At 42.3% G+C, this 144,179-nt stretch overlaps 2 protein-coding genes and 1 pseudogene across 2 annotated transcripts; all 3 read left to right on the top strand.

Moving 5' to 3' along the window:
- Positions 1-64,142: 64,142 nt before the first annotated feature.
- On the top strand, positions 64,143-66,122 carry LOC100920257 (annotated as a pseudogene).
- Positions 66,123-78,483: 12,361 nt separating this feature from the next.
- On the top strand, positions 78,484-90,696 carry OSGIN1 (oxidative stress induced growth inhibitor 1). The gene is made up of 6 exons (XM_012540337.3): positions 78,484-78,857; positions 84,153-84,239; positions 85,830-85,966; positions 86,359-86,550; positions 86,795-86,886; positions 89,159-90,696. The coding sequence occupies exons 2-6, from the start codon at positions 84,197-84,199 to the stop codon at positions 90,105-90,107; spliced, it is 1,413 nt and encodes a 470-aa protein (XP_012395791.1). The 5' UTR covers positions 78,484-78,857; positions 84,153-84,196; the 3' UTR covers positions 90,108-90,696.
- Positions 90,697-95,990: 5,294 nt separating this feature from the next.
- On the top strand, positions 95,991-143,811 carry NECAB2 (N-terminal EF-hand calcium binding protein 2). Its single transcript, XM_031949234.1, has 13 exons — positions 95,991-96,238; positions 99,206-99,230; positions 112,038-112,146; positions 118,091-118,116; positions 118,472-118,682; positions 120,622-120,629; positions 121,629-121,838; positions 122,478-122,557; positions 133,809-133,865; positions 134,501-134,613; positions 135,786-135,863; positions 142,155-142,246; positions 142,925-143,811. The coding sequence occupies exons 1-13, from the start codon at positions 96,008-96,010 to the stop codon at positions 142,951-142,953; spliced, it is 1,269 nt and encodes a 422-aa protein (XP_031805094.1). The 5' UTR covers positions 95,991-96,007; the 3' UTR covers positions 142,954-143,811.
- Positions 143,812-144,179: the final 368 nt, after the last annotated feature.

The raw sequence follows: 144,179 nt of genomic DNA, 5'->3' as shown, positions 1-144,179 counted from the left end.
AAATCATTGCAGAGAAGGGACCCACATTCCCCACCATTACCAACAACTGCAGATCAACTGCCTCCAATGGGTAGAAAGGCACAAGGGTGCCAGAAATGGCAGCAACATTTTGTCTAGACCACCTGTCTTGCTTCCAGACAGTTGTCATAGTCATTACTGGGGCAGACATGTCTTGTGGAGAAGGGACCAGCCATCCCCTTCAGCTGCTAATTACCTCTTACACACAGGGCAGGTGAGTCAGCACAGCTGAAACAACAAGCAGGGCTCTCCAAGGGAGAGAGAGAAAGTAACATGGTCCAAGCAAGTCAAATCAGCACTACCTTGACCGTCACTCCCCTTGGATCCTGATGGAAACAGGTTAGGGCCCAAGAGGGAATAGCAATGCTTCCTCCAGCTCGGTGCCATTAGCCTTCATCCTGGGAGATTGCTATCTCCCAGAGGAGACAGTCTCAGCTACTCCTGCAAGTACTAGGTCCATGGCCACTGAAGATTCAGAAAAGAAAGTTCTTGTCACCAAAGCCCTTGGTACTGCCAAATGGCTCTCATTAGAAACTAACATAATTTTACCAGTGGAAATGGCATTCAGGAAGGAGCATTAAGTGATAGCAATTTGATTTGCCATTGTATCCTAAAGAGTGTAACTTGTAGTCAATAAGTAGCATATCATACAAAGTAAATAATTAAAAATGCTCCATTCATTTATTCTTTCTGGGATCTGGCTAGAAGCTATTTGCTGCAGAAGATACCCAACTATTAGATACCTTTACCTGATTCCCAGTATGCACTTCTCGTCAATAATCAACAATTAGTTCCCAAGACAGATTTTCTCAATGGATCAATCAGTCCAATCAGTGCAATAAGTATTAAATATCTACTAAGGATAGAGTGGATTAAATGCCCAACCTGGAGTCAGAAAATGAGTCAAATCCAATGTCAGACACTTATTAGCTATGTGACTCTAGGCAAGTCATTTAACCTTATCTCCCTCAGTTCCTCATTTGTACAATGAGTTGAAGAAGGAAATGGTCAACCAGGAAAACACAACTGAAACAGGTGAACAACAATAGAGAGCACCAGACACCATCATGGTTGCTAAGAACACAAAAGCAAAGCATCAAATAATTCCTTGTTTTCAAGAAGTTTATTTTGTCAGAAGAAACAACATATACAACATAGATTATATATCTAGAAAAAATTTTTAAATTACAAAATAATGTTAAACAAATACAAGACAAAAAAGAACTAACTACAACTAAGAACTTCAAGGATTGGTTATCATACAAAAGGTAGAGGGATATAAAAGAAGCTGAAACTAAAATAATGATGAATAGAATTGGATCTCTTTGTGATCTTATGATTTTTTTTATTTTATGCATTTAATCACATTCTCAGAAGGGGGTCCCAGGTATCACCAATGTGCCAAAAGGATTTATGACATTAAAAAAGCTAAGAACCCTCAAAGATTTTTTTGCTATTAGCTCTATATTGTCTCCTGAGTATTATTTCGGCAGCTGTATAGAGGATCTATCAGAAAGGAGCAAGATTAGAGGCAGGGAGACCCATGAGAGGGTTTAAAATATACAAGGTGAGAGGTGATAGAAAAGCCTATGGAGACAAAGGGATGGATCCTAGACAAGTTATAGAGTTTGAATTGATAAGATTTGCCAGCTGATTGTACGAGTGGGGTGGAAGGGAATAAAGAGTTGAGGAAGACTTTAATTGTTGTGAGGTTGAGTAACTGGAAGAATGGCGTATCTTTGGCAGAAAATAACAGAGTTTAGAAGTTGCTTGGTGGTTGTTTTTGTTTTTGTTTTGGGGTTGAGAAGGCCAAAGAATTAGAGTTCTGTGTTGTACATATTGAGCTTGAAGTGCCTGATAGGGGACACATCCAGTTAAAATTTACCAGTAGACAACTGGTGACATAGGACTGGACCATAGGATAGTCCTTGTCACCTCTCATCACAACTTCTTTCCAAAAAAACCCCAGTTTTTTCTGGTCCATTCCCTTTGACATGTTTTATGTTCTAGCCAGACCAATCCCCTTGATGTTTCTCACATACAACATTCCATCTTTCATCTCTATGTTTTGTGTATATGCTATCTCACTATGTCTGAAAGCCACTCTGCCACCATTTTCACTCCTTAGATCTATTGATAGATTTATTGATTTGAAGAAGTGGCTAGTCAGCTCAGTGGATAGAGTGCCAGAATCAGAAAGAATTCAAATCTAGCCTCAGAAACTTACTGTGTGACCCTGAGCAAGTAATCTCTGTATTTTCTTTAGTGCACTGAAGAAGGAAATGGCAAACCATTCTAATTGATATCTTTGCCAAGAAAACCCCATGGACAATGTTGGTGTGCTGTTGTCCATACCAGGCTAAACAATACATATAGAGACTGTGAATAGAGAAAGAGTGATGGAGGTGAAAGCAGTGTTTCACTTGATCCTAACATGGCTCCAGATACATTTTGGGGAATGAGGGGTGGTATTTCTTATAAAATGTCTTATATTTATAACCCTACTCACTCAAGAATCCCTGGAAATGTTTCTTCATTTTACTTTTTCTACACAGGTCCCTTGGCTGTCCTTCAAGCTTGTTGCTACTAAGATTTTGAAAATAAGACTGGATTTACTCAACCCAGCAAAAAAGGTGAAAGTGCCCTTTGGGCTTCAGTAAAGCTCTCCACTAGCTTCTGTATAGTGAGTTTCATTTTCTCAAAGATCCAAACAATGGATTGTTCACGATGAGAAGAAAGGGATGACTCTAGACCACCTGCTGCACCAGTCTCTCTTTCTCCCTCCCTCTCTCATTTCTTTCTTCCTTCCTTTCCTTATCAGCTTATTACTCTTCATTGTGGTTCTGTTGTTCTTTCAGCATCTGTATTTGGAGCCAGTGGGCTCCTCAGTAAACTAGATTCTCTGTAAGGGGTGAAAAGATACTCAAGTATCTCTCCATGCCCTGCAGGTGGCTAGGTCCATTCTCCTCAACATGGTTATATTCCTTCTTATATCCAAAGTCAGATCCATTCTTGTATCTCCATCCTAGACATCTGAATAAAATAGTTAACACTTTACAAATGTTATCTTATTCTATCCTCACAACAACCCTGGAAAGTAGGTATTATTAGCCCCATTTTCAAGATGAAGAAACTGAGACAGACAGAAATTAAGACTTGTTTAGATGTCTAGAGTCATACAGGTAATAAATTTGAGACAAGATTTAAATTCATCTTTTCCTGACTCAAGGTCAAGTGCTCTATCCACTACATCCTCTAACTGCCTTAAATGAGGGAGAGAGATAGGTTTAATTGCTTCCCTGTGGCCCAAGAGATGATGGGGAGATATCTAGAGGACTGAGCAGCTAGGTGGCCATGTAAGTTTGAAAAGAAAGATGAATCAAAGAGGAGACTACTGTTTTAGGCTGGTAACTGACTGGTAGCATCAGTTTCCTGAGAAATATAGCTTTGTTGTCATCTCCTACACAAGGGTTCCTGATCCCTCCAGTTATTAATTTTTCCTCTCTGAATTAATTTTCATATTCCATATAACTATTTATGTGAATGCATCAGGAGAGGTAACTGTGTGGCTGTGAATAACTATAAGTGTATATTAGGAGAGAAAGCTGTGGAACTGCTTATATGTGTATACCAGGTAACTATGAATAACTATGTGGGTACGGTCAGGAGAGAGAGTTGTGGAAATGCTTATATGTATATACCAAAAGAAGTAACTGTGTAACTATGAATAACTATATATGTACATTAGGACAGAGAATTGTGGAATTGCATATATGTATATAACCAAAAAAGGTAACTATGTAACTCTGAATTACTATATGTGTACTTCAGGAGAGAATTGTGGAACTGCTTATATGTATATACTAAAAGAAGTAACACTGTAACTATGAATAATTATATGTATACATCAGGAGAGAGAGTTGTGGAACTGCTTATATGTGTGCATCAAGAGAGGCAATTGTAACTAACTACTTATATATGTGACCAGAAGAGGTTATTTGTTATATCAGATATAGAGTTGAGCTTGGAATGGAGAGAAATGATTATTAACAGTCAATTATAAGGGAGATCTAAGCTTTTTCCCTGTCCTGTTTCCTTGTCCAAAGCCCACCCTTTGGAGGACATTACTGACCTTTGCCAAAAATGTACTTCACCTTGACCATCTTATCCAAGGTGAATTCCTTCTGCCCATTTTATTCTACTCAAGCAAGTGTATATAGGTAGATCCTTTGTCTAGATTGCCTAAGACTAGTCTGGGTATAGAGATAATTTCTTTGTCTAAGAAGCACATGATGTCACCCTCTCAGCCCCTCATTGGAGAGGGTTCACTTCTCATTATAATAGTGATTCTCTCATTAACTATTGACCAATCAGAGTTGATTGCCACCCTCAGAAATGCCATCTGTAAAGGGCATATAAAAGGCAAGCCATGAGAAGTGCCATGAGAAATCTTTGACCTTCAAGAATGCCAGTGACCTCTTTGATTTTTAAAATGCTATTATTTTTAGTAAAGTGACTAATTATTCAGAAAATATCACAGAATCAGGTAGTCCTGCCTTAGGCATTAGCAGAGTGCTTCATCCATAAAGAAATTTAATTGATGTTGTAATGAATTGGTGCCTTTCTTTAACAAAAATAAGATTTTGAAGAGCAAGATTTAGGGAGAATATCATAAATAATATTTTTTTCTTCCTAACATTCCAGAGAATTTACTATCTACACCATACAACTTGGTACCTGATTTTCATGTAACAATCTTGATTCCCTAATTCACTCAGATCCTTTCAAAGTCAGTGACTGTATCTTCCCTTCTTTTTCTTTTTTTTTCCACCCAGAATAAGGGATGACTATGTTTTAGGGATCAATTTTTTTAAAGGCTTGCTTTGAATTAAGATGTTTATTATTCCTTTGTCTAGAAATCGGTTGGGAAGGACCATGATTCTGGTCCCTAAATCCTACTGTGAACTGGCTTTCCTGCTAGGAAGAGTAGGTATTTAGGTTCTAAATCCTATTACCATAAACACTGATGATTCATTTTTCCCTCTTGGTGATGAGTTCATTGACAGAATTAGGTATATAGCCTTTGTTCAGTTTGGTTGATGAAAAAATTAAGAGGCTTTTCTCACCAGAATCCCCACAATTTACTGTGAAGCTTCAAAGGCTCACCAGTCCTAAACCTTCCCATGAACTTCCTAGTCTATGCAGCAGGCAGTGGAGCAGGGAAAGACTACTGGTCATTTCTCTTCCCTGGTTTGCAAAGGTTGGGAATGGTGTCTGGTGTTTGACTAGACCAAGAATGTTACCTGTCCTCATAAGGGGCCTGTTAGAATTGTGAGAACTTGCTGAGGACCCCATCTCCACCCCCATTCCCTTCTCCTCAATGAACTGTAGTCACCAGCCAAGAACCTTTTTAGGGCCCAGTCTCATTCTGGAAAACAGCATGTATTTCCCCACCCTTATTATCCATACCAAAAATTAGCTTAAACCCAGAACAGAAGGCAGATAGAACCTATCTCAGAATCAATAGGCATCCCTCAGTGTTACTGATACATGGGTCCACCCAACAATGACAGAGTAGAGTGTGTGTACGTACAAAATCCTCTGTCTTTCAAAGTCCTTTACAACCTGACCCCTTCACAATTACTATACCATACTTCTATCTATATACTCTGATCCAAGGACATTGGCCTTCTGGTTATTCTACAAGACAAGACAAAGCTGAATTGTCTCTCAGCTTTGGGCATTTTCTCTGGTTGTCGCCTATCATAATGCTCTCACTCCTCAACTCTGCCTTCTGCCTTCTCCAGCTGTCCTTAAGTAAAAAATAATGTCCCTCTCTTAATTAATTCCTATTTATCCTGTTTATAGTTTATATGTACATATCTCTTTACTTATTGTGTCTCCCATTCAATTGCAATCTCTTTGAGAACAGTCTTTTTGTTGTTATTATTGTTGTTGTCTACCAGGGTTTAATACAATGCCTAGAACATAGTACTCACTTGATAAATGTTTATAGAATGACCAGCTATACATATATGAGCATCAAAGATTTATACCTGGAAGGAACCTTAAAAAGTCATGTAGCCTGACCTCCTCCCCTCATTTTATATAGTAGAGTGGATAGAGGACTGAACTTGGAGTCAGAAAAGCCCAGGTTGAAATTCCATCAGACACACCTAATTCTATGACCATGGGCAAATTATTGCTTCATCTGTAAAATGATGGGGCTGGGGACAGCTAAGTAGAGCAGTAGATAGAGCACCAACCCTGAAGTCAGAAGGACTTGTAACCTCAGACACTTCCTACTTCCTGGCTGTGTGACCCTGGGCAAGTCACTTAATCCCCCCCCCCAAAAATGATGGGGTTGGATTCCATTATCTCTATGAATCCTATTAAATTGAGGGCAAAAGGGTTGAAGTGACTTGTGGGTAAGGTTTGTTTCATTCTCTGTATTGGTATCCCCTAGCAAGTAGCACTTTGGCTGGCTCTTAGTAGAATGCTTAGTCTATGTTCACAGTCTCATAGATTGCTAAATTCTGACTCAGATCCTCTGACACCCAATCTATGGCTCATTGGATGGCACCATTTGGTTCCTCTATACCCAGTTTGACCGCTAGGCCAGTCAACTCAGATTTTATTTAAACCTGGATCCATTCTATCTGCTATTGATCTCCAAACATTGACTCTAATCCCCTATTTAGGCCTGGTCTCTGGTTTGGCAAGAAATGGTCTCTGGACCCATTTTTGCCCTTTGGACTGAGGGTAACCCCATTTTGTTGTTGTTTTTTAACAGATCTATGATTTCAATGGTTTAAGGACCTCTTCCTGAGGAACTTCACCTGCCACTGCAGATGGGTATCTTCTCTGCAAGGTCTTAGTCTTAAAGAGTTGATTGGGGTGCTAAGCATCTAAGGGACCTGCCTAGGACCACATTGCACCACTTAATTTCAGGCCCCCATCACTTCAACCTAAAATATTATAATAGCCTCTTAATTCTTTTCCCTGCCTCAAGTCTTCCCCCACTCCCCTCTCTCCTCCAAATGCCTTCCAAAGGGATTTTCCTTAAATGTACATCTGACCATATCACTCTTTCATCAATAAACTCCATAGCTGTGACCTCAAGGTTTAAATATAACCTCCCTCTTTTGTTTTTAGAGCCCCTCATAACCTGTCCCCAGCCTGTTATGCCACAGTTCTCTTTAACTATTCTGACTTAGTTTCCCTGCACTAGTTTCTTCTGTCTCAATTCCTTAAAACTGTAAAAACCCCTTCTGGTCCATTAAGATTGGGAACCGTTTACTCTAAAGTTATAAATTGTTGGCAAGATAAACAAGAGGACTTCCCTGTCCTCAAGAATTTACAATATCCCTCTAAAATATTCCAAGATACCTCACTGACATCTTTATCTCTGTGTATTTTGACATCCTGCCTCTGGGCTTTTAGGATTTATGGTCTCCCCCCATCCTGACAGAAGTTTTCCCGGGCTTCTTGCCCCTTCTTTGTTTCTAAAGAGTATTTAAGAAGCTGGGTTCCTCCCATTCATTGCTGGAGGCTGTATGACAGTCTCCTCCAGCCCTGGGACCAACATGGTTTCCTTGGTCCCAGTACATTTTTATCTCTATCTGACTGGATAATTTGAGACAAGAGTCCTGTCCAGTCAATTATATTCTCCAATTAATAAAATATTGGAAACTCTCTAATCTCTCTCCTGCATCAGTTTCTCCGGCATTATACTATCCGTCCGACCTTATTTGATATTATCCTTCCAAGACTTTGACTCCATCAAAATCACCATCCCTCTGTTCTTTACACAAGGAACTCCATCTCCTATCTCCATACTTTTGTCCTAGTTGTCTCTCATGCCTGGAATAAGTTCCATTTTCACATTCATCTAACACATCCACCTCCTCTTTCTATCTCAAGTCTCAAGAACCATCTTCTAGCAAGTAAACACATTTCCTGAGATTTGTCTCATCCCCAATTCCTAGTGCCCTCCCTTAATTTGAATTTAGTTACATTTATTCAGGTAAGACATTAAAATATTTCTTGTTTCTGGCTATAATGTGAGCTTCTAGTGAGTAGGGATTGTTTTCTTCAGTGCCAGACCCATAGTAGGAACTTAATCCATTCTTGTTGATTATTTGATAGGTCCCAGGCAAAATCTAAATTCAGTTCTTCCCGTTTTTAAGGTCAGCTCTCTCCCTCTCTACCAGTTCTCTCCCTCTATCAAACATATAACCAGGACGAAGTCCCAACATCCCAGCCACAACATTCCTGGAATCAGATTAAAATGTAATTGGTAAATATTTAACAAAATAAATAAAAACACAATAGAATAAAGATAATGTTAATGTGTGGTTTTCTTAGTCAATATACAGCCCACACAGATCCTGATGTAAGCTTTCCTGGCTCCACTTCTCAATGCCCTTTGCTCTCCAACATAAATCCCCTCTCTCCTTTTTTTATGATGACTGGTTTTCCCTCTCTTTGGCCTTTATGTCCATCATAACCAGCTTCCAGCACTTGCCCCTCCTGGCCTTCCCTACCCGCTTCTTACTCATGTAGTTCTTTCTGCCTTCTAACAGGCTCTGTAACGAGTAGGAGCAAATAGAACCCCCTTGGCACTGATGGGGCTCCATGGAGCCACCACTCCGTGGTAGCAAAATGGAAAAGAACTAATGATTAGTCAGTCCCATGGCAAATATGTCAGGGAACTGACTGAACACGCCCTTTCAGCGGATTGTAATCATTCTATGATTTTTTTATTCCTTAATGTTCCCTTTCTTTTGTAGGAATAAATGTGCCTGTTTGATACCCGATCAGTGGTTGTACTTTGGGTACCTTTTATGTTCTCTCCTTGATGTGGAGGGGGCCCTAGAGTACAGCCGAAAGTAGAAGTATTCCCCCAGAATCCCAAGAGGGGGATGGTGGAATGGGAGAACTGGGGTCCTGCTTCCCCTGTTGAGGAGACAAGAACTCTAAAGCAATGAACCCAGGGCAAATTATTCAGGTAGGTCAAGAATAGCATTTAGCAAATGTCACTATACTCTGTGGCCTTGGCCTAGTAGGGCCTGGCTAGCTCTCCCAGCATTTTATCTTCTTAAAAAAAGTCATTTAAACATCATGAGCCTATGAGCCCAATTCACGTGAAGGACAGTTCTTTTTTTCCCCCCCAGAAATCTGCTTTCCTGAAGGTCTGCCCAGGGAGTGGGAGATCAGTGCAGGGTCCATGAGTGGGTGCATATACACACATACACATACTCACATACACACATGTATGTATAGATATATAGGTACACCACATACACACATATACACATATATATGAGTGTATGTGTATGGGAAAGACTGAACTGATAGGTTTTTCTCACAGTTTCTGCCTACACTGCCATTTACCCCTCCTTCCCACTCACTGCCAGCACCTTTTCCTCCAGGAGAACAGGCTCAGTTTATTTGAATTTATCAAAGCAAATTGTGATGGGCCAAATGGTTTCGTTGCTAAGCTCAGTGTCCAGTGCTCCTGGGAGTGGCATCGCTAATCCAAGCCCCATTCTTGTGGGAAATAAATCCCATATTGGGTTTTAGCTCAATCTTCCCCTGGATATGGACTTGCAAATATAGTATAACCAGGCAAGATGGGGGTAGGGGATGTTCTTTCTGGATGATTTCACAAAGACTTGCTCAAAGTGGAAAAAGGTGGATTGTTGCTCTTACTATTATATTTTAAAACTCCAGATTATTCAATGTTTCCAGCAACTGTGAACATGGTATATCACACAATCTTGATCAGCCTTATCTGGTCATACATAGGACATAAGGTTGCCAGTGCTAAAAAGAATTGAAAAACAACAACATGTAAAGACCTCATTTCTCAAACATAAAGGAACTGAGTCAAATTTATTTTTTAAAAAAGAGCCATGCCCCAATTGATAAATGATCAAAAGATAGGATCTATGTCCAAAGGCTAAAAAAAAACCCAAACATATCCTTTTGATCTAACAACTCCACTACTAGGCATGAATCCCAAAAGGGTTGTTTTTTTTTTAAAGGAAAAGGACTTATATGTATGGAAATATTTATAGCAGCTCTCTCCTGGGGGCAAGGAATTGAAAATTGAGGGAATAACCATCCATTGGGGAATGGGTGAATAAATTGTGATATATGATTATGATGGAATATTATTTTTCTATGGGAAATATGATCAGGACACTCTCAGAAAAATGTGGAAAGTCCTCCATGAACTCAAAGTGAAAAGTACTGTGTATAAAGTAACAGCAACGTTGTGGGATGATCAGCTGGGAATGACTTTGTGTAGTCCCAGAAATACAATGATCCATGATTATTTTGAAGGACTTAAGATGAAAAATCCTATTCATACCCAGAGAAAGAACTGATGGTGTCTGAATACAGATTGAAGCATACACTCTCCCCTCCCCCTTTTTTACTTTATTTTTCTTGGGGGGTTTTTTGGGGGGAGAAATCTATGTTTTCTTTCATAACATGACTTATGGAAATGTATTGCATAATTTCACATGTGCTTTCTTAATGGGGCTGGCTGTGGGGATAAGGGAAAGAATCTAGAATTGAAACTTTTAAAAACAAATATAAAAATGTTTTAAATGTAACTGGGGAAACATTAAAAATACTAAATATAAAAAAGAGGAAGAAAAAATTATGATATCTAATAGTTTAAAGGACTCCTTAGACAGGAATCATGGAGAGTACAAGACTTGAGAGTTGAGAAGATGAGTTTGAATCTTGTCTCTTTCTCAGGTCTATGATCCTAGACAAGTCACTTAACCATTCTGCAATTAAGATCATGCAGTTTCCCATCTGCAAAAATGATAATAGTAATACCTATCTCATGGAGAAATTAAAAGGATCAATTGAATTAGCATATTTAAAATGCTTTGCACAGCACTTAAAGCACTGTATAAATATTATTATTAATATGGACTTCAGAAGTCACCAAGTCCCACCCTTCCCTGAATCAGAATCCCTTCTTCAATGTCCTCAGTAATCATCCTGTGAATATGAAGAGTTTGGAGAAATGTGGAAGGTCTCAATTGCACTGATGTAGAGAGAGGAAAGTAATACTGCCTCCAGCCCAGAAATTCGTATGTACACATTTGATGAGGTATGGATCGTGGCAGGAATATGGGTTGGTCTCCTAGTTCTCCAAAACACCAAGTTATGGCGGGTTCGCAGCGAGAAACGCTACAGAAAAGGCTATGATAAGAAAAGGCACTTTATTAAAGAGAGAAAGACACTAAGATGTTCTCTTAGTGGGCAATATCAGAGAATTGCAAGGAGACATTTTCTCGAGCTTACTTATATACAGAAACAAAACAATTTGGGTTTTTGCATTCGAAAGGAACGTATTTGGGATGGGTTTGCATCCAAAAGGTGCATAGGTTTTACATCTGAAAGGGACATACTTGGGCTGGGTTTGCATCCAAAAAGGTGAGCATCTGAAAGGAACATTTTAATGCAGATGCTCTCCAGGGCGAGGCTGTATTGTCCTCATCACATTGACTACAATAAATATAAATAGAAGAAAAGAGAACACAAATACCAGGAAGTTGAACTAGATAAAATGCAAGATGAGCATTGATTCCAAATGTCTGTTGTTAGAATGGTTCTTTCCTGTCTGTTCATAGTGGACAGGATGAGCACAGAACATGACAAACACAGTAAGCTAGGATTGTTAGATCAGATGGATCTAGGTAACTGACTTTGGGAGAAGGGAGTATAAGGAAAGGTGTGGTGGGGGGTGATCATTATGTTAAAAAAAAGAAAGAATCAACAAAACTTTTTTAAAGTAGTCATCTAGCTTCTACTTGAATACCTCTAAGGCAGGGTCCCCATTATTTTTTTGTGTGCCATAGTTCCTTTTGGTAGCATGAGGAAATTTATGGATTCCTCTTCAAAAAATGTATTTAAATGAATAAAATAAAACCCATAGGATGACAAAAGAAATCAAAGGTTAATAAAAATAAGCAGATCAGGGCAGCTAGGTATTACAGTAGACAGAACACTGGTCCTGGAGTCAGCAGAATCTGAGTTCTAATGTGACCTCAGTTGTTTGATATTTAGTAGCTGGGTGATCCTCAGCAAGTTACTTAACCCCCAAATGTCTCCACAAAAGAAAGGAATATTTTTTTTCTTTTTCAAAATTCACACCCCCCCCCCTCCAAAATCTACATAACAGATTTTTCAGGATCCAATGAAGAACCCCTTTTCTGGTGAAATTGGAACCAGATCAGTTTAAATTAATAGGAAAATTTTGGTTACAATGCACTGAAATCTGCTTTTCTGCTGCTTCTATCCCAGTGGCTTCTACCAGCTTTGTGGAGTAACTCATTTGGAAGATGGGTCATATTTGAAAATAGGCAACAAGCCATGTCCCCTTTATTTCTCCTTTGCTATTATTATTATTATTACTGAGGGAATTAGGGTTAAGAGACTTGCCCAAGGTCATACAGCTAGGACCAGATTTGAACTTGGGTCCTCCTGACTTCAGGGCTGGAGCTGTATCCACTGCGCCACCCAGCTGTCCCCCTCCTCTGGTATTATTAACATGCCATTTCTTCAACCAGCCCCTTCGGGCACGATATGCTCCCCAGGTCCCTCACGGCCTATCTACCTTTGTTTGATTCTTTGACAGTTTATTCATGTCCTTCCTTTCTAAAATCCAAAGCTCAGAACCACATGATCTGACTAGAGCAGACTGTAGCAGAGCCATCCCTTCACTTGTCCTGGACATGGATTCTCTCAATGAACCCAAAGTCCAAGGATGGAAGCAAGCATTCATCAAGCACCTGCCATGTGCTGGGCACTGTGCTAAACCCTTTACAAAAATGATCTCATTTGATCCTCACAACAACCCTGGGACATAAAGGCTGTTATGGTTCCCATTTTACAGTTAAGGAAACTGAGGCAGATAGAAGACTTGCCTAGGGTCACATAGCTAGTAAGTGAGTCCAACTTCCTGATCCCATGTCGGGCTCTCTACCCACACTGTACCATCCAACTGCATCCCACTCATTTTACACAAGAGAATGCCCAGAAAATTGATGCGACTGATTAGAGTGAACTGGAATTTGAACCCCAGGCTTTTGACCCCAAATCCAGACCTCCTTCTGCCCTGCCAGTTCCAGGGATAAAGAACATCTGATTGTGGGCTTCCGAAAGGACTGGCATTTTAATGAGCTATTTTCGTGATGGAGAATCTCCCATCAGCTCAGCTTGGCTCTGACAAAGGGGTGTTGCTATGGTAACACAGAGTGCTTGAACCCCACTTCCAACCCCCCTTCCCCCAGAGAGTCTCCAGCTGTATGAAGGCCATATGGATCAGCACCTGCAGCAGCTTTGAATTCTCGAGCCCGATGCCAGCTTTGCCAACCAGTTTTTAAGTGGGCCCCGTGAAATAGGGTCCTAGTCATTTCCCAAAGTGAGGAGACCAGAGAAAAATTCACTGGTTCAGGGCCTCCAAAGTAGGTCCTCAGGGCCCTAATTCCTGGATACAACTGGATATCTGAAGTGCTCACAACAACTAATGGTCCCTGCTATGGACCCTCAGGCATTTGAGGGGATGCTGTGGACCCATTCTCAAAATAATGTTTTAAAATGCATAAAATAAAATTCAGAGGATTACAATAGATATGAATTGTAGTGAAATAACGCAGCTTCATCAAACCCCTGAACTCTCTCAAGGGGACCCCAGTTACAGGCTCCTGGAACAAAGCTCTGGGGGTTGCCAAGTACTCATTTTATAATAGACCCCTAGAAAGAGGCTTAGGGATAGCAATTTGGGGGTGATTTTTTTTCTTGAAATAGTAATCAATGAGCATGCTTAGTGCTTTGCTGGTGGTCCTAAGTCATTTTCAGTCTACCTTTCCAGTACCTTTTGGGATTTTCAGGGCAGAGATATTGAAGTGGTTGGTCATTTCCTTCTCTAGCTCATTTTACAGAGGGGGAAACTGAGGTAGAGTGAAGTGACTTGCTCAGAGTCACACAATTAGGAAGTTTCTGAGGGCAGATTTGATCTCAGGATGAGGAGTCTTCTTGACTTCAGGCCTGGTGCTCTATGCACTATGGTACCATCTGGCTTGGTGCTTTACCAAGTGTTTTACCTAGGTTAGCTCGCAGTACCCTTGTCAGGTGGGCAAGGAAGGTGCTCTATCTCCATGTAAGACAAAGAAGGTCTTGAACTTGGAGAGCTCAAGAGTCACTCACCATACAAGCTCAGAAGTGAAAGGCCTGAGGGTTGCACTCAAGTCTTCCAATTGCAGTCCTCTCCCAATACCATTATGACCCCCGATGACTTCCCTTTCTTCAAGGTCGCTCCCCCGTTCCTCCTTCCCAGGTGCACCCAAAGGCATCAGGACTGGGCTGTTCACACTCTCTAGCTTGTTGCCATAAAGCAACCTCTAACCCACTTTCCAGAAGTGGATTCCAGCCTTATCTCCCACAATTTCCTTCCAAGAACCCCATGTTTTAGCCAAATGAGTCTCTTGATTGCCGTAGGAGTGGGTGTAGGAAAAGCTTCCCAGACATCTTCAGACGCGTCCCTGTGGCTGCAGTGTTCTGTTAACTTGGCTGTTAGCCATACTTGGCACATAGTAGGTACTCTGAATCCATAACTGGCATCTCTTCACTGGATGTCAGACAACTTACCGGGTGATGTTGTCTAAGCTATTCCCTTTCTCCAGCCTCCTTTTCCTCACTTATAGAATAAAGGGATTGGACTTAAGTATTTCCAAAGTCCCTTCCACTTATAAATCGCTAAACCTTATAACTTTAGCTGATGACTCACTAAACATAATAATAATAATAGTTAAGATTCACAGCACACTAATTTGGACGAAGTGCTTTAATTATTAATTAAATATTAATTATTAATTAACATATTAACATTAACATATTAAAATAATAGCAAGCATTCATATTAGCACTTTAAGTTTGCCAAAGTGTTTTATGCATTTCATCTCATTTGATGGATAACGGAAGTACTCGGAACAGCTAATGTTCCCTGCTATCCCCTATTGAGGGGATCCTGTGAACCCTTTCTCAAAATAATGTTTTAAAATGCATAAAATAAAATTCAGAGGATTACAATAGATATGAATTATGCTGAAATAAAGACTCCATCTTTGACCTTTTGAGATGTAATAGCATTAAATCTATATTTTATTACAGATGAAGAAACTGAGGCTGAGAGAGATTGTTACATCTCCCAGGGTTTTATAGCATGTCAATGCCTGAGGCATGTTTTGAACTAAGGTCTGGTTACTGTGCTGGCCAGCTGCCTCATTATTTCATTTTGTAGGTGTCATTATTAACCCCCTTTTACAGATGAGGAAACTGAGGAACTTTAGAGAGGTTAGATTGCCCATGGTCACACATCCAATAAGTTTTAGGAGTAGAATTCAACTCCATTTCTCCTTGGATTCCAAGCTCAGCTTTCTTTTTTTTTCCCTCAATAGTATTTTATTTTTCCAAATCAATATAAAGATAGTCTTCAACATTTTATTTTTGTAAGACTTGGTATTCCAAAATTTTCACCCTTCCTTCTTTACCACTTCCCGTCCCAAGAAAGCAAGCGATGTGATATAGATTAAACGTGTGCAATTCTTTTAAACGTATTTCCATATTTTTCATATTGTGAAAAAACATCAGACCAAAAGGGAAAAAAACACAAGAAAACAAACAAAAAGTTGAAAATTCAATCTCTATAGTTTACTCTCTAGATGTGAATGGCATTTCCCATCCCAAGTCCAGTGGAATTTCAGTTTTCTTTCCAATGAATTATGCTTTCTTTCAAAACTCTGTTGACCTTGCTGGAATTATCTATGTGGGAGAAATATGGAAAGATCTTAGGAAAATATTGTTGACCCCAAGGTGTGACAGAGTCAGGACTTACGCCCAGGAAAACAGAAGCCTTCAGATATGAGGTCCTGAGTCTGGAGACTTGGGATGCAGTAAAGCAATGGCCCTAGAAAAATTTATATATACACATACTATACACAAACACACAAAATATATATGGACATATATGTATATGATATACACATACATGCATGTATATTATATGCATGTATGTATATAACATATATATGCATACATGTGTGTATATATGCATATATATATATACGTATATACATAAAGTGTTTTGCAAACCTCATTACATAAATGTGATTAATGATTACAATTGCCCCATTATTCTGGGATTCTGCCTGTAGCATTTCATGCAAATCCAAGAGCTTTTCTGTTTGAGGGACTTGGGATAAAGGCAACAGCTCTTTTCATCTAGGTTCGGCTCCTCGCGCATCCCTGGCCTTTCTGGAAATCCCAATTTTCTGTTTAGGGGCCGGGGCTCTTTGGGGCTCCCCACACTAAATGGGGTGCTGTGTAGCCCGAGGTCACAAGGTGGCGCTGCAGGACAGTGAGGTTTGGCTCTCGGGCTCGGCCCTCTGGACTTTCTTCCCTGCAAAGTGAGGAGAGACGGCAGATTAGTTCCCTACTACCCGGCACTTCTGGGGCCGGGCTTCTGGAGCCCTTGGCCCAGCTCATTTACGGCTAGGCTTGGATCTTCCAGGGTTGACTCCTTGATGAAGATAGGATGTCATTTAAATATGGGAAAGGGGCAGAGGGTGGGAGAGAATGGGGGGGAACTGAATATTGAACAGAGGGAACGTGTTGGGGAGAGAGAGAATATTGATCAGAGAGTGAGCGGGGAGAATGGGGAAATACCAAGCAGAGGAGTGTGCTGGCGAGAAGAGGAGGATATACTGAGCAGAGGGAGTGTGCTAGGAGAACAAGAGAATATTGATTAGAGAGTGAGAGGGGAGAAAGGGGAAATATTGTGAGAGAGAATGTGCTGGGGAAAATTGAGCAGAGGAGTGGGGAGGAATGGAGAAATATTGAGCCAAGGGAGGGTGCTGGGGAGAGTGGGGAAATATTGATCAGAAAAGTGGGGGGACAATGGGGAAATACTGAGCAGAGGAGTATGCTAGGGAGAAGAGGAGGATATACTGAGCAGAGGGAGTGTGCTAGGAGAGTAAGAGAATATTGATCAGAGAGTGAGGGGGGAGAAAGGGGAAATATTGAGTAGAGGATTGTGTTGGGAGAATGGGGGAAATATTGAGGAGTGGAGGGGAAGAATAGGGGTGAGGAGAGGATTCAGCCTCCAGCACAAGGCTCTGTATATAGCAAAGATCAATAAAGATTTGTTGAATGAACAAAGGAAGTTTAGTCAGGAAGGCTTTGGTTAGCGTATGTAGCTGGCTGCTAAGTATGGGAGGAGGAATTGTAACTAGAGTGAGAGGCTAGAGTTGGAACACGTGAGGTGCATGGGACCTGGGGCCCTGTGGTAACAGATTACACCCTTCCCCTTTTTCCCAGGAGTTGACTGGGACATTATATAACATTTTACAAAACACTTTGCATCCAATGTCTTCCCGGATCTCCTCCCCCCATCCCTGCTAAATCGATAAAATATGAATGACACCCTTTTTACAAATGGGGAAAGAGAGGCTTAGTTAGATTATGCAATTTATCCAAGATCACCTAGGTAAGAGCTAGGATTTAAATCCATTTGTTTCATTTGAAATCCAGTGGTATTTCCCCTACACCAAAGCTACTTGAAAGGGGTTGAGAGGACCCTTGGACAGCATATGAACACAGCTGCATGGGAGGGGATATGAATACGAGGGGATGTGAGAAGGGGAGCTATAGATAGAGCACATGAATAGCTAAGTGGGGATCACTGAGCTAGAGGAGGGTGTGGAGTACAGAGAGCAAGGTTAGCATTTATATGGTGCTTTGAAGTCTCCAAAACATTTACAAAATGTTATCTTGTTTTATTCTCACTTTGGGAGTAGGTGCCATTATTATTCCCATTTTACAGATGAGGATCCAAGCAAATAGAGGTTAAGTGACTTGACCGATTGTCATAGGATTTCAGTTCAAGTCTTCATGCCCAATTGCTTTATTCACTTCACCATCCAGCTGTAAGTATATGTTCCCACATGTAGAGGAAGGGTTGTGTTTGAGGGATGTAGGGATCTGTGGGTAGGGTTCTGGGTGGAAATTTTAAAAACCATGAAAAGTAACTAGGGGAACCTCTGAGATACCTCCTGATTATCCAGAATGGCTCCCTCCAAAGGGGACAGGGGCTATGAAGTTCACTTCTGTGAGCAGATCTTGACCAAGGACAAAGAAAGTCAATTATGTCATGTGGCCCGTATTGCCCTTCTTTTTCTCCCTTAACTTAAGCCTGAAGAGACTATTTTTGTCCTGTGCCTCAAGGCACCGAAGTCCAGATATTTCCTGAGAGAGGGGCTGCCTGGGAGAAGTAAGTGATGGCCACAGCTGCTTTTGCCTGGGTATAGTCTCCCTTAAGAAAGCTTGGAAAGAAGGGGTGGCTATGTGGAAGGCCAGGAAGAACTTTTCTCATAGAGGCCCCTTGCCAACATTTGGAAGTCCAAATCTGTCTCCCTCCCACCTCCATCCAACCCTCCCTCCAAATGGCAACAGCAGCCACAGAGAGAGAATGAAGAACAGTAACAGCTGTATTTAGCCTCATGGGAATTCATTCTGGAAGAAAACTTGGAGATCATCTGGTCCAGACCACTCAAATTACAGATGAGGAATTCTCCAAGGAGAGTTAATGGACTTGGCTCAGAAAACTAACGTGACCTTCCAAGGCCTGGGAAGGACTCTGAATCCTACAATGTCAAAGCCAGGGGAAACTAGAGATTTTGTCCAAATGGCTCACTACAGAAAGGAGGAGAATAAGGCAAAAAAGACAGGAAATGCCTTGCCCAAGACAGATTTTGCACTTGAATCTGCTACTTGCTCTAGGCAATTAGGCAGTACAGTGGAGGGAGTGCTAAACTTAGAGGCAGTAAGACCTGAGTTCAAATCCTGCTTCAGATGCTAATTGACTGTATCCCCTCCATCAGACCATGAACTCCTTGTAGCAAAGACTGCCTTTTGCCTACCTTTGTATCCCCAGCATTGAGCACAGGGCTTGCCACATGGTAGGGATTCAATAAAAGTTTGTTGACTGACTGACTAAGAACAAGGCAATTAACTGCTCTTAGCTTCAATTTCTTCATCTGTAAAATGGAGATTATAATAGTACTTTTCTCCCAGGGTTGTTGTCAAGATAAAATGAGACAACCCACAAAGCTTTTTGCAAACCACAAAACACTATATAACTGCTGGCTATTATTATTATTTTTCTCTTTCCACCACACTTTGTTACCTATTGAGGAATAGTCTCCAGGAGTAATGTTCAACTTACTTATTCAAAAGAAGATACCACATAGACCATCCTCACTATTTAAGGCTTAGTAATGGGTTTGGAGAAAGGGCAGAAGAAAAGGTGGTTCATTTGATACTTGGGGGTTCATCAAGAGAGTTCCCTGATCATTTTGAAGAGTTGACAGTCTGGTGAGCCCATGTTCAGAACTTTTGAAAGCACCAACTGGGAGTGGGTGTGAACATGCCCAATAATACTTCAATGAGAGGATAAAATATACCTCCTGATCAAAGGTCAATGATTGGATGTGCCCTCAAGATGAACTGGTTAGTTGGTACCCTTTGGCCCTTCCTGGAATAGGAACCCCAAATAAATTGGTTGATTGAGACTCATGGGAAGATGGACTTATAGGAAGAACAGAGAGATTACCTGGACTTTTCCATTTTTCTCTTTCTTTTAGACTTTAGCATCCAAAGAGACGCTAAGAGTGTAATAGGTACAGCCAGTGAAGGGCGATTCCTCAGGCAGCGGACTCCTAGAATCTGCTTCTACCTAAAGATGCCTCACTTTATTGGATAATTCCAGTCTCTTGGAGTTAGATTGAAAATTTGGTGATGGACAACCATCCCGATAAAGAAAAAGGGAATGTTTAGATGAAAGGGATCAGGTGAGAGGAGAATTGTGTATATGGCCCCAGGACTGGGAAAAGGGGCAGTTGCATAGGACTAAGACTTTGTACAGTCATACCTCAGAGATATGGGACAACAAGGTATGTCGGTGGAGAAAGGGCCAGGCCTGCAGTCAGAAAGATTCATCTTTTTGAGGACTAAAACACTTATTGTGTAATCCTGCTCAAGTCATTTCATGCTGTTTGCCTCAGTTTCCTTGTCTGTAAAATGATCTGGAAATGGAAATAGCAAATTACTCTAGCACATTTACTAAGAAAAACCTAAATAGGTTAAAGAGTCAGACATGACTTGAAACAACTGAACAACAAAAAACCTCAGAGGTATTGTGAGCATAGTTCCAGGCCACCACAATAAAGAGAATGTTGCATAAAGCAATTCATGCAAATTTTGTTGTTTCCCAATGCACATAAAACTTATATTTAATATTTAACATGTATGGGATACCTGCCACATAGGGGAGGGGCTGGAGGGAAGGAGGAGAAAAGTTGGAACAGAAGTTTTTACAAGGGTCAATGTTGAAAAATTACCCATGCATATGTTTAGTCAATAAAAAGCTATAATAAAAAAATCCTATATTTATACTATAACGAAGTCTTTTAAGAGTGCATTAGTATTATGTCTTTAAAAAACAATTGTGTAACTAATTAAAAATATGTTATTGCTAAAAATGCTAACCATCACCTGAGCCTTTTGTTGATGGCTGCTGACTGGTCAGGATGGTAACTGCTGAAGGTTGAGGGGATGGTGGCAATTTCTTAAAATAAAATAACAATCAAGTTTGTTACATGGGTTGACTCTTTCACTTGAACACTTAGGACCAATGTAGGGTTATTAATTGGCCTAATTTCAATAGTATTTCATGGAATGGGAAGGGCAAGGATGGGGAGACAGAGATGGGAAACTATGAGTTGGTGGCGCAATCAGAACGCAATCAGAACACAATATTTATCTATTAAGTTTGCCATCAGGTGTATGGTTTGGGGTACCCCAGATGCAATAGTAACATCCAAGATCACTGAACAAGAACTACAATGTAACACAGAGATGCAATGTGAGCACATGCTGTTGGAAAAATGGTACCAAAAAATTTGCTTAATGAAGGGTTGGACAAACTTTCAATTTGTTTTAAAAAAAAAATGCACCATCTGTGAAATGCAATAAAATGAGGTCTGCCTGTTCTCTGCTATTATGGTTAGTTATTCAGCCAGTGTGGACACAGTAAGAAGAGGGGTTGTATATCTAGAATATTTCCCTTCCAGCAGAGGCCAAGCCTTTAGAATAATTCTATCAGGAAAAATGCCTAAGATGATCTCTGTGGGACTAATTTAAAGAGAGATTCACCAGAATGGTGGGCTATTGTCCATTTACCAGTATCAGGGAGATCAAATGTATACAGTGGAGCTTAGTCTAAAGAGCTCGTTTTAGGAGAAAGAGGGAAATCGTACTATTTGTGTGCTATTGTGAGTCCCTTTTGCAGACCTCATCCATTGTTTAGGGGATCAGGGAGGTCTTTCAGTTATTCTGCATTTCCTGCAGGGTAAAACCAAAAAGTTAAATCGGTTTCTCTCTCTCTTCCTCCCCTCCTTCCTCTTTTCTTTCATCATCTCTCTTTCTGTCTCTACCTCTGTCTTTCTATCTTTCTCTGTCCATTTTTCTCCTCAGACAGACATACACACACACAAATTTCTGAGCTATGTGGATAGAACACACTGGATTTGGAATTAGAAAAACCTGGATTCAGATTCTGTCACAGACACTAACTGTGTCCCTGGACATTTTGACCTTTCTTGCAGTTTCCCTTAGACTTAAAAGGAGGATGATAGATTTTGTGGCCTCTAAATCTATGGTTTTATGGTCAATTAATCAGCAAGTATTGATAAATTATCAAAGACCAAATGAAAGTGATCCCTGCCCTTAACAAGTTTATAGGCTATGGGAGGGATACCACACAGATACATTCAGAATTTTAGAAAGGGATGAAGTCAGTTGGCAACACTTATGATTTTATTTTTTTATTTTTATTTTCCAATTCATAATCTCTAGAACCTGTATAAACATATGTGTATGATATATATATATATATATGTATTATGTGTGTATGTATATATGGGTATTATATATGTATGTGTATGTGTGTGAATGAAACAATCTCAACTTAAAGACATTTTATTTTCTAACAGGAGATACAAATATATAACTATAACTATGTAACCAAATGTATAACATATATAATTTTATATCTATATGAAACATAACCAAAAGTGTACCATATAGTTGTCCCTCCTCTTAGAATGTAAGCACTGAGTCAAGAGAGTTCCATTCTTTGTATTTACATCCCCAGCATCCAATATAGTAGACACTTAATAAAAACTTGTTGATGAATCAATTCAAAATAATGATTCATCAAAAAATGGAAAAATGAAGATCTTTGAAGAAAGAACTTGTCTCTTCATACTTCAACCATTCCCCTTCCCAAAAGATGCTTCGAGGGAGCACAATGTGAACACTTCTCCTTCCCAAAAGATGCGACCCTAATTATCTCTGTAATCTGCAAGGGAGCATAATGTGAGCACCTCCAAATCTCCCTAGAATGCTCTTCCACTAATGTTAAAGAGCTTCCTGATTACAGTTGCATCAATGTCTCGCTTCATTTAGACAGCAGCATAGCTATGTTATGGATAAGCTAAGAAAGCCCCAGCTCCCAAAGAGAAGTGATACACATCCTAATCTAGCTGCAGCAATGGGCATGTGCTGTAGCATCCAATCAATCCCCAGCTTTTCTTTTTCTCTTGAGCCATCTCATTCACCCCAATTTGAACCCCCATTGGGAGGAAAGTTGGCGGTGTTTCTCAGAGAGGGAAACTCACTCTCAGTACCATAGGGGTAATCCTAGGGTAGGGAAATATGTCTACTCTTCAAAATTTAATTCCTGAGCTCCCACTGATGTACTTCCCATTTAAACAAATCAAAATGACATCATTAACTCTTAATCATGCAATATTTACTAAACCAGAATAATTATAATATGATAATTTCCTCTCCCGTCAATATATAGTGTTTGTAGGAAAAATATAAACTTATAAAAACCTACTAGGGAGACACATAACCAGGGAAATCCATGGGTTCCTGGGAGAAAACACAACTCTGTTTTGCATGTTTTGACTTCCCTAGCCTCCTTAAGGAATAACTTGTGTCCACAAATGAACTACTAGGTCAGAGTGGCCTGCTAAGTCAGAGCTCCTTCTATGATGGCTATAATGGTTCTAACTGCTGTTTTGTTAAACTCTAAGGCACTCCTACAATCTTTTAGAAAAAGCTTGAGCCTGTGATCTGACAAATTATTCAGGTCTACTTTCTTGCCTGGACTCTGAGGGGTTTTCTCCTCTTAAACCCCAGATGACAGTAAAGAGCAAAGGAGAGAAGCTTCTTCTTTCCCATACCAGTTTAGTTAAATAGCAAAAAGTCCTCTTCCTTCAGTCAGCTCCCAGAAGCAAAACTTTTCCTCCAATCAGCTGAATTCCCAGCACCAGATGTGTAATCTATCTTCCTCTCATCAGCTCAGAAGGGGGCAATACAGGCTTCAAGCTCTGCTCTTAATTCTCAGTCATTTTTCCATGAGCCATTTATTTAGTTAGGCTCCGCTGAATCAGCTCTTTTTTGGCGGAAGCCTTCTTTTCAAGAGCAGAGGATAATCTCATTTCTCAACCTTCCAATCAGTTGACTAATCAGTGGACTGAATTCAGCTCCCTTCAAGGAAAGGGAAACCTTACTTTGCTTCCACTTTATTCTGCTCCTGTGTTCTTTCTCATCTTCTTTGTCCTGTCTTAAAGTAGGATAATCTTATGTAAAATGGTACACTTCTAGTTTGGGATGGAGAGGAAGAGGAATAAAAAAATCTCACATTTATATTAGATATGCCACAAATAGACACTATATAATTGTCCCATAGTCATCAAAACATTCTAATTCACAGAATTTCCCAACTGTCAACTTCAGAGTCCTCATAATAATTATATTAAATTAGCCTCGGAAGAACAAGATATTTTGTCTATCTGCTTCAGTAAGTACTTTTCTTTGATGGTCACTTTCTCTCAGATCCTCTCAAAATTGTTTTTCTCCCCATGTATTTTTCTATGAAGAAAAGTACCTTCTCAGAGATTTAGGAGTAGCAGTATTTTTGCTTCTCTCCATAAAGTTGTCCAAATCTAAAAAGGGGTACCACATTACAATATGATCATAAGAAACCTCAGAGACCATCTAGTCAAATTGTCACACTCACCCCATTTTTACAGATAAGGAAACTAACTAAGGAAACCTTGGACAAGTCCAAGGCCACACCAATTACCTTACTTTTAAGCTTCATAAGATCTGAGCCCTGGTTCTCTTGATTGAAGGCTTGGGCCTTCTAAGTTTTCGGGGCTGCTGGGATATCTAGACACAGATGTCCAATAAACAATAGGAACTACAGAACCAAATTTCAAGAGAGAGATTTATGATATTGATACATATATATATATATATATATAAAGATAGATACACACACACACATACATATGTATATCTGAGAGTCATCTTTGTAGATGTCATTGAATCCATGAGAATTATGTCACTAAGAGAGAGATTATAGAGTCATTTCTGCCTCAGTTTCCTTGTGTGTAAAATTAAGGGCTTGTACTGGATGATTTTAAGGTCTAGTCCCCTCAAGCTGTAAAAATCTCTTCTCACTTGTCCTCCCAAATCCAATGAGTTGCCAAATCCTATTAGCTTAAGCTCCTTAAGCTTTCTGGACTTCCATTTTGTTATTTCTAAGTTAAACTCGTTGACCTTTTTAAGGTCTCTTTCAGCTCTCTATTACTTCATCATCAGTTTTGAGCTGTATATGACACAGGAACCCCTGGAGCTGTCTTATCTGATTAAGATCCTTCACTCTGATCACATCCTCTGATAATCATAAAATCTCAGATTTGTAAAGGACGTAGAGGCTATATGATACATTAGGGAAACTACATAGGGAGTCAGTCAACAAATATTTGTTGTTATTGTTATTCAGTCATGTCTGATTCTTTGTGACCTCAACTGGGTTTTGTTTTGTTTTTTTGTTTTTTTGTTTTTTTTTTTTTTGACAAAGATACTATTTCTCCAGCTCATTTTACAGGTGAGGAAACTGAGACAAACAGGGTGAAGTGACTTGCCCAGAGTCATACAGCTAGTATCTGAAGCTGGATTTCAATTTAGGTCTTCTTGATTCCAAGCCCAGTACACCAACTAGAATCCCCAGAAAACATTTATTAAGCATCTATTATATTTCACTCATTGCTGCTAAGGGCTGAGAATACAAAGAAAGGTACAAGACAGTCCCAGTCCTCAAGGAACTTACAACCTAATAGGGAGAGAACATGCAAAAAAGATGTACAAACAAGCTATAGGCAGGATAAATTGAAGTTAATCACCAAGGGAAGGCTCCAGTGTTTATACATTGAATCAGGACAGCCTTCCTGCAGAAAGGAGCTGAGCCCTGAAGAAAGCCAGAGAAGCTGGAAGGCAGAGAAGAAGAGGGAGAGACAACTGGAGTAAATATAGCCAGAGTCCAGAAATACAGTGTCTGCTTCAAGGAAGAACAAGAGGCCAGTATCAGTTTTAGTATTCTGGTTCTAGTCCCAACCATTACCTAGTAGTGCAACCTTAGGCAAGCTCAGATTCCTCATCTGCAAAATGAGAATAATAATACTTATATTACCAATCTCACCAATCACTGTAAGGAAAATGATTCAAATATCTTATATTACTATAGAAATGAAAATTAAGTGATTAGATCTAGGATTTTTACTTTTTTTGGTGTCATGGGAAAGCCTATAGACCCGGTCTTAGAATAATATTTTCAATGGCATAAAATAAAATACAAAAAATTACAAAGCAAAATCAATTATATTGAAATCATTTTATTTTTTCCCTCAGTATATGGATCCCAGGTTAAGAATATCTGACGTACAGATCAAAATAATTGGAAAAATATCAATTGTTCATAGGTGGGCTGAGCTAGTATAATAAAAATGACAATTCTAACTAAATAGGTCTGCTTGTTCAATGTCATATCAATCAAAATGCCAAAAAAAAATCCTATTTCATAGAGCTAGAAAAAATTAATAACAAGATTCACCTGGAATAATAAAAGGATACCAAGGGAATTAATGAAAAACAAATACAAAGGATAGTGGCCTAGCAGTAGCAGACATAAAACTATATTTTAAAGTAGGAGTCATCTAAACTATTTGATACTGGCTAAGAAATCGTGGTGGAGCAGTAGAATAGGTTAGATACACACAACACAATAATAAATGACTATAGTAACCTAGCATTTTTTTTTTTTTTTTTTTTTTTTTGCTAAAGCCATTGGGATTAAGTGACTTGCCCATGGTCACATAGCCAAGAAGTTTTAAGTGTCTAAGATCAGATTTGAACTCAGGTCCTCCTGACTTCAGGGCTGGTGCTGTATCTACTCCATCACCTAGCTGTCCCTAGTAAACTAGTATTTGATAAACCTCAAAACTCTAGCTTTTGGGATAAGAATTCACTATTTTACAAAATTTACAAAAATTGCTGGGAAAACTGAAAAATAATATGTTAGAAACTCAGCATAGATCTACATCTCACACCCATAACCAAAATAAGGTCAAATTGGATTCTTGTTTTGGGCATAGAGGTTGATACCATAAGCAAATTAGGAGAAGAACGGATTGTTTCCCTATAAGATCTTTGGAGAAGAGAGAAATTTATGACCAAGGAGAACTAGAGAACACTATGAAATGCAAAATGGGCAACTTTGATTACATTAAACTAAAAAGGTTTTGTACAAATGAAATAAACACAAACAAGATTAAAAGGAAAGCAGAGAGATGGGAAAAAATTTTACAGTCAGTGTTTCTGATAAAGGTCTCATTTCTAAAATATATAAAGAACTGTTTTAAATTCATAAGAATACAAGTTATTCCCTAATTGATAAATATTCAAAGGATATGAACAGACAATTTTCAGATGATGAAACTAAAGCATTTCAACTAAAGGTTGAAATGATCCAACCTTTCTTTTTTCTCTCTCTCTCTTTCTTTTAATAATTATAATTTTTTATTGACAGAACCCATGCCAGGGTAATTTTTTACAACATTATCCCTTGCACTCACTTCTCTTCCGATTTTTCCCCTCCCTATATGCCACAGTGTATCCTAGATACAATATATGTGTGCAGAACCGAACAGTTCTCTTGTTGCACAGGAAGAATTGGATTCAGAAGAAAAATAACCCGGGCAGAAAAACAAAAATGCAAACAGTTTACATTCATTTCCCAGTGTTCTTTCTTTGGGTGTAGCTGCTTCTGTCCATCATTGATCAATTGAAACTGAGGTAGATTTTCTCTTTGTCAAAGAAATCCATTTCCATCAGAATATATCCTCATATAGTATCGTTGTTGAAGTATATAATGATCTCTTGGTTCTGCTCATTTCACTTAGCATCAGTTCATGTAAGTCTCTCCAAGTCTCTCTGTATTCATCCTGCTGGTCATTTCTTACAGAACAATAATATTCCATAACATTCATATACCACAATTTACCCAACCATTCTCTAATTGATGGGCATTCATTCATTTTCCAGCTTCTGGCCACTACAAACAGGGCTGCCACAAATATTTTGGCACATACAGGTCCCTTTCCCTTCCTTATCTCTTTGAGGTATAAGCCCAGTAGTAGCACTGCTGGATCAAAGGATATGCACAGTTCGATAACTTTTTGGGCATAATTCCAGATTGCTCTCCAGAATGGTTGGATTCATTCACAACTCCATCAACAATACATCAGTGTCCCAGTTTTCCCACATCCCCTGCAACATTCATCATTATTTTTTCCCGTCATCTTAGCCAATCTGACAGGTGTATAGTGGTATCTCAGAGTTGTCTTAATTTGCATTTCTCTGATCAATAGTGATTTGGAATACTTTCATATGAGTGGAAATAGTTTCAATTTCATCATCTGAAAATTGTCTGTTCATATCCTTTGACCATTTATCAATTGGAAAATGGCTTGATTTCTTATAAATTAGAGTCAATTGTCTCTATATTTTGGAAATGAGGCCTTTATCAGAACCTTTAACTGTGAAGATGTTTTCCTACTTTGTTGCTTCCCTTCTAATCTTGGTTGCATTAGTTTTGTTTGTACAAAGGCTTTTAAATTTGATATAATCAAAAGTTTCTATTTTGTGATCAATAATGGTCTCTAGTTCATCTTTGGTCACAAATTTCTTCCTCCTCCACAAGTCTGAGAGATAAACTATCCTATGTTCCTCTAATTTATTTATAATCTTGTTCTTTATACCTAAATCATGGACCCATTTTGATCTTATCTTGGTATACGGTGTTAAATGTGAGTCCATGCCTAATTTCTGCCATACTAATTTCCAGTTATCCTAGAAGTTTTTGTCAAATAATAAATTATTATCCCAAAAGTTAGGATCTTTGGGTTTGTCAAACACTAGATTGCTATAGTTGACTATTCTGTCTTGTGAACCTAACCTATTCCACTGATCAACTAGTCTATTTCTTAGCCATTAGCAAATGGTTTTGGTGACTGCTGCTTTACAATATAGTTTTAGATCAGGTACAGGTAGGCCACCTTCATTTGATTTTTTTTTTCATTAATTCCCTTGAGATTCTCGATCTTTTGTTCTTCCATATGAATTTTTTTGTTATTTTTTCTACATCATTAAAATATTTTCTTGGAAGTCTGATTGGTATAGCACTAAATAAATAGATTAGTTTAGGAAGTATTGTCATCTTTATTATATTCGTTCGGCCTATCCAAGAGCACTTAATATTTTTCCAATTCTTTAAATCTGACTTTATTTGTGTGGAAAATGTTTTGTAATTTTGCTCATATAATTCCTGACTTTCCTTTGGTAGACAGATTCCCAAATATTTTATGCTGTCAACAGTTATTCTGAATGGAATTTCTCTTTTTATCTCTTGCTGTTGGATTTTGTTGGTGATGTATAAAAATGCTGAGGATTTATGGGCATTTATTTTATAACCTGCAACTTTGCTAAGGTTATGGATTATTTCTAATAGCTTTTTAATAGAATCTCTGGGGTTTTCTAAGTATACCATCATAGCATCTGCAAAGAGTGATAGTTTGGTTTCCTCATTGACTACTCTAATTCCTTTAATCTCTTTCCCGACTCTTATTGCCGAGGCTAGCATTTCTAATACAATATTGAATAATAATAGTGATAGTGGGCAACCTTGCTTCACTCCAGATCTTACTGGGAAAGGTTCCAGTTTTTCGCTATTGTATATGATGCTTACTGATGGTTTTAAATATATGCTCCTGACTATTTTAAGGAAAAGTCCATTTATTACTATCCTCTCAAGTGTTTTTATTAGGAATGGATGTTGGATTTTATCAAATGCTTTTTGTGCATCTATTGAGATGATCATATGGTTTTTGTTAGTTTGGTTATTGATATAATCAACTATGCTAATAGTTTTCCTAATATTGAACCAGCCCTGCATTCCTGGTATAAATCCTACTTGGTCATAGTATATTATCCTGGGGGTGATTTTCTGTAATCTTTTTGCTAATATTTTATTTAAGATTTTAGCATCAGTATTCATTAGGGAGATTGGTCTATAATTTTCTTTCTCTGTTTTCAGTCCTACCTGGTTTAGGTATCAGTACCATGTCTGTGTCATAAAAGGAATTTGGTAGGACTCCTTCAGTCCCTATTTTTTCAAATAGTTTATATAGCATTGGAGTTAATTGTTATTTAATGTTTGGTAGAATTCACATGTAAATCCATCTGGTCCTGAGGATTTTTTCTTAGGGAGTTGGTTAATAGCTTGTTCTATTTCTTTTTCTAAAATGTGACTGTTTAGGATATTTACTTCTTCCTCTGTTAATCTGGGCAAGCTATATTTTTGAAGGTATTGTTCCATTTCATTTAAGTTGTCAAATTTATTGGCATAAAGTTGGGCAAAGTAAATCCTAATTATTGCTCTAATTTCTTCTTCATTAGTGACGAGTTCTCCCTTTTCATTTTTAAGACTAACAATTTGATTTTCCTCTTTCCTTTTTTTTAATCAGATTTACTAAGGGTTTGTCTATTTTGTTGTTTTTTTTCATAGAACCAACTCTTAGCTTTATTAATTAATTCAATAGTTTTTTTTTACTTTCAATTTTATTGATCTCTCCTTTTATTTTTAGAATTTCAAGTTTAGTGTTTGACTGGGGGTTTTGAATTTGTTCCTTTTCTGGCATTTTTAGTTGCAAGCCCAATTCATTGACTTTCTCTTTCTCTATTTTATGCAAGTAGTCCTCTAGAGATATGAAATTTCCCCTTATTGCCACTTTGGCTGCATCCCACACATTTAATATTGTCATTTTCTTGGGTGAAGTTATTAATTATGAATATGATTTGCTGTTTCACTCAATCATTCTTTAGTATGAGACTATTTAGTTTCCAATTATTTTTTGGTCTATTTTCCCCTGGCTTTTTGTTGAATGTAATTTTCATTTCATTGTGGTCTGGAAAGGATGCATTTACTATTTCTGCCTTATTGTATTCGAGTTTGAGATTTTTATGTCTCAATATATGGTCAATTTTTGTATAGGTTCCATGAACTGCTGAGAAAAAAGTGTACTCCTTTCTGTCTCCATTTAGTTTTCTCCAGAGATCTATCACATCTAACTTTTCTAGTATTCTATTTACCTCTTTGACTTCTTTCTTATTTATTTTGTGGTTTGGTTTATGTAATTCTGAGAGTGCAAAGTTGAGATCTCCCACTATTATAGTTTTTCTGTCTTTTTCTTCTTGCAGCTCTCTTAATTTCTCTTTTAAGAATTTAGATGCTACACCACTTAGTGCATATATGTTTAATATTGACATTGCTTCATTATCTATGCTACCCTTTAGCAAGATATAGTGCCCTTCCTTATCTCTTTTCATTAGATCAATTTTTGCTTTTGCTTGATCTGAGATCAGGATGGGTACCCCTGCTTTTTTGACTTCACCTGAAGCATAGTAGATTCTGCTCCAACCTTTTACCTTTACTCTGTATGTATCTCCCTGCTTCAGGTGTGTTTCCTGTAAATAACAAATTGTAGAATTCTGGCTTTTAATCCATTCTTCTAATTGCTTCCTCTTTATGGGGGAGTTTACCCCATTCACATTTATGGTTAAAATTACCAATTCTGTATTATTTGCCATCTTGTTAACCCCTTTTCTCCCTTCTTTCCCCCCTTATTCCCCTCCCCAGTATTAAACTTGTGAGCACCACTTGCTTCTCACAGCCCTCCCTTTTTAGTATCCCTCCCCCCACCTTAGAGTTCCTCCCCCTATCTTACTCCTTTTCCTCACAGATTCTGTATTCCCTTCCACTTAGCTTATTCCTTACCTTTTTACTTTTTCCTTCCCACTTTTCAATGAGGTGGGAGAAGTTTCATCATAAATTGAATATGTCTAAATTTTTTCTCTTTAAGCCTCCATTCTTTCTCTCAGATATAATAGGTTTCCTTTCCTCTTCATGAGATGTAGTACCTCCACTTTACTCTTTTTCTGGTACAATGTCCTTTCCACGTCTAGTTTCTAGAACAAGGTATACATGTATTCTTTATACATCTTTATAGCAGAAATATAGTTCCCCAGATTTCTTTTTACCTTTTTAGGTTTCTCTTGAGTTCTATATTTGTAGGTCTAACTTTTTATTAAGTTCTGGTTTTTTCATCAAAAATAGGTGAAATTTGCTTATTTCGTTGAACGTCCATCTTCTTCCCTGGAAAAAGATGCTCATTCTGGCTGGGTAAGTTAATTTTTGTTGCATACCAAGTTTCTTAGCCTTTTGGAATATCATATTCCAGGCCCTTCAATCCTTTAATGTGGATGCTGCTAGATCCTGGATAATCCTTATTGTGGCTCCTCTATATTTGAATTATTTTTTTTCTAGCCACTTGCAGTATTTTTTCCTTTGTCTGATAGTTCTGGCATTTGGCCACTCTGTTTCTTGGTGTTTTGATTTTAGGATCCCATTCAGTAGGTGATCGATGAATTCTTTTAATGTCTGTTTTGCCCTCTGTTTCTATGACTTCTGGGCAGTTCTCTTTGATAATTTCCTAGAAAATAGTGTCTAGGCTCTTTTTTTCATTATATTTTTCTGGGAGTCCAATAATTCTTAGACTGTCTCTCCTAGACCTATTTTCCAGGTCTGTTGTTTTCCCAAGAAGGTATTTCACATTTTTTTCCATTGTTTGATTTTTTTTTTTTTTTTTTTGGTTTTGCTTGACTGATTCTTGTTGTCTCCTCGAGTCATTCAATTCCATTTGTTTGATTCTGGTTTTCAATGAAGCATTTTCTTCACTCACTTTTTAAATATCTTTTTCTAATTGTCCAATTGAGTTTTTAAGTGAGTTGTTTTGTTCTATGGAATATTTTTCCATTTCACCAATTTTGTTTTTTAGAGACCTATTTTGTGTTTCCAGTTTACTAATCCTATTTTTCAAGGATTTGATTTCTTTATCCATTCTATCTTTAAATGAATGTGATGACTTCTTCAGATTCTCTTACCAAGCCTCCCTTTCCTTTTCCCATTTTTCTTCTAACTCTCTTGTGAGAGCCTTTTCAATTTCTTCTATGAGATTCATCTGTGCTGAGGACCAGATGATCTCCTCTTTTGGGGATTCATCTGGAGACAGTCTGTTTTTAGTCTCCTCAGGGTTTAGAGTCTGCTTTCTATCCATACAGAAGCTGTCAATGGTTAAGGTCCGTTTCAATTTTTTGCTCATTTTGTCCGAGAAGAATCAAAGACAAACTAGCAAAGAAAAAAAGAAAAGAACCCCAAAAGAAATCTGCTTTCTTTTTTGGGCTTCCTCTACAGACTGAGGGGGCAGCAGCGAGGCACTAACAGAACAGTGATGGCTGTGTTGTGCCTGTGCTCTGAAACTCTGAGAGCATGCTGAGACACTGTGGGGGAGGAGTGTCAAGTCCCGAGAGACACCAGCTGTTTGGGATTGTATTCTTCACCCCCATTGTTTCTAGCTTCTCTGCTTGTCTGCTGGCTTGCTGTCAGGGCAAAGTATCCAATCCTGTAGCAAAACTCTCCCTGCAGAGACGGCTGAGATCACACCCCACCCCCCTCCGATCTGCTCGGCTGTGAGCTGCCTGCCAAGCTCTCAGTGACACTGCCTGCCTTCAGCCTGTGCCCGATCTAAAACCATCCTTGCCCTTGAGCAAAAACAGACCTTTCCTGGTGAATTTCAAGGATGTCTTCTCTTGGTAACTATTTATGAATTTTTTTTTCAGTCAAGCATTAATCCAGATGCTCATCATGAAATGAATTCTGAGAGAAAACGCAGAGCTTAGGCAGCTGTGTGCCTCCTCTCCGCCATCTTGGCCGGAAATGCCCTGATCCAACCTTTCTAGAGAGCAATTTGGAACTGTGCCCAAATGGCTATGAAACTGTGTATATCCTTTGATCCAGCAGTGCCATTACTGAGGTTGTATCCCAAGAAAATCATAAAAAGGTCCTACATGTATAAAAAATGTTTGTAGCAGCTCTTTTTGTGGGGGGCAAAGAATTGGAAAATGAATGGATGTCCATCAATTGGAAAATGGTTGAATAAGTTATGGAATATTGTTCTATAAAAATGATGAATAAATTGGTTTTAGAAAGGCCTGGAATGATTTACATGAAATGATGCTGAGCAAAACAATGGATTCCAGGAATACATTGGACACAGAAACAGCAAAATTGTGCAGTGATCAATTATGAAAGATTTGTTTCTTCTCAGTGTTTCAGTAATACAAGTAAATCCCAATAAACTTTTGATAGAAAACACCATCTGCATCCAGAAAGAGAACTATAGAGACTGATTTAAATCAACACATTCTATGCTCACCTTTTTTCCTTTTTCTTCTATTTTTTTCCTCTTGTGTTTTTCCCTTTTGTTCTGATTTTTCTCTCCCAACATAATTCATAAAGAAATGGTTATGTTTAAAAAATTGTACATATATAACCAGGGAAAATACACTAGTAATAAAAAAAGAAAATACACATAAAAAAGAACATCTAACCTAGAATTAATGTATCTACCATACAGGGCAATCTGGAGTCTCCTATATAACATCACAGATAAATGGTCAAACAGTGACCACTTAAAGATTGCTAATGGTCAGAAACTCACCTAGAGGGTACAATGAATAAAGTGTTAAACTCAGAATCTGGAAGATCTGTATGCAAATCCTGCATGGGACACTTAATAGCTATGAGACCTTGCACAATTCACTTCTTTCACACACAACTAATAAACTTCAGTCTCTTCTGCAAAATGGGGGTAACAGTAGCACCTACTTTACTTTACAAGGATGTTGTGAGGATTGAACAAGTCGGTAAATGCAAGTTTGCAAACCTTAAAGTGCAATACAAATGCCAATTATTTTTATTTTTAATTGAGTTTTTTCAAATAATGAGAATCTGTCTTTTCTCCTCACTCCTCTTCCCCTTCTGCCCTAATTTCCCAATTGAGAAAGAAAAAATAAAAGCCTTATTACAAACATGTCTAGTCAAGCAAAACAGATTTCCCCATTGGCCATATCCCAAAAATGTCTTAATCTGCATTCTGGGGCTGTCACCTGTAGTCAGGAGGTAGGTAACGTGTTTCATCATAAGTCCTCTGGAACTGTGGCTGGTCTGATCAGAGTTCCAAGTCCTTCCAAGCTGTCTATCTTTACAACAATGTCATTATTGTATAAATTATTCTCCTGGTTCTGCTTACTTCACTCGGCATTAGTTCATAAAAATCTTGTCAATCTTTCTTTGAAACCAGCCCCTTTATCATTTCTTACAGCTCAGTAGTATTCCATTGCATTCCCATCACAATTTGTTCATGTAGCTATTAGCACTGACCTTCCAAAGTGGCCAATTTCATTTTCAGACAGCTGTGATTGTTAGGAAATTTCTCCTCACATGTGCCAAGTGCTAAAACCTGCTTCTCTGCAACTTCTAACCACGATTCCTACTTCTGCTTTCTGGGGCAAAACCAAACAAGCCTAATCCTTCTTATAAAAATGCAGCCTTTCAAATATTTAAAGAGAGCAATTAGTGTCTCCCCTCTCCCAGGCTTTCTTCTCCAACCTAAACACTTCCAATTATCCTACTGACTCTCTGCAGTGGTTCTCAAAGTATGGTCTAGAGAATCCTGGGGATCTCTGAAATCCTTTTAGAGGGTCTACAAATTCAAAAAAAAATTATTTCCAATATGGTAAATGTCTATAAATATAATCCAGATAAACAAAAACACTTTGGAGAGATCTTCAATAATTTTCAATAGGATAAAGATACTGAAAACAAAAGTTTGAGAACTACTGAGGTATAGTCTCCAATCCCCACTCATTCGTGGGGAATTTTCTCTGTATGCATTCACCTTGGCAGAGTCCATCCTCACACATGACCCAGACACTCTAAATATTCTCCTCTGCACTAACATGCTCTCAATTAATCTTTGGACAATGTGGTCTGAATTTCTGTACCCATCCTGGTCATTCCTTTCTGTATGTGCTGTAGCTTGTCATTATTATTCTTGAAACATGGCAATGGGCTTGTAGCCATAAATCATTATTTCCTCCAAGATTTGCACTGGATAGATGTGACCATGATCTAACCTACCTGTTACCAGGTAAGTCTTGGCATTCAGGTGTGTCCAATCCTGTAGATTCACTGGGCTGTAACTAAAACATGATTAAGTCTTGCATCCTGTTTCCAAAAGGGGGAATTAGGGTCTCAAGTCAGAGGTAGGAGGTAGGGTGCAGATTCTGGGAAAAGAGCCCTTAGTCACTTCTCAGGGCTGGGTGTGGCCCAGTGGATTTTCATTGAGCTGAGGTCAGGTCTGAAACCCAGTGCCAGAATCCAGAGAGGAGCACTAGAAAAGCAGATCCATAGACTTGAACTCTACAAGAGAGCTTGATGATCGAGGAGTTTAGCATTCTGCTGTAGAGTGGGAGAAATGATATACTGTATGAGAAAAAATGCCTCCAAGTATTTGCATCATATCTTGACATAGACATTCACTAGCTAGGACACGAAACCCATCTGGTCTCAGTTTCTTTTTTATTTTTTTTTTTTTTGCAAAATGAGAAGATTAAACGGATAATATTTCCATTTCTTTCGGTTCTAAATCCTGTGATCCCAAATGTTGCCTGGATAAATCTATGGGATTCACATAGCTTCATGGTTACTAGGATCTAAAATCCTTAGGTACAGAGCCAAACCCTTCTAAGTTCAGAATCTCAACAAAATTGTGAACTTGGTAAAGTTGGTACTAGGAGTAAAGGTGGTGAATGGGCAGATAGAGAGCCAGGTCTAGAGTCAGGAAAATTTCATCTTGATTCAGACACTTACTAGTTGTGTGACCCTGAGCACGTCACTTAAACATATTTGCCTCAGTTTCCTCATCTGTAAAATGAGCTGGAGAAGAAAACAGTAAACCATTTTAGTATGTTTGTCAAGAAAAGCCCAGATAAGGTCACAAGGAGTGGGATGTGACCGAAAGAACTGAATGACGAAAGTTGGTGGGCGTAATCCTTCCTCCACATTCCCCCATTAAAACCCCTTTCTTTCCTTCCCATCCTCCTACCCTAATCATTTGTCATATACTATGTAATATACTGTTTGGGATAGTAAGGGCTTAAGATTTTCTATTTCATTTCAGGAGGAGATTCTTGAAGGACAACAGAGGTCCCACTGAATGAAGCCTACTGACCATTGGATAAGTGTTGAAACTGATAAGTGAGGACAGTGTTTTCTATATGTTACCTCTTAAACCATAAGATATAGCATCCTTCCTATTTGCCAGTCTGGCACTCTGAATGGCAATTCACACAGGGCAGGATCTCTTGCCCATGTACCCATGTAGGATTGCCTTACTATTGCCATGGGAAAAAATTTCATGGTTTTGTCATCAGGGGCACCAATGTGTACAGGAGGAATTGAATTAGAAGTTTGGATTTGGACCTCTGCTATTTAGTACCTGTGTGAACTTAGGCACTTAACTAAATGCTTGTTCAAAACTCTATGTAATTCTACCTTAGAACTATAACTAGGCTAATAAAAATAACAATAATATGAGCTAGTATCTATAAAGCACTTTAAAGTGCTTTAAATATTATCTCACCTCACATCAACCCTAGGAACCAGCTGCTATTATTATTATTATTCCCTTTTTACAGTTGAGAAAACTGAGGTACAGAGGGATTAGATGACTTGCTACTAAGTATCTGAGGCCACAAAGAAGAGGAAAACAACCTATGTGCATGTACAGAAATATTTATAGAAGCTCCTTTTGTGGTAGTCAAAAATTAGAAATAAGGGTTCCTATCAATTGGGAGATGGCCATAAATAAATGTGTTGTAATATTCTTCAGCAGAAGCAGGAGGACAAATAAAAAATAAAATTACAACAATGTAGTCAAGACAAACCACTTGGAAATATTTAGTAACAACAAACCAGGATTCCAGAGGACCTATAACAAAGCATATTCCCCACTTCCTGTCAGAAGCGGTGGTCTCAGGGGCAGAAGGAGATGTATCTCTTTTGATGTGTCCAATGCGGGAACTAGCTTTGCTTGACTATGCATTAATGTTACAAGAGATTTGTTGTTCTTTTTCTTTTCCAGTGAGAGGAAGTGGAAGAGAAGAAAAAAATAAAGTTTTATTTATTAAAAATAATGAAAATATTTGTTAACTGACTGATCAACTGATCAACCTTTCTGAGAGGTCTCAATTCAATTCAATGCAAGGGATACAATAGGCTAAAGACCCTCAACCTTTGTTTTGCCTTTGAATATGAATCTCTATGGAAAATATAGATAGTTGTATTAAGACCACATTAAGAAGAGAGCACTTCTTTGATGAAAGTATCTTTGATTTTGATAATTATTAATTCATTAAAAGTTCTTTGACATGAGTCAAGGCTAGCTGACCAGAGGTCCACAAGAGCTGAACTCAAGTTTCAGAGACTAGAGAAGGAAATTGGATCACTGGGTGGCTCCCACTTATTTATGCACCCCCTTCCCCCCACTCCAGGGATCCCAATGAGCTACAAAAATGGCAGACATGGAGAGGCAGGGGCAGAACCACAAGAGCTCTCAGAGGGGAAACCCATGTGGCGATAGGAGAGTCATCTGCCATTAGCCAAGGACAGTATGAATGCAGGCTACACATGCCTGAACCCAGATTTCTGAAGAGGACTGAATAGTACATGGCTCTGGAACAGGAGGAATAACAAGGGACAGGACCACAATATAGAGAAGCAAGCCCAGATCTTGCTATTCCCAGTGATTATGACTTAAATCAACTGTGCAAATTCACTTAGGTTGATATTCCCTTTTAGGGGAATTTGAAAACCTTAGGATAGCACTATAAATCTAGAAGATTATATGATTCTAGCAACTGGGCATGCAAAACTCCCTTTTTAAATTTCCTTAGATCTAAGATAGCATTATATAATTCTGGAAGCCTTTCTAGAGAAGTGTCAACCACAGGGTAATGCTGTTAAGTCAGAAGGCATAAGTCCCTGAAGTGAGAGAAAGGTTTCCCCCTTTCTAACTAAAGAGAGAACAAGAGTTATCTTGACTGATTACAAGTTCCATCGAGTCCTACATACTTTTATATATAAAATAGACTCGGTACATCTGACGTATATTTTTGTAGGTATTTTTGCAGGAGTTGAGGACCATTTCTATCATCTCTGTAGGGCACTTGAAAATAAATTCTAATGTTCTGAGGGGAGTTCCTGGATGGAGCAGGAGCCAAGATGTGATTTATTAGAAATCTCTTCTCACCCCAACCTCATGTCAACCCAGAATTTGGGGCTTTGACCATGGGTTCCATAAGTGAATATACTTTAAGCACCTACGAGATCCTTCATCTGTAAATTCAACTGGGTGATTTCTAAAGTCCTTTGCAACTCTAAATCCTATGATCCTGAGAAAGAATATTTCCAAATATCCTTCCAACTCTGCTATTCTATGAGTCAGTGATTTTGCATCCAGCTGATGACTGTTCTTTCCCTACAAGACAGAGACTTCTTCTCCCTTTCTCCACTACCTGGGCAACTCACCCTTTACCTGTTGGAGCCAGCCTAAAGCAGGACTTTATGCTACAGACAAACAGGGCCAAGTTGTTGTTTTTTAATTTTTACTGTTGTCTCTTCTGACAAGATCCAGGACAAACTCAGGCATATGTGGGGAGGGGCAGTACCAACAAGCCCCAGTTCTCCTCTACTTAACACCTTTCTCCATCATCAATCACCAGATAAGGAAAGGTCACCTGGTTGGTTATGGGCATGCAACTTAGCACCTCTGGGACAGACCATGGTCTTTTCTGAAGGCCATAGGGATGATGGTGTTGGGACACATGCCTTTTACCTGAGCTAAATCTGGAAACTGATCCCAGAGACACTGTACTTGGGGATTTTCCCCTCTATTCCCCTCAAGGAAAGAATCCTAAGCTTGATAATCAATCACACTATATAGGGAAAGGGGAACTGTTGACTTTGGTAAAAATATTACCAATTTATGGATTCACTATTTTACCACTAACATATCAGGAAATAAAAAGTCTTCTGGGGGCTACTTGCAACTGCCACTGCTTTTGCGATTTGGGCATTATCTTGTCACAAGTGGAGAAATTAAGGTTATCTATTAACTACAATTTATGTAATGCAACCATTCTCCAATATTTCTTCATAGCAGCATATTATGGGAAGTAACTAAATGGCACAGAGAATAGAGCACTAACCTTGTGTCAGGAAGTCATGAGTTTAAAACTAGCCTCAGATACCAAGTATAAATCCCTGAGCAAGTCACATGACCTGTTTGTTTCAGTTTTGTCTGTAGGAAAATGGGGATAATAACAGCGCTAACACCCCAGAGTGATTGTAAGGATTAAATGAAATAATATTTGTAAAATATTTTGCCAAACTCAAAGTACCATGTAAATACTGGTTATTATTATTATTACTCTCATGAGGATTTTAGAAACTGCTTCACTGCAGAAAGCTACAGTATATGGGCTACAATGCCCTTACTAAATAGGTGTTTAATAAATGTTTGTTGAATGAAAGAAGGCACAGACAATCTATAGGTAAGGTGATCTCTATTCCACAGAAAGGATTCAAAGTCCAGTTTTAATAACATTTTTTCCCTACTTAGTTTGATTCTCTTATAGAATCCCAGAATTTCAGAATCAGAAGGATCTCAGTCATAGAGTCTTCCATGTACTGAGTGAAAATCTCTACTTTCACATTCCCCTAAATGGTATCATTATCTTCTTGATTAATTGCCTAGAGGGTGAAAAAATCCACCATTGCTCTGGTTGGTTCCATTTTGGATTCCTACCCTCCAACTGGTGGGAATTATCCCTTATAAAGAGCCAAAATCTACCTCTTCTCAACTTCCATCCAGTGTCCTAGGAAACAAATCTTGTTGGGTGCAGTTGATTTGTTTGGAAAGTGGATTGGGAGTAGAGTCATAAGGTCATTAATTATCAAGATTATTATAGTAATAAAAATATTGATGTGATTATGCTTCCAGAGTCAAAAAGTGAAATGGGGAGGGTATTCTTTTTTAAAATTTTATTTTCTTTCCTGTTAATCTTTTTTAAATAATAGCTTTTTATTTTCAAACTACATGCAAAGATAGTTTTGAATATTCACCTTGCAAAACTTTGTGTTCCAATTTTTTCTCTTTCCCTTCCTCCTACCCTCTCCTCTAGACAGCAAGTAATTCAATATATGTTAAATATGTGCAATTCTTCTATACATATTTCCACATGTATCATGCTACACAAGAAAAGTCAGATCAAAAAAGGAAAAAAGTGAGAAAGAAAACAAAAAGCAAGCAAACAACAACAAAAAAGGTGAAAATACTATGTTGTGATCCACATTCAGTTCCCATGGTCCTCTTTTTGGATGCAGATGGTTCTCTTCATCACAAGTCTGCTGGAGCTGGTCTGAATCACCTCATTGTTGAAAAGAGCCAAGTCCATCAGAGTTGATTATTGCATAATCTTGTTGCCACTGTGTACAATGTTCTCTTGGTTCTACTTACTTTATTTAGTATCAGTTTATGTAAGTCTCTCCAGGCCTTTCTGAAATCATCCTGCTGATCACTTTTTATAGAACAATAATTTTCCATAATTTTCATATACCATAATTTATTCAGCCATTTCCCAATTGATGAGCATACACTCAGTTTCCAGTTTCTAGCCACTACAAAAAGGGCTGTCACAAACATTTTTGCACATGTGGGTCCTTTTCCCTCGTTTCAGATCTTTTTGGTCTATAAGCCCAGTAGAGACACTGCTGGATCAAAGGGAAAGCATAGTTTGATAGCTCTTTGGCCATAATTCCAAATTACTCTCTAGAATGGTCGGATCAGTTCACAATTCCACCAACAATATAGTCTCCCCACATGCCCTCCAACATTTTATTATTATCTCTTCCTGTCATCTTTGTCAATCTGAGAGATGTATAGTGGCATTTTAATCTGCATTTCTCCAATCAAAAGTGATGTAGAACATTTTTTCATATGACAAAAAATGGTTTTAATGTCTTCATCTGAAAATTGTTTGTTCATGGTCTTTAAAGATTTATTATTTGAAGAGTGGCTTGTATTCTTATAAATTTGAATCAATTCTTTATTTATTTTAGAAATGAGGTGTTTATCAGAATTCGTAGATATAAAAATTTCCCTCAGTTTTCTGCTTCCTTTCTAACCTTGCTCACATTAGGTTTGCGCAAAATCTTTTTTAATTCAATATGACCAAAATTATCCATTTTCCATTTCATAATGTTCTCTAGTTCTTTGGCCATAGATTCCTTCCTTCTCCACAGATCTGAGAGGTTGATTATTCCTTGTTCTCCCAATTTTTTTATAGTGTCACTCTTTATGTCTAAATTATGAACCCATTTCGACCTTATCTTGGTGTTTGGTGTTGGTCAGTGAAATCTATTTTCCAATTTTCCCAGCAATTTTTGCCAAATAGTAGATTCTTATCCCAGAAACTGGAGTCTTTGGGCTTACCAAATACCAGATTACTATAGTCACTGATACTGTGTCTTTGAAGCTAACTTATAACATTGATCAACTACTTTATTTCTTACCCAGTAGCAAATGGCTTTGATGACCACATAGTTTTAGGTCTGGCACAGCTGGGTCACCTTTATTTGCATTTTTCCTATTAATTCTGGGGAGGGTGAGCAGATGATAAGAAGATAACTTGGACAGAAGGTGAAAGATGACTGAGGCTTTCTAGATAGAGTGGACTTGTGACTTTTCACACTCACTAGTCAGGACTGCAAAAGATTAAAGACAGGAGTATCACAGTTAAGGGGGTTAAGAGAGAGGAATAGAAAATACTTAAATATCACTTTTTTGGTCAAATATAAGTTCCTTGAAGACAGGAAAGATGTCCTTTTAAAAAAATTTTTGTATCCCCAGTGCTATCAAATGCCATGTACATGCAGTATTTTATAAGTATTGTTGCAAGCAGTAGTGAACACCAATATTTCATCCATGATAGTGAAATAATCTGGTTATACCACTGACTAAAAATATTGACATAGGAAGGGGAAACAGATTTTGGCAGAAAGCTGATTAAGCTTGATTTTGAACATACTGTAATTGAGGTACCATCAGGATACGAGTAGAAATTTGTTAATATTCTAAAATGTAAATGTGAAGCTTAGGAAAGAAATAAAGCCTGGAGATAAGAATCTGGGAGTTAGCTGTGGAGACACTGCACAGATAGTTGAAGTCATGGGAATGAATGAGATTTCCCAGGCAATGACTGCCAGGAGAGAAGATAAGAGAGCCAAGAACAGAACCTTGGGGAAAACCCACCTTGCAACGGAAGGAAGAGGATGAAGAAACAAAGGCGAGATTGAGAGCCAAGAAAATGGGATGTCTCTGAAGCCAAGAGAAAAAAGAAATACAAATTAAAACAATGCTTAAGTTCTACTTCCTACCCATCAAAATATTCACAGATGATATGAGGAAATAGCAATTGTAGGAGGACCTGTGGGAGGATGGGCACAGTAATGTGCTATTGGTGGTTTTCTTGATTGGTCCAACTATTCTGGAAATCATTCTGGGATTATTTATCCTTAAAATCACTTAGGTGTGTATGCTCTTTGATCCAAAGAGATGAAAGATGTGGAAAAGCTACAAAAGAGATTTACAACAATACTTTTTTTTGCTGTAGCCAAGAGCTGAAAATAAAGTAGATGCCCACAAATGGGGAACGATTGAACAAAATATACTGCATGTATATTGTTGTACTATAAAAAACACAAATATGTTGAATTCAGAGAAATCGGGGAAAATGGATAAGGACCTGTGTGGGACAATTTTATCCAAAATTAAACTCTCAGGGGCATCTCAAGGTATAGAACAAAAGCTTTATTAGAATTTTGCGGGGGCCGGGTGATCATCCAAAGCAAAAGGGATGTGTCTGAAGCCAGGAGAGAGCTGCCCCTCAGTGCCCACTTGCAATTTTTATACAGAGTACCCCAAGAAAAAACCCAGACCCACTCCCAGTACCCCTCATATGCATTCTGATTGACTATATAGGTTGTGTTCCCTGATTAGGAACTGGAATGTTGACAGGTTATAAATTTTTCTTTCTCTCCCCTACCACATGATTTTCAAGAAACCAAAACTTAGGCCTATAGGCTTGATCTACTCTAATCCACAGTTATGAGGAACCAAAACTTAGGCTTGATTTACTCTAATCCATGGTTATGAGAAACTGAAACTTAAGCCTATAGGTTTGATCTACTTTAGGGTTATGAGAGATCTTCACTTCAGCTATTTGAACTCAGACTCAACTTCAGAAAGCAATTTATTCTAGGCTCATAACAATGTAAAGGAGAATAACTAAAGGACTTCAGCTCTCTGATCATCCCAATGATCAATTATGACTTTAGAAGTCTATCAATAAGCACTTATTAAGCTTCTACTCTGTGTCAGGCAGTGTTTTAAGGGCATGGGGATACAAATATGAAATAGTCCCTATCCCCAAGGGACTTATAATCTAATGGGAGAAGACAACATACTACAGGAAACTGAAAAGGATACAGGGATAGAAGACAGAACTTGGGAGAATGGGGGGAAGTAAAATTATGGAGAAGTTCCAAGAAATGAAATTTGTAAGAAATGGAGAAATGCTTGGCTAGAGCATTTTCCTTAAATGGAGGCTTTGGGAGAAGTTCTTCTCTCCACCTACCAATCAGAGGGACAATGAGTCCTGAGGGTCCAGATGAAAAATTGAGTATCAATACTGATGAAATCTTGAAGATTTCAGCAAACTGATAATGAAACATTATAATCCTCTTGGCAGAGGGGAGCTGAGCTAAAGGTACACAATGAGACATCCATTTTCAGATATAACCAATGTTTTGATTAATTTTGCTTGTCTATAAAGGTGACTAAGTGGGCACTGCCAAGCTGAGATCAAAGGGGCTGCCACCTTGGCCAATCCCCATCCTTTATCTACTCTTAAAGTATGCCCTCAGTTCACTGTCGTGAAGTTACTTATCTTCTCAAAAAGAATACTAGTTTCCCCATGACTTTAATTCCATCCTCATCCCTGATGATTATTTTTTGCTCTAGTCTAAAGACTCCAGAAAAGGGAGAAAATATAAGGTATCCAGAATCCCAACATTAATCAGGTATAGAATAGGTAGTTTAATTCTTACACAAAAAGGGAATCCTAAACAATAAAGATAATGAACTAAAAAGAATGACTTTAGGACAGCGTCCGATAACTTACCTGATGGATAAAAATTCAGTTGAGAGGCTAAAATTTCCAACTGTTATTGGAATGTTCACAAACAATACCTTTTCAAGAGCTACTAGGCAGTCATTTCATATTTCAACTTCAATGAGGGCAGTCTCAGAAATGGCAAGAAAACTCTTTCTTTACAGCCTTCTGGCTGTCTTTGTGGCTGTCCATCAAACACACCATCTTTCTTGTGCAACAAGATAACTGTATAAATATTATACAAATATTGTATTTAACATATACTTTAACATATTTTAAAAAAACATACCATGCTGTTTTTGTTTTTCCTTTTCAGATTATTTTTACCTTCTTTCTAAATCTGATCTTTCTTGTGCAACAAGATAACTGTATAAATATTATACAAATATTGTATTTAACATATACTTTAACATATTTTTTTAAAAAACACACCATGCTGTTTTTGTTTTTCCTTTTCAGGTTATTTTTACCTTCTTTCTAAATATGATCTTTCTTGTGCAACAAGATAATTGTAAAAATATTATACAAATATTGTAGTTAACATATACTTTAACATATATTTTTTAAAAAACATACCATGCTGTTTAGAGTGTCCCAGAAGGGGAAGAAGGCACCAGCTGTCTGTGGAGATCTCACAAGGTTCTGCACCAAAGGAAAGAGTGGAATGAAAAATGTGGCTTGGCACAAGCACACCTAGGTGACCTGAGCTCCGAATTTTCATTCAGCTAGAAAAGAAGTGCAGTCCCAATACACATGAATAACTAACCCTATTGACAGTTCAGGGACTAAGCCTTGAACTTCAAGGATGAAGAGGCTTAAGGGGTCAGCATTGTCATTTAGTAAATCCATAGAGTTCTAGCTCAGCCTAATGAGTGAAACCTTTGATGCCATTATGGCAGACCAACAGAAGGCTGTGGGAGTGAATGAAGATGTACGTCCCTGCTCTGAAGTAGGTATGAGGTATATGTGGTGGGGTCCAGCTTTATTCCACATACACACATATCCCAAAGTATATCCAATCCAAGCTTCTATGTGCTTGAATGGAATGCCAACTGAGCATGCTCCAAGGGGGAACTCATCAAGAGGATGCCTACTGAATTATCCTTATTTGTTATAAGGGAAAGTTGCTTCAATTTGGGTGAACTTGGTGGGGAGAGTAGGAATTTGATGGATAACAATGATGCAAAAGAAAAAAAACATGAAGAACACCAATGAAATATTTTTAAAATACATAGAAAAGAACGGAAGGAAGTTCAGAAAAGGTTATCAACAAGCTGGGCAGTTTGGGGACCACCAGGTTTAATTTACTATGCATTTTCAAAAACTACCTATCAGAAGGGCAGTTTCATATACAATTCTGTTTTCTGTTCTTCTTTTGGCTATTGGATTGTTTATGCTCATTGACTGGTAGTTGTTAAGTTTATAAGAAAAAAAATTTAAATATTAAAAAGAAGCCAAGGGAAGAGAGATTATCAATCATGTCAAATGCCACAGAGATATCAAAGCTCATTAAGAAGGCATTGATGTTCTTTGAGAGAGAAGTTTCAATAGAGTCAGGTGGCAAAAAAAAAAAAAAAAAACCCAGAGAGTAGTGCTGGAGACCTAAATTTAAGAAATATATTAACTGTGTGATCTTAGGCAAGTCACTTTACCTCTTTGCCTCAGTCTTCTCAACTCTAAAATGGGTACAATAATAGCATTTACTTCACAGGGTTGTTGTGAAAACCAAATGAAAGGATCATTGTGAAATGTTTAATATAGTGTCTGAACAATAAATAGTAGGCACTATATACATGCTTGTTTCCTCTTTCCATCCCTCTTCTGGAGGAACTAACAAGAGTGGAATAGATATGAGAGATCTTGTATCTACATAAAACATTTATACAGTACCTGATAACTGATTAGCTATGGGAAGTAAGAAAGAATGAGTAATCCAGATGATGTCCAATTTGTGAGTATGAATAACTAGAAGAATACTTGTGTTCTTGACAGAAAAAGGGAAATTAGACAAAGGGATGGGCAAAAGAGGAAAACAGAAATTCCATTTTCAGCAGATGAGATCAAGGACACAAGTAGAAGATTTGGCTTTGGCAAGAAGGACCAATTCTTTCATCACAAATTGCAGCTAAGGAAAGAATAAGGAACGATTTTGAGAGGTTTTGAGATATAGAATTATGAAGAAGAGGAGAGCTTTTTTGTTCTTTTTTCTCAGTAGTGTACAATGTGAGGTCTTCTGCTGAGAGGGATGGGGTGAAAGTGAAAAAGGGCTTTTAAGCGAGAAGTGATTTGGCACAAATATTGTTCAATGGAGAGATGATCAGGAAAAAAGCTTGAACTGACACCTACCAGTTCCAAATATAATATAGAGGATTACAGAGGAGGTGAATTAATTTGTGAAATAACACAAAAGGAATGAATGGACTCCAAGCTACAAAACTCCCAGGGGTCAAGATTTCAAAGAGAAGATTGTAAGAGCTGAATGGGAATGGTAGGCTGAGGCATCCAAGTATAGACTGAATGACTAGGTGCTGTGATGAAGATAACATACCGGACTAATAGAAATAAGCAGAGGGAAAGATAACTAAGATAGGACATGGCAGTCAGAGGAATTTCAGAATTCCGAATTATAAAGGTCAAGTGGTTATGGGTGATGGTGATATTAAGATTATGACTATATGTGTGTCTAAGTGAAATGAAAGCGCTGATCACTGTGTCCAAGATATTGGAGGGGACATTAACATATGAAACATAAGAGATATTATTCTAACCCTTCCCTCTGAATCTAATTGAATCCTTAAGTTTTAGGCATTTTTGTGAGAAAACACAAATTGGGAATACATGGACATGGAAATATGTTGGATTTTATTTTCTAATGCATTCTTCCTGCACTATTTGGATTCATTGGCATAAGTAAATTTGGGATTTTCTTCATTATACTCCTTTCTCAAAAATGTTATCAGTACAATGCACTGTATCACCTGTTTTTTTTTTTTTTAAAACAGCATCATGTTAATCTTTGCAAGAACACACAGCCATCACCGCAATCCCTCCTCACTCCACTCACAGATAAAGTTTATCTTTGTAACAACTCAAACATTATCATTCCTGTTTCACACACACACACATGAAAGATAGACCGTGAGACTCCACTATTGCTAATGTAATTTTTTTCAACTCTGAATTATTTTTTCCTTCTGCCTTAGGCTATCTGATCCTCAAGGAGTCTACTGCTTCATGGAGATTTTCCAACATCTTTTCTATGTTGTCATTTCTTATAATCGGCCTCTTGAATCTTTCCTCTTATGATCTTATTTCCAGTCTTATAAATGACAGATTTTTCCTATTTTTTTATTCTGTTTCTACCTGGAAGAGAGAGTCAGGATGGTTGTCTTGTTCTTCCCAGTGGAGATCTCTCTCTATCCCACGGGATTTATTCATTGTAGCCTGCTCTTTTTTTTTTGCTCACTGGTTTCTTCATTCTGTCAATTTCCTCCACCGGCACTTCTTTCTTTTCTCCCCTTTTTATTGCTATTAGTCCTTTATATTATTTGGGACATTTGTCATCCTTCAGAGATACTTCAGGTTGAGCTGGGCTTCATAATGACCAATTACTCCACTAACTTTCTGGAAACTAGTCTTATGTTCTTGACATTTTTCTCCCAGGATTGGAGCAATTTGTTCTGTTTCTAGGTTAAGGTGAACATCTGAGTGAAATGTCTCCATCTGTTTGGGAGTTTGGAGTCCAGTAAAACATGCCCCTAGTTGTAGAGTTCAGTCCCTGTGCCCATTAACAAAATGCTTTATGGAGCTTGCACACTTCCCTAATGAAGGAAAGTTCAAGGGGTCCCTATTCCAGGAATGGTCGATGACCCCGGCAAGGAGATCATTGGATTGTAGAATTTAGATCAGGACACAATCTTGGTGCATGGAATGTCAAGGCTAGAAGGAAATGCAGAGATCTTCTAGCTCATCCAAACTCACATCACTGCCCCCCCCCTCCAATCTTACACGTGAGAAAATAAGGCTAAGAGAGGAAAGGCACCTTATCAAAAAAATGCCCCTCAGACCCCATCTGCTGCCTGCCCCATCCCTTCCCCTTCTTACTACAATTAACCTTGCTGCCTACAGTCGGGGATATGGGGCAGGGTACAGAGAAGAGGGAATGGTGGCAATAATAGCCAGCCCTTAACGTGGGGGAGAGTGTGTCTAAGCACCTTGATGAGACACAGCCTGATAGAGTGAATGTGGATGGAGCATTGGGCTTGGGGTCAAAGAGAGATGGGTTCAAATCCCACCTTTGGACACTTCTAGTTTTGGGATTCTGGGAAAATCACTTAACTATTCTGTCTCAGTTTCCCCATCTGTAAAATAAGGGGATTGAAGTCAATGACCTCTAATGTCTCTTCCAATCCCAATTCCAGTTCCTGTGCTCCAATCCTTGAGTGACCCAGGCTCAACCACATTACCATGACAACTGGCCTTTCCTCTTTCCCCTGGACTCCCACGGTTGAGGTTCCCAGCTGGTTATTACATTATCAAGGCATTTACATCTGGAATCTCCTCTGGGTCTTGCTGGGTGTCTTTGGCACTTGTCCCCTGGCAGGAGAGCATACGTCCATATCTCTGGCTCCAAAATCTGCCACCCCCACTGTTGGATGGATCAGTATGGGGAGGAAAGATTCTGCTGGTTCCTTCCTCTTACCTCACAGATTATTCATTGTCTTTCCAATCTGGAGCTTTAGAAATCTTCTCTGTGTTTTTACAGATGAGGAAACTGAGGGCCAAAGACAGAATCACTTGAAAGGACTGAGATTTCTAACTTTCTCCATGACACTGTTCACAATCCTCTCAACTGAAGTCACAAAGGATGTGACTATGGGAGGGGGAAGAAAGTGTGTTCGATTTAAAGAACAGAGACCATGGTTAGTTTTAGCCTAAATTTCCTCATCTAGAAAATGGGATAATAACAGTACCTACCCTTTAAGGTTGTGAGAATCTAATGGATAACATACATAAAGAGTTTTGCAAATCTTGAAGTAATAGCTGTTATGATATCCAGCTGTATGGCTCTGGACAACCTAGTAGAGACCTTCTTCTTCCTATACCTTTGCCTTTGGTTCTCAGAGGCTGATGGAAGAATTTGACTCTCAAATACATATTCACTCCTAGAAAATGGGTCATGGATGACATGACTTGAGTTGAGAAGACTTATCTTGTTCTATTAGATTGTAAGCTCCTTGGGGGGGGGGGGCGAAGGACCCTCTTTTATATTTCGTATCCTCAGCATTTGGTACATTACTGGAATATAGTAAGGTTCTGATATATATTTATTGATTATTGCCAGAAGGTGATAACCAAGATAGGACCATAGCCTAGTTCCTAACCTTGCAATAGGTATGGGAGGTCCAAGATTAGATGGTGATAAAGAATCTGGGTTGGAAGGAAAACGAATGGCCTTCTCGACTTAAAGGAGAGAACAGAGAGCTTTGGAAGAAAAGCTAGTATTGCTAGAAATAGAGAGCATCCCCCAAGCTCATGTCTATGACTTCCAACCCTAAAGACAAGACAAAGATAGATAGGACACAGAGGAGAGTCAGGGAAGTCCAGGGGAAAGAGACCCAGACAACTGAAGAGTTAGTCATAGCCATAACTAACATTCCAGGTCCCATTATAAACATTATACGATGCACAGGAGACGAGCAGCAAGAAAAACTCTCTCCAATTGAATTCCTAAGACAAATGCTATTGATAATGGAAAGATTGAAAGTCCTGTTGGGAAGGGAAAAAAACCCAAGTCTCAGCCCCCATGAGATCCTGCTGAGGAGGCTCCACCAGGAAAGGGAACTGTGCCAAGAAGAGGCTCACCCGAGGTACAGCCACCAAGGGAAGGTGGCCATCTGGTACTTTTCTATTTTAATTAATTATTCTTGCTGCCTAGATGCTAAATGCAGTGTTTTAATAATTCTTTCAGTGCCTTCTAAATTTTGTTCCCCCCAGGGGCAAAGCCCCAATTGCCCTGGCCTAGTTCTGGCTCTAGTTTTTTAGTTCTTGCTCAACATTAATTCATTGTGAGACCTTGGACTCATAGAAACACAGAGTTTTAGAGATGAGAAAGATCTTAAAAGGGATTTAAATAAACATCTGCTATAAACATAGCTGTACATTTTACCATCTTAATAAGGGCTTATCCAGTCTCCATTTGATCACCCAGAAACTCACTTAATCTGTCTTATCTCAGTTTCTTCATCTGTAAAATGGGAATGATAATACCTATCATACCTACATCATTGAATTATGATAAAGATCAAATGGGAGAAAGTGGAGGGGATTTGTGAATAAACTATGAAATAGCATAGAAACACTATTATGGGCTTATTATGATAATGAATGGACAGTTGAACCTTAGGATCTGACTTCACTGCATGTAAAGTCAAACCTGGAACAGAATTTATGAGCTCAGATCTGGGCACAGAGCCCAGCAGGGCCCTCGGGTATTGAGGCACAGGGGTGAAACATTTTCCCTAGATAATTGCCAGAGAGTTAATGAGTATCACACAAGGGAATTTTTTTTATTCAGGCTAAGAGTAAAGAATGAAGGGAATAAGGTCTGTGCAGTGGGATATGGACTCTCGCTTATGTTCTTGGTTATTTACCACCCTCTTGGTATCAGTCTTGACATCCATAAAAGGGAAACAAGAGGAATTAAAAATAGATGATCACTAATGTAACTTGTTCCTAACACTATAGTTCAGTGGAAGCCTATGCAGTGGGGAGATGTCTTACCCTAGACCCAGCAGAAGAGGGATCGAGATCTTCTACCTCCGACAGATTTCTAAGGCAGAAAGAATTCCTATTGCTGCCAAGCCAAGGAGAGGCAATCTGGCCCATAAAACCAGAACAGGTTGGAGTCCTATTGCTACAAAAATACCAGAGGGAACAAAGGAAACTGGAAAGGATCAGGGAAGACAAGGAACAAAGTGGTGGAGTCTAATATGGCAGGGGACTTAGATGTCATCTTTGTGAGAAAGAATAATGGAATGGTTATCAAAGAAATGATCACCAAGAAAAAGACTACCAAAGTCCTTTCTGCATTGGACAAGCTAACACCATTGCTTGGTGTTTGAGAACCTATTCAATCTTCTTTGTCACTGTTCCCCATCCTCTACCCACCAACACCAGGTAAAGCAGTCTCCTCCTGTCTCATGAACAATGCCTTCCTCCCTCCACGTTGGCATTCATATTGCTCTGTCTACTTGCAATCCAAATTCCACCCATCAATGCCTAATTAAAGCTCTACCTACCCCTTGCTAAGGCACTCTAGCTAAGGGAATCCGGCAGAACTGCTAAAATATCCCTAGTCAATGTGCTGCCAATCTGATGAAAGCACTGTTATTCTGGTGTCATTTATGGAAAATAGAAGGTAATTCCTCTTACAGAAGATGTTAGACTGGCTACATCCTTTGTGTTGTTCAGCAAAACTGACTTAGATAAGAAAAAAGATATCTGCCTGAGTTTGCCTTTCAAGTGTAAGGGAGAGCATCAGAGAATGGAGAGGATGATTCAGGAAAGCTCCCTTTTGTAGGTTCCCAAGGGCTTTCTTGTTCTGCTAACCTATTAGGAAGGTACCTGAAAGGGACAATGGTGATTATCGGTGTATGGGCTCACCTTTATACTAAATTCCCATTCAGCTTCCCCTTCTCAGTCTATCCTCTACAAATCCTTCCAACATCATTTTTTCTAATTTGTGTAATTCTTGTGGTTCATCCTTTTGACCAACTTCTAGTGTTCATTTCTATAGCAAACTGCTTGTTGGCCATATAACAAGAATAATAGCTAACTAACATTTATACAGAACTTATTATGTGCCAGGTACTGTGCTAAGTGCTTTATCATTGTTGTCTCATTTTGTTTTCACAACAACCCTAGGGGCTATTCCTATCCTCATTTTATAGATGAGAAAACTGAGGCAAACTCTGTGTGTGTGTGTGTGTCTGTGTTTTATGTCTTGCCCAAGGTCACACAGCAAGTTATTTATGAAACTGGATTTCAACTCAGGTCTTCTTGACTTGTCCCTTCACAGAGCTTTTGAGCCAGATTTTAGAAAAAATATCTGTAGATATATGTACCTATACAAATATACACATATATACACATACATACTGTATATGTATATATACACACATATACATATATGTGTGTATAGACAAAGATAAAGATATATAGATAGCGATTTATATGGCAGTTTTTCTTATCTTTTTTTTTTTCTGGAGATAAAGCTAGGTTGCTCAACTACCTTTGATTAGCAATAACATTTTTTTTTTGCCAAGGGCAATGACAAAGATCTGTAACTCAAAATAGCCTAGATCATATATCAGTAAAGGTGATTGACCTGAAACTTTGCCCCCACAGAACTATAACTCGGAATTTTTGTAGCCAAAGTATTTTAAGTCATGCCTCAAGTATGTGCCATAAGAAAGCTCACCCAATGGCGGAGGGGAATGAGGATACAGAAGGAAAGTTCAGCCCAGCCTGCCATCTCAAAGCTTTTTATTTTAACGAACTATTTTTACTAGCTAGGTACTAAAGCTTTGGAATTATAGGAGCTTCCAATGCCCTTGTAGTCGTACTGCCTCGGGGCAAAGTCCTGATTGCCTCACTCCAGTTGCATTTCTGTTGCTCCATTCTTCCAGGGCATTAAAAAAAATTTAAATTTATAACTATTTCAGTATAAATGGCTTTCTTTTTATCCTACATATTTTATTTTGTAAATAGAAAAAAAATATTGTGAGGAGGAGACCACTGGTTTCATCAGACTGCCAGAAGGATTGATGACACAAAAAGTTGAAAAAAAATCCAATTTGAGAGCCTAAAATTTATGCTATAAAGCTCTCTCTGTCCAATCCAGCCCACAATGAACACTTTTTTTTTTTTTCAGAACTCCTACGGTGTTTAGTCCATACTATAACAACCCAGTACTTGATTATATATTGTTGTTTCATGTTTGTTAGTCATCCCTCGCCAACTACAGTATGAGCTCTTTTGGGGGAGGAATCACATGTTGGCATCCTAGTTATGAATTTCCCACAATGCTTAGAGTACAGCTGGCCACACAAGAGCTGCTTGATAATACTTAGAATCGTAGAAACACAGAATGTTAAAGCTTTAAGCATAATCAAACGGCAGAATGTTGGGAGTGTGAGAGACTTCAGAGATGCTCTGGTTCAACCTTTTCATTTCACAGAAGCCCAGAAAGAACAGATAATTTATTTTTATCGTAATCATAGACAAGGGCTACATCTTTTGTCTTCATATTCCCAGTCCAGTGCCCATTCCACAATAATAGACCAACTGTCCTTTTGGCTCATTGGAATCACAGATTTAATTAATCAACAAGCATTTTAAAGTATCTACTGCATGCCAGACACTGGGGATACAAATAACAGTGAAATAATCTCTACTTGCAACAAGTTTACATTCTAAGCATGGGGAGAGCTAAGGGAGAGGGATGTGTTGGGAAGGGGATAGAAAAGATAGGACAAGTACAAATAGAAAAATGAGGAAGAAAATACAATAAATACAAGAAAAATATGTGCTAATTAGAGAAAGGAGACAATAGTCATGGAAGCAGGGGAGAGATCACGAAAGGCTTCATGGGGAAGGTGATGCTTGAGCTTCAACTCAGAGGCAGAGGCTCAGGAAGTAAAGTGTTGCCTTTATAATTTTCTGAAACTGGGTTTTTCCTTTGTGCAGGTGCAGGCAGGGAGCCCTGTGGGAGGTTTTGCAGGGATTTGAAAGACATGGAGCAATGGAAGTAATAAGACAATTATTGAACAAATAAGCCCAGGAGATCTAGGGTCACAGAAACAAGGGTGGAGGCTGTGGAGAAAGGGGCTAGTACTCAAGGCTACAGTTGGCTCTTTGAAGAAAGGGTGGGCTTTGGACAGACAGGAAAGAGGAAGGCTTTTCAGGCAAGGGGAATGATGTAGGCAAGGACATTCATGAATGAAATGGAGAAGGTCATGAGCAGAATGGAAGGTCTAGGACCTCCTTAACCATTTTTGTTTCACAGACCCCTTTGGTGGCTCTCTTTGCCAATGGACCCCCCCAAAATAGCATTTTTAAATAAGAAAAAATAAAATACACAGCTTTACAAAGAAATCAATTGTACTATAGTTATCAAATTGTAATAGAGTTTTTTAAAAGTTCACAGGGTCTAAGTCTATCCTAGACTCTAGGAAAGAGCCAAAGATAAGATTAGATAGAGAGGAAGGGGGAAATGGCAAATACCCTTGAGGAAGGCATACTAAATTGTTTTATAGACAGACGATAGATGGATAGATAAATACAGATAGATTATGTGTGTATTTATATATATATGTATATATACAAATGAAATACGTGCATATATATAAATATATGCAATATAAGTACAAGGTATATTGTAATATATTGTAATATATAATATATTCATATTTGTAGTGGAAAGAGCATTCAATCTGGACCCAGAAATCCCGAGTTTAAATTTCAGCTCTGGCCCTTATGATCAATGAAAAGTCTCTTGGCCTTAATTTCCTCATAATGGGAAGTCAGGGAGCTTGGATTAAATAGATATCTCCAAGGTCCCTTTCTGCTCCATATCCTCAGATCCTTTGGATAAAGGTCAGCCAGAGGAGTGTGAGCTTGACTTATAGTCAATGAGGAATGAACCCTTATAAGTCCTTTGAGGAAGGGGAATGTTGTGATTAAAGCTACATACTATCTCACGGGGTGGGGAGAAGGGAAGAGAAAGAAAGGACTCAGAAAAATCCCAGAAATCCAAGAGGTGGGAACCACCAGAAGCAGTCTCCCAGAGGACAGTGTCTAGGGATCAATCATTAACTTGACAGGTTCAGAGGAGCCATGTCCTAGATTTTAGAATTGAGTTTTTTTCTGACTATCAGAGAGTAGCCCTTTTCCTAGAAAATTCTGAGGGGGAAGAATGTATTTGAAGCTAAGAATAACCCCATACCAAGAGCCAAGAGCTGCTGGACTCTAATCCAATCTCTTCGATCTGATTTTTAGTGAGATAGCTTCTGACCTATTTCTTGTGATTGTCTGAAACTCAACTTTGACCCTGAGAGCTGAAGGACTTTATCTGCCAAGGGAGAAGTCCACAATGATAAGGAGGTTGAGATTAGAGTGAGAGATTCATCCAAATTCTTCCCACTCCACTCCACCACTGGAACTGGAGGTAGAAGGGTATAGACAAATACCTGAAGGTGAGATTAAGCATGGTATATCTAGAAGAGAATATAAATTCTTACTTGATACATTAAAAGAAGGTATTAGGAATAACGGGAATTAATAGTAGAAAAGGAGGCTGGGGCCATAGTGGGACTGGATTAGGAATAGATTGGAATTGTCTCAACTCTGGGAGGAACTGAAAAAAGACAGCATTGAGAAAAGAGTAGGACCTTGTCAGTGATGGGGAGGAAACACCTAGGAGCTGTAGAAAAGGCTTCTGGAGAACCACATTCATGATATTGCAAAAAACAAACAAAAAAAAAAATTCACTGAACTCAGAGAACCTGGGGGCAAATCCGGATTCTGCTATTGAATTGTTGTCCTAAATTTAGCCTAAAGTGAGGAGATGAAATATGCTATTCAGACTTTAAATAAGTCCTCCAAGCTCTATGTTTCTGCTGGTGGAGGAAGCATCCATTAAAAAGAACCATGAGATATAGAGCTGAAAAGAACATTAGGAAAAATGAAAAGGAACTTATTGTAATGTTCTCTTGTTTGGGTTTCCTTAGGGTCTCTGGGAGCAACCTTCTTTTCAGTTCAGTAATCACCACAAGTGCAGCCAGGGATTAAAGTCCAAATCCTTTATTGTCTCCTTCAAAGTCTTGTCTCCTTTCCTGGGGCCCCATTAGCTTTCTTAAAAAACAGGCCTACATCTCTCCTTGGTTCCGAGAGCTTGAGCTCCTGCAGCCAGTCCTTTGTTTTCTCTGCCTTCTGAATGCTTCTAACTCTCTCCGAATCTCTCCTAATCCAAAGGTTTGTGCTTCAGCCTCCAGTCACAATAAAGGTGGAAGATAGAATGAATCTGTCTCAGTCTTTGAGAGCTTCTAGTGTGCTTGTCTTTTCTGGCCCTGAGATTCTAGCTTATGTGCTCCACACTGAGTATACCCCAATTATGATATCATTAGGAAGCCATTATTTGTTGTAGGATTAAATCAAGGCTAAACTATATTTAACCATTGTCTCCTCAATTCCACTTAGTACCTTGTTTCAAGTTCTGGCCCATAACATCTCCTTGTAGGATCAAATCAATCATACCGATAAATCAGATAACTATTATCTCTATCAATTCCACTGACTTAGTACCTTATAAGAATCCTTTCTTTCAAGTTCAGAGTTCTGGACCATAACATCTGTGTTTCCCTACCTCTCAAATATAGGCATTGGAGTAGATGGGCACTAAGACACCGTCCAGCTCTGAATCTATGATCTCAGCCTCTTCTATTGGCTTATCGTCCATCTCCTTCTGAGACACAGATCTGATCATGTCACTTCCTTGTCAAAATATTACCAATAATCTCCTATCCCTTTAGGATAAAGCACAAAAACTTCAACCTAGCATTTTAAAGCCCACCTCTAAATGGATCCAACTCTACCTTTTGAGTTTTTTCATATTTCTAACCTTCACACTCTTCTGTGTTCTAGTACTGGTTCTCAGAACTCAATATTGCATCTCTCTTCTCTCTTCTTTGCACAAATTCTTCCTCATTGCTGGATTGTACTCCCTGCTCATCTCTACTCCTTAGTGTCCCTAGTTTTCTTCAAGGCTCAACTTGAGGTACTTCTTTTCAGGTACCTACTCAGTCCTTTTATCCTCTCCCACCCTCCATCCCATCTGTTGCTATCGTTCCTCCCTCCTGAAATCAGCTTGTATTTATTTAGCTAGGTACAAAGAGATAAAATACATACTCCAGTTCCTAGATAACATACATACTTTAATTCCTAGGACATTACTAGCCCTGGGAAAGCAGAGATTGTTTCAGTTTTTTTGGTTGTTGTTCTTTTAATTTGTACCCTAAATACTGAACACAGTGTTTCATATGTAATAATAACTAGATGCTTAATGTTTGCTGATTTAGATTGGATTGGATTGGATTAGAATGAACTAAACTGAATTGAATCTAGGTACACATTTATTCATGCTTCCTATGTGTTTTCACCCCAAATTCTCCAATTAAGAGCTATCCTGATATAGAATTGATCCTTGTTCCCAGAAGGTTATACTATAAGAGGGCAAGCTTTGCCAGGTCTTACCAAACTAGAAAAGCTGAATGATAGAGGGGTGAAGCATACTGAAGATCAGTCTAGCGAAATGGACAGACACCCAGGAAAAAGACAGCCATGGCATGATGATTTTTTCAGCCATGATAACTTTGTTATAGGGTTATAATCTGCACTTGCAGTAGTAAAAGGGATGTCTGAGAGAGAGAGAGAGAGAGAGAGAGAGCCTCGTGGTGGATATCTTGCCTTCATCACTTCTCCACTCTTCCACAAGGACTCAGGCTGATCCCAAGGACCTCCAGAAAACTAGCCAAACATTACAAGAATAGATTTTATTTCCCCCCAATGGAAAGAAGAAGAAGAAGAAGAAGAAGAAGAAGAAGAAGAAGAAGAAGAAGAAGAAGAAGAAGAAGAAGAAGAAGAAGAAGAAGAAGAAGAAGAAGAAGAAGAAGAAGAAGAAAGAAAGAAAGAAGAAGAAAGAAGAAAGAAGAAGAAGAAGAAGAAGGAAGAAGAAAGAAAGAAGAAAGAAGAAGAAAGAAGAAGGAAGAAGAAGGAAGAAGAAGAAGAAGAAGGAAGAAGAAGAAGAAGAAGAGAGAATAAGAAAATAACTCTTCATGTATGTAGTGGCTCAGTCTGGTTATGATAAACAAGCCTGAAGGATGGGGCTTTTGTTAATAATCTCCCTATATATTATAACATTATAGGGTTAATATAGAGAGTTCGGAGTCCGGAAAACCTAAATTCAAATCCTGCATCAGATACTTAACTGTGTGACACCCTAGCCAAGTATTTTAACCCTTGTCTACCTAAGTTGTCCCCTCTATAAAATGAAGATAATTATAACACTTCCTGGGACTAGTTGTAAGAATAAAAAATATATAAATATTTTAATAATATTAATCAATCTGTTAAATCAATAAATGAATATATAAGGATCAAAAAAAGTAAAATATATAAAATAGAAATTCTTTGGAATTCATAAATCTCTATATAATTGCTTGTTGCTGTCATCATTGACTCCGCATTTGAGATATTAGTCACACTCATTAATGGGGAGGGAGAAATGACCTTGCCCTGGAGATTCAGTCCACTAACATCAAATTGAGGATGAATCATTGAATCACAATTGTGATAGATCTGTGATAGCAAGAAGTAATTAGAGTTCCTAGAGCCAGAAAGAACCAGTATGGACAATCCCAATTTTCTAGGTTAAGCAAAAGGGTTCTGGGTCCAAGTAGCAATTGGAAATTATAACTAATTGAACATAGATCATGAAGGGAAAATAACTCTTCAAATGAAAAATTATTCATTTGAAAATGAAATTAAAATCAAGTGATAGAGATCTGTGTGTATGTGATATTCCCCTGCACCCAAGCTTTGATGATTATAAATCCAAGACCAAGAAGCAATAAAAGGTAGAGCCATTATATAGAGAAGGGAATTAAGGTCTTCCTCTCCACTTATACTGTGAATTACATAACCTGTGCAGACCCAATGAAAAAGAGGCTGACTCTTTTAGCAATCCTAAATTCTCCTTTCAGGGGCTTCTCAAACTTTAGGGATACCTAAGTCTGGAGTGCTCTAGGCCCCTGAGGAAGGTGGTGCTCCCCTGGTAACCCCAAGGGTTCTCTTTATGCAGGGATCTCTTGGGCATAGGGATAGTGCTGTGGTAAGGAGAACTGTAAGGAAACCTTAAAAAGAGAAGCAACGGTCAACTACGAGCACTTAATATTTTCATATTTCTATTGGGGGAAATAAATCTGTTCTCTATTTGATGCACTGTTAGCCTAAGAGCTTGCATGGAGATTGCACTTTTCCCTGAATATGAGCTATATTTTGATACTTCCAGGTATTAGGGATTGGAGGGGAGTAACAAAGGGGACCAAATGAATGGGAGAGATTTGGTTAGGAGCCTCCCAACCCTGTATAACTTTGGATTCTAAGCCAGGTGTTGTACATCTAGTACTGAAGTACGAGTACTCTGTGTCCAGTCCTGAGCTAGTTAATTTATAAGGAAGAAATGCACAAAAGAAAACCCGATTCTTGTTCTCCAAAAGTTCTGAGTGTATTTTTACGGAAACAAGTAATAACTTCGATACACTGCCACCAGAAGTTAAAATGATTTAGTATGTGGGAGATTAGGGTGGTTCTGACTCAAAAAAGGGGGAAATGCATAAAATGGGGCCAGATCCCTTTAATGCCACAGGCCGTTGCTCCACAGTTCTCAGAAAGCCACGACTGTGTGCTAACTAGTAGTCAAACCTCCTGCCTCTCACATACCCTATCTAGTTAATAAATCAAGATTGACTCATACTATTAATAAACAATAATTAACCAAACACATAATAAATTAACAATTTATTGTTAATGGTGTGCTCTAGGGGACAGGCAGAAGGTCTTCCTTCCCCCAGATACCTCTTCTACCTTCCTGGCATAAAGCCTGAAATTTTACCATTAGAGATGAATTCCTTTTGATTCACGTAATGCCTTTCACCACTTTATTGAAGATTACATAGCTCCCCTCCCTCCTTCATACAGAGTGCTCAGGTAAAATGATAAAAGCATTGGATTTGGAATAACACGATCTGGGTTTTAGTTCCAAGAAATTTCATTCTAGTGCTTCTCTGCAAATCTGTACATGTATAATCTTGGGTAAAACATTTCCTCTAGAGCCCTGCTTTCCTCTGCTGAACTTTTCCAACTCCTATGGGAGTCAGGAGGGTGCAGAGTCCTGGTTCTGTTTCTCAGGGAATCTGACCAGGAAATTTCGCTCCCTTCTAGCTCAGAAATCTTTCCTCTGAAAGCAGTTTTTCTTTTCCATGAATCCCTCTTACAATCCCAAACCGGAGCCCAGATTTTTAGGTTATAGGTACCGAGCCCTGCCCAGTCCAGACTTGTCGTACAGCCTGTCTCATGCCTTGGAAACGCTGAGGGCCTGGGGGCAAGGGTTACCTGGGGTCCCATAACAAGCATCTAACTATCTGAGAAAGACGTGCTGATGAAAGTCCTTCCCTCAAAGACCCCAGGGCTCATCAGGAAGTCCCAGATGATGCAGCTTCTCTGGGAAGGTTGCCAAGGACCCCAAAGCCCAACAACCACAGGTGGGAGGGAGCTCGGGGATCCAGCCTGCAGAGCTGACCTCAGGAGGAGGAGGAAGGGGCAGGTGCCCACATGTTAGGATGGAAGGCTTGCAAGAGGGAAGGGTGAGGTACGTGCTGCTGCCTTGGATGCAATCACCAGTGAAGAAGAAACAAAGTTAATCTCCAAAGGAGTTTCTGTTCCTAAGGAAATAGGGTAGAATGGATTGTTGTTGTGTGTTCTTCCTTCTGGAAGAGGACCACGATATCAGGGAGATGATGACATATGACAGGCAACTGAATTAGATTTCAGGAAGGGTCACCTGCCTCACTTTCCCCTCCAGAGCAATCTAGGTCCAGTAGCAAAATATAGATCAAGGCGGCTGAAGATGACCCATAGACTGGACTGCAAAGTCGGGAGACCTGGATTCCATTAGCATCAGAACAGGAGATTATTTAGTCCAATCCCTTCTTTTTACAAATGGGGAAACTGAGACTCTGCATTCAAATCACTGCTCTTCCATTAGCATCAGAATAGGAGATCAGTTGGTCCAATCCCTTCATTTTATAGATGGGAAAACCTGAGGCACAGAAAAAAGGAAGTGTAATTTGCTGCATGACCTTGGCAAGTTACTTTCTCTCTATTTCTTAATCTCTTAAATGAAGGAGTTGGACTAAACACTTTTTGGCTTATACTCTTGGGAATCCCCAAATAGTCAAGGAAGCTAAAGCTAGAGCTCTGAGACCTTCTAGTCCAGTGACTCTCAAAGGGTGGTCTAGGGTCAGGCTCTGGATACTTTTTAAGGAGTACCTTAGGGTCAAATCTATTAACAATACTAAGATGTCTTGATTTCAAGTATTATAAATTTAAATAGATAAATCTCACAAAAGCTCTTTTGGAGGGGTCCTCAATAACGTTTAAGAACATAAAATGGGGGAGGAGGATAGTGTAGGGCACAGCCCTGGAGTAAGTAAAATCCCATTTCTGACACTTAATACTTCCTAACTATATGATCCTGGGAAAATCACTTAACCCCCCCCCCCCCCCCCCCCCCCCCACACACACAGCATAAAGGGCCACAAGACCAAAAAGTTTGAGAAGCCCTATTAAACACCTTTCTAACTTATAGGAATTCAAAATCTGAGACCAGAGAACAATCACTTGCCCTTTAGGGTTTTCAAAATTGTTGATTTTTTTTTTTATTCATACAGGGTATGGAGAGATAACTATTTACTCTGCAGGGGACTGGAGTTTGAGTCTTCGATCTCGTCCCTTTCTTAGTGTTTGTGTGATTTTCACCTAAATTCTCCAGCCCTGGGATTCCATTTTCTAATCTAGAGAATAGGATATAACTAGATAGCTAGAATATAAGTAGCTCTTTTTCTAGACTCATGTTCCTGTTGCTCTCCCAACAACTGTGAGAATATGTGCTGTTGTTATCACCATTTTACAAATGAGGAAACCAAATTTCTGAAGGTTATGAGTTCTCCGAGTTAATGCAGCTATTAGGAGTCTGAAGCACTAGAAAATTGTCTGAAATAGTAAGCAGTGGGGGTTAAGTGACTTGTCCAAGTGAAGTGTCCAGCACACAGCTAGGTGTCCGGGGTCAAATTTGAACTCGGATCCTCCTAAACTCAGGGCTGGTGCTCTATCCACTGAGCCATCCAGCTGCGGCTGCTTCCCCATAGACACACCTTGCATTGATTCTCATTCAGAAAATGTTCTGAGCACTAAGTTAGGGGCTGGGAGAGATAGATAACAAGCAGTTCTTCTCTTCTCAGAACTCACCATTGAATGGGGAAATAAGATGCAACGCCAAGTAACTTAATACACATTTACATAACCCCATTACAAAAGCCAAGAATGGTAGGTGAGGTCCCAGTGAGAACATCATTGTCAGCCAGCAAGGATTAGGGAAGGTTCAAGCTGGAGGTATCTGACTCAGCCTTAAAGCAAAGAGATCAAGGGAGAGACAACATTCCAGGCAGAGGGTTAAGGTAAGGAGCCCTGAGCCTAAGAAGGGTGGAAGAGAGTAGCCTAATTCGGTTAGAGCACAGAGAAAGGAAATGAGCATTTATTAAGCACCTAGACAGAAACAAGCATTTATTAAGCACTTAAAGAGAAACAGGCATTAAGCCCCTAGAAAGAAATAAGTATTTATTAAACACCTAGAAGAAAACAAATATTTATTAAGCACCTAAAAGAAAAGAAGCATTTATTAAGCACTTAGAAGAAAATAAGCATTTATTAAGTACTTCGAGGGGAAACAAGCATTAAGCACCTAGAAGGAAATAAGCATTTTTTAAGCACCTAGAAGAAAACAAGTATTTATTAAGTACTTAGAGGGAAACAAGCTTTAAGCACCAAGAAGGAAATGAGCATTTATTAAACACTTAGTAGTAAACATATATTTACTAAACACCTATAATGTGCTAAGAGCAATAGGGAGCCTCTGAGGATTTTTGAACAAAGTTGTGACCAGATTTTTAAGTATCCTGATTCCAAATTCATCCATTTTTTTCCCATTACACCATCTTAATGTAAACATCCAACAGGGAGACACTATGTGAACCCACAGAGATGCCTTCTTGTTTCACACGCCAAGGGAAAAGGTGTTTACACCAGCTTCCTCCCTGCTGTGTCCTTTCTCAGTTTTCACTAGAGAAAGCATGTGCCTGATATGCAATCATTGCTGGACCTGGAATAGATCCAACTCCAGATAAAAGTGTAAAATTAATCTAAGTTTTTCTTTGGGATCCCCCTGTCTGATACCCCCCTTTTTCCAACAAGTGTCTGGCTCCAGATCCGTCCCTCTCTCTACCTCCCCAACATGAGAGACAATGAAGACTAAATAAGCCTCTAGCACTTTGCAGAGCTGAGCTCAGAGCACACTAGGTGACTTGAAATTAATATCTTAATTGAAATTATGATATCACCTGCAGCCAGAAGGCATGAACTTCTTCACTCCACCGTCGGTAATGTCTCTCTGTTAGTCACTGTAAGCCTCTCATTTCCATTCCATTCAATAACATAATTAGAGGAAATATGGCCGGGGGAAAGATCACTTGGCTATGGAGGCAAAAATCCTGGGTTCAAATCCTACCTGGGATGCTTGCTACCTGGTGATTTAGGACGAGAACCTGGACCTCAGTTCTCTTTTTAACACTGAAGAGAAATGGACTAGAGCTGGTTTCAGAGGTCCAGCCCTTCCACCTCAGACTTTATGAAAAATTGATTAAGTACAGATTGCGTTCAGAGGACCGTGCTGCACACACAGAATGAAACAGACCCTTCCCTGGAGAAGCTTACAGTTGGGTGCAGGGAAGGACTATAAGGGGTGTGATACAGGCTATTTGAGCAAGGAAAAAGCATCAACAAATTGGAAGGACTAAGGAAGTCTAGAAGGGATTACCAGAGGGTAGCCTTGAAGGGAAGTAAGTATCCTAAAAGACAAGAAGGAAAAGCTTTCCTGGCCTGTGAAAATACAAGGATATCAGCTGCAGCTGCTGTGCAATCATCTCCTTCCTATCCACACCTCCTCCTCCTTCTATGCTTTCTCTCTCTTCTTCTTCCTCTTCCTTCTATTCTTTCTCTTCTTCCTTCTTCTCTTTCCTTCTCCTCCTCTTCCTCTCTCTTCTTCACCCCTTCCTTCTCCTTCTCTTCCTCCTCCTTTTCCTCTTTCTTCTTTCTTCTCTTCGTCCTTTTTCTCTTTCCCCTCCTCCTCCTCTTCCTCCTCTTTCTCCTCTTCCCTCCTCCTCCTTTTCACCATCTTGATGATCTTATCTCCCTTTCAAATGTGCTAGAACTACTACCAGGACTTGGAGGCTGCCATCAACCAGCAGATCAGCCTGGAGCTCCATGTCTCCTAAATCTACCTGTCCACAAGATGACATAATGTCAAAGAACGTTGCCAAGTATTTCCCACACCATTCCCACGAGGAAAAGGAATATGCAGAGAAGCTGATGGAACTCCCAAACCAAGAAGGTGGCCCCATCTTCCTGAGAGATCAAAAAACAAGATCATCAAGTCTGGGAGAGTAGTAAAAGACAAAGGAATGTGCTCTGTACTTGGGGGAAAAAGTCAATCATTTGTTACTAAAATTTCACACGAAAATGCTCGCGGCAGCCCTTTGTGTAGTGGCAAGGAACTGGAAGTTGAGTGGATGCCCATCATTTGGGGAATGAATGTAATGGAATATTATGTTCTATATGAAATGATGAGCAGCTGTGAAATCAGGCTTTTCTGAAATGAAAAGCCTCGAGAGACTTACATGAACTGATGCTGGGTGAAGCGAACAGAACCAGTCTCTCTTCAAGAGAACTTTGTACCCAAGATCACATGATGATCAACTCTGATGGATATGGCTCTTTGCAACAATGAGATGATTCAGGCCAGTTCCAATGATCTTGTGATCTGTACCCAAAGAGAGGACTGTGGGAACTGAGTGTCGATCACAGTATGATATTTTCATTTTTGAGGTTGTTGTCTGTTTGATTGGTTGGTTTTTCCCCTCATTTTCTCCTCATTTTGATCTGATTTTTCTTGCTCACTATGACAAATATGGAAATAGGTTTAGAAGAATTGCACATGTTTCTATATTGGATTGCTTGCTGTCTAAGGGAGGGAGGAGGTGTTGAGGGAAGGAGAAAAATGTAGAACACAAGGTTTTGCAGGGGTGAATGTTAGAAACTATCTCTGCATGTAGTTTGGAAAAAAGCTATTACAAACTTTTTTAAAAATAGAATTGCACAAGCTGGCAACCGACAAAAACGACCCCCATTGATGTGATTTCATCGAAACCCCCTATCTGGACAAACAGGTAAAATCCATCAAACGACTAGGAGATCACTTAATCGACCTGCCCAAAATGGGGGCTCCCATTCTGGCAGAATACCTTTTTGACAAGCACACTCTTAAAGACAGTGGTAGCAGAGCTAAGCCACACCTGGCTCCCCCCATGCCTGGGAACTGTGGGTGTGACTCCTACTGTCTTTCAGTGCATGCATAATTTTGATTATCTGACCTTTTCATAATCTGTACCAAAAAACTACCTGCCTCGGCCCTTGAGGTAGAGTGTGTGGAACCTGGAAGAAAAGAGATAAGGGCAAGAGAGAGGGGACACGCAAAATGGAGGCAAGTCAAATCATTCTGATCAAGCCTCTTTAATGGGTGCAATACTACAGATATATATAGCAGTAGGAAAGAAGGCAAGGTTGTTCAAACACAGTACAGGGTGGGGGGTCCATGACAAAGGGTTGGTATCCCGCCCAAGGATGAACTGCTCAGATGTTTCTGGTGGCAGGAAGCTCTATGATGTGATCAGGGGATGCCTAGATATCTGCCCATTCAAAGTTAGGATGTGATTAGGAGATTCCTATTCAGGAAGTCTTTGATATAATGTGATTAGGAGATTCAACCTATTCAAGGTTGGCCTTATGTGGCTGTAGTTTAGTGCCGGCTCCCCACAACTACCACCATTTACATCCTAATGAAGTGACTTGGTTCGGATGAAAAAAAAAAAATACAAAACTACATGGAACAGGGCAGGTAGGTGGTGCAGTGGGAGCGCCAGCCCTGAAATCAGGAGGAACTGAGTTCAAATCTGCCCTCAGACACTGGCTGTGTGAACCTGAGCAAGTCACTTAACCCCAATTATCTCAGGAAAAAAAAAAAAGAAATGATAATCAGGTTGATTTCAGAAAAGTCTGGAGAGACTTACATGAACTGATGCTAAGTAAAGCAAATAGAACCAAGAGAACATTGTACACAGCAACAAGATTATGTAATGATTAATTGGATGGACTTGACATTTTTCAACAATGAGGTGATTCAAGACAATTCCAATAAACTCGTGATGGAGAGAGCCATCTGCATCCAGAGAGAGAACTATGGAGACTGAAGGTGGATCACAGCACAGTCATTTCACCTTTTTGGAGAGTTGTATGTTTGCTTGGGGGTTTTTTCTTTCTCATTTTTTCCCCTTTTGGTCTAATTTTTCTTGTGCAGCTTGATGAATATGTAAATATGTTTAGAAGAATCACATATGTTTAACCTATAGAAAATTGCTTACTGTTGAGCAGAGGAGGTGGGGGAGGAAGGGAGAAAAATTTGGAACACAAGGTTTCACAAAGATGAATGTTGAAACCTACCTTTGCATATATTTGGAAAAATAAAAAGCTATTAAAAAACATTATTTTTCCTCAAACGACCCCTCCCCCTGAACTTCCTTCTTGTTCTCTCTCAAAGGTACCACTATCCTTACAGTGATTTAGGCTTGTGACTTTTCCCTCCATACTCCTTAATGCTATATATTTAAATAAGCTGATAAATCTTGTCATTTCTATCTCCACTTCACCTCTCCAATCTGTCCCATTCTCTCTACACACATGGCTACCATCTGACTTTAATTACCTCTTACCTAGACTAGTATAATTGCCTTCTAATTGGTCTTCCTACCTTAAATCTCCCACTTCTCCAATCCATCTCCATGGAGCTTCTTAAGTTATTTTCCTAAAACCCTGGTCTGCACGTGTCTCTTGTTCACTCAATAAACTGATGCTTCCCATAGTTCTTTTAGGATCCAATGCATACTGAGTTCTCTGTTTGACTTGTAAAGCCCTTCATAGACTGGCCCCAATCAACCCTTCCATTAGTCCTTTCCTACTCTGCAGGCCACCCATGCTGGATTTCCTGCTCTTCCTGCCAAATGATGCTCCATCTCCCAAGTCTAGTAGCTGAAGGCACTTTTTCCTCACTTTCACTTTAAAGTAAACCCCTGTTTTTCTTCTAAACTTGACTCATGTGTTACCTTCTCCCACAGAAAGTTTTTTCTGATCTGCTACTGGCTGCTACTGCTCTCCTTACTAGGATATTTACATGTATGTGTATATATATATATATATATATATATATATATATATATAGTTTAAAATATATCATATATTTATTTTATGCATCATATATAAGTGTTGTCTCCCTTGATAGGAATGGAAGAAACAAGCATATATTACTTATGTTAGACAGTGTGGTAGGATTTTATAAATATTATTTTATTTGCGTCTTACAACATCTCTGGGAAGTGAAGCCCTCATTTGACAGATTTGGGGAACTCTGGGTAAGGTAAAAGACCCTTCAGCGCAGAGAGAACTGCTGACAATGTCTAGTTTGGTGTTCTCACCTTCCAGAGAAGTCAAGGAGGGTGTGAACACCTGGGTTCTACTTGAAGCAAGAGACACTTACAGTAAGAGGGATTTGCATATCGATAGCAGGGTGCTTCTAGTTAGCACTTGTGCTGTGGTGATGTAATGGTTCTCTAGTTCACACATATTCAGTGTGCTGTAATGATGTAATTGTACTAAGGTATAAAAGGGCTGAGAGGACTGGAAATGAGACATTCCATCTTTGACCAGCCTCCTGGCTCTCCTGCCTCCTTCACTGCTCCACTAAGACCAAGGCTGGTCCCCAGATCCTCCAGAGAGCTAGCCCGGACATTACATTTTGGTGCCCAATGTAGGGCACTAAATGTGAGGCTCTGGATGTGAGGCTCTGGATGTGGGCTCTGGATATGGGCTCTGGACGTGGGGCCCTACAACTCAGCAGCTCGACTGACAGGATCGTAAGCTCAATGGAGAAGTCCCTGTGACCCGGAAATAAGGTATGTACAAAAATAGACAAGTGGGGAATTTTGGTAAGGACTAAACTAGTGTTTTCTTTTTCAGCTGAAATGGAGCAAATACTAAGAAAAGAGCTTCCCCCACCCCAGGGGAGTATGTACCATGCATAGTTTGGTTAATAGAGAAGCAAGATTTGTTGGTAACTCAGAAGCAGATCACTGGGCTCTTAAATATATTAGAGTGCCATAATCTGCTGTCATATGCTAAAGGACTTTACTTGGGGTTTTGTTTCTTTCTTTTTTTAGGCAATTGGGGTTAGGTGACTTGCCCAGGGTCACACAGCTAGGAAGTATTGAGTGTCTGAGACTGGATTTTAACTCAGAACCTCCTGATTTCAAGGCTGGCGCTCTATCCACTGAGCTATCCAGCTGCCCCATGTGTATGGCAAATTGACTCATGAACATCAAAAATTGTTGATGAGACTGCTGCAGGAATCATTGGATTCAGGAATCACAAGAAGCAATGGACAATAGATTGGTTTTGGACTATCTCTTGGCTGCTGAAGGAGGTATATGTGTGATCGTTATTTATATAACCTCCTTCTAGGACTTATAGAATCTTTTGTAATCTCATGCTGATCCATATTGTTTGTTACATTACTGCTTGCATGTGAATACCTCCGATGCTGATGGATTTATGTATAACTGTTTCAACTAAAACTCTTGTGGGAGATATAGAGGGCCACAATTAGTGAGGGAATTCTGGGTGAGATATAAGACCTTTCAGACCAGAGGGAACCTGCTGATAATGTCTGGATTGGCTTCCCATCTCCCCTAAGGGCTCTCACCCTTCTTGAGAAGTCAAGGAGGGTGTGACAACCTGGGTTCTACTTGAAGTAAGGGATACTTACAGTAAAGAGGCCTTTACATATCAATAGCAGGGTGCTTATAGTTAGCATTTGCTCAGTATGATATACTTGTTCTCTAGTTGGCACATGCTTAGTGTGCAGTAATGATGTAATCATATCATCATGATTACATTACAAGGTATTTAAGAGCTAAGAGGACTTGAAATAAGGACTCCATCTTTGACCATCCTGGTGGCTCTCCTGCGTCATTCATTCCTTCACTGACCAAGGCTGATCCCGAGATCCTCCAGAGAGCTAGTCCAGACACTACATTTTTAAAAAAAAGTATGTTATGATCTGCACTCAGACCTTATCAGTTCTCTCTTTGGGTGTGGATAGCATTTTTCAAGAAAAATGAGGCAAACAGAATCATACTTGCCCAGTATCATAAAGCTAATAAATATTCAATGCTAAATTTAACTCAGGTTCCATACTTTATCTGCTGTTCCATCCAACTGCCTCTCAGAAAATAAGCTGATATGAATAAGAAATGCTTCCTTTTTGTCTCTGCATCCTTGGTACTACAAGTTGTAGGTGACCATGATATGGACTTAATTTATGCTCAATGATTAATTGATTAAAAGAATGTATATTTTCTTTTTGAAAAAAATTTTGAGCATGAGAGGAGCGTGGTCAATGTTCTAAAGTCCAGGGGTCCTCAAACTTTTTTAATAGGGGGCCAGTTCACTGTCCCTCAGATTGTTGGAGGGTCAGACTATACTAAAAACTAAAACTTTGTTTTGTGGGCCTTTAACTTAAGAAACTTCATAGCCCTGGGTGAGGGGGATAATCGTCCTCAGCTGCCGCATCTGGCCCTCGGGCTGTAGTTTGAGGACCCCTGAATCTAAACCATTATAGCAAGAGTCCTTAAGTAACTCTGTTTGTGTCTTGGGCCCTTAGGCAGTAATCTGGAGAAGCCTTTGGACCCATTCTCCAAATAATGTTTTTGAATGCATAAAATATTACACACAGAAATGCAATTTCAAAGGAAACCAATTGTGTTGAAATAGTTGTATAAATATTTTATTTTTAAAAAAAACAACAAGTTAATGATTTCCTAGTTAAGAACCCTGGTTTAGAAGATTATTTTGACATCTGAATAAAGAGAATGGATTGAAAAGGAAAGAGATAGGAGGCAGGGAGAACCAGTAAATCACAAGCTATTCCAATAGTCTACGATAGAGATTAGAATTTGTGAATGGAGAAAATTGAGAGAGATTGGGGGTGGGGGTGGGGGCAGAATTAATCAGAACTTGGCAACTGAGTGGATATGTAAGGTAAGGAAAGTGAAGAATGAAGTATAAGTCCAAGTATAAACTGAGTTATTGGAAGATGGTGATACCTTCCATGGAGATAGAGAATTTTCAAGGAAGATCTTCTTGGAGGAAAGATGTTTTGGACACACTGCATTTGAAAACCATGAGGATATCCAAACAAAAATGAAGCCCAACAGACCAATATACAGATTAGGAGGACATTTGCATTGGGATAATACTTGGCTCTATGGGTAGATAGGACATTACTTAGGAGAAAAGAGAAGAGGTCCAAGGAGAGAGCCTTGGAGAACATCAATGCTAGGGGAGCAACAAATGAGATCAAGGAGAATGAGAGGAGGACCAGGGAAGACTAGTGTCCCAGATGTCAAGGAAGCTGCTCACTTTGTCAATCAATCACTGTTAGTCACCAAGTGGACCATGGCATCATAAATCCATATGTACACACACACACACACACACACACACACACACACAAATGAGAAAAAAAGAGGAAGAAGAGAAGGAGAAGGAGGAGGAGAGAAGAGAGGGAGGAGAAGAACAGGATGAGAGAGAGAGAGGAGGAGGAAGAGGAGGAAGAGGATGAGAAGAACAAGGACAAGGACAAGAAGGAAGAGAAGAAGGAAGAGAAGAAGAAAAGGGAGGGAAGAGTGGAAAGAGAAATAGAATATGTATACACATATATATATATATATATATACACACACACACACACACACATATATATATATGTACTCACATACTCACACACCTATATTTAGAGACAGTTATTAAAAAGGCATTAAAGGGGCAGCTAGGTGGTGCAGTGGATAGAGCACCAGTCCTGAAGTAAGATGGACCTGGGTTCAAATCTGGTCTCAGACACTTAACATGTCCTGGCTGTGTGGGCAGCCCTTCCCTGGGCAAGTCACTTAACCCCAATTGCCTTAGGAAGAAACAAGACCTTAAGGTTAAGGAGGATCAGGAAAAGCTCTTCTAGAATGTGGGATTTTAGTTGAGCCTTGAAGGAAGCCAGAGAAGCCAAGAGATGAGGATGAAGGAGGAGAGAAACTCAAGCATGGGAGACAGTCAGTGAAAATCCCCAAAATGGGAGTTCTGCATTGGACAGAGATAAAAGAGAAAAGTGGAAAAGTCAGGGAATATTCTATAGGGGGATATAATACTTATTCCTACAAGTATAAACAAAATGTATAAAAAAAGAAATTCAAGACAATTCAGAGGCAGCCTTAACAGCTGGGGAAATCAGGAAAGACCTCACGTGGGAGGCTTTGTGGGAGGCATTTGAGCTGAGCTCTAAAATGTTAGTTCTCCAAGGCACCTCAGATGTGGAGTCCAGCCCCCTGATTGTACAGAGCAGCAGAGAGGGGGAAGTATCCTATTAGCAAAGCAAGTAAATGGCAGATCTGGGGCACAGGCCCTTGGACTTTTGTCCCCGGTGCGTACAAGATGCCTCCACTGGGAAGGGTCTTAGATTTTGCCTTATGGGCAAAGATATAGAGACCGGAATCTCTCAATACAGAGTTGGGTTGGTAGTTGCATCTAGGAAGGGGAGCAGAAGGAGAGTGCAGGCTCTTTAAAACAGGAGCAGGTTTGGAGGGGAGCAGCTGGTGTTCTCAGATGATGGTAATGGGATTGCTTTGAATTCCTTATGTTCAAGCAGGGTTTTGTAAAAAGGAGCACAGCCCCCACTTCTCCACTCATTCCTAAGTCCGTTCCCCTTTAACCCCCCAAATCCACCACGTCCTTGAGGAATCACAATAGATGTGGAACCCAAGGGTCTCATGGAGTGACAGAGAAGGCATTCAAGGACCAAATCATAAAGGGTTAGGGAAGAAAGGAATCACCCAAATTCACAAAAGCAAAACCTTTCAGTGTTTTGTCTCTGCTTGCCCTCCGATCACTTCTATCTATGTTTGCCTCTGTCTCTGCTTCCAAAGTAGAACAAACAAAAATTCTATTTCTGATAACCCCATCATTAAATAAATAAAGTAACCAAATAAGAGAGTCCATTCTTGGTCACTTATTTGGAAGTTGAGAAATTTCCAAAAATCCTTGAAAAAGAGCCAGGCTTAGTGTCTGTCATCATGAGGAGCAGAAGCTGCGGGGAGCACAGATAAAAGAAGATAAAGGAGATCAGGGTTCCTTCGATAATATCACCCCATCTATCCATTCATTCAAAAAAAAATTAAGGTGTAAAACTCATGTACCAAAACAAAATAAATAAATCCTTCCCTTGACCTTTCCAGACCATCTGTATAATGACCTTTTTCAGTAGTGATCAGTAGACCTGGTGAAATCAGACTGAAGCTTGGTTCTGGAGGAGGCAGAAGGTCATTGGGACAAAGGATTCCAAGACAACATCTTGTCAAACATTAAGCTGGTACTCCTTGACCCTGTTGGTCCCTTCTCCCTCCTCTGGCTATCAGGAGCCATGTTGGTCAAAAGATTCCCCTCAGGACTTCTTTAATCCTCCTAGACTAGAGCTTGGTCCAGAAGGAATCACTGACTTCATCTCTTTCTGCTTCAATTTGCCCATCTGAAAATTCCAATCCACCTCCAAGGGATGGAAGACTGAGAAACACGGTATAAACACAAGGTGTCTCAGTTTTCTGCTTGAATTTATCCAAGTTAAATCCCCCAAAATTACTGGGCACAGGCTGTGTGTGGAGCCTGGAACGAGGCATCTTTAGGTGATGCAAGCTCCTTGAATACTGATCCAAGGAGGCCAAAGTCCAAAGGGCCAGCTGGCTTCAGAGAATGTCAGAGCAGAGGGGAAAAAACCCAAACAAAAACCTCAGAGATCTCTAATTTATCCGGATCTTCTTTTTACCAAGAAGCAACCTGAGATTGGGAGGGGAAGGGAGTGTTCTAAAGTCACACATGTCAGCATGAGAACACAAAATCCAGATCCAAGACTCCCTTCCAACTTAAATTAACCCTTCAGTCTTGACTTTAGGAAGTCAAACTAGTTAAAAGTGTTCATGTTGAATGTTCATGGTTGATTGTTGTTCTTCATACTCGAAGAGGACCCAAATGTCATCACTATATTAGATTAGAGTTACAGGGTGTCCAACTGCACAGACCAATATGAGCTTGGGGTGCTCTGCCACAAGTGGGACACAAATAGTCCCTTTGAACATTTGGGGTAGATTCTCTCTCTCTCTCTCTCTCTCTCTCTCTCTCTCTCTCTCTCTCTCTCTCTCTCTCTCTTTCTTCTTCTTCTTCTTCTTCTTCTTCTTCTTCTTCTTCTTCTTCTTCTTCTTCTTCCTTCTTCCTTCTTCCTTCTTCCTTCTTCCTTCTTCTTCTCTCTTAGATTCTCTAGATTAAAATGGAAATGGAACAATTCTGCATGGCTAACTGAGTAAGAATGATTATGAGCAATGTTCAGGGGAAAACTTGCAGAATAACTAATGGATAACTTCATGGTCCTTTCTTCCCCTGCTGCTTCCCTCCTTAGGGTTCAGTCCCTTTCTCTATCCTGCTCAGAGTCTGCTTCTGTTATTTTGGAGATGCAATTACTGTAACTCAGTTGATAGATCTTTAAAAAAAAAACCCAGGAAAATTCCAATCTACTTTATACCCAAAGGATGGAGGAGTAAGGAGGATGGGAGAAGATATGGGAAACAGATGCAAGGGCAGCCCCTTTCTCATGGAGGAAAGAGAGACTGAACAGGTTTCCTCCCGAGTCCCCAGGATATACTGGGGGAGGGGTGTTGAGAGAAGCATGTAATGGTGATACAGAGAATAGTTCATTTCCAAATTCTTGACCCTTCTTTCTCTCTCCTCTAAGATTGCACTCATCTGTTCTCACCTTTGGTGAGCCTCAGCTGCTGACTCCCAAGCCTATATGTCTAGTTCTGACCTCCATTATCCCAGACCTAAACCTCAAAATTATAGGATTTTAAAGGATGTTGAAGATTTCCATCCTTTTATTTACAGAGGGAGAAATAGACGTTTGATTTGACCCAGATCACACAGGTGGTGAATGGTTGATCTAGGAGTCAAACCTGGCTTGACTGCAATCGGGTGTTCTTCCCACTGTACTATCCTGCCTATGGGCATCTATAGGAAAGTAGGTGGTACAAAGGATAGAGGTCTGGACTCAGGAAGAGTCCATTGTGAGTTCAAATCTGCCCTCAATATTTAATAGTTGTATGTCTTTGGATGAATCACTTCACTCTATTTGCCTCAGTTTCTCCATCTGTGAAAATGAGATAGAAAAGGAAATGACAAATTATTCTAGCTTATTTGCCAAGAAAACCCCAGATGGGGACATGAAGTGTTGGAAAATTATTGAAAACTGACTGGACAAAAAACCTAACCTGGACATCTATTTTGAGGTGTCCTTTCACAATCTTAAACAACACCTCCAAAACCAAGCTCATCCTCTTCCCTATCACTCCATCCCGAGATATATCCTCTTCCCAACTTCCCAATTTATAAACTATTCACCCAGGAAGATGATTTCCTCCCTGCACAATCTGAAATATCAATTTTTTTTTCCTTCTTAGTCAAATTGCCCGGCACACAGTAAAAACACTTAATAAATACTTATTGACTGACTGACTTCTTTCTTCCTCTATATCCAATCGATCATCAAGTTCCACCAGATTCTTTCAAAACCTCCTGGATCCTTCCCTCTTTTTTCCTTTCTATTGGCCCTATTCTAGTTCAAGCTTTGTCCTTCTTCCTCAAGACCAGCACGCGGAAGCCTAGCAATTGTCACCTAACTGGTCTCCCTACTTCCAGCCTCTCCCTGCTTCAGTCCCTCAACTATAGATCACTAGTTTAGTCATTTTACAGACTACAATTTATATCTTGTCAGTCCCTCTCTCACGAACAATAACAAAAACAACAATAACATGGTGCAATAAAAAGTATACTTGGTCCAAATTTGGACTCTGCATGTGACCTTAAACAGTTGCTTAATTCTTCTGGGCTCCAGTTCCTCATCTGCTAAATGAGGAAGTTGGACACAATGGTCTCCAAGTACTCTCTTAGCCTGAAGTATATTATCCTTTCATTCCATGACCTTCCACACATTTTTAAATAATGTACTTTTTCCCCCCCTTAACAATCCTGTGTCTTCCACCTCTCCTGTTTCACTTACAACACAGCCTGACTCTATGCTAGGCACGTGAGGGGGAGGAAATGGATCACAGCATTCCATGGCTATGACTCATAGTTCTAGAGGCCACTTTCTCTAACCATCTCATTTTACAGAAAAGAAACCTGAGTTTCCAAATAGATTTGTTTCTAAGTGGTATGTTTATAGAATTTTAAAACTGGAGGGTCCTTTAGTTGTATCTTCAAGTATGTGATCAGTGGCTGGAAGTAGGGGAGACTACATGACCTCTAATGCAGCTCTCGGAACTGGAATCCTACAAAGACAAAAACCATTTATAGGAGAATTTTCCCAACCTTGAAGTCATTGACCACCCCAGGATAGGAGCATGTTAACTGTTTAAAATCTATGTTGTAAAATAAAGCAAAGCCCTGGGTTTCAGACAAAACACATGAGTAACGTGAGAACAATAATGGTGATATTTCTCAAGTATATAGTATATAAAGTATATAAAACTCAGAAATGAGGGCCAGTGTGTGAGAATAATGTGACATCATGGGAAGAGTCCTGAATTTGAAGTCAGAGAACTTGGATTGAACCTATATGTGCTCTAGATTTTAGGCTCCAGGGTACCATTTTACTGAATGGGTGTTGACTCAGTCAAACTGAGACCTGGGAAAGGGCTTAAAAAGGCCACTGTATCCAAGGCTATCTCTAGTCATCTTGATCTATAGCTGGACCCATATGGCTCTGAAGGAGAAAGTGAGAATGGTGACTTTGCATAGCCCTCCCTCACTTCAATCTAATTCACTTATAAATCATTGCATCACCTCTCTGATGTCATGGTCCTCTTTGAGAATGAAGGACAAATAACAACTTGTGAGAAGTAGTAGCTGCCCCACTGGGAATCCAACTGACCATTTCCAGTCACATAACTGCCTCCCCGACTCCCTCCTTTCCTTCGTTCCTTTTTTTCTTTTTCCTCTCTTCTTCTCTCCTCCCTCTTTTTCTCATCTTTCCTTTCATCTTCCTTCCCTTCTTCCTTCCCTCCATTCTTTCTTTCTTTTTTCTTTTTTTCCTTTCCCTCTATCCTTCTTTCCTTCCTTTTTCCCTCACTTCCTTCCTTCCTCCCTCACTTCTTTCTCTGTATTCTTCCTTATTTTCTTCTTCTTTTCTCTTTCACTTCCTTCCTTTCCTCCCTTCTCCTTTTCTTTCTTTCTCCCTATCTTTCCTTCTTTCCTATTCCTTTCTTTCTTTTTTCTTTCTTTTTCTCCTTTTCTCTCTCCCCATCTCTCTTTTTCCTTCCTTCCTTCCTCCCTCCCTCCCTTCCTCCCTTCCTCCCTCCCTCCCTCTCTTCCTTCCCTTCCTTCCTTCCTTCCTTCCTTCCTTCCTTCCTTCCTTCCTTCCCTCCCTCCCCCCTCCTCCTGCTCTCTTTTCCTCCTTTCCCTCTGACCACACAGGGAATCATATCCTTACCAGCTGTGCTCAGCCCACTCCAGAAGGCTCCAGAGGAAAAAACGAAACTGCTGACTTGGCACAGCCCTCCCTTTCTTAAATCCAATTCACTTGCAAGTCATGACATCTCCTGCCCGGTGCCATGGTCTTCTCTGAGAAGGAAGGACAAACAACAATCCCCCCAGTGACCCTTTCAGAGTCTCTCTGACGCACTGCCCTGCAGTTCCCGTTTCTTGCCTTCACAAGGCATCCCTCCTCACTTCTGCCTCTTAGACCTCCCAGGTGCCGTCAAGATGCCGTCAAGCGCCATGTCCCCTGTCTATTTCGCATGTACCCAGACCTGTACACATCTCCCTCGGGAGAACGCAAGTGCTTACAGGGCAGATGTTTCCATTTTTATTTTTTGTCCCCAGTGTCTATCTTGGCATCTAGCAGATATTTTTTGAGAGACTGACATCCTGGCTCTCTGGTCTATACAATCTGGGTGGCCTTGGTGTTGACCCTTAACTTCCCTGGGTCTCAGTTTCCCTGAGGGAGTCGGGCTGGTAAATACAGATTTGGGGCACTGCGGAAGTATTTTATAAATATGGAGCGATTATCATCCCCATTTTACAGTTGAGGAAACTGAGGCAGACAGCGGGGTAAGCAACTTGCCTCGGGACCATCCGAGCTAGGAAGTGACCGAGTCTGGATTTAAATTCGGGCCTTGGTGACTCTAGGCCCAGGGATCCAAGCGCCTCTAATAAGGCACTGAACGTCAGTCCCAAAGAGCCAAGTTCCGACCCTGCCTGGGACGGAATTGTCGGGTGATCTTGGGCAAGTCGATTGACTTCCTCAGACATTCAAAGTCCAGGTTGCGAAACAAAGGGGTGGGATGCGTTGCCCTGCGATTCCCTCCCAGTTCTAACCCTACGGGTTCCGAATTCCTCTAGCTGTTTATCTGCGTCCCCTCCCAGGTCAGAACAGACAGAGTTTCCTGCTGGGCTCGGCCTCGCCCGGGGTCCGGACCACGGCGAGCGCGGCACCGCGGGAGAGAGTCCCGGAGCCCAAGCCCAGGAGGCCGGCCCCGGCAAGCGGCGGCGGAAAGGGCGGCCGGCCCCTTTAAGGCGGTCAGACAGCCGGTAACCCGAGGAGCCCCAGTTCATTCATATGAAGAGACCCTGCTGACTCACGCTTATGAAAGTGATTTTCCCGGCCCCGCCTCCTGCCACCCGGTGAAATAAACCCCGCGTCCCATGCGGCTCCGAGCAATGGGTGTTCTGGAGGACTAGCCGGACCGAGACCCCGCGGCTCCTTGTTCTCCCGGGAGGCCGAGCCTGGCCGGATCTTCCCACGCGTGGCCCCTGAGCAGGTGAGGGGTGTTGGAGTTGGGGGGGGGGGCGTGCGCGCAGCGCCCCAAACGCCTGCGGGAAAATCGACCCTGGAACCTCCGGGACCCCGGACCTAGGGCTGATTTCCTGGGAACCCTCCGGGATCACAGCTCCGGGTATTCCCGGCGGCGTCGGGGCTTGGGGGCCAGCAGTTCAATGATAAACGTCTTCCTGCTTAAAAAACCCACCAGTCCTTGGATCCAGGGATGCAGTGAGCCTCACTCTGTACTCCTACAGTACTTTGTGGGACTTGAACTCTCAAAGTCTCCTGGCCCAACACTCCCCACGGCACCCCTCGCTGCCCTCCATCCTGGCTCCTGTTATTACTAAATACTATACAACACCCCCCCAGTTGCCACCTTTCTAACAGGAGTCCCAGGGGGCTTCCCGGGCACTTAGGACAGCCCCAGGGCACCACGGTGGGAAAGAGGACCATTTTTGGAGCCCCAGGGTCTTCCGGTAGTGCTCCTTGAAAAGCTGTGTGAGCTGAGGTAATTTGTTCTATAAAGTGGAAATAATAATAATACTTCCTACAAACCATTCGCTGCTTGTTGGGAGAAAAGTGTTTTGATTATCTAAAGTGCTACGGAAAGGTGGAACATCAATATTATATTCCTAAATCCAAACGTGCTTCCCTTTCTCCGAATGAAAAATCTGAGGTAGCTGAGAGGCTTCATTCATTCATTTATCCAGGAGGCATTTATGTCATGCGGGGTGTTGTCCCAGGGTGCTCGTCAGGCTGTAAAGACAGGGCTTTGCCGGCCTTAAAGTCTTATACAAGTAGCAGTTAGTACAGTTGTTATCGTTGTTATGGTCCTTTATAATAGTTCCCAGGAGGCCTTTGGCATCCCTCCCAGAGTGACATCAGGCTTTGGAAGGGTGGAGAGGTGGAAGATTTATGACTCTTTGACCATGTCATAAAGAGAGAGTGTTCAGATTTGGATTCAAATCCTGCCTTAGACATGATTAGCAAGTGATTTAAATTCTCTGGGCCTTCGTTTATCTATAAAGTGGGGAATCACAACAATATCTACCCTAGAGGTAATTCCAGTGAGGATCTGGTGAAAGTAGTGGATGCAGAGCTACAAAGTTTTTAAATTTTTTGTTGGAATTCAGCAATGATTAACAACCATCTCAGGACTGTCTTTGTCAGATTCGAGGTAAATGTTAACTGTTAAGATGATAATGGTGGTAGTGTAAAAATAAGATGGAATTTAAAGTCACAAATCCTGGCTTTGCTGCTTACTATTTGTATGACCTTAAAGCATTGATTAAGCCCTTACTGTGTACTAGGCTCTGTGCCAAGCATTGGTGGTACAAAGACAAAGGAAGAAAGATTAAAAAAAGTCCCTCCTCTCAAGGAATTCACTTTAGATAACTTAGCTCTCTGTAGGACTCAGTTTCCTCTTCTATAAAATGAGATTAAACTAGACTTTGTTCCCAATCCTGGGTTCCTAAAGAGAGCCCTGCTAAGGACAGCAGGTCCTGTCTTTGCCTCGGAATCTCATGCAGGTCACAGTGTCTTTATTGGCCACTGAACTCAGGATCTCAGCCAGCATCCAGTCCTGCCTTGGCTCCTTAGGACAGTCAGTGAAATTGCCACCACTTTCAGGTGAACGAACTCTCCAGGGTTCGGAGATGATGGAGAGGAATCAAGATCTCTTGTCCATGAGTCAGGAGCGGTGTCCTTGCTTGTAACTAACCCTTGCCCTTCTCCACCCCTACTACCTGGAGGAGAGTCCAATTTCCCTACTGTGAGGGTGGAGTTCAAATCTGCAGGTGTATGGGATGAAGTCCCGGACTTTGTCTGTGCGGCCTATTGGGCCTAATCAGGTCAGGATCACAGGATTTAGACCTTAGAGTTATGTCCAGTCCAACTCCTTTTTTGTTGTTGTTTTTTTGTTTTTTACAAAGGAGGAAACTGAGGGAGTGTTGTACAGTGGAGAGAGCACAAGGCTTGGAACAATAGTAACTGTAGCCAGGATTGGAGGGCAGCAGCGATACAGTGTTGGGCCAGGAGTCAGGAAGCTCATTTTGGGGAGAATGACTTCAGATGCTTACTAGGTGGGTGATTCTGTGGGTCTCAGTTTCCTCATTTGTAAAATGAGCTGGAGAAACTGCTCCTGCGCTGCTCTGAGGGCAAGCCACCATGTTAGGGGCTGGAGATACAGAGAAGTAAATGAAACAGTCCTCATCCTCAGGGAGATTACATTCTAAGGAACATAGGAGATTCAGGTAAAGGAACCCAATATACTTAACCTCAATCAGAGAAGACTCAGAAGAGGATCGTCAAGTAATTTTAGTGGAATAGAAATTAGAATTGTTCTGCTTGGTCCCAGAGGGATACTGGGAACAATGGTGGTGGTGGGGGGGGGGAGGTTTGAGGGGAGGACATTATGGGGGAATCCACTTTAATATAAGGAAGATCATTTTTTCTATGAGAGCAATCCCACTCTGGAATAGATGACCTCAAGACATGATGAATTCCTTGTCACGAGTTCTTCAGCATTTATTAAGCTGAAATAATCAGGGCAAAATATGGATGAGATGATTTCTGATGTACCTACGAGCTTCTTAACAATCTGCAATTTTTACAGAGAGGAAACTTCACTCCAAATAGAGATGGCAAAGCTTTGGAATGGACCCATTTAGAGTTTAGAATATAGTTTACAGACTGTAACCATGTCTGAGAAGAGGCTAGATCAACCTGAGTGACTTTTCCAAGTTCAGCCTTATTTTGAATGGGAAGACATCGCTCTACATGGGAATCCCAGGACTATTCTTTCTGGCCCTGAGCTGTATCAGTATCATTCTGGCACCTAGTATTTATTCACTCCCTGGTGTTTTTTTTTTTTTTTTTTTTTTTTTTTTTGCACTAGGCATTGAAGATAGAAAGACAGAAAAAACCCCAAAATCCAAAAAACAAAACAGGCCTTGACCTCAGTGAACTCCTATTGTCTTCAAATCTCAACTAAAATCTCATCTTCTGCAAAAAGCCTTTCCCAGTCTTTATAAATGTTAGTACTTTCCTTCTGAGATTATCTACCAATTTATGCTGTCTGTATCCTGTTTGTACTTAGCTGTTTGAATGTTGTGTCTTGCATTAAACTTTGAGCGCTTGCATGCCAAGATTTTCCTGTTTGTTTTTCTTTTTACCCCAGAATTTAGCACACATATTGTCTGGCATGTAGTAGGTGCTTAATAAATGCTGGTTGCTTGACTGTCAAACAAAATATTTGTTAATGATTTGGTTCAGTCATGAATGACTTTTCATGACCTCTTTTGGGATTTCTTTGGCAAAAATACTAGAGTGGTTTATCATTTCCTTCTCTAGCTCTTTTCACACATGGAGAAACTGAGCCAAAGAGAGATAAATGACTTGTCCAGGATCACAGAGCAAGTCTGAGGTCAGATTTGAATTCATGAAGATGGATCTTTCTGACTCCAAGCCCAGCACTTTAGAAGCTAGCCGCTCAGACAAAATAAAATCTAGAAAATATAAATAAAAGCAAATATAAGGTAATTTGGGGGGCAGAGAGAGACTATAACAGCTGGTGAATCACAAAAGAGGCAGAAAGTGACTTGAGTTGAGTTTTAAAGGAAAGATTCTAAGAGGTATCATTGAGGAAAAAGTTCATTCCAGACAGAGGAGATAGGTGAAAAAAAATCAAAGATCCTTTTGACTGGGCCATAAAGTGCTGCAAAGGAAGAAGAAAAAGAGGATTTATTTATTAAATACTTTCTATGTGATAGGTACTATGCTCATTTGATCTTTACAATAACCCCAGAAGGGTGATACTGCTATTATTTTCATTTATACAGTTGAGGAAACTGAGGCAGACAGGGGAAAGTGAATTACCCAGGGTCTAAAATTGGTTTTGTTCTCTTCTTTTCTTGATTCCAGCCCCAGGGCTCTGTCCACTGCATCTCCTGACTGGAAGGAGAGTAAGGAATATAATAAGAGTGGAAAGAGAGCAAAGGCAGGTTGCAAAACATTAGACAGTTTATATGTGATTCCAGAGACAATAAGGAGCCATGGACATTAATTGAGGAGGGGATGATCAGAAGGCTTACACTCTAGGAAAATCACTTGGGCAGGTATGTATAGGAAGCATTGAGGTTGAGATAGATTTGATTTAAGGAGACCCAATTAAGAGATTATTCCAATAGTGGCAGATTATTATTAACTATTCCTTAAGGAGGGGACTCTAGCCAATATTGGTTCTATGCAACTTGCCCTGGAGAGTTGTTATAAAGACTAATGAGATAATGGACATAAAGGACTTTGCAAATCTTAAAAAACAACATCATTGCCATTTCCTCTTACTTGTTCCTTCCAGTGATAACCCTTCCTTCCTAGAGGCAATCTCTGATCATTCCAGTTTTTTTTTTAAAGTTTATTTGGGGGCTGCCTTCTAAATTCCTGGCTCTTGTTGGAAGTATGAGAAAGGGACCTCATTTGCAGAGCCGAAATGATTGATGTACCTTAAGCCCAATGGATGGCCAAATTCTCCTTAGCTCAGGTTACCAGCTCCACCTTTCCCCAAGTGGATGGCTATCATTCAGGTATTAGCCCCTATCCTCTATCCCCTGCTTCCCCTTCCAGCATCCTATCATTACAGGTTTACCATGCCAAAATGCCTTTAACATATAGTAATAAGAATATATTTTCTAAAATTCCATCAAGGGAAGGGAGGGTTGTTCTGCACAGGCGGACAGGTCAGGGCTGATCCGAGAAGCAAAAGCAAAGGAAGACAAGAACGCTCATGAAATCTGAAGGCAGGGGCAGCTGCTGCTGGGTTTTTTCAGGGATAAGGAGGGAGGATAAACATTTAAAGGAAAGGAGAGTTGGCTGGAGGAAGGCAAGAACTGGCAGGGTCTCAGGCTGGGTCTACATCCTCTAGGGAGCCCCTGTCTTTGCGCAGGCAGGGTTCTAGAGTGGAGTGTGTGGTAGTTGAGAAGGTTAAGTCTGAGAAAAGAGACCTCCATCAGGGTGCTGTGGATAAAGGATTGGGAAGACCTAGGCCGGAGTCTTTTCCCTATTATTTACCATCTTTTTGGCTTTGGGTCAAGCTCTTCCCTCTATAAACCTTAGTTTCCTTATATGGAAAATGAGAAGGTTGGACTAGGTAACTGATCTTCCAGCCCCAAATTCTATCTTCTCACTTACTTGAAGATCTGGTGCAAGGATCATCACTGGCCAAGATAAAAGGCTTCAGACCCCCCTCCATGCTTAATAATGCTCGGGTCACCCCAATAATTGTCTTTTTCTTCAGCCCTGACAGGTTGGTTTCTGGCTTTGAAACCTTTTCTTGCGATCATGTGTTTTGTGTGGAAGGAGCCCCTTCCAGTGATCATCATTGGTGAGTATTCCCTTCTGAGAAAGAAGAGTCTCCTAGGCTTTTGAATCCTTAGGTGACAGTTATCATGAACCTCAAGATCTGAAGTTGGTCAACAGTAGGGGAAAATAATACTTGTAGAAGCACAAGCAGTTGGTGGGAGGGAGGGAAGAAAGGAGAGAGGAAGAAAAGAAGGGAGGGAAGGAAGAAGAAATAGGAGAGAGGGAAGAAAGGAGGAAGGAAGGCAGGAAGGAAAGAAAGCAGAAAGGAATGAAGGAAGGAAAGAAGGAGAAGGAAGGAAGAAAAGGAGGAAGGAAGGGAAGGAAAAGAGGAAGGAAGGAAAAAAAGGAAGAAAGAAAGAAAGGAGAAGAGAAGGAGGAAGGGAGGTAAGAAGGAAGAGAGGGAGAGAAGAAGAAAGGAAGAGAGGAAAGAAGAAAGTAAGTTAGGAAGGTAGGAAGGAAGGAAGGAGGAAGGGAGGAAGAAAGGAAAGAAGGAAGGAAGGAAAGTTAAACTTTTATGATGTGCACTATGCTTATTGCTGAAATACAAACAGAAAAATAAAAGACAGTCTATATACCTTGGGGAGCTCACATTTTAATGAGATAATACATAGAAAAGATTTCAGTTATAAGTCATATGGAATGCAGCAACAAAGCAGATAGTAATGCTCCTTTCAAAATGTCTTTTCCACTGGTAAAATCATATCTGTTTCTATTATTAGATCATGTAACAATATTTTGTAAACTTTTTATAAAAATTAGGATAATGACGATATTGATCCAGCCTTCTTACTTATTGTTTAAACCCAATAGATTTCTTTGTAGTGAATTGCATACGCTTAAAGAAAGAATCACCACATATTGGGATATAATTTCGCTAACAAACATAGAAAAGCAGAAATACTAAATACATCCTTGATTGACCAATGCCACAAAAATAATATTCAATAAAAGAAAGAATTTAAAATTGATTGGAAAGTAAATAACTTTATCCTAAGGTATATAAAATACAGAAGTCAATCTCAGAGGGACATAGGAGTTAAAGGGACGTAGGACTATATCTACTTCCTGCAAAAGGGAGGACTTGAGCTGAATCTTGAAGTAAGCTAGGGAAGCAAAGAGGAGGAAATATCCCATGCACACAGAGAAGCCAGAGCAAAGGCAGGATCCTGTCAGAGACATGTGAGGAACAGGAGTAACTGGACTCTCGGGTGTGTGGATGAGACTTGTAAGTGTAAGAATACTTGAAAGGTAGGGAAAGGATAAGCTATGAAGGACTTTAAATGCCAAATAGAGGTCAGACTGAGCTTGGGAGGGCTACTAGTGTTGAGCCTATAGCCCAGCTAGCATCTGGCCCCTTCATATCGAGACAGCTTTGGCTCCATAGACAAGGTATCTGGGGAGCTGCGGATCATCGGCTTGGATATCTTGTAGCTATTGCTTTCACACCTAAGGTCCTATAAAAATATATTCTGTAGTGGTTTTGTTTTGTGTGATTTTTAACTGGTGGATCTTTATGGAGAGATAGGAACTAGGGCAGCCGTCTTTTCCCCTTTAGAAACTGGACGTGGCAACAACGGGCCTCCATCACCATGTCTCTTCCCCTCCTTCCCAGGTAATGGCCCTTCAGGAATCTGTCTGTCCTATTTGCTGTCTGGCTATACACCTTATGTGAAAGCTGATGCTGTCCATCCACATCCCATCCTGCAGATGAAGCTGACTGAGAAGCCTCATGTCTCCATCCTGGACCAGGTCAGTATGGAAGGCTTTACAAGGGCGCCCTGATCCTCCCCCATGGAGTCAGTAGTCCTTCCCTTCTCTTGATTTCTTTGCTTAGTACCTAACCTTGAAAACTTTATTGGTAATTTGTTTGTTTTTTGTTTTGGGTTTTTTTTTCTGCTTCTCTCACCCCCACAATTTGGTCTTGCATATGAAGGAGGGTCTAGTCAAAAGATCAGAAACTCAGGCCCACCCTATGGGTCCATATGTCTCCTATGGTCCTGGTCCTAGGCCAGGACTATCAAAGAACCCAATCCAATCATTGACTCTGCTTTGGTTTCTTTGTCTGTAAAACAAAGGGATTGTCTCCAATGATCTCCTAAGTTTCCTTGTAACTCTAAATGAAATATTTCTCTCCCTGATAGGACTTGGACTATCTGTCAGAGGGCTTGGAAGGCAGAAGCCAAAGCCCTGTAGCTCTGCTCTTTGATGCTCTCCTGCGCCCAGACACAGATTTTGGAGGAAATACTGAGTCTGTCCTCACCTGGGAACACCAAACAGAACGAATGATCCCCCACCTAGTCCTGGGTCGCAACCTCCCTGGAGGGGCCTGGCATGTAAGTTGGGGAAGCAATTTTGGGAAATTGGGGAACTTTGATGTCCAATGTCCAGTGTCCAATGATGAAATTCTCTTCCAGTGATTGGTCCTTTGTGTCCCTTTCCCCTAGCCAATGTATCATCCTCCCTTCCTGAAGGGACCTTCCCCCATTCCTCTTTCCACTCATCCTTCCCTCCCTTGGCTGGGCCCCTGGGTCGGGGGGATTTTGGAAACAGAAACTAAAGGATTTTCTTCTTATCTAGTCCATCGAAGGCTCTATGGTGACCTTAAGCCAGGGCGAGTGGATGGGGCTCCCTGACCTGAAGTTTAAAGACTGGATGCAGAGGAAGCGCAGGTGAGAATATGGGGCTGACAGGGGAGGAGGGAAGGAGAAGTGGGGAAGGAAGGATGCTCCAAGTCAGAGAAGTACATTTCTCCCAACCTAATTGGAGCAGAAGACTCAAAATCCAGGATCATGTCCCCTCTGAACCTGGTCCAAGGGTCTTTTATTTTCCTTTTTGCAGTGATGACAACAATGACAATAATAATAATAATAGCTTACAGTTTGCCTAATAATAGCCTAAAGTTTGCCAAATACTCTACACACATTAAATACTCTATACACATTATTTCTTTTGATCCTCACACCAATCTTATGATAATAACTTGTTCAGGGTCACACAGCTAAGTGTCTAAGGGAATTTTCAAAGCCAAATTTTCCAGAGTCCAAATCTATTGCTTTATCCACTGTACCAGCCACCTTCCTGTAAAAAAAAATGGTATATGGTGCCTACCTTTCCCAATTGACATTTTTCTTTGATTCCCACCCTCTCTATTCTACCCTTTTCCATACTATCTATCCAGTAGAAGACTTGGTCATTATCAGTATACCCTCCCACGCCACTCTGTAAACTCACTGTGTAAATGGACAAATTCCTTGACCTTCTTGTCCCTCCCTTTCCCTAAGTATAAAATGAGAGGGTAGGACTCAAGGACCTCTCAGATCTCTTTCATCTCTAAATATGTGGCTCTGATTTCTCTCTACTTATGAACAGTCTCTTTTTAGATCCTGAGATTGTTTTTTAATGTTTTATGCATGCTCTTTATTTTTTACTTTGTTGTTACTCTCCAGTGACGATGACTCCACAAAAGTAAAATCCTCCCTTTTAACAAAGAGGATCATTTAAAGAAAAACAAATCAGAACATTGGCCCCATCTGACAAGTGCTTGTCCCCTCTCCAGTGAGAAGCTGGAGACATGCTTTAGCAATACTGGAAAAAGGAAATTTTAGCAAGACTGCAAAACTGAAATTTTACTGAGGAACTAAGGGGTCAAGTGATTTATGGGAAAGAGCACTGAACTGACAACCCTAAGATCTAAGCTATGGGGCTCTCCTCCTTCATCTGGAAAGTGAGGGGATTGAGCTCGATAAGTACTCAGGTCCCTTTCAGCACTGGCATTTAATAATCCTTAAAAAATAGCCACCCACAAATCTCCCAGCTCCACAACAGAAGGAAGAGCTTATAAAAATGAAGTTTACAAAAATGATTACAAAAATTCCTCAGAAAATGTTTGCAAAAATTGCTCAGAAAATGTCTGTCAAAATGAAGTTTGCAAAAATGTTTACAAAAATTGCTCAGAAAATGTCTGTCAAAAAGAATTTTACAAAAATGTTTGCAGAAATTACTCAGAAAATGTTTACAGAAATTACATTTACAAAAATAAATGCAAAAATTACTTTTAGTCTTGAGTTTGGTCAAAATCTGAACCCTAGGTTATGTTGGCCAGCACAATTTATGGGGCCCCATCCCCTCATTCTTTGCTCTTGCTTTAACCCTGCCTAGAACATCCTGCCTTTCAATTTCTGCCTCCTTTTTTTGCCCTTTGCTTTTCCCCCTTTTTATTTTCTCCTGTTAGACTCCACATTGACTCAAGGAAGAGGGCATGAATAGTAATTCTCATCACATACCCCAATCTACTTGGTCTATAGATTATTTATACTGGGGCAGCTAAAGGATTCTAGGCCTGGGGTCAAGATGACTTGAATTCAAATGCAACCTTAGATATTTACTAGACCTTGGACAAGTCACTTAACTTTGAAAAGCCTTAGCTTCCTCATCAGTAAAATGAGCTAGAAAATGGCAAACCATTTTAGTATCTTTGCCAAGAAACCCCAAATAGGGTCACACAGTGTTGAATAGGACTAAACAGAAGCTTCATATATAAAAATATATTTATATTATATATGTATTCATAAAATATGTTTGTGTAGCACTTTAAGGTTTACCACTTTTACAAATATTTCATTTTATCCTCCCAATAATCCCATGAGGCAAGTCCTATTGTTACCCCCATTTTACAGAGGGAAAAATTAAGAGATTAAGTGTCTTTCTCAGCCAGAGTCACCCAAATCATAAGGGTGCCTGATAAGGTCTCCTGATTCCAGGCCCAGGACTCTTTCTTCTAAGAACCTAATGGGCCAGTCTCTTTGGAAATGGCCCCCTAAACTGGGAAGCCCAAGGCCAATAGGATATGTACCCTCTGGGAGCTTTAAGGGCTCATTCATGTGTCTGTATTGCTTGGGTCACTGAGAATGACTTCTAACTTTGCTCCGGTCTTTATCCCAGGGGCCTGTGGGAGTGCCGGGCCACAGCTGGGGACATTGCCCATTATTACCAGGACTACGTGGTGAAGAAGGGACTCAGCCACAACTTCCTCTGTGGCTCTGTGGTCACGGCTGTGGACATTGAGAGACCCGAGTCGGGGGAACCCAGGGGTCAGCAGGACGGGAGCCCCCTGTTCATGGTGAGCGGCTTTATGACCACCAAGGATGGGAGCCAGAAGCCTTTCAGTCTCCGTGCCCGCAATCTGGTCCTGGCTACGGGCACATCAGACAGCCCAGCCCGGCTGGGCATTGCTGGAGAGGACCTTCCCTACGTTCACTATGAGCTCTCTGCCCTGGAAGAGGCCTTGAAGGCTGGGATCGTGACGCCCACCTCTGACCCTGTCCTCATTGTCGGGGCCGGCTTGTCGGCGGCTGATGCTGTCCTGTACGCTCGGCGCTACAGCCTCCCGGTGATCCATGCGTTCCGCCGGCCAGTGGACGACCCTGACCTCATCTTCAACCAGCTGCCCAAGAAGATGTACCCAGAGTACCAAAAAGTACACCAAATGATGCAGGAGAAATCCATCCTCTCTCCCACTGCCTACAGAGGCTACTTGAGCCTGCCCAAGCATCGGCCCCTGCTCTTCCAAGAGGACCGCCAGGCCGTGTTCCAGGACCAAAATGGGGAGCACAAGTTGTTCAGGGTCTCCCTTGTGCTGGTGCTCATTGGCTCCTACCCTGACCTCTCCTTCCTGGCCAATGGCGGTGCTGACTTAACTGTGGACCCAGACCAACCACTCAGCCCCAAGAGGAACCCCATTGACGTCGACCCCTTCACCTACCAGAGCACCCGGCAGAGGGGCCTTTATGCCATAGGGCCCCTGGTGGGAGACAACTTTGTGAGATTCTTGCAGGGAGGGGCCCTGGCTGTGGCCAGTTCCCTGCTGAAAGAGAATAGGAAGCCTCCCTAGGACTGCCCCTGCCCACCCTGCATGCCCCCAATCTCACAGCCCCAGCTCAGATTAGGAAGGAGACCTGGTTAGTCCTGCCTAGTACAATGGCTGGTGCTCAGACAATTGGGAGGGCCCAATGTGGGCCTCCCCTGGAGGGACATCTCCCTGGAGGGAGGATATAAAGGGGGGAGGAATGGGAAGGGCAGTGATTCTAGAGACAGTTCTTGTTAATAGACCAAAAGGCCCTTGCCCTGGGACAGGGATGGTGATTGTGGGTCTGGCTGGGCCAGAATCTGAGAAGTACCCTTAGTACTGACCACCCCAAAAGTTTCCTGAACCCAAACAAGATCTGTGGGCTTTTAGAACTTCAGGTTCTCAGAGCCCCAAAGTCTGGGCCAGTGAGCATCACTGATGATTGAACTCAGCCAGGGGAAGTTACTAGCCTCTGCTCTTCCCCAGGACTACATCTTGAATAAACTAAATTGCCAAAATATCTTCTTGGAGAGTTTGTTTTTGGGATGTTCCAGTTTGTCCTTGTGGGGTGATTCCAGGGATCTCAAACTGAGGTTGTGTTGTATGCATAAAATTAAAGAATCCACCCCAAATGTTCCTGGGGACTATTGATGTCCGACTTGTATTGGTCTGATCAGCCACAATCTGTAACTAGATTTAACACAGTGATGTCGTTTTGGTTCTCTTTGAGAATAATGAATACCTATCTGAGTAAAAGGCACAAAAACAGAGCATAGAGATGGGCAGAAACTGGTAGAGTGTGGAGGGGAAGGATGGAGTAGATCCATGACATTCACTGATGTTTCCCTGGTCCTCACCTCACCTACCCCATTTGCCAAATTGGCTCAGATCTACCTTCAGAACACCCTCTCCTCACTCACCTTGAACCCCCAGCTCAAGCCTTTACCACCTTTCCATCACAAGACTTCATTAGCTTCCTGTTTGACCTTCCTGCTTCCAAACTCTTCCCTTCCCCAATCCATCCTCCCCAGAGCAGCCATATTGAGGGTGATATTCCTAAAACTCAAATCTGACCATGTCACCTGCTTCCTCAAAAATCCTCAGTGGCTCCCTATTGCTTCTCAAAATCATCTGCCTAGAACTTAAGGCTTATGATAACATAGCACTCAACCACATTTCCAGTTTTGCTTCATATTCTCTTTTGCAATTCTAGATCCAATCAAATTAGCATACTAGCTATTCCCTATATATGGAACTATATGATGGTCTATATATCTCACTTTATCCCTTTATCCAAGGGATGCCTCACTCCTAGAATGTTGTCCTTCACCACAGGTATCACCTACATGAAACCTTTCCTGTTTCCCCAATCAATACTCTCACTTTTTTTTTTTTAATTTTTTAAGAAAACAGAAAAGGAACACAAAAGTAAATAAAACAAAACAGAATATTGTCATGTGCCCAGCAGAACATCAAGGATTCAAAATATATAACAAATTACCAGTTCAAGAAAGCATATATATTAATAGAAAAAATATAATCATCAATGTCCATCTTTACTTCCTTTTATTCTCTGCTGTGCACCTTTTTAACTTTATTCTTTGTTTTCCCCTTTTATCCCCCCCCACCACTCCCAAGCAGGCTATAATTAAGAAGGACATATTTATGTATTCATATGTAGATTTATACATACAGATACATACACACTCGCCCCCTCCCACCTACAACACACAAAGATATCCCTCTGACTCTTTAATTCTGCTCCTTAACTTAACCTCCCCCAACCCATGGATTTCTCCCTTGTCTTCTTCCTTCAATCTTTGCTTCCCCATCCACCCATTACTCCCCCTTTATTTCTTTATAGATTTTGGAGGGGGCTATACACTTCGTGGTAGATATGGAGAGTTGCCTATTGAACCCATTCCTGATGTGAGTAGATTTTCAGAACTATGAGCCTTCCTCCCCTCTCTAATGCCTCTGTGTCTATTCTTCGTCTGCACCTCATTTGTATAACATGATTACTATTTTTACTTCCACTATGTTCCAATCTTTCTTTTGAGCTAACCTATTGTTGATGTCAATCTTAAACATATGATATACATTTCCCCATGTAAAAAAAAAAACAACATAAATAAGTTATGCATGTTGAATTCCTTTAAATTGATCTTCAATATTGACTTTTATATGTTAAATTTTCTCTTAAGTTCAGGTTTGGTTGATAGAAAGTCCTGAAAATCTGCAAGTTCATTAAATGTCCAGTTTTTCTTAATTGGTATTTTCATAACACTTCTCATTCAATATCATTCAATAATTTAGCTGGATATATTTTTGGTCGTAGGCCTAGTTTTTCTAATTGTCAGTAGACATAATTCCAGGATCTGCAGGCTTTTATTGTGACTGCTGCTAAGTCCTGTAAAATTCTAATTGTAGCTCCAGTGCATTTTAATTTTTTTCCTGTTTTTTGCAAAATTTTCTCTTTGATCTGAGATTTTTGAAATTTAGCAATAATATTCCTATGGATTTTCCACAAAGGATCTTGTTGAGGTGGTGATCAATGGATTTTTTTCAATTTCTACTTTTCCCTCCTGATCTATCCTGTAGGACAATTTTCTTGGATTATTTTGTCAAGGTTCTTTTTTTGGTCACAACTTTTGAGCAGTCCAATTGTATATTTTCTCTTCTTGATCTGTTCTCAGATCTGTTGTTTTTCTTATGTTTCACCTTCTGTTCTATTTTTTTCATTTCTTATAATCTGTTTTTGTTATTTCTTGGTCCTATAGTTTCACCGACTTCCCCTTGCACAATTCTAATTTTCAAAGAATTATTTTCATCTTTGAGTTTCTATATCTGCTTTTCTAGTTGGTTAGCTTTTTTTATAAGCTTATTTTTCTTGGATAGTTTTTATTTTTAATTTTTAACTTTTTCCCTCAATGTCTCTCATTTGATTTTTAAATTCTTTTTTGAGTTCTTTTATAAATTCTCTCTGGGCAGGAAGCTATTTTGCATTACTTTTGGGGATAGAGGCTTTTTTTTTTTTTTACTTCAGTGTCCTCCTCTGAAGATGAATCCCAGTCTACCCTGTTCCCATAGTAAATTTCTATGGTGGGTGGGGGTTGGGGTATCTATCTTCTTTACTTGTTCATTAAAAAAAAAACCAAGAGGTATTAGTGTAAGCACTTCTAATTGTAGGGTGGGGGAAATGGTGCCTCAAGCTTCACTTCAGTTCTCCCTTCTGACCTGGAACCCCAAACCAAGAGTTCCCCTCCTCCTGCAAGTGCCCATAGCTAGTAGCATTCCTGGCCCCTGGCCCAGCTTCTGCTCTCCTGGTGTGCTGGCTCCTTCTTCCCCAAGCTCTGCCACACAGTTGGGTCTGATCAGTCTAGGTTCCCTCAGTCTTCTGGGACTCAGATCCCCAGCTACTCAAGCTGTTCAGGAGGTGAAAGTTTCTGTGGTTCCTGCTGCAGTTCCAATCATACCCCACTGGGTGTTTCTGCTGAGCTGGCCCAGAGATGTTTGCCTTTCACTTAAGTTAATGCTCAGCCCAAGGTCTTTCTTCAAGGACTTTCTTCAAATTTTCTCAGGTTGTAGTAAGAGAACCCCTGTTTTGCTCCAAGTCTTCTTGAGTTTTCATTTTTGCCCTGAGATGAAAATTTGTTCTATTTTTGGAGGAAATCTGAAGAACTTGAAATTTACCAACTTATTCTTCCCAGAATCCTCCTCCAGTACTCTTACTCTTAAATTTAATTTTTATATCTTGTGTTTACCCCTATTTGTCCATATTATATTTTTTTCTTTCCTCAAAATTTAAGTTTCTTGAGGACAGACTTCCCCCCCACACACACACACACACATCCCCAGTGCTTTGAAAAAAGCAGGTGCCTGATGTTTTGTTGACTTGAATTTTATTGAATTAAATGGGGGGGGGGGAGAGAAAGAAGTGAGAGAAAGACAGACTGACAGACAGAGAGAGACAGACAGAGACAGATAGACAAACAGATACACACAGAGAGACAGACAGAGACAAACAGAGAAGGAGACAGAGAAAGACACACAGACAGAGAGAGACAGAGGCAGAGAGACAGAGACAGAGAGAGACAGAAACAGGCAGACAGGCAAAGAGAAACAGAGACAGAGAGACAGATTCAGAGGGAAAGAGAGAGAAAGAGAGGGATAGACAGGAAGGGAGACAGAGAGAAACACACAGAGACAGAGACAGAGAGAGAAAGACAAAGAGACAGAGATAGAAAGAGGGAGGGAGGGAAAGAAGGAAGGAGGGAGGATAGGGAGAAACAGGCAGAGACACACAGACACACACAGAGAGAAAAGAATCAAAATCTAGGGGATTGGATGTGAATGGATAATAAATTTTAAAATGAGAAGAGCTTTTAATTTTTCATGCGTTCTTAGATCTCATTTTACAGAGGAGGAAACAGGTAGGCAGAGGTTAAGTGATTTGCTCCTCTCCCACAGTAAGTGTCTGAGAGTGGGATTCCATCTAGCTTTGTAATCAGATTCTCAGAGGACCATGACATCAGGGAGGTGACTCTGTGACATGCTGGTGAATGGGATCTAAATGAGGGGGGGCTGTGCAAAGTCACTCTCTCCCCCAGAGCCATCTGGGTCCAGTGGCAAGATGTAGATCGGGAGGACTGGAGATGGCCCCGGATGCAGTGGGAGACCTTGACCTTTGTAAGCTTAGGTCTTTAACAGGTTTGCCTGAGACAAGGCCCAGTCAGTGAGCAAGTCTAGGTAAGAAATGAGGAAAAGAATGGCCTCTTTCACCCAGAGGAGAAAAAAACAAAACCCACACTATCCATCTTGGAAGGGAAGACTCGGGATTTCTGCTCAAAGAAGAAACAATTGCTTTCTACACTCATTCTGAGCCAATCAATACCCCAAGATATATTTCAAGTTTTATCCATCAAAATTTAAGTTCCTTTGGGCGGAGCACCAGCAAGTAGGAAGAGTGTGTGGACAGACCGATGTGGCCAGAGGGAAAGGAAGGGAAAAGAGCTGCGGGAGGGGACGGGGCAGGACGGGGTAGGGAGGGACCGGACGGGACTGGACGGGACGGGATTAGTGTCTGAGTGAGTGATCGGGCTCCCAAAGGCCCTGGGAGGGGGATGAGAGGAAAGCTCCTGGGGCCCAGGGAGTCGTGAGAGTGAGGGAGTTCGGGGGCTTTTACCGGCAGAGGGAGCGCCTGACTTAAAGAAACTCTCCACTTGCCTGTCCCTGCAAGCTGAGGAACCAGAGAAGGGAAAGCTGCCAGGGAGGATGGTTGTGCTGGAGGCCTCAGGGGCGCTCCGAACCTGGACTCCATCCCTCCCCGGGTGCTGAGTCCCAGAGGCCCCTGCCCGTGCGGCGCCCCTCAAACTCTCCCCGTCCCGGCCTCCCCCCGGACAGCGACTTCTCCCGCCGCAACTGTCCTAATGCGCGTCCTGTCACCCCCGCGGGGACTCGGCCCCTAGCCCTTCCACCTCCATCCCCCTCAGAAATAAGAGGAAGGGAGGGAGAACGCGGGGTCCGGGGCGTGGGGAGTCCCCCTCCCGGCCTCCCCCCGGACAGCGACTTCTCCCGCCGCAACTGTCCTAATGCGCGTCCTGTCACCCCCGCGCGGACTCGGCCCCTAGCCCTCCCATCCCCATCCCCCTCAGAAATAAGAGGAAGGGAGGGAGAACGCGGGGTCCGGGGCGTGGGGCGTCCCCCTCCCGGGCGCTGTGGTCCTGTCCGCCTCCCCGGACTGAGTCCCGCGTCCCGCATCCCGCATCCCACGCGGTGTCCGGGGGGGGCGGGGTCTGCAGCGCCGGCGCCGCCCGGAGCGGGCTGGGAGAGGTGGCCACGCGTGGGCGGGCGGGCTCCGGAGCCGGGGGCGGGGGTCGGGCCGGCGGCGGCGGCGGCTCGGGCGGGAGGGAGGCGGGAGGCGGGAGGCGGGCGCTGCGCGAGCGATGTGTGAGCGGGCGGCGCGCCTCTGCAGGGCCGGCGCGCACAGACTGCTCCGGGAGCCGCCGCCGCAGAGCCGGGCGCTGGGGGGGCTGCTCCGCTGGGTGGGAGCCAGGATGGGCGAACCCCGGGAGCCGCTGGCCGACGGGCCGGGGGCCACGACCGGCCACGGGCTCTGTCCCACGCCGCCGCCGCCCCCATCCCCGCCCCGGAGGGGCACTTCGGTCATCCTGGACGTGAGTAGCGCCGGACCCTCTCCGGGACCCCTCCCCGGCCCGGGCTGCTTCCTCCTCCCCCTCCTCCTTCTCCTGTTCCCACCTCAAGCCTCCTCTCCCCATCCCTACACCGTCCCCCTACAGTCTTAGCAGCCCTGATCCCCGCACGATTTTAGCTCCCCCTTCTCATCTCTCTCCAGTCCCTTGCTTCCCTGATTCCATCCTTCAGCATCCCCCCGGAACCTTTTCTTTTTCCCAGGGTTTCTCTCCTTCCCAAATCAGATCCTGCTCCTTTCCCCCTCCGGGGGGATGCTCAGTCCCCACTCCGTCCCACTTCCCAGCTTCTCTGCCCCCACCCCCACTCTCGCCTCCTCTCCCAAGTCTGAGCTTTGATCGACTCTCCGTCCCCAGACCGCTGAATCTGCAGCCTCTCCATCTCAGCCCTTCCCTAAAGCTAGCCACCCTCACTGGGACAGTCCCTCTCCTGTCGCTGCCCCCCACAGTCTCTCTCCAGAGTTTCTCCCCCTTCTAGTAGGGACTATCTGACTCCCCTTTCCCCAATTTCTCCTCTCCTCCTCGGACCTCGTTCCCAATCTGGACACCTCCCCTCTACAGCCCCACATTTAGAAATCTGCTTAGATGGGGTCGGGTTTAAGGGGACCAGTGGGGAGTGCGAGTGCAGGTGGTTTGGTTCAGTCAGTGTAGACCTGGAGATTATGGAGCAGGGTCGAGGGGGTAGATTTCTGGGGTCTGCTTCCCTTCTCACGCCCTTTCCCCCCAGCAATGGTGGACTTATGGGTGTAGAAAGCTTGCGTCTGTGTGGGAAGGCGGAAGAGAAAAAAGATTTTTAAGAGAGAGAGAGAATCCAGAGCCCTGATCCTTCCTTGTTCCCCACCTTTTAGGGACTACTACAGCCTTTTCTTTGGGAGTCCTGGGGGTGAGGCCATATTTCGCTTAAGTATTCCCTAGTTGATGGCGTTGGGATGGAAGCACCGATCAGGAAGGTTTGGGCTCCAGATCTTCTTGTAAATCTGAACAAGTCATTTCCCTTCAGTCATTTATAAAAAGAGAGTTTGGATTGGATGACCTATGGGATTCCACTTTCTAAGATTCTGCTTGAATCAGGCTCTGCCTGTTTCCTTAAACCTAAAAAAAAGGCTTTTGTCGGGTATCTCTTACTCTCTCCCCCTCCTGGGAAATCAGATATTTCGATTGACAGAAAATGGCTCTTAGGCTGGTAACCCAGGCTAGTCAAGGAATGAGGATTTCGAAGAACACAGACCATCATGGTGGGGAAAAGACAGAGGTCCCCTATGATGCTCGTAGGAAATTTGTCGTTTGAAGAGCTTTCAATTCCTAAGGGATAGTATAATAGTAGTAGGCAGCAGCAGTCGTAGTAGTAATATTTCTATAGCATTTAAATAGCATTTTCCTACATCTCTGTCAAATACTTGGGGCAGGTACTCATATCCCCATTTTATGGATGAGGAAACTGAGGCTCACAGCAGGGAAGTTACTTGTCAATATCACACAAGTATTGGAATTGGAATTAGAACTCAGGTCTCTCCATTGTATCATACTGCCAGTCTTCCCCCACCCCTTTGAACCCCAGTTCATTATTGCCTGGTCTCTGTTTCTCTTCTACTCTCTCAAGTCCTACAGGAGGCCCCCCTGGCGGCTCACCCAGTCACAGAAGCAGTAGATCCCGTGTAGCTGAGTAGCTAATCTTTTTTCCAAACTTAAGACTACTCAGGATGTGTGCCATTCCTTCCAAATCTCTGGATTTGCACAGAATGCACAGAAATTTGGGGTCCTCCAGCACCCCAGTTACTCCCCTTTCCCACTTTTCACAGAGTGCCAAGGGAGAGGGAATCAGCATTGGGCTATTCTGCTATTTAGTGCTTGGGACCAGGAGCAACCATTTGCTCAACTAAGTCAAGGAAACCCCTATTAAACCCAAATTTGGGGGAAAGAGGAAAAGAATAAAACAGTTCCTAGTCTACTTCTAATTCTCAGCACATAGTAGGGATTTAATAAGATAGTGACTGACTCACTGACTCTTCCCTGTGCCCAAAACAATCTCCAAAGCCCCCACTACTAATGGCAGCCAAGTACCACAGTGGATAGAGCACCAGACCTGAAGGGAGGAAGACCTGAGTTCAAATATTAGCTGTGTCACTGGCAAGTTACTTTTGTTCTGCTTGCAACTGCTTTGCAGTTTCTTCCTCCACAAAATGGGGATGATAATAATAACGTCACCTTCATCATGGGGTATTCTGAGGAATATTTGAAAAGTTCTTTGAAAACCTTAAGACCCTTTGTATAAATAAAGGCTTCCCTCCCTGCTTGCCATCACAAATCTGGCCCAGCCCCTGGGAGAAGCAGGGACTCCTGAAGTTTCCCATGTACCCAGAGGAGAATCCATCCTTTGCATACATGAGTGTGAGGGTGCCGCCTTTACCCATAGGCACAGTAGAAAATCCTTTCTGTTGTTTGGCAGGAAGGGGATACTCAAGCTAAAATAGTTCCCCTACCTACCTTTCGTGGTACCCAAAATTCTACCATTAGGTACTCATTTCTTGGGATTTTTTCCAGGATTCTCTTGGAAATTGGAGGAAATTGAGGAGGAATAGAAGAGGAGCTGAGAAGGCTCACAATTAGTCCCACTTTACAGTTTTATCTGGAGCTGACTATTTGTATAGGGGAATATGTGTGTCTACATAACTGAGTGTTTATTGTGTATGTGACTTCTATGTGCATGTATATGTGAATATGAATGCCTGTGGCCATATCTATAGGTGATATTCTATGAATATAGAATATATATATTTCTGACACTGTACATGCTTTGAGCCATCTTACTTCCTTGGCCCTCCAGGTTTCCCCATCAGGTAGATAAAAGGGTTTGGGTGACAGGCCCTGGTCAAAGGGAAATGGGAGTGTTCCTCTTCTCCCCAAAATTAATCCAGACTTTTTTCCTCTTTGCAGATATTCCGCCGGGCTGACAAGAATGGTGAGTACTCCCTGACAAAACTTGAGTGCAGGAAAAGAGGGAGAGTTCCTAGTTCAGGTGTTCTTAACCTGGAATCTGTGAACTTATTTTTTTAAAATTTTGATGACTATATTTTAATATAGTTGGCTTCCTTTATAAACTTGCAAATTTCATTCTGTGCATTTAAAAATAAGGTTTTGGGAAGGATTCCATAGGTTTCTCTAAACTACTAAAAAGGTCCAGAATATAAAGACAACCTAACCCCCAAAACTGGAAAACAAAACAAACAAACAAAAAAAATAGTTAAAGATTCCTACGTAGAGGCACTGAACCTGGAACATTGGTCCAAGATGGGATCAGTATAGCCCAGTATAGAGCCAGGACATTCCATCCTGCAAACCTATATAGGCCCACCTGTGACTTCATGAGGGGAAAGACTGCACCAGTGAGATACTGGCTTGGCAGGGGGACATTTGGAACCATGGGGAGCACAGCAGAAAGGAAGAAAGCAGGGAGACCGGGCTGGCTGGATGACAGCACAATTGAGAACCAGACTTAGGGATGACCTGCTCTGAATGATGTCCCAAGGGCTGGGACTTGATTTAGTCTTTGTTTCTCCCTGACTTTATCCCTTGTCCTCCTCTTCTACCAAAGTCTTCCTCTCATACCACCCCTATCTTGAGAATAACTTGACCTATCAAAGACTATATGAGCAGAGTCCTTCCGGGTTGGGAAGGTTTTAAATCTGGGACTATTCCAGAACACAGATGTATTTCTTGTTGGAGGACTAACCTAGTTAAGCTCAGAGAAAGCTAATTACCGTATTGGCCTTTGGGAAATTAATGTTTTTGGCCACAGCGACTCTGGACACTGGAGTTGAGTCAGGAAGACCTAGTTTCAGATGCCCACAGAAGATGCTTTCTTGCTGGGTAATCCTAGGCACAGAACTTAACCTCTCTGGGTCTCATTAAATGAAGGGACTGGACTTAATTCCCAGCTCTAAAACTATGCTCCTGTGATTCTTGAAGAGGTTGTGATTAATGTCAGAGTGGAGAGCACCCACACTGATGAAATTACAGGTCGTTAAAGTATCTGGGCCCCTTAGCCCCACCTCCCCCACTCCCACCCTCTTGCAGGAGCTGAGCTGTTCCCAGCCTCAGTTCCACTGAGCATGAAGTAGGAGGGGAGGTGAAACCCTGGGCTGAAGCTGAAGCTGGAGTTGGAGTTCTTTTTGGGGGGCATGGGGAGAGGGCGTGGTTGGCAAGACTGCCACGAACCCACGGAGCTCCCTACTGAGCCTTGGCTGGTGGGGGCAAGGGTACAGAAGGGCAGAATCATCATGTGTGAAAAATAAAGTGAAATAAAAGCCAGCCCCCAAAATGGGCATCCTGGGTGAGAGTGGGAGCAGCTTCTGAGTGCGTTCTTGCCCCTTCCCCCACCTGGTTTCTCAAGAACAGAAGCAGCAGAGAAATAAATTAAGAGGCAAATGCCATCAGCCAAGCACTACTGGTCTTTTCCATTCCACCATTGTGAAGAAGGGAATATTGGGAAAGGGGGAATTCCTTCACTCCTTGCTTTAATCCCCTTTTCTCCCTTTAGGGGACCCACTGAAGCACCTACCTTTCCCCAACACTTTCCCTTTCTCCCTTTCATTTTCCCCTCCATCCCCTCCCATACTGCCTGCTTTCCCTATCTCTGCTCCTGTAGACCTGCTAGTTTAACTCTAAAGTCAGGTGCTGTACTGGCACTTCCTGGCATGGCGTAGGGATCTAGAAGGAAAGAGTCCTCCCTCTACCTGCAAATCAAGCCCAGACCCAAACCTGATCTCCCTCTTCAAGTCGATTACATTTTTAGCTAGGGAGAGAATTAACACACACATGAGACTGTTAGAAGACAACCCGAAGCAGTGTGGTATAGGGAAAAGAATGCTGGGAGTCAGGTTTGGGTCCTTGCTCAACCACTAATCTGCTGTGTGGTTTTGAGAAACTTACTCCATCTCTCTAGGCCACAGCCGCATCCTCTGGGGTGCTAGTAATCTCATTTCCTTGGTTGCCTCCTCCAGCCCAAAGGTTAGAACCTCCTGTCAACCAGCGGTATAAATAAAGATTTCCTATCTAGTTGCCTCTGTTCCCCTCCTAACCTCCTGACTTCCTAAACAAATCAACAACTCAACAAAACAGCCATTAAGTAATTGCTAGGTTTGGTCACTGTGCTAAGAGTTGGGGTACAAAGGCAAAAAAGAAGGGGGAAGATACTATTCTGAGGGAGCTGAAAAGGGGAGAGGAGGGAAGGAGAAAGTGCCCTGAATAAATGTTGGTTGGTTGGGAGGTGGTGAAGAAAAAAAGTCTAAGAATTAGGAGCCTGGAGAGAAAAGAAATGAACATTATTGTCTTGTCCCCTTCCTTACAATGGAGGTTCAGGAAGGAATTGATCAATCAATCAAAGGAAGGGGAGCCAAACTTGGTTTTCCTAGGTGAGAAGGCTGCTGTGCTATGATGGAGAAGGGAAGGCTCAGAGAAGCAGAAATGCAGCGATAGAAAGACAAAGGAGATCATGAGGTGGGAGCTGGTGGGAATCTGAAGTGAAAGAGATCTGTTCCCCCCATCGTGCCACAAAGGTGCTCCAGTTTGGGTGGGCAAGTAGGAAAGGCTTCACTAGAGATTGGGAATGGTGGTGGTGATGCTGAAGGGGGGGGGAATGGTAATGATGAGGATAATGGTGATGATCAAGATGATGATGATGTGGTGGTGACTGATTGGGGGGATAGTGATGATGAAGATGATGATGTGGTGGTGACTGATGGGGATAGTGATGATGAAGATGACGATGTGGTGGTGAAGATAATGGCGGTGGTGATGGTGATAGTGATGATGAAGATAATAATGATGGGGGTGATGATGATGAAGATAATGATGGGGGTGGTGATGATGAAGATGATGGTGGTGGTGACACTGATGGGGCTGATAGTGATGATGAAAATGATAATAATGATGAAGATGATGATGGTAGTGATCCTGATGGGAGCGATAGTGATGGTAAAATGATGGTGATGGTGGTGATGATGGAGATAATGTTAGTCAGCATTTATATAGCACTTGAAGGTTTACCAAGAACTTTTCCTTTGGCATCACCACCTTGTGAGGTGAGTGTTATTTTCATTTCAGAGATGTGACAAACTGAGGTTGACAGAAATTAATGTGATTTGCCCAGAACCTAATAAATAACTAAGTAACTAAGTAACAAATAACTAAGTCTAATAAATAACTAAGAGAGGATTTGAACTGAGACCTTCCTGGCCCCAAATTCAGCGCTCTAGTCATTGCTACACCCAATTCTATGATGGAAGATACTGTTTCATTTTGATTCTTTTTCTCCAAGGTCCAGTGGCATATAGTAAAATCTTAGTGAGTGCTAATTAAACTGGCTTGCCATGAAAGGGCTGGAAGAAAGGGAGAAGGGGACATGAGAAGAGAGAAAAGAAAGCCTCACAGATTTAAACCCAAAAAGCACGTTAGAGGTCATGTACTCCAATTTCCTCATTTTACTTAAGCTGAGGAAACTAAGGACCAGGGAGGAGAAAGTGACTTTCCCCACAGCACATAAATGATGAATGGCCAAGATTGTTCCCCAATGCTTCATACTTCAACATCTGATGCTCTTCTCACCGTGGAGCTAAAAGTCGGGTTGAGAAAAACTTTGGGAAGGTGTGGAGGAGCAAGAAGAAAGATGTTTGCTGAAGCAGTGAGTCCCTTTCTTATGGTCTTTAAAGCTATTTTTGACCACCAGTGTGTGGGACTACACGTGAGAGGCTGTTCGTCCCTTCCCCACCACAGACCAGTATTTCATTTTCATTGTGTTTCTTCCTCCTCATTAGAAGACTCAGGAACACTGGGTCACAGGCTATGATTTCTCAGGAATTTAATGGGCTCATTAGACAAAGAAGGCGGAGAGGGAGGACAGTGGGGAGGAGAGAGAAGATGGTTGAACAGTCTTTTTGATGAGAGAAATTCCCCCACTGGTTTCTTGAGCCTGAGGGGCAGAGATTGCTCTCTCCCCAGCCTTGACAGCTTCGTTTTCCTTAGAAGCCAGATACAGCTATTGCAGAAGGGTTAAATTCATGGCACTGTTACTATGGTACTTTCCCCAGCCATCTCTGAATTGCAGGGCATGCATAACTATGTCTGCAAGATAGAGAACTGGAAGGAAGCTTAGCTATCATCTATCATCCAAGCTATTCATCTCTCCCTTTTTAAATAAATTGGATTGATATATTTTGTTTTTACATCATCTGTATTTCCCAATGCATCTCTCCCTTCACCCTTCTTCATTTATTATACTGAGAAATAAAAAAGAGGGAAAAACACAGTCCATCATAACTAATCAATATGCTAAAAAAAAAGTCGAACATTAACATGTATGCAATGTTTCACACTCATAGTCCCTCACATCTGCAAAGCATAACTTGCTCTTTAGTGGTTTGATTTTTTTTTTTAACATTTCCATTGATTAGTCATTGTGGATATTGTTTTCCCATTTCTACTGACTTTACATTCATGTGTCTTCTCTGCATTCGTTGTATTCCCTGCTCCATATTCATTGCATTTGTCATTTCTTACAACTCAGTAATATTCCATTACATTCATGTACCATCACTTTGTTTCACTAATCTCCAATTGAGGGGTATAAACTTTGTTTCTTAGCTACCAGTCCCCCAAAATGCTGTTATAAATATCCAAATTTCCCATTTCATAGTGAAGGCAATGGAAGCCCAGAGGAGGGAAATAACTTATCCCAGATCAAATGAGAATCAGGTCCAAAAATCAGTCAGGGATTCTGATGGCTCTCCACTACACCCTCCCATAGATTTTATGAAGCAAAGACCCCCATCACCAATGTATCCAGTCTATCATCTTAGAACATAAGAATCCTTAAAAAAATTTTTAAAGACTAATCAACAGTGTTTAAGTTTTTCTAATCATTTAGCCCTCATGTATCTATTGACTCCTACTCTGTACCTGACAAACAATCATTTACCCTTTCCTTTGAAACTTCCAAAGTGAAGGGAAATTCACTGTGTTCCCCATTGTACTTTTGGGCAGCTCTACTTGTTAGGAAGTTTTTCTTTACTCTGTCCCTTAAGTCTGTGAGTTAATGTGTGTGAAAAATTGAAGCAATGAAGACCACAATCCATCCCTTCATCCTGAGTGACAGAGTCTGGCCAGCATAATAGATAGAACAAAGGACTCAAAGTGAAGAAAACCTGAATTTGAATTCTGCCTTCGACACTGACTAGCTGTGTGACCTTGGCAAATCCTTTCGCTTTTCTGTGTCTCGGTCTCCTTATCATGCATGAAATGGGTTCCCTTCCAGAGTTGTGAGGATCAATCGAACTAACATATGTAAAGGGATATGTTAGTGGTAGCTATTATTATTTCTTGTCCAAGTCCTCCCAAAATCCTCCCCTAATCTTCCTTTTTTTGTAACATCCATCCCCTGATCCTAGTTCTGCCTTCTGAGATCAAGCAGAATAATTCAAAAACCCCTTTCACATTATACTTGAAAATAACTCTCCCCAAGTCTTCTCTTTGTGGTTGTTCAAGTCACATATGACTTTCCTTGCACAGATATGCAGTGATTTGCTATTTCCTTCTCCAGTCTATTTTACAGATGAGAGAACTGAGGCAGAGTTAAATGACTTGCTCAGGGTCACGCAGCTAATAAGTGTCTGAGGCTGGATTTGAATTCTGGCAGTCTATCCACTGCTCCACCTAACTGCACTTGTTCACTTCTTTTAATTAGCTCACATGTGACATAATCCAAATCCCTTCACTGTTCTCATTTGTCTTCCTTTTGGTGTTCTCTAGTTTATCAATTTCTTTCCTAAAATTTGGAGGCAAATGTAATAACCCAGAGTTGATATGACCAGGCCCTGGGAAGAGATACAACAGGATAAGCACAAAGACAAGGCTTCATAGCAGTAGTGTCCTGCATATTTTAGCTCTAATAATTCAGCCTTAGATCATCATCTTCTCCTGCTCTTCCTCCTACTTCTCCTTTTCCTCTTTCTCTTTCCATCCTTCTTAACTCCATCTTCTGATGAAGCTTTTCTATTTGCCCACACAAGCCAGAGCTCCCTCGCGGCAAAATGGTGGGAAGGAGGTCTCCCCCTCTTCAAATTCCCATCTAGGTCCTACCTAATGATTTCCATTGTCCCCCTCCATCGCTGTCGTTGTTCTCTGGACCAACACCTGACTCTCTATACTCCATTCTCCAACAGCATCCTTCTCACTTGGAAGACTACTTTTTTCCTGACACTCCTTTCTGTGATCAAATATTCCCTCAACTTTCATTTTAAGGAAAATACAAATATCAACCACATCCACTACTCCTTTTTTCTTTAGGTTCTACTCCTGAATCTTTGGACTTCTTTCTCCATCATGCCCTATTTTGGGGTGCCTTCTCCCATCTCTCCCCCCACTTTTAGCTCACTTTTCTATGTTGACTTTCCTCATCTTCTCGAGGAAAGGGATGGTATTTCTTTTTTTGTGTGTCCCAGCACTTAGCATATAGTAATCACTTAATGGATGCTGGTTGACTTATTTTGAGTTTGCAATATCCTAGAATCCCCTCAGATCCTTTCCCCACAAGCTGCTATTCAGCTATATTTCCTGCATCTTCTATTCATGTGCTTGTGTTTTTCCCCCAAACCCAAATGTAAGACTTTGCTTTTATCCCTATTAAATTTCAGCTGCTTAACTTTGGCTCAATGTCAGAATCTGTCTCAGTCTTTTTTGGGTCCTGATATCCCACTTGTAAAGCATCCCCTCTAGCTTCCTACTGTCTCCAAATTGGATAGCCATGCCATATAGTGGTTTATCCAAGTCATTAGTAAAAATATTAAACTGCTCAGGGATGAGGGCCCATTTGGTTGAAGGCCACCTTCCAAGTTGGCACTGAATAATTAATAGCTTCTCTTTGTATCCAGTCACTCAACCATTTCCAAATCCGCCTAACCTCTGTCATCTGACCCACAATCTCTCCATCTTTTCTACAAGAATAACATAAAAGACCATCACATGCTTTGCTTACATGTAGGCAAAGCTTGCCCGTAGTAACCCAGCTAGTAAATTCTGTCAGAAGAGAAAATGATTTGGTCTACCCATGGTGATCCCCAATTCCTTTGTAGATATTCATCAATTATCCATTTAATAATACATTTTATCTTTTTTTCCCCAAGAATAAAAGTCAAGCTTAATGATGTCCTTATCTCTGTTCTTATCTTCTTCAGACTAAAGGAGACTAGTTAAGATTGTCTTTCATTCTGCCTTTGTATCCCCAATCCCCTGTACAGTAGTAGTGTCTTTCACTTAGAAACATTCTTACTGAATTGAACTGAATTGGCTTCTTGTTGCAAACTCTATTCTTCTTCTTTTTTTTTTTTTTAAATTATGGTAAAATTTGCTCTTCTCCAAACCCATGTCACCTTTCTAGTTCCCTAAGATCTTTCAAATGTCAGTGAAAATGACTCAGTAGTCACATTCAGTACTGAAAAAAAAAATCTGTTTTTCAGTATCTTGGGAGGCAGCTTGTCTGACCGTGCTGACTTGAATTCATCAAAGGCAACGAGGTGCTCCCTTATTAGTCATTGATGTTCTGTGCCTTCCAGTCCAAACATCATTTGCCTTTGCAAAGAAAACAGAACCAAAGTGAGAGTTAAGTGATTCTGCCTTCTGTCGTTCCCCTCTATTCCAGCCATTGGATCTACCCCTTTTTTGATCCTTCTCTTTTCCCTAAGAATAGCTTCAAATTCCCCACAATTGCTGCTCTGTAGGAGCTTCTTGTTTAGATATAGATGAACCCAAAAATAACACAGGGAACAGGGACATCATTGTGTATGTACCCAAATCTTACCATCCCTGATCCTTATTTAAATGTTATATTTAAATGTTATAAGATTTCAGGAAAAGGGGTCTAGGATAGTCAGGGAAGGCTTCCCAAAGTGTCACACCCAACTCTTCATGATCCTATTTGGGGTCTTCTTAGCAAAGATACTGGACTAATTTGCCATCCCCTCTCCAACCCATTTTTACAGATAAAGAAACTGAGACAAATAGTTAAGTGAATTATCCAGAGTCTCAAAGATAGTAAGTCTCTGAGGCTAGATTTGAACTTTGGAAATTGATACAAGCCTAACTGGAGTAGAAAAGGATGGCTACAAAATTATCAGTAACTACAAGACCTTAGAGAATTTAGGAATGTTGGAAATGAGGAAGAAGGGAAAAGACCAAGATAAACCGGGCTTTCTGACCTTATTGGCAGAGAAAGGAATTGTACCGGTCATTGAAGGAAATTGGAAAGTCACAGAGTAGAGCTCATTTTGTGGTGTTAGACACCTGATATGTCTGATTTTAGACATGGCCACTTAGAGTAATATTTGGAGTGAGAAGAGGCCTTAGACATTATCTGTCTAGTCCAACCTTCCTACTTTCCTAATAGGAAAATGGAAGGGACAAAGAGCTTTCCCTGATTCTAATGGAAAATTTGCAGGTCTCAGTATCAAATGAGATGATATTTGTTAAAAAAAATATAAAACAAAATAACAACAACAAAAGCCACTTGGTCCAGTGCCTGGAATATAGTAGGCACTATATAAATGCTTATATCCTTAAGTGATGTTTAAAAAGTTCAAGAAACAATTTCTGAGTAATCAGTTATTTTATTCATTTTATTAATTAAATTATATATATATATATATATCCTGCCTGGAATATAGTAGGCATTATATAAATACTTACACCCTTTAGTGATGTTTAAAAAGTTCAAGAAACAATTTCTGGGTAATTAATCATTTTATTAATTAAATTATATCTATATTATATAATCATTATATAATATCTTACATTATATATGATATATAAATGAAATTATTTAGAAATAATAAATATTTTATTCAACATTTAATTCAAAATTCAAAAATTTATTTGACATTCTCAAATGCCAAAGACCCTCACAGCACAGGAATTAGAGTTTATATGCCTTTGGGTGTTGCTGAGGGTGGCAATCGACTCTGATCCACAATGACTGAAAGAATAAATATTACATGAGAAGTGAGCTCACTCCAATTAGGGGCTGAGAGAATGACATCATATAATTCTTAAACAAAGAGAATATCTCTACTCCTAGCCAGCTTTGGACGATCTAGACAAAGGATCTGCCTTCATCCAAACTTGTTTGAATGGAACACAATAGACAGGAATTCACCTTAGATAAGATGGTCTAGGTGGGGTGAATTTGTGGCAGAGGTCAGCAACTTGAACAAGGAATAGGACTGGGGGGGGGGGAGCTGCCTTTCCTCCATAATTGGTTATTAATAATCATTTCTCTCACTTTCCTTCTCCTGACTGAAATGGAGCCAGATTGAAGCTATTGTTTGGGGTCGAGGAGAAATGCTGTAAAAGGGAAGACTCCTGTTGGGGAAGATAGAGAAATGAGAGACTTAGGCACCCAAGAAAAGTCCGCCATGTCGCAGCCGCCAGAGACGATGGGAAATGCTATCCCATAGTATGAACTTGTGTGTGTGTGTGTGTGTGTTTTGTGTGAAAATAAGGAGCCTGGCTCTGGAAAGGTCAGAGCCCCCGAAGCCGCCAGCCCAGCTTGTTAGGGGGCCGCCAGCCCCAGCTCATTAGAGAAGGCGCCGGTCCCACTCCATCAGCTCGGACACACTTGAATACTCGTGCACTTGAAGTTGATCCTGTTGTAAAGATGTCAGCTCCAGGGTTGGCTCAAACTGTCTCACTGACTTGTAATCCTTCCACCAGATTAGATGAGGATTCATTAGACTGTGGCTGGTCACTCTCTGTCTGGGTTCCTCATGTTATCTCTGACCGTTTGGATGGAACACCAGACAGAGATATGGTAGAAAGGCAGGGAAAGAGATGCAACAAGAGACGGAGGTCCTGGGTCATGATTCTTCCCCATTTCCCCTCTCCTGGAGAAGTGGAGCCCTTTGGGGAGTCCACCAGAGTGCTTTAGACATCCCCTTTCTTTGAGTCTGGAGCCTAACTGGTTTCCTGCAATATATACATATATTTATATATAATATATATTATAACTCAGAACAATAGAAGTTACCTTATGAAGGCAAATGAGAAAAGACCTCTCTCCCCATCACTATCAGAAGCAGACTCAGCTTTCATACCAGGAATGTGAAGTACAATAGACACTTATTGAGCTCCTACTGTGTGCAGAACACTGTAGTGGGGTTTAGTTAAACCCTGGTCCCTGCCCTCAGAGACTCTATAGAAGATTCTGACAGATAAGTATAATAAAATATTATGTGACAGATGCATAGTGAGGTGCCCAGAAGAGACCCTTGTTGGGTTTGCCATTGCGTGTGAAATGGGTTTTAAAGATGATTAGGAGTTTAGCAGCTGGAGAGAGTGACAGGGAGAATTCCAGACATGAAGACCAGTTTCAGCAGAGACATTGAGGCATGAGAACACAGAGAAGGTTTAGCGGGTGTTGAGTGATTCCATTTTAAGAGCAGAGTTTGGGTGGTAGAGATGGTTAGAAAATTAGAGTAATGATAGATTATGAGGTCTGGAATTTATACTTTATCCTAGAGGTAATAGGGAGCCACCAAAGACTTTTGGGCAGAGGAGTGACAAAGCTGGATCTATTTATAACAAAGATAATGCTGGCAGTAGTCTGGTGGAAGATTGAGGTGGAAGAGAGTGGAGGGGATAAATTCTGTGAGAGCTATTTGCAATAATCCAGGCAAGTGGTAATAAGGCCTTTTCTGGGGATGATGGCAGTAGAATCAGAGAAGAGGAAATGAATGTGGCTGATGTTGAGATAGGACCTGATCTTGATTGGCTACAGATGAATGAATGGAAAAGTATATGCAAAGCACTTTGAGCTTGGTACATTGTAGGTGCTTAATAAATATTTATTGACTGACTGAATTCATACACTAATTAGAGGAAGGTGTAGATAACAACAAATAAAAGAGATTTTAGCTGTAAGTGGGAAAGAAAAATCTCATGGACTTTTGAATAACAAAAAAGGAAAAATCTACCACAAAGTCAAGATTTTGAATCCAGTATCCCCGATGCATAGTGGTGACCACAGACAGGGTCCAGTCAGTTATGAGAGAAGGTTAGGGAAGAAAGATAATGAGATAATAGATCAGCTGGAGAGGTCAAAGCAGTGCCTTGAGAAACAGAAAACAATGGATGGATTTCCTAGCTAATCAAGGAGAGATTCAGCTCTGGAGTAATTATTGCTCTTCTGCCCAATCCCTGATGTCTGTCGGAGAGAAGTGCTCACTGCTGAGGTCCTCCTCCCCAATTACCCAAGACAACCAGAGGCCCCTCTTAGTGGGGTTGTCTCTGATCTCATCAAGAAGGATGGGGAGGGGGTTCCAACAGCTCTGCCTACCAGTCTCTGGGGTAACGGGAGAGAAAGGAGGCAGGAGGAACTAAAGTGGGGAGGGGAGGGAAGGATGAGCAGATGGAGCTCATCTGTGTATCCTGGGTACCCATCTCTACTAGGGGGCCATCTCCCTGGAGGAGAAAAGCCAGACACCCAATTGGATTGGAAGTCATCGAGGCAGTTGGTTAGACCAGAAATAAACCCAAGAACCCCATGCTCCTGGAGCCCCACTTAGGCTGAGAAAAACAAGAGTGTGGTGCTGATGTTGAGCCCTTGTATGTTAAGCGTTTGCTTCTGAGCCCCTTGGAAAGCTCACTCAAGTTTCCTGTGTCTTTGCAGACCCCTGAAGCATTCAGAATGAGTTCTGGCTTCATGGGCAGAGGAGGATTACTCCATGAAGGTCTGGGCAAAGGACTTCTTCCTAATGGGAGGCAGTAGACAATTGAAAGAGCTGGGATTTTAGAGTGAGAGGCTCTAAGACTGAATCTTGCCTCAGATGCTCAGACATTGGGGGAATTACTTAGCCTCCCCAAATGTAAAATGAGGCTAAATGACCTCTGAGGTCCTTCTAGTTCTGGAGCTAGTCCGATGATTTATGTGTCTGCTGCTCAGAACTGCTGGAGGAAAGACAGATTGACCTGGGCCTCTTTTCCTGCTAAGTAAGTCTTTCTTACAAGGGCCTGCCTTCCCTGAACTGAGGACAGAGCATTCTGAGGTAAGGGAGGACCCTGGCTGGTCCCACTCTTGGGGAAAAGAAGGTACTGGGAATATGAATAATAGGAAAGATTTTGGAAGACCAGTCAGATAGAAGGGAGATAGACAGATGGAAGCCCATTCTCTGCAGCCAGGCCTGGACTTCACAAAATTTGGGGAAGAGTTGATGTTAGGGAGTGAAAGGCAGGATGCCTCTTTATTACAGATATGGGAGCCAGTGGAAGATAGGAAGTAGAATGTGGGCTCCCTGTGCCCCTAAATTAGTGATCTAGGATATTCACCATGAAAGTCAGGATTTAGGGGAAGCATTTGAAGTTTGGGAGTTATCTATATATTGGGAGCATTACCTGGGGTTGGAGGATTCTCTGTTGAGTGGGAATTATTTAAGTTTGAGCTTTTCTGAGTTTGGGAATTAACTATGTTGGAGAATTCTATATGTGAGGGCATTATCTGGGGTTGAGGGATTCTCTGTTGAGTGGGAATTATTTAGGTTTGGGATTTTTTGAATTTGGTGATCATCGATGGTGTGAAGGTCATCTCTCAGTTTGGGGATTATTTGTGATTGGGATTCTGGGTCTTGGTGTTTATATGACTTTCCATTCTCCTTGCTTCTTGATCCCAAAGGATCATAGTGTTGCTCTTTATCTCCCAATCCTTCGCCTTATGACTTCTTTCTTTCAGATGATGGGAAGCTGTCCTTGGAAGAATTCCAGCTGTTTTTTTCGGATGGTGTCCTTAATGAAGAAGAACTCGAGAAGCTCTTTCACACAATTGACTCTGATAATACCAAGTAAGTCCTTACGTTTCCCCAATATGGGGGTATCTAGAAATATATATATATATATATCCTAGGTGTCCATGGCTTTGTGGCTATGCTTATCAAAATGCATGGGTTTGGGCAAGAAAATAGAAGAGCACGATAGCCATTCTCATATGATTTTCAATTTTCTTTGCTAGTGAAAGGAAGACCATGGGTAGCTTCCCTAATTTAAAAACAGCAGCTTGTTTAAAAAATGCTTTGCTTGACTTTTCAAGGGAATATGTCTAATATATACTGGACTAAATTCACAGACTCTTAAGGGACCTTAGAGGACCCTCATTGCTTCCATTGTGATTAATGGGTCTCCACATCCAAAATCTTCCCCAACCTCTTAAGAGAGAAGATCAGGATCCATTTCCTCAGTATGCTAATGGAGAAATAAAGAAAAGGAATCTCCTAGGAACACATGGATTGGGGTGATGAGCTAGGTATGGTCCCAGAAATCTGTTGCCACCTCACTCACTGTGTAAGTGAGCCATATAACTTGTTGAGATTACTAGGTTCTGAGTAACCCAGCCCATAGACTCATGTAAGTCTTAGATTTATGAGGGATCTCAGAGGCTATCTCATCCCTGATTAAAAATCCTTCCAGCCACCTCCTCAACCAATGGCCCTCCTGGTGACCTTCAATAAAGATTTAAATCTGCTTCTCTCCTCTGGGACCATCCTAAGCCTTCTCTTCTCCAGGATAATCACCCCTATTTCTTTCAAGAGATTATTCCAGCACATGTCTTCTAGTCTTCTCATCTTTCTGGCTTCTCTTTCTTGGCCCATGGCTTTCCAGAAACGTGGAACCCAGAACCAGACACGCCTTGAACAATGCAGAAGATATCTGTCTTTCTAATTACACATACATACATACATACACACGCATGTATGTATGCATATATATGTGTGTGCACATATATACTTATCTATGTATATGTATGTATGTCTACCTATATATATCCATATGCACATAAACATATTTCTATGTATATGGGTGTACATGTCTCTTATCTACCTATCTGATCAATGACTCCCCTCATTCTGGATGCTTTGCTTCTCTTAATGCAGCCTAAAATGGCATTAATCTTGTACCATATTGACCCTTTTATGGGCATTTAGGTGGCCAGTGGGTAAAGGACTGGGTCCAGCGTCAAGGAATTTCATCTTCTGAGCTCAAATCTGGCCTCAGACATTAACTAACTGTGGGACCCTGAACAAGTCACTTAACTCTGTTTGCCTCAGTTCCTTCATCCATACAATGAGCTGGAGGAGGAAATGGCAAAGCCCCCCAGTATCTTTGCCATGGAAATCTCAAATGGGGTCATGAAGGCTTGATCATGACTGAAAATGACTGAACAACAACTCCCTGTTGATTCCTATTGAGTTTATATCCACTGAAACCCTTAGATCTTTTACATTGGACCTCTCCTGAAAGTCTGTCTTCCTAACTTCCTAACTCCAAGTCTAAGGGCTTTCCTTCCTTAACCTAACTTCATAGGACACTTCCTCTGTCCTCCCCATGCACTCTCTTCCCAATGACCTGAATCCCCGGGCCCTTTCTGATCAATGACCTGCACCCATAGACTTTTTTTATTCAGTTCAAAAAACATTTATTCACTTACTACTGTCAGTGAACTAGTCAGCTAGTATTGTGCTGAGTGCAAAGGGCCAAGCACTGAGGACAAAACTAGAACAATCCATGCCCTCAAGAAGCTTACATTTTACTGAGGAGAAACAATATATAGAGATAAGACATTAATTTCCAAGGGAGCTAGAGGAGAGGGGGCAGGAACGTAAGAGATGGCACTTGAGATGATCATTGAATGGATCTAGGGACTTCAGGAAGTGAAAGTGAAGGGGGAAAAAATTCTAGACATGATGGCCATCCCATGGAAAGTAACAAACCATAATGTTGTATATAGGGTGCCCCAAGTAAGCTAGATTGGCTAGAATATAGAGGAAATAATAGGAAATAATTCAGGAAATATGTATTGAAGGCTTTTTGTGAAGGGCTTTAAATGCTACATTTATCCCAGAGGCAATAGAGAGCTATTGAGAATTCTTGAGTAGAGGGACTGACATGAACACTGTGCTTTAGGAATATCAGTTTGATAGGTGTGTGGAAGGAACCTTGAGAGAGGATAATCTGAAATCCAGGAGACCATTGAGCCAGTGGATAAAGACTGGAGATTAGAGAGATGATAGAAACAGCTTTGGAAATGGTAGTAGGGAGGTTAGTTTTGTCGAAGAGAAGGGATACCTCTTCAGAGTAGGAAATGGGAAATAGCTGTTGCTCAAAGTACTTAAGGTATGGGATTAAGAAGAAAAGGGGACTCACAACAGATGGCTTCAGTTTTGTTGGCAAAATATGAGACAATGTGTTCTGCTGAGAGAGTAAGGATGGAGATGATATATGTACCTTGAGAAGAAGAGAAAATTCAGAATGGAAGCCTTGAGAACAAGTGGTGCTTCATTGGGGAACAGTGGGATTGCCATGTAGTGGGAAGGACCCAGTTGAAATTAGTTAACATTTTCATAATGGAACAGTCAACCTGGATGCCTGACTTCTTCTGTCAATGTAAGTCAGTGTACCAGAAGAGGAGGCGAGAAGGCAAAATCGTGGGAATTAGAAAGGAATGAGTATTGATCAAACAAAGAGATCAGAGATTTGAAGGTGGAGCAGTGTAAAATGGGTTAACAATCAGGTCAAGATTAGAAAAAAAGAAGTTTAAGGACAGAAGGGTTGATGACTTGGAAAACAGGGAAAGGTAGAGAAAGGGTGAGAACAAAAAATACATTTAGGGTTGGCCAAAGCACAGGGAGAGATGAAAGAGGTTTTCACTGTGAAGGTGGAACACCAGTGGGTAATGATATCCCTGGAGCTGAGGTGGGTAAATGTTTTATATATTTTGTATCTTTGTGTGAGGGTCTTGAAGCTTCCTAAGTAGATTTCCTTGCTTAGACATTTGGTCACCATCTGGGTGAAATAGATTTTTCCTCCCCTACACAGGACAGTGTCCTGGAGATCAAAGCTTTCCCCTTCTGCTTCTTTGCAGACCCTTCCTGCGTTTCCTGCATAGTATCATTTGGCACCACATATCCTGAATCATTCAGGATGAGTATGTCCAGAACCATTAAAGCTACAGGTGGAGAAAGCCTCCATGATCCATGCATATTTGCTGAGGTCAATTTGTGCCTAACTTTATACTTGGCCCCCTTGAAGGATACAAAATAAATAAATAAACACTTCCTGCCCTCTTCAAGGTCGTAGTCTATTTGAGGAAACAAAACTTAGACAGATATGAAGGCAATTAGCAATAATGTCGGACTGTCAGCTCTGACAGCAGAAACTATTCAATTCAAATCAGGAAACATTTCTTAAGCAGCCTACTGCTATGTTCTAGGCTCTGAAGATAGAGCTACATGAAATAGATCATAGCCCCCAGGAGTTTATTTTTGTATCCCCCTCAGCACCTAGCATGTCAAACTAATAGATAAATAAACAAACAAATAGATGAATGAATGAATGAATGAATGAATAAACCAGAAAATGAATGGGTAAGTAACAAATGATTGATAAAGACAGTAAATTCTGATTCCATCAGACCAGTTTTTTTTTTTTATTAAATAACTTTTTACTGACAGAACCCATGCCAGGGTAATTTTTTACAACATTATCCCTTGCACTCACTTCTGTTCCGATTTTTCCCCTCCCTCCCTCCACCCTCTCCCCAAGATGGCAAGCAGTCCTATACATGTTAAATAGATTACAGTAGATCTTGGATATAATATATGTGTGCAGAACCAAACAGTTTTCTTGTTGCTCAGGGAGAATTGGATTTAGAAGGTATAAATAACCTGGGAAGAAGAACAAAAATGCAAGCAGTTTACAATCATTTCCTAGTGTTCTTTCTTTGGGTGTAGCTGCTTTCCATCAGACCAGTTTTGTAGAAGGATGAATGAATGTTGGATATTGGACATTGACTGGTGACTGAAAAAAAAAACCTCAGGAGAGGGGAAAGAAGAGGGATGCAATGGGAAATTTAGGTGTTGTAAAAAAAATTTAAACTTGAATTTTAAAAATCTTAAAGGTTACAACATATATAAATTAGTGAGTTGTGTGTGCACAATCTCAGAATTCTTTTAACTCCTCTTAATAGAATGATCTGATGCTCACAGGCTGTTCTGTAGATTTCATTTCAAGGCTGGCCAGCTCATTCCTTCAGCCCCATCCTTGGACTTATTCATCCTTCCTTTCTGACTCCTGTATCTGCTCACACCTGCCTCTGAAGCTGCCTGAATCCTGACTTAGTGGTTCTGTTGCTCTTGGATTGCATTCAGTCGTTCCTGATTAAGTCTCTCTCCCCCACGCTCATTTTCTCTTCCCCTTTTCCCTTACTCTCATCCTCCGACGGTGGTGGTTGTTTGTACTTCGTTTTTGAAGAGGACCAGCCATGGTCAGTCACTGAAGGATTAAATTACTTTCTGGCTGATTCCTATAGGGCTTTCTCTTTAATTTAGTCTGAGCCATTGCCTTCATGAGCCTCTGGTCAGCCAGCCAGCCAGGCTCTCCTTGGTTTTCAGAGACAGCTCCGACTCTTTCCTGGGCACCTGATTCCCCTGCCAGCCGTCCAGCCAGGCTCTCCCTGGTTTTCAGGGGCAGTTCTGACTCTCCTGGGCACCTGACTCCCCAGCCCACCACTCCTGACTCTAGCTCTCCAACCCTTTCTTCTGGCCCCCTCTGGCAGCCTTTGCTTCCTTCATCTCCTGCTGTTTTCTCTCTCCGGTTTCTCGACAACAAGTTCCCTCACTCTCCACACCCCCCTCTTTCTGAACTTCCAGTTTCTCTCAGCAGTTTGCATCATGCTCTTTCATCTCTCCCCCCGTGGGGGATACGGTGGTGGGCAATTCTGCGGGCCTCACACAGGCCACCTGTCAGGCATTTCTCGGCGGAGTGGGAACAGAAGCTTGCAGAGGCTCCCATTTGCATTGCCATTATTCCTGACCCCACCAAACGGGGCTGAGCTCAAAGCCACAGATCCTCTCCATCCAGTGTCCAATCTGTCCTGTTTCGCTCCTTGGGTGCTCAGTTCTAAAGGTGATGAGTCAGGAAGAACTCTAGCTTAAGAGTGAAGGTGCAGGACCTGGCTCTGCCATTTCTTAGTCGTATGACCCTGGACTAGTCAATTAACAACTGAATCCTGACTCAATGGTTCTGTTACCCTTGGATTGGGTTCAGTCATTCCTGATTAAGTTCCTTCCCTGAGCTCATTTTCTCTTCTCCTTTTCCTTACTTTCATCCCCAAATGGTGATGGATGTTTATTCTTCAGCATATGGTCAGTCACTGAAGGAGCAGGTTTCCTCATCTGTAAAGTTAAGGGGCTGAGCTTGGTGACCTCTAGGGTCCAATGCAACTCTAATATTCTGTGGTTAGGATGGAATATACTTATGGAAGCTGCCCAGAGACCCCCAGGGTCCTCCCTGAGAACTCTACAGATTTTAACCAATTCTATATGGAAATAATCCCTTCCTCCTTCCTCCTTGTTCATTAGTCACTCTAATGGTAAATCGAAAACAAGAATTCTTTGTCTTTAAGGAGGACCCTCCCATCCCCCAAAATTATAGACTTAAACCTGGAAGGAACCATAGAGACCATTAGATTCAACCCTCTCATTTTGTAGATGAGGAAACCAAGTTTCTTTTTTTAAAGTGATTTCACAGGATCACTCACAGCAAGGATCTGGAGATGTCTTTATTCCAAGATGGGTCCACCATACCATACTGCCTTCCCCCCTTCATTTGGGATCCAAGCCTAGGGGTTCCATCCCAGGGGAAATCATTCTCCCTGTCACCTCTCCCTGGGGTTGGGCAGATTCAGGTTTACTGACTCGCCATTTTTCTCTCCCTTCCTCCCTCCCTCGGCAGCCATGTGGACACCAAAGAGCTCTGCGGTAGGTGCCCCTAGGGTTAATTGGGGTGGGATGGAGGACACCAGAGGGGAGCATGGGGAAAAGCCAAAGATATCTATGGAAATGAAGTTTCCAAACAAAGCTAGATAGGAGGGCCTTGGGGAGAGGAAAAACTGGGAGAAGGGGGCAAGAGGAGCCCCAGGATGCAGCTGGTAAGTGAGGAGTTTCCCAAAGCCAGTGCCATCCACTCTTACTTTCCCCACTGACAGCTTTCATTGCTCCCTCTGCCTGTACCTCATCCATGAATGCCCTCCATCATCCCCCCAATTTAGAGCCATGGCCTTCTCTATCATCCGATGCAAGATCTGAGTACCCTTTGTTTGCTCTCTTCCTGCAGATTACTTTGTGGAACACATGGGGGATTATGAGGATGTCCTAGCCTCCCTGGAGACCCTGAACCACTCTGTCCTGAAGGCCATGGGCTACACCAAGAAGGTGAGAACCAAGCCTTTATTAAGCGCTTACTCTCTATACACCAGTCACCGAGCTGGCGATGCAGAAACTAGGGGCTGGGTTCTCCGGGTCTGGAAGGAGAGCAGTTCCCTCATGTAGGTCCTTCAGGGACCCACAAGCAAAGGGACAAGTATGGGGGAGACTCGCCGTATCCAGGGAAGCCCCATTTTAGGAGGATTCAGAAGGACATATGTGTCCCTGAACCTGGATGCTCAGGACCTCCCTTGTGGCTTGGGGGGGGGGGGTTCATGGCTTGGGTCCTCACTGTGCTGCAGGCTGCCGGTTCCCTGCATCCCTCCTTCCCACGGGGCCTTTGTGAGGAGGTCCACACCGGCTCCAGAGCTCCACAATAGCGATCCACACAGGGGCAGCCCAGGTCTATAATGGTGACAATACCATAACCAGGGGGAGTGATGGGCCCTCCCCCATCCCACTGTCAGGATCTGAACCCCACCATGCCCCTGATAGCTACGGCACAGTGGAAGCACCGTTTGGAAGGAGGTCCCCTGGAGAAGCTCCATGGGTTTGCCAGTTACCCACGGGATAACATACAAGACAGGAGTGCTGGTCCTAGAAGGGGAGAAGATCCGAAGTCAAACCCAGCCTCCAGATGACTTTGGGCAAGTCACTTAACTGTGTGCTTCCGTTTCCCCAACTGTGAGATGGAGATCGCACCGTGCCTTCCTGCCAGGGTAATTGTGGGAGAATATTTGTAAATCACCTGGCAACATGTGCCTCTGACCCTGTGCCGGCGGGACTAGGGAGAGAGAGGAGAAGAAATTGGGAAAAGAGAAGAGAAAATGGAAGGTCACTCCTTGGATTCTGCTTACTGCTCACGGAGTCCCTTTTGTGTACAAAACCTCCTGCTCTTGGGGATCAGTCTTCCACTGCATTTTTCCTTAAGAGGAAGGCTTCCACCACACAGGCCGGCCCCCAGGGATCTAGGAGGTTTCACCTCCAAAGAAAGGGGTGGTTGTAGTTGGATTGTAATCCCAGACCCTTTACTTACCCAGTGGGCAGCCGGGTGGTGCAATGGACAGAGCACTGGGCCTGGAATCAGGAAGACTCAGCATCCCGGGTTCAAATCTGACTTCAGACACCTACTAGCTGTGAGCACCTAAGCAAGCTGCTTTCTCCTGTTTACCTCAGTTTCCTCATTTGTAAAATGAGCTGGAGAAGGAAATGTCGAGCCATTCCAGTGTCTGGGCCAAGAAAACCCCAAATGGGGCCACGGAGAATCAGGCACGACTGGGATGACTGAACACCAAGAGATTACTTACTGGTGCAACCAGAGAACCCGGGGCACAGGGGAACAGATTGCAGGCACTTGGTTTTTATTTTAAAAAATTAACTGGGAAGGCTAATCAGTGATTATAATTCAGCAAAAATATCAGAACCCAAAGTAATTTTCTGAATGTTAATTAATTTTGCAAAAAGACAGTCTGACCCACAGCAAATCCTTCCCCTTCATCCATTCAAAAAAACATCCAAAATCCGGGAAATTTTTGTGATCCCTTTTTTTTCTTTCTTCTATTCTTTCCCCTTTTGTTCTATTTTTTGTCCTTTTTGTTTTTCCCCTTTTTCCCCCCCTTTTTTTCTTTTCCCTTTTCTCCTTTGCCTTTCCCCTCTTCCCTTTCCCCCCAAACTTCCTTTTCCCTTTTTTCCCCTCCCCCTTCCTTTCCCCCTCTTTTTCCTTTTCTCCTTTTTCTTTTCTTTCCCCTCCTTACCTTCTTTCCATTTTTGTCCCCCTCCTTTTTTCCTCCTCCTTTCTTTCCTTTTCCCCCCCTTTCCATCCCCTCCCTTTCTATTTTCTCCCCTTCCTCCTCTCTCTTTTTCTTTTTCTTTTCTTTTCCTTCCCCCTCCTTCCACTTTTTCTCTCTCTTTTCTCCTTCCCTCTTCTTTCCCTCCCCCTTCCCTTTCCCCCCCCAACCCTTTTTTTCCCTCTTCCCCTTTTTCTTCTCGGTCCCCCTTTTTGGTTCCCCCCCCTCCCCCCCCTTTTTTCCTTTTTCCTTTCTTTCTTTCCCTTCCCCCCAGAAGCCCAGGTGCCCCAGAGCCCCCTTGCTTCCTCCCCATTAGGAGCCTCTGGACCCCCAAACTTGGCGGCCCCAGCAATTTAACTGCCTCCCGCCCCGCCCAGGGGGGGGTTTTCCCCTGGGCCAGGGGGCCCGGGTTTCCCAAGGGGGGGGGCCCGGGTTCCTGCTGAGTTCTGGACGGGGGGCGGGGAGCGCGGGGGAGGGAGGGAGCGCCCCGGCCCCCGCCCCTATCCGGCGCCTGGTTCCTGCCCCCCGCCGAGGAGAGGGGGGCCGGACCAGCCCCTTCCAAGGGCCAACATCCAGCCCTGCTGAGCCAGGAGGCGGGGCCTCGAGGACGCCCGCCGGTCCGGTGGGGGGAAGCCCCCGGGCCCCGGGCCGGTTTGGCCACCGGGCCCCCCCGGACTTCCGAAACAGCAGGGAAAGGGGGGGCCGGAGCCGGGACCCGGGCTCCGGCCCTGCTGGAGCACTCGCTAGGCAGTGACTGAGCAAGGTGCTGCTGTCCTTGCTCGGGGGCCTACGGCTCCCCGCGGCCTCCGTGTGGGGCTGAGCCTCAGTTTCCCCTTCTGCAGAAGGGTGTTGGTCACACGCAGCCCCCCTCTGCCTCAGATCTGCGGGGGGGGAGGGGAGACAGGGCCGCAGCGACCACGGGGGGGGGGGGAGGAGGAAGCCGGAACGGCGGCAGTCCCACGAGTCGAGGCTTTGCACCCATTCTCTTATTTCCTCCTCCCGGTAATTCTGCAGGGGAAGCCTTATTGTTCCCAGTTTCCAGATAAGGAAACTGAGTCTCGGGGACAATGAATGACTAGCCCAGAGTCCCGCTACATCCCTGAGGCAGAGTGTGAAGCCTGCGCTTCCAGCAGGCAGAGAGAGGCTAGAACACGCGTGACAATGAATGGGGGCCGGTGATGGACAGGCTGGGGGCCCTATGGGAGGGGATGGAGAGTGGCCTGGGGACCCCCCCCCCCAGTGCATGACGGGAGGCCAGCGCCCCTCCCCCGGCTTTCACAGGTAAGGTCAGTGTAGAAACAGCCCCGGGTGTCAGGAATCCGGCGCTTCCCCCGAAGCCGGGTATACATTTACTTCTACACTTGCTCTACAGACAGAACCCCAGCAAGCCCAGCCAAGGGGTGGCGGAGACTTGGTACGGCAACCCGGCTCCCCGCTACCCGCCCAACCCGAGACTGCCGCCGGCCGAGCCCGGGAAGGGCTTTCCCGCAGGTGAGTGGGCGCAGGCGGGTCTCGGGGCCCTGGGTCACCCCCCTGGTGGGAGGGGCCTGGATGGCAGGGGCGTGTCCCCGGGACCCCCCTGGTGGGAGGGGCCTGGATGGAGGGGGCGTGTCCCCGGGACCCCTGGTGGGAGGGGCCTGGATGGAGGGGGCGTGTCCCCGGGACCCCCTGGTGGGAGGGCCCTGGATGGAGGGGGCGTGTCCCCGGACCCCGGAGGCCCCCCCCTGGTGGGAGGGGCCTGGGCTGTCCCACGGACAGGCTCGGGCCTGAGCCCGGGATCCTCGGTGGGGGGTGGGGGTCACCAGCATCCCCGGGTGGGACGTCGGTCAGTAAGCATTTATTAAGCGCCAACTGGATGCTAAGGCTGGGGGGCAGCCCCTGCCCCCAAGTTGCTGTGCTCTGACGGGGAAAGCAGGCGAGAATGTGTGAATGGGGGGAACCTGCCGGGGAGGTGCCGGGGGCGCGGGGGCCGCGAAGGAGGACTTGGGACCCGAGGGAGCCCCGGAGGGGGGGGGCATTTGGAGGCGGCGGCGCCGCACGTCTGGGAGACGCCCCAGGTCTGGCCGCTGACCCCGTCCCGCCGCGCGGGGCTCCCGGAGCCCCCTTAGTGACCTCTGCCTTCCCCCGCAGGGTCCCCGGACACCAAGGAGGAAGGGCTGGAGGCGCAGATCAGCCGCCTGGCGGAGCTGATAGAGAGGCTGGAGAACAAGGTAAAGCCGCTGGGGGCGGGGCCGCCTCCCCTTCCTGGACCCGCACCTGCGGCAGAGCCCGGGGTGAGGCGGCCCCGCCCCGCCCCGCGGAGGCCCCGCCCCCCAGCGCTTCCGCCCTGACGCCCAGAGGTTTGGGAGTCCAGCCCTCTCCGGGCCGCTCTGCCGGCCCCTCCCCTCCCCCAGGGGCCGGGGGCGCGCAGTTAGGCGCACTCTAACCTCGGGCTGGCCGCGGACGGGGCCTGAGTTCCCGGTCCCAGACCACGAGAACGGCTGACGGATAGATGTGGGAGCCCTTCTCTACTGAAAACCAGACAGAAACCCGCCGAGACCCGCAAAGTTTGGGGCAGAAACCCTCCCTGACCCGCGCTGTCCTTATCCCGAGCCCCCCTCCCCGAGCATTTGTTCCGGGGGGCGGGGTCTGTTCCGGGCCTGGATGGGGCAGGTGCTCTCGGGCTCCCCCCAGCTCTGAGTCCCGGAGTCACAGCTGGGCCGGGGAAGGGATGGAGCTCCGCCTCCAGGGCGTCTCCTCTTCGGAGGAGAGGGCCCCTCCGGGAGCAGTTCCAGGAGGGGGCAGAGCGTGACGTCAGGTCCCGGACCTTCTGAGAGCATCCTCGCCCAAAGTCTTCGTTTTGGCCCCCTGTCCGGGCGCAGGCACACTGGGGCCCCGCCGAGGTGCTGGCCGTCCTTCCGGAGCCTGGCTCTTGTTTCAGAGGGACTTGGGGGCGAGGGGGAGAGACAGTCGGGAGAAGGGGACAGAGAGAGATCGTGAGGGGGGAGAGGCGGTGGAGGGAGGGGGGGAGGGAGAGAGAGGGAGGGGAGGAGAGACGGGAGAGGGAGAGAACAGACAGAGGCAGACTGATACAGAGGCAGAATGAGAGAGAGACAGAGACAGAGAGACACACAGAGACAGAGATAAAGAGAGAGAGAGAGACACACACAGAGACAGAGATAAAGAGAGAGAGAGAGAGACGGAGAGAGAGAGACAGAGAGAGAGACACACAGACAGAGATAAAGAGAGAGAGAGAGACAGAGAGAGAGACACACAGAGACAGAGATAAGAGAGAGAGAGAGACACACACAGAGACAGAGATAAAGAGAGAGATAGAGAGAGGAGGGAGAGAGAAAGAGAGAGAGAGACACACAGAGACAGAGATAAAGAGAGATAGAGAGAGAAAGGAGGGAGAGAGAGAGAGAGAGACACACAGAGACAGAGATAAAGAGAGAGAGAGAGAGAGAGAGAGACGGAGAGAGAGAGAGAGAGAGAGACAGAGAGAGAGACACACAGAGACAGAGATAAAGAGAGAGAGAGAGAGAGGGAGGAAGAGGAGAGAGAGAGAAGGAGGGGGGGAGGGAGAGAGAAAGAGAGAGAGGAAGGGAGGAGAGAAAGAGAGAGAGAGAGAGAGAGAGAGAGAGAGGAAGGGAGGAGAGAAAGAGAGAGAGAGAGAGAGGGAGGAAGGGAGGAGAGAAAGAGAGAGAGAGAGAGGGAGGAGGAGAGAGAGAGAGAGAGAGAGAGAGAGGAGGAGGAGGAGAGAGAGAGAGAGAGAAAGGAGGGAGAGAAAGAGAGAGGGAGAGAGAAAGAGAGAGAGAGAGACGGAGACACACAGAGACAGAGATAAAGAGAGAGAGAGAGGAAGGAGGAAAGGAGAGAGAGACACACAGAGACAGAGATAAAGAGAGAGAGAGAGACGGAGAGAGAGAGAAAGGAGGGAGAGAAAGGAGGGAGGGAGGAAGGGAGGAGAGAAAGAGAGAGAGACAGAGAGATAGAGAGCAGGAAAGAGGAAAGGAGAGAGAGACACACAGAGACAGAGATAAAAAGAGAGAGAGAGGAACAGAGACAGACTGATACAGAGACAGAATGAGAAAGAGAATGAGAGACAGAGAAGGAAGGAGGAAAGGAAAGAGAGAAAGAGACAGAGAATGAAAAAGAATGAGAGAGAGACAGAGAAAGAAAGAGAGACAGAGAAAAGGAAGGAGGAAAGAAGAGACAGAGAATGAAAAAGAATAAGAGAGACAGAAGGAGGAAAGGAGAGAGACAGAGAAAGAAAGAGAGAGACAGAGAAAAGGAAGGAGGAAAGGAGAGAGAGAGAGAGAAGAAAGGAGACAGAGATACCTGGAAGGAGGAAAGGAGAGAGAAACAGAGAGACAGAGAGATAAAAAGAGAGAGAGAGGAACAGAGACAGACTGATACAGAGACAGAATGAGAAAGAGAATGAGAGACAGAGGAGGAAGGAGGAAAGGAAAGAGAGAGAGAGACAGAATGAAAAAGAATGAGAGAGAGACAGAGAAGGAGGAAAGGAGAGAGACAGAGAAAGAAAGAGAGAGACAGAGAAAAGGAAGGAGGAAAGAAGAGACAGAGAATGAAAAAGAATGAGAGATAGAAGGAGGAAAGGAGAGAGACAGAGAAAGAAAGAGAGAGACAGAGAAAGGAAGGAGGAAAGGAGAGAGAGAGAGAGAGAAAAAAGAAAGGAGACAGAGATACCTGGAAGGAGGAAAGGAGAGAGAAACAGAGAGACAGAGAGATAAAAAGAGAGAGAGAGGAACAGAGACAGACTGATACAGAGACAGAATGAGAAAGAGAATGAGAGACAGAGAAGGAAGGAGGAAAGGAAAGAGAGAAAGAGACAGAGAATGAAAAAGAATGAGAGAGAGACAGAGAAGGAGGAAAGGAGAGAGACAGAGAAAGAAAGAGAGACAGAGAAAAGGAAGGAGGAAAGAGAGAGAGAGAGAGAGAGAGAGAGAGAGAGAGAGAGAGAGAGAGAGAGAGGAAAGGAAGGAGGAAAGAGTTTTTCAGCTGCTTTGTAAATGTCATCAATGCCGTCCTCCTGTGGGGCCTTGGCCAGACCAGAGGGATTGGGGAGAAAGCCATCTGGAGCAGGAGGGAGGCTGAGGTGACACGGTGGGGGTTCAGTCCCGCGCACTGAGTCCTGCAGGACCCCCTCAGTGTCTGCAGAAATGAGGCTCTCGCCCCCTGGCTCAGGGTCACAGAGCCCCTTGGGCGGCACTTGTAGGGAATCGCCAACAGGAACCGAAGCCCTAGAGACCCCCGTCGTTCCAAAGCCGCTGAGTGCCATTGATCTGATCTCAGTGAGAGCTGGGGTAGCAGCAGTGAGTTATTGATCTTCCCTTTGATGGAGGGGGAGCTTAGAGGCTAAAGGACCCTCACAGTGTGTCAGGACAAGGCTAGAGCAGGATTCTAGTTCTGACTCCCACGTGAGGCTTGTAGGCAAAACAGTCAGTAGAGCCCTAGGCACTTTGTTGGAGAAACCCGAGTTCAGATTCTGCCTCATACACTTATAGCTACGTGACCCTGGGCATTTCACCTGTTTGCCTCAGTTTCCTCAGCTGTATGTGTTTTGTGAACCCCAAAGCCCTTCCCAGATTTCCCTGTCACTTTATACTTTGCAAAACACTGTTCTTGCAAAGACCGTCTGATGTAGGTGGTACATGTGCGAATTCCCATTTTGCTGAAGAGAAACATTGAGCTTCAGGTAAAACGACTGAAATCATGGATTTAAGACTGGAGGGCTATCAGACCCACTTCCTTCATTTCACAGAGGAGGAGACAGGTTCGGGGGTCGAGGTCAGACGCATAATTGGCAGCAGGTCTCCTAAACCCCAGTCCCCAGCTTTGCCTCATCAGCCGCGAGCCAGGGCAAGAATCCCAGCCTCTGTTTCTGTGCAGCCACAGGCCATGCTGACTTATTGGCATTCCGTCGTGATTAATGATTAATTAAGAGTCCCGCCTGAACCAATCAGTAAGCAGCTTCCAGGGTTGCTTTTTGCGGGGCAGGGGGGCTGGGCTTTGAGCCTGAAAAGCATCTCTTGGAAACGGGAGCAGAATATGGGGCTGGGAAATCACTGATTTAGAGCCAGCGGTGACCTTTCAGAAGTGTCCAACTCTGTGACCTCATTAGGGATTTTCTCAGCAGAGAGACTGAGTGATTGACCATTTCCCTCTCCAGCTCATTTTTCCAGAAACAGAGGCTCAAACGACTTGCCTTCAGAGGCCAGGAAATCAAACCTACCTACTGAGGCAGAAGGAGATTAAGTTACTTGTCCAAGATCTCTGCCCTGTGCCCTCTGGTTTGCCCCTTGCCCTTGGACCACGGCCTTCCAGGGAGGGGGCTGGGGCAGAGTGGTCTGGGGCTGAGGGAGGGGCTCAGCAGAGGCCAGATCCAGAGTCAGCCCGCATCCCCGGCCTCCGCAGGAGGTACTCGGCAGGACCAGAGAGCCCAGGTTGTCATAACAACTTGGGGCAGCTCAGGAGGGAGGCTCTTGGAGTCTATTATTAGAACGCTGGTCGCCCTAACAACCAAGGCTCTTCAGAGATGACAGGCTCACGGGCTGAGCTTCCTCATTATCTTTGATTTATTTTCCTTCCCGGTCCCCCTGCCCCACAGCACCCCAGGGAAGGGCAGCCCCAGCTGTCAGGCCAGTCTGTTCCTTAGCCCACTGGCAAGTGCTCCCCTGAGGTCCAACCTCTGGCCCAGCATCACCATCACTAGCATCCCTAACATGTCACTTTTGTGGTTTTTTTCACTTAATCATAGTTGCGGTTTTCCCTCCCCCTCTTCAAGACAGCAAACAATCTAATACACACATGCAATCATATCGCTTTATACAGTTTGCAAAGCACATCGTATGTGATCTCACTTGATCCTCATAACCCTAGGATAGGGTTAGTATCTTCATTTTACAGATTGGGAACCTGAGGCAGACAGAGGTTAAGTGCTTTGTTAAGTGTCTGAGGCAGGATTTGAACTCAGATTTTCTTCTGACCGCTGCTTCCCCAGCCTGCCCTTCCTTCTATATCCCAGTCCCTTTTTACTTTCTTGTAGTATAATAGATTTCTGTATCCAGAATCTGTACATTGTTCCCTCTTTGAGCCAGTTCCTATGAGAGTAAAGTTTAAGTTTTGCCCACCCCCAACCCACCCCTCTATTCTAATAACTCTTATGGGAAATAATCCCATTCCCCCCAACCTTCTTCCAGTACAATTTTCTATCTCACCCCTTTATTTTGAGGGATATCATCTCATCAAAGTCACCTTATATCTGCATCCTCTGCCCACTTATACTCCTTCTTACTGCCCTTTTAGTAATGAAATTCTTAAGAGTTACAAATATCATCTTGCCATATAGAAATATAAACAGTTTAACCTTATTGAATCCCTTATGTTTTCTCTTTTCTTGTTTCTTATTTTAACTTTTTATGTTTCCCTTGAGTCTTGTCTTTGAAGAGCAATCTTTTTATTCTGCTCTGGTCTTTTAATTAGGAATGGTAGAAAGCTCCCTATTTCATTAAATATCCATTTTCTCCGTAAAGTATTTATATTCAGTTTAAATTCAGATTTTCTTAACAAGACCTTGGGTTCTAATCACTCCTAAATGTCTAGATGCTTCCAAATTTCTACAAATCAGAACTCCCAGAAAGTAGAGTTTCAGAGCTCTGAGCCAGGGGAGCAACTGCCCGGTGCCCCCTGAGAAGAGCACACTATTGAGCCTTAGCCTGGCACAGCCCACCATACCCATGGATTCCTTCTTTCCTTTCCCCGTCCCTTATGTTGGGGGGCTAGAACCCAAGTAGTCTCTTTGTGCCCTGGAGAGGAATCAGAGATGTAATGGAAAGACCACTGGACATAGAGAGCTTGAGTTTGCAGCTGAGCAGCTATTCACCGTGATCTTCCCCAAGCCATGGACTTCAGGTCCACCATTTTTTGATCTCTTATAATTCAACATTTCTCTAAAGAAAGGCCCACTAATCTCTGAGGGAAGAAGAATTGGCTTATAGCAGCAATGGAGAGAGGAAGGAGATAGGAAAGGGGGGAGACCAAGGACAAAGTCAGGGTCTGATGTGTTTATATCCAGGAGGGAAAGTCGAAAAGGGAGCACAGAAGATAAGGTCAAGGTCCGGGCACTAGGTTCAACCTTTCCACATCCTCTCGGATTATATTACTATCATGAAGACTAAATTGCATTAGATCACAGAAAGATCTGATTTGGTTTTTTTATAGCCTGAATTTTGGCCACTCCAAAGCACTTTCTCCTTATTTATGGTAGTACTGTTACAGAATTAAGTGCCCCAGTAATATTATTTTGCTTCACATTGTGTTTTCAGAGAGCTGGTTAGCAGGGTTAGGTAGAGTTTGCCTGTCCACATAAAAAAGTAACTAATAATCCCAGGCAGTGTATGGCCGTGGTTGGAGAATTTGGAGACTTCAATCCCTTCATTTTTCAGGTGAAGAAACTGAGGCACATGGGGGACAAGTAACGACCCCATCTGTTACCCTGGCTAACTCCTTGTTTGGGGGCGTTAGAGACTAAAAACAGAGCAGAAAGGTACAGGTGCTTTGGGGTCTGAAATAATGGAGTGAGAACTTGAACAAGTTCCTCTAGCTCCAAAGCCAATATTCTCCTGAGATAATATAGTCCCCCATTCAAGGTATACATCTCTTTTTTTCCCTCTTTCTTTGCATCCATTCATCATTTTTAAAAATTATTGTTTTTAAATTTTGAGTTTCACATTCTCTTCCTCTCTCCCACCCCCTTTTCCACCCACTGAGAAAACAATTGGACATCAATTTATACATGTGAAATCATTTCTACATTAGCCATATAGCCCCCCAAAGCAATAAAAATAAAGTGAAAAAATCGTGCTTTCTCTCTGCACTCAGAGTTCATCAGTTCTCTCTCTGGAGGTGGATAGGATTTTTTAATCTCGAGTCCTTTAGAATTGACTTGGATCATTGTATTGATCCGAGTAGCCAAGTCTTTCAGAGCTGATCTTTGTATGATATTGCTGTTACTGTGCACAATGGTTTTCCTGTATTCACTTCACTTTGTATTGTTGATAAAGGTCTTGCCATGTTTTCCTGAAACCTTGTCATTTCCCACGGCACAAGTATTCCATCAAAGTCATATGCAAAGCACACATTTTGATGGGGGAGAGGGAGAGGTTAAGAGAAGCAAATTAAGCAGTGGCCGTGGAAAATGCAGGTTTGGGTGAATTTGACAGCAGTCAGTTTTGCTAACCTATCACCATCAGACAAAAGGGTTAGCACTGAGAGAATGGAGGGAAAGGAGGGAAAGATGGGAAAGAAGGAGGGAAAGAAGGTGGATATAGGCAGAAAGAGACCAAGGGAAGAAATGGAGGGAGAGAAAGAGACAAAGGAGAGGGGAAAAAGAGAGAGAGAGAGAGAAATACACAGAGAAAGAGAAAGAAAGAGACAGACAGAGAAAGAGAGAGAAACACACAGAGACAGAGAGACAGACAGAGAGAGAGAAAGAGAGCGCACGCTGAGATTGACATGCAATCAAAAAGATCTGATAGTGATCCCAAAGGGAGAAGAAATCATTATGTCTGGCTGTGCTCAGGAAAGTCTTTCTAACTTTGAAAGATGTATGAGATCTGGAAAAATAAAGAAAGGGAGAGAGAGAGAGAGACATATTAGGTAAGAGGAATACAGTAAGCAAAAGCATCCAGGTGGCTGTATTTAGTAATGAGAACACTGGTCTGATTAGAATAGGAAGCTTTTGGAGGGGAATAATGGAAGATGAGACTGGAGAAGTAAGGTGCTAGATTGGGAAGAACTTGAATTTCTTACTAGATTTGGTCTTTATCCTACAAGAAATGGAGAATAAGCTGATTTTGGGGTCGAGAAGACCTGAATTCGAGTCCCAAAGGACATATTCTTGGCTTTGTGAGCCACCCTTTTAGTGCACCAGGCAATTCAGTGAGACTACAAATCATGGAGAAGATGCAAAATTGCATCCCTTAAAATAAATACCAATAAAATCACAGCTCAATTAATATTTATTAAGGGCCTCGGCCTTATGCTAAGCTCTGAGGACACAAAAGGGGCAAAAAAAAAAAAATCCCTGTCCTCAGGAAGCTTACAGTCAAATGGGGGGGACAACATACAAGCAAATATTTACAAAGCAAGCTGTAGACAGGATCTATTTTGTTGTTGTTCAGTTATGTCTGAACCTGTTGACAAAGATACTGAGTGTTTTGCTGTTTTCTTCCCCAGCTCATTTTATAGATAAGGAAACTGAGGCAAACAGGAGAAGTGACTTGCCCAGGGTCACACAGCTAGTGAGTGTCTGTATTCAGATTTGACTTCAGACCCTGTGCACTTTCTATTAGGCCACCGAGGTGCCCTTGAGACAGGACAAATAGGAGATAATTAGCAGAGGGAAGGCACTGGAACAAAAAGGGATTGGGCAAGACTTCCAGTAAAAAATTCTAGACTGATCAAAGGAAGCCAGAGTTGAAGAGGGAGGACATTTTAAGCCTGGAGGACAGTCAAGAAAATGCCCAAATCCAGTGAAAGCCAAATAAACAGGCAAAAAATGCAGAGTCAGAAACTGATAAGGACACTATGGAATGATTTTTGAGTAGATGAGGGCCCTTTAGAAAGTGAGACTTTGGGAAGATTAACCTGCTGCATCATAGCATGGATTGAAGGACCCAGAGACCAGATTAACAATCGCTAATAATAACAATAATATCTAGCATTTATATGGCACTTCTTCTACAAGTATGATCTCATCTGATCCTCACAAAGGAGGGAACTATTCTTATTATCCCCAATTTACAGAAAAGGGAACTGAGCCAGAAAAAAAGGTTGTCTAGGGTCAACCAGTTAGTATCTCTCTATTTCTGTCTCTGATGCTCTATCTTTCCTATGTACATTCCTGATTCCTCCCTATATACAGAGTGTCCACCAAGACCATGTGATGTAGGGGAAATAACTTGCTCTGTGACTCTGGGTAAAGTTATTTTACCTCTTTGAGCCTCAGTTTCCCCATCTATAACATAGGAATGATAGCCTTTATTCTACTTGCTTAGGATCACAATTTGAGCTGAAAGGAACCATAGCAGCCATCTAGAACAAGGTCCTGCCTTCTGTTTTACAGATGAGGAAAAAGAAAAATAGATTGGCCACAAAGAAAGCAATTTTGTAAAGCTATAGAACTCCAGTAACATTAGCAGGGGGGTAAACTGATTTCAAAGCCTACGCTGGTGAATGATGGGGCTGGGGGGAGCTGTCCCCTCCAGCTGGGTGGCCCACTCCGCCTCGATGCCTCCATCTTTGGGTCTTCAGGGGAATTCCTCTCAGGGGGCAGGGTCACTTAACCAAGGCTAGGTATGTACCTCCCCCTTGGCCCACTTCCATCTGCAGCTGAGGACGGGACCATTGTGGAGGTTGGGTGAGATTTAAATGAGAATATGCACCGAAGGCTCTAGAGAAATACCAGTTGTGATTATCATGAATTATTGTAATTATAACAATTATTTTTTATGTTCCTACCTTGCTTTTCTGCCCCTTTCTAACCACTAATTTGAAATTACAAATTAATTGACAACTTCTCTGGATTCCCAGAGCTCAGAGCTCTGGCTTCTCACCCTTGCTTCCTCTGTGAGTATGAAACAATTTTGTCTCTTTAGTTTTACTCTTCAAAATAACAGGGATGGATCTCCAAGGTCCCTTCCTGCCCAGGGAATTTTTTTGTTTTGTTTTGTTTTTTGCTGAGGCAATTGTGGTTAAGTGACTTGCCCAGGGTCACACAGCTGGAAGTGCTAAGTGTCTGAGGTCAGATTTGAACTCAGGTCCTCCTGGCTCAGGCTGGGGCTTTATCCTTTCACCACCTCACTGCCCCTGGCATTCTGTGTTCTAAGGGCATCGGAGCTCTAACATGGGAGATTTACAGCTAAAAGCAAGGAAATAACCACCTACTATGTGCCAGACACTGTGCTAAGCCCTTTACAAAAACCATCTTATGCGATCCTCACGACAATCTGGGGAGGTGGGTGCTGTTATTTTCCCCCTTTTATAGTTAAAAAAATTGAGGTGGACAGTTTAAGTTCTCGCTCAGGGTCGCACAGCTGGTAAGGATCTGAGGCTGGATCTGAATCCAGGCCCGAGATTCCCATTCTTGGTTCCAAGGGACCGCTGAGCCCCGACGTCCCGCCTTCCAAGGCCCGTCCAGCTCTCGGGCTCCGCTCCCAGGCTCCCCCGGACGCCCGCTAATTTAAGACCATTCCAGCTTTGTCGCAGGGACCTTTCCAGCTCTGACATTTTGCAGTAAGGGCCTGTTCCCAGCTCTGCCGTTCTGTGCTCTGTCTGTCCGGGAGGACACGGCACACACCATCTGCTCCTGGTTCCGATAAGCGGGTGGTGGGCGACTCCATCCGTCAGATCCCGGATTTAATCCGAGCATCAGACGGAAGGGGGAGCATCTGCTCCTTTGGCTGAACCCCCAGCTCCTGAGCAGGCGAGAGGGAGACCGAAGGGGTCCGGAGGGGAGCGGGGCCGGTGTCCGGGGGCAGGATACGCAGATATTGCGCTTATGATTCATGAACTGGAAATAGCCCAGGGTGAGCCATCTAAGACTCGTAATCTGCTCCTCCCTAAATTCTGGAAACCAGAGGCAGAATTACCCGCCCCCCTTCTGTATAGTGCCTTGCATATAGTCGGCACTGAATAAATACTGGATGATTAGTTGATTGATTAGGATCCATGTTGCCAGATACTCTGAGAAGAGAAACAATAGAATGTCAATCAGTTTATTTTGCTTTCCCTGGGATTTTTCTAGCAAAACATCATTTATGAAATGGGCACGTTGAAAAAAAAACAAAAAAAAATATTGTTACATATATAGAGAGAGTTATATAGATATATAGTTTATATATATATATATATATATGAAAGAAATTGGTACTTTGGGTGTGGAGTTTTCTGGAACAGCGTCATGTCATCAGCATTGTCCCCAAAGATCCAAGGCTTCCCAAATCCTTTGAAATTCAGTCCCTCTAGCCTTGGTCTCCTGTCTAACTCTGGAACCATTGATGGGAGGGCCCAGATGACCCAGCAGACCTCCCCAAATAGGACTGAACTTCTGAAGCCTCTTTAGAAAGCCACCCTAACAAAAACAAAAACAAAAAAAAAAAAGGAAAATAAAGTAAATTTCAAGTCTGCCTCTTATTAACCGTATGCTCTTGGGCAAGGCAATTCATCTCATTCAAAGAGATCTCCAAGGGAGAAGTGCCATCAGAGGGTTTACGGTGAAGACTCAAGGAGAAAGCATCTACAAGGTGCTCTGTGAGCCTGAGCCGGACCTCGGGGATGATGTGCTTCATGTAGCAGAGACTGTGTCTTATTTACATTTTGGCCTCCAGCACTGTGATTTGCACCCACTGCTCCCTTAATAAATGTTGATTGAACGGACTCCTGTTTTATTGATTCCAGACCCTGTGGTTTGATCTGCATCAGCGTCTCTCCGATGGAAACAGTACGGCTTGCACCGTGAGTACCCGTCCCCCACCGGGCTTCCCGTGTCTGTCTGTTTCTTGGAGAGGGACCCCACACCCCATTACTGATGGGAATTTTTCAGCTCAGAGCAGAGCATTTTTAAATAAAATGAATGAAATTTGGGGCTGACTGCAATGAATACAAAATGGCAGACCACTCAGTGACCAGATTGGAAAAGGCGAGAGGGAGCCAGCTCACAGCCACAGCAGGGGGCAAGTCCGGTCCCAGGGCCTGTGGAGACTGGGGAGGGGTCAACGTCAAACCGAGGAGGGACATTCATCAAATTTAGAGCGAGAAGATAGATCATCTAGAACAGGGATTCTTACACTGGAGTCCATGAACTTATTTTAAAAAAATATTTTGATAACTGCATTTCAGTATAATTGGCTTCCTTTTGTGTACACGTGTATTTCATATTATTCATTTAAAGCATTATTCTGAGAAAGCCCAACCAGACTACCAAAGGGTTAGCTATCTCTGGGCTAGTCCAACCTGCACATGTTACAGATGAGGAAACGGAGACCCACAAAGGCTAAATAATTGTCCTGAAGTTACAGAGAGCGTAAGGAGCAAAGTCTTGGCTGGAAACCCTGCCCTCCGGGTTGGTAATCTCCCCTCTCCTCCCTCAGTATTTCCTCTTGGTGAGACAAGAGATGGTGGTCTCCCGGGAGCACCTTGGAGAGTTCCTGAGCTCACTGAGGCAGTACCTGAGGAGCACAGCCGAGGACAGCCACTGTTTCCAGTAAGTCCCCCTTGATTTGTAGGCAGGGAGGGGGCAGGGTGGGGTGGGCCTTCTAGGAAACACTCCCTCCCCAGGAACATGAAATCTAGGCTCCCTGCACTAGGGAAACCCACCCACCCTGGCTCCTTCCTGTTTTCTCAGCTTTTGCCAAAGGATTGATAGGATGACCAAGAAGGAATGAGTGTCCTCTAGTTCTAGAGGGCTCAGAAGCAACCTTGAGCATTTATAAGTGCCTCAAATGTGACAAGAATTGAGATAATTGCTGTAGTTAATAAGTACCTGAGGTTGGGTTTGAACTCGGGTCTTCTTGACTCCATCCTACTCACTGTACTACTAAGGCAGGAGACAGTGGGTGGTGGGAGAGGGGGGTTCAGAGATTGCAAGAAGGGCAATGCTAAAAGGCACCAGTTTATCAAAGCTCCTTGAACCTGAATTCCATAGCGATGACCTTGACCATGTGATGGCAGTTTCCCAGCTCCACCCTCCATGCCCCAGTGCCATTCACTTTCCCTGTCTCCATGCCGACTTGTCTGCCCCATACCTTCTGACCTATAACACTAGGATCTAAAGTTCTGTTCTGCCACCAGTATGATGCAGTGGGAAAATGCTAAAGTGATTTGGAGCTGATAAGTAAGTTGTGGAAAGACTTGAAGGTGGGAAATAGGCTAGGTAATAATGAAGGGCTTTAAAAGCTCGTGGAGTCTCTTTTTGCTCCTGAAGGTTAGTTTCAGATGCTTTGTGTGAATCATAGGTCACTTAATATTTTTGAGCCTCAGTTTCCTCATTTGTAATACGGATATAGTAATACGTTTACTCTCTATCCCTCTATGTCCTAAGGAAAGCATTGGGTAAACCTTGATGTGCTAAATGAGAATAGTCATCTTAATTCTATCAAGGGGACATTGACTATCAGATAAGCTAATCCCTATTGAAATCCCAATGGAAGAAGGCTAGGGAGATCCCTTCTAACAACAGTACACTCTCACTAGGGACCTCAGGGATAATGTTTCCAGAAAAAAGCAGATTTAATGATCCAAAGCTAGGAAGGGTAACTTGCATAAGTGGAGTCAGGATCCAAAAAAGTTTCACAACAGGTTCAAATCTTGGATTAAATTTAATGAGATGATATTTAATGGGAACAAATGTAAATCCTTTCCTTCTCTCTGCTTCAGCATCACTGCCGTGAGACTCTCTGATGGCTTCACCTTCGTTGTCTATGAGTTCTGGGAGACTGATGAGGAACAGAAGAGGTAAGACTAAGCCCATTTCCAGCATGTGACTTTGATAACTTGGGAGTCGCAGCCAGCTCAGTGAGACTTCTTAAAGAAGGGGACAAATTCCTAGCCTCGAGACTTTGTTGCACAGTTGATTCTGCTGTCTTTATGGAGAATTTGGTGTTTTTCTTTCTGTCTGTCTTCCTTCCTTCCTTCCTTCCTTTCTTTCTCTTTCTTTTCTTCCTTTCTTCTTTCCTCACTTTCTCCCTCTCTCCTTCCTTCCTTCTCTCTGTCTCTTGGACTCTCGCTGTATCTCTCTGTGTGTATGTCTGTCTCTTTTTCTCTCTTTTTTCTCTCTCTTTCTGTCTCTCTGTATGTCTCTGTCTCTTTTCCTTCCTTCCTTCCTTCCTTTCCTTCCCTCCTTTCCTTCCTTCCTTCCTTTTCTTCCTTCCTTCCTTCCTTTTCTTCCTTCCTTCCTTCCTTCCTTCCTTCCTTCCTTCCTTCCTTCCTTCCTTCCTTCCTTCTTTCCTTTCCTTCTTTATTTCTCTGGGAGCTACTTAAGGCCCATCTGGCCACCAGCACCCACTGCACCAGTGACTCCACAGTGGAAACACTGCTCCAGGGAGGAGGGATCTCTCTGTTCCTTACAGTGTCTAAGCACTTCTGCCTGAGAATCAGTTCTTTGAAGGGGGAGGGGAAGGTCCTATCCTTTTGGGAAGGGGAGAGGTGGTTACCTGAGTGCAGCCTTGCCCCCCAGGGATGGATGGCAGACTCAGGAACCTGAAGAACTTAACACGCCTCTTTCTCCACTGGGGACTTCCTGGAAACCAGGAATTGATGGTGTCTAAGGAATGTCTGTCCTTCCAATGGGATCCGTGAAGGCCCTGGGGATGGGAGGATATTCCCACATCATCCATCCTCTTGGAGGTGGCTACGGCTACGTGGAGAAATAGATAAAGTCATGGCCTTGCTGTCAGGAAGACCTGAATTCTCGGGCATTTCCTTAGTTGGATGAGCCTGGGCAAGTCCTCATCCTTTCTCATCTGGAAAATGGGGAAATCTTGGCAGCTGCTTCAACCGTGAGGATCTAGTGAGACAATATACTTGAAGCACTTGGCCAACCTTGCAGCCCCATAAAATGCTTGGTGTTATTCATCTTACAATCCACTAAATATGTGGGGAAAGTGAGAGGGGGGAGAAGGTGAGGGATTTATTTTTTCAAAGAGCAGAGCTTCCAGCTCTCTGCTGACAGTAGTAATGATGATGAGGAGATGCATTCAGATCCAGTGGATAAAAATCTGGCTCCAGGCCTTGGGAAGACTGGATTCAAATTCTGCCTCTCTCAGTCTGACCTAGTCTGGCTGTGTGATACCCACTGAGTTACATAAGACTCTCACTGCCCTAAGCAAATCCTTGATTTGGCCATAGGAAAGAGAATTTTCCTACCTGGAAGTCTCTTATATTAATGAAATCACAGGTCTGCTCTTTATCCCTTATTAGGGATTTTGTCATTATTGTTATTACAATCATGTTTTCCTCTTACTTTAAGACTTACAAAGTGCTTTCCTCACATCACCCCTGCCAGACTTTGGATAGTTAGAAGATTTGGTCAGGAAGACCTGAGTTTGAATACTGCCTCATATACTGACTAACTGTGTGACCCTGGGCAAGTCAGTTAACTTCTGTCTGCTTTAGTTTCCTCATCTGTAAAATGAAGATAATAATAGCACCTACCTCCCAGAATTGTTGTGAGAATAAAATGAGCATTGTGTACTTTGAAAATTTAAATTTTCATTTATTATTATATTATATACGGTAATATTTTGTTATTATATATATTAATATATTTATATAAATATTAGAGATTATATAAATGCTATCTGTCATTATTATTATCACAGAGCAAATGTTATTTTGCAAGCTTTGAATAGTGCTGACTTGCTCTGGTCACAGAGTTAGTCGAAAAATTTAAACTCGGGTCTTCTGACTATATTGGTGCTAATAGACCAAATGGTTATTATCCTCCGTACAAAAAAGTCTTCTTCCCAGTCAATCCAGCATAATTTTAGTTAATCTGAAGGGTTTGTTCTAGCATCTAAACTCAATGTGCATATTTCCCTCCCCAAAGTTCAGGTTCCTCATTTGTAATGTGAGGCCATTAGACAAGTCCCTCCTAGGTCTCTTCCCTCCTGGGGCCACGCTCAGAATCTCAGATTCCCCTCAATACAATAATCTCCAGATATTTTCCATTCTCTCACAGAATCATGGAGTCTCAGAGTTGCTGAACAAGAATCCCTGTCCCTTCAACATTCCCAACAAGTTGTTCGAAGACCTCCTTTGAAGGGGAGCCCTCCCACCCCACGGCTGCTTTGGGGCGGCTCTAACATTTGGGAGCTTTCTTCTTGTATTCTTTGTTTCTTTCCAGCTTCCTTCCCTGCTCTTGATTCTGCCTTTCGGGGCCAATTTCTCTTGACCTGCTAGGAGTTAGCTTTCGTGTCCCTTCCCTAAGTCCTCATTTCTCCATCTTAACTACTTTCTTCAGCTGCTTTCCCTCTGGCCAGTTCTTCCTCTTCATTTATGGCCTTCTGTGATTTTCTGCTTTTGAATTCTTCCTCCTTCCCCTTTGACAAAGTATTCTTTATGGCACTGCCTCCATGAGGTTTATCTACGGACATCCCTGAGGATGGAGGGCTCTCTTGCCCTCATTTTACAGAAGGGGCTGCAAACAGGTGAGTCCCACAAGAAGAGAAGCCAGAGCCAGTCCTTGGTAGTTCAGATATTCTCTCAAGCTTCAGAGAACTTGGTTTCCCTGAGATCACGTCATCTGTCTTCCTCGAGTCTGAGCCAAGATCCCTGAGATGGTCCAGTGGGTTCCTGGGCATCGGCTGCTGGTATCCAGAAAGTCAGATCCCAAGCCCAGCGGTGGATACCCTTTGAAATGTGTGTGGTTGAGATAAGATAAGATGGGCTGAAGTCGGGCTGAGTTAAGTATCCCTGTTGATGAAGAATTTTTCTACTTGAAATCCCCATCTTCCATTAACTCAAGTGAGATGATGAAATGAGATAAAGACACCGAAAAACACACTGTATTGCATAAGCTTAAATAGGCTCAGGCTTTTAACTCTCTGGGGTCTCTCACACAGGCATTTTCTAAATGGTCCCAACAATTCAGAACTTCTAGGAAGTTGGGAAAGATGGGAAGAAATGTCCAGAGGAAGGTCCAAGTGGGGTGTGGGGTCACGAGACTGATCTTGTGCGCAGGACAATGTCAGGTAGAAAAGGAAAGGGAGAAGGGCTTACTCCCTACCTAAGTCAGGGTCATAGAAAGAATATTAGACTCAGGAGTCAAAAGATCTGAAAGCTAACCTTGATATTGTCACTTATTAACTGCTACTTACCCCCTCTCCCCCAGACTTCAGTTTCCTTATCTGTAAAATGAAAAGCTTGGTTTAGAAGAGGGCATTTTAACCTTTGTGAGTGTATATATCCGGGACCCCTTTGGAGGCTGAGAAGGTCTGGGGACCCCCCTCTCAGAGTCAGATTTTTAAATGCATAAAGTAAAATAAATGGGTTACAAAGGAAACCAATCATGTTGAAAAATATATAATGTCATTTATATATTTTACATATTATGATATATAATATAAAAATATATTAATGAAGCATGTCATAATACAGTAATATATAATATTATAACAAAAAATTACATCATTATGAGATAACAATATGTTATTTAATATGACATGATATAACAAGTCCAGGGACCTCTGGGCTAAATGGTCTCTAAGGTTATTTGGTGACCGCCGCTGGGGAGATGTGGTCGGTTCCACCAGAGAGCTGCTTTGCTGAGCCTTCTCTTGTTCTGTAGAGGCTCATAAAGGAAAGGCTGCTTTCCCTTCCAGACTGTCTTTAATCACAGATGGACTCTGGAGGCACAGCTGCTCTACTTCCTGGGAGAGTAAAACTCTCAGCCAAGTCCTGGTATGGAAGGCAGCTAGCTGGTACAGTGAACAGAGCCCTGGGCCAGTGTTCAAATCCCATCTACTTACTAGCTGTGTGATCCTGGACGGTTATCCCAGTTTTTTAATCTGTTTTCCTCATCTGGAAAATGAGCTGGAGAAGGAAATGGCAAATCATTCTAGTATCTTTGCCAAGAAAACTCCAAATGGAGTTACAAAGAGTTGGACGCGGCTGAACAATACAACAGCCCCAGGATACGGCCTCCCCAGCCCCTGCACCTGAAGCCATACCTGAGGCCCGGTGGTCCAGCCCCAAGAGGGATGCTGGGAGATGTACGAGGGAACGGGTGGAGCATTTGAGTGTGTTTGTATGATGGGTGGGAAGGGCTGGATGACATTTCTAAACTCCATCCACCCAACTTCAAACGCTCACAGAGCTCAAGGGAATCTCAAACCCCATCATTTTACAGATGAGGAGCCCTTTAATTGCTAACTAGCCATTCTCTGCCTTTGGGATAGTCCTGTTGGTTATTATTACTCTTCTTCCCACAGGAGCCTCTGGATTTAAACTGTAGAACTCTGCAGAATGTCAGTGCGGTATTGTTTTAGCCAATGTATAGTTACACAGGTCCCCAACTGTTCTGACTTGTCCAAAGTCACACAGCTACTGAGTACCAGTGACAAGGGTCTCATCCTTCTGTTTTAGAGAGAGGGAAACTGAGGCCCAGAGAGGGAAGCCCTGAGTAAGGAGCAGAGTCCAAGATTTCAACTCAGATCTCCTGGCTAATATCTGGTGTTTTTCTCCACTATACCCCACACCAGACTGCCTCTTAGTGATAGAAAGCTTCTAGAGAGATTTGTAAAAAGTACAACTCTAAAATTAAACTAAGCATTAAAATTAAGAATGAATTGTTTAAAATAGGACTCTAAAGAATCGATTGAGATTCTACAGTCGACTTTGAGGTGGGCACTCCCTCTGCTGATCACACTTCCCATGCTACCTTATTCTAGTCCAGTTCCTATGGACAACCCTCCATGGAGGTTCTACCCAGTGTGTTGGGTCAGGGCCTCCTCCTCCAGCTCCCCTGAGAGTTCACAGACTCCTGGGTTCCCCATCTAGCGTTTCTCCCTTTCACCTTCCGTCTGGCCCTCTCTGGTCAGTCACATCCGACCCCATTTCTGCCCTTGGTCCGCCTCTTCCTGTCTACCCCACGTCTTCATAGCCTTGGGGGTCTGGGTCTTCCAAGGTCCCAGTGTTTCACCACACACAGCCATTCAGCTTCCTCAGAAGAATATAGGTTGAAATGATGGCCTCTGGGGGATCTCTGGAAGGACCCCACACTTTTCTCAAATGCAGTCCAGCCCCACTGACCTCTTCTTATTAGTCCCCCTTTTCCATCTGCACTATTCCTAAACAATTAACTGGGTGTTGTAATTTGGGTAATGTGGGTTGGGGAGACACTAAGTGTTTAGAAACCAGGAAAGAGTAGATCCCTTTAAATGAATGATATTTGCAGAAGCAAGCTAGGTAGTGCAGTGGATAGCTCTCTGAGCTTGGAATAGGGAAGCTCCATCTTCCTGGGTTCAAATCCAGCATCAGACACTTACTAGCTGTAGGACCCTGGGCAAGTCACCTCACCCTGTTTTCTCATCTGTAAAATGAGAAGGAAATGACAAATAACTCCAGTATTTTTGCTAAGAAAACCCCAAATGGTGTCACCAAGAATGGGAAATGACTGAACAATACAGCCAGGTGCCCTGCATAAGAACTAAGAGAGACCTGCCCTCAATTCTGGTTGAGAAAACCAGAAGAACCCAAATAAAAGGATCTATTAAAGAGCCGGTGCTGAAGTGGTCAGGGAACTCTGTAATGGGACTGCAGACTGAGGTCTTCTCATGGGGCTGGAAGGAAGGGTCTAGCTGAGAGACAGATGGACAGAGAGAGGGAGAAACAAAGAGGGAAGGAAAGAGCAGGGGAGATAGAAGGGAAGAAACAAGAGGGGAGAAATTCAGGCAAGTGAAAGGACTGGGAATCAGGAGCCTTGGGTTTTGACCTTAATAAGCTATAAATTTCAGTAAATCATTTTCACTCTCTGAATCTGAGGTCCTACATCTGTAATATGGGGGGGGGGATATCTACAGCTCCTTCCAGCTCTAGTATTCAGCAAGTTTTATTTCAAGTGAGTTTCCCCAGGCCACATAGAAAGTCAGAGGCAAAGCTAGCCATAGGTGATCCTCACATCTCCAGGCCATTTCCTGGGAATGTTTTCAGGACCCCAGACCCTCGGATCCATGCTAAGGGGGTTAGGTTAAGAAGACCTACACTACCTCTCTCTTCCCCTTCCCTCAATCTCTACTTGGGTTGCAGGCACCTGCAAAGCCCGGTCTGCAAAGCTTTCCGGCATGTGAAGGTAGATACTCTGATCCAACCTGAAGCTGTCTCCAGCATCTCAGTGCCAGGTAAGGGCTAGGGCTACAGGGAATACCTGGGCCCCAGAAGGGGTGCTGAGAGGACATTTTGACCTGGGGAGGGAAGATATCTTGGAGTCTTCATTCAAATTATTATTAATGTAGCTCTGGTCTTTCACATACAGGCTATAGCTCTCAATATAGATGAAGGAAAATTTTTTTTTAAAGAATAATCATTGGAAAACATTCAAAGACCAGGAAAAAGTTGAGAAATCTTTGTAGAAAGGAGATTGATTTGAACCTCTGAGCTTTCCTGATCTAAGTGTTCAGATTTCTAAATTGATAAAAACAAAAAAATAAATTTATAAAAACAAACAAAAAATCAGAGCTATGGATCAGTGAAATTGTTCAAGCACTTGTCTGGGGATGAGTGGTTCTGGCTTTGTGTGTGGGGGTGGGGGTGGGAACATCACCATCACTTTGTGGCCCACGGGCCTCCCTTCTCCACAGACGGATCAATACTTTTAAAGCAGTTTTCTGGAGATGACACCTCAACCCAAAGGAGGAACTCTAATGTTAAGCATCTCAGGCAGGAACTTATTGATGGAAGGTCCTTTGGGAGTTGGGGACCCTTCCAGTTTTAAATGTTCTCCAACCTTTCATTTTTCCCCCGGGCAGCGAGCAAGCGATTCAAATGTCATTTTCTCACCTTTTTAATTCCCTTTGTAGCTGCTTGGTGCACGCTGAATCAAGACTGATCGGCTCTCCTAACGGACTCAGAATGTCAGGCCGGGGCTTGGACCCTCATTATCAAGGACCGTGTGTCTTTTCTAAGAACCTTGTTGCAAGTGCTGTCTTTTCAATATCCTTCTAAACAGCAATGTATTTTCTTGTTGTTTGAAGTGAAGGAAACAAATCCCTCTCCCTCCCACCTGCTCCATACCCACCCATCATTATATTGCACCTCCCGGCTCCACTTTCCCTCTGTTACTGTCAGAGTATTTGAGTCTGTTTACTTTAAGGCCAGATAAAATTTGGGGCCTTGAAGGAGGCAGAACCAACCAAGATCTTTCGAGATCAAGCAAGAAGCACAATCCTCCCCCTGACAGTATGGGTCCCGGCAGGGCCGCCCCTCCGAGCATCCACCATTGGCCCAGTGATAAAGCAGCTACATCCCCATCAGCCCCACGAGGTCCCCTCACTTTCTGGTCCCCACAGCCACAGACCCATCCTTCCCTTCTGCTTCCCCCCAGCCTTCCACCCCCCTCAATGCCCATGATTCATTTCCTTCACTTTGAAAAATCATGCATGATCACTCAGCCTTCGTGTACTTTCTCAGGCTGCCCTCCCAGCCTCGGCTCCCTCACAGATTTATTTATTTATTTATCGGTGTGCTATTTTCTCCTTTGGTATCTCAGACTAAAGCAGGGACACGGGCCCTTTAGGCTGCTCACTAGCTGTTCTCTGCCTTTGGGATAGTCCTGTTGGATATTATTACTTTTCTTCCCTTAGGAGCCACGAGCCTCTAGATTTAAACTGTAGAACTCTGCAAAATGTCAGTACAGTATTTTAGCCAATGTTTACTATTAGGTGACAAATAAACTCCGGTTGAGGAACAGCTGTGGATTCTGTGTGTTTTTCCTTTCCGACTCCTATGACTCCCAGCATCTCATCCCTTAGCATTTTATCACAAATATGGGATTTTTCCTATGGGTTGAAATGACGGAGCACATGGCAGGAAAACATAAAGGTGATCTGAGCGGGGGAAACACCCCATTTAGAAGTAAAGCCCTGAATTCAAATCAGAAATCCTCCACTGCGTGGGTGATGGGAACCATGTCACTTAGCCCCAATTAGGTCTCAGTTTCCTCATCTGCAAAATGAGAGGATCAGTCTAGTTCTCCAGACCTCCTCTAATCCCTATGAACGTGAGAGATGAGGAACTATAAACACAGAAGGAGACAGGGCTTTGTTTTCCTTGATT

The sequence above is a fragment of the Sarcophilus harrisii genome, chromosome 2 (assembly GCF_902635505.1).
Source record: "Sarcophilus harrisii chromosome 2, mSarHar1.11, whole genome shotgun sequence".
Lineage (NCBI taxonomy): Eukaryota > Metazoa > Chordata > Mammalia > Dasyuromorphia > Dasyuridae > Sarcophilus > Sarcophilus harrisii.
The sequence above is the reverse complement of the archived record's forward strand: the minus strand, read 5'-3'. Positions and strand labels throughout refer to the sequence as shown.

What these genes read in the sequence shown, in the direction of transcription:
- OSGIN1 (XM_012540337.3), top strand. Translation starts at nt 84,197, where the DNA reads ATGTGTTTTGTGTGGAAGGAGCCCCTTCCAGTGATCATCATTG. An exon ending in ATGTCTCCATCCTGGACCAG is followed by an intron (nt 85,967 to 86,358) that starts GTCAGTATGGAA and finishes TCTCCCTGATAG; the next exon opens with GACTTGGACTATCTGTCAGA. An exon ending in TGGATGCAGAGGAAGCGCAG is followed by an intron (nt 86,887 to 89,158) that starts GTGAGAATATGG and finishes TCTTTATCCCAG; the next exon opens with GGGCCTGTGGGAGTGCCGGG.
- NECAB2 (XM_031949234.1), top strand. Translation starts at nt 96,008, where the DNA reads ATGTGTGAGCGGGCGGCGCGCCTCTGCAGGGCCGGCGCGCACAGACTG. An exon ending in GGACACCAAAGAGCTCTGCG is followed by an intron (nt 118,117 to 118,471) that starts GTAGGTGCCCCT and finishes CTCTTCCTGCAG; the next exon opens with ATTACTTTGTGGAACACATG. An exon ending in CGGGAAGGGCTTTCCCGCAG is followed by an intron (nt 121,839 to 122,477) that starts GTGAGTGGGCGC and finishes CTTCCCCCGCAG; the next exon opens with GGTCCCCGGACACCAAGGAG.